At 34.9% G+C, this 136,108-nt stretch overlaps 3 protein-coding genes across 4 annotated transcripts; 2 read left to right on the top strand and 1 right to left on the bottom strand.

Moving 5' to 3' along the window:
* Positions 1 to 51,469: 51,469 nt before the first annotated feature.
* LOC129227301 (uncharacterized) lies at positions 51,470 to 80,602 on the top strand. 2 transcript variants are annotated; one of them, XM_054861838.1, is made up of 6 exons: positions 51,470 to 51,595; positions 52,604 to 52,715; positions 62,237 to 62,318; positions 63,593 to 63,659; positions 73,827 to 74,347; positions 74,883 to 80,602. In XM_054861838.1, exons 2-6 carry the CDS (start codon positions 52,611 to 52,613, stop codon positions 75,266 to 75,268), a joined length of 1,161 nt encoding a protein of 386 aa, XP_054717813.1. In that variant the 5' UTR covers positions 51,470 to 51,595; positions 52,604 to 52,610; the 3' UTR covers positions 75,269 to 80,602. The 2 variants fall into 2 exon arrangements, with proteins under 2 accessions (XP_054717813.1, XP_054717814.1); XM_054861839.1 differs by having other exon boundaries at positions 51,470 to 51,708.
* A 4,241-nt stretch (positions 80,603 to 84,843) lies between these two features.
* LOC129228652 (RNA cytidine acetyltransferase-like) lies at positions 84,844 to 124,324 on the bottom strand. Its single transcript, XM_054863336.1, has 16 exons — positions 124,236 to 124,324; positions 113,274 to 113,445; positions 110,868 to 111,041; positions 103,044 to 103,367; positions 101,982 to 102,211; positions 100,801 to 100,907; positions 100,380 to 100,527; positions 98,996 to 99,209; positions 96,734 to 96,835; positions 96,175 to 96,249; positions 95,812 to 96,059; positions 94,931 to 94,979; positions 94,641 to 94,836; positions 93,325 to 93,497; positions 89,556 to 89,718; positions 84,844 to 85,377 (listed from the first exon to the last, which is right to left on the bottom strand). Exons 1-16 carry the CDS (start codon positions 124,322 to 124,324, stop codon positions 85,247 to 85,249), a joined length of 2,595 nt encoding a protein of 864 aa, XP_054719311.1. The 3' UTR covers positions 84,844 to 85,246.
* Positions 124,325 to 124,350: 26 nt separating this feature from the next.
* On the top strand, positions 124,351 to 125,602 carry LOC129228651 (uncharacterized). Its single transcript, XM_054863335.1, has 2 exons — positions 124,351 to 124,361; positions 124,447 to 125,602. Exons 1-2 carry the CDS (start codon positions 124,351 to 124,353, stop codon positions 125,600 to 125,602), a joined length of 1,167 nt encoding a protein of 388 aa, XP_054719310.1.
* The last annotated feature ends 10,506 nt before the right edge of the window (positions 125,603 to 136,108 follow it).

Genomic DNA, 136,108 nt, shown 5'->3' with positions numbered 1-136,108 from the left:
TTAGTTTAAATCGGGATGCAATAGTTGTTCAAGATTGTGATTGCAGTATGGGTCTATATTGTCAAAATGTGTCCCCTATATGCTTCGTCCAATATACTATACTGTGAGATAACTATTTAACTCAAGCAATGCCAATACCGCGAGCCACTTTTCAAGCAAGGAAGGCCAAAGTCGTGAGTCGCTATTTAACCTACATAACGTTCCATCCAACCGTTACAATATCGCATCAAGATTCAATGCAACTTTGGGATACTTTTTAAAATCTGTTCAACATCGAAAAGCCATCTTTAGCAAAATGTTGACTATCCAGAGTGCAACCAACGTACGCCAATCTTGTCTGACAGCCTTCGTACAATAATGTTTATGAAGTATTCAGCCAATAATTTCTGCAATAATGCTGATGCAATGTAAATCCAACATTGTTGTAACGTTGAAAAATCGCGCCAAGATAAAATGCTGTTTGGGTCGTGCGTCCACACGTTCTTAAGTACGTATGGAGTAGAGCCGCTGTATAGGTAGGCCGACTCATCAGCTTAAGTTTAGCCATTTTCGATCGGATTTTTCGTTGTTGCACTGCTAGGGTTAGCACAGCAAAGTTTCGGATTTCGCCAAATTTGCCGAAAATAATATTTTTTTTAATAACTCACGTTCCGCTAATAATTGCTCCCAGTGAACAATCACCACACTCGATAACTCGCCAGCAAAGGCAACCACTCAAACACGCGCTCCGACCCAAAAAGGCTAATCTTAAGCTGATGCGTCGGCTCGTATTTATAGGGGCCTTACTATGGAGTATTAGATGCACGTACAGACGGCCGAGAATGCTACTTAACATTCATTCGGGGGTGATAAAAAAAAATAACTTAAGCCGAAGCTTATATAGAGTGGATTTTTTTCCCGCGATTACAGTATTTCCTTCACCGTGTAAAAGGAACTTTAAAAAAATAATAATAATTTGAATTTTGACATCTTGAATTCAAATTATGTATTTCGCAATCACGAGTGTGTGTATGTAGGCGTGTGCGTTTGTGTGTGGAGGTATGTGTTTGTGTGTAGGCATGTGTTTGTGTCTGTGTGCTGGCATAAGTGTGTGGGTAGTTGTGTGTATGGATGTAGGGGGGGGTATGTGTAGGTGTCTGTATGTATGCGTGTGTGTTTGTGTGTAGGTGTGTGTGTGCATGTGTAGCTGCGTATGTATGCGCGTGTGTGTAGGACATGGATGCAACCTGGAGACGGCTTTCGCTAGAGGAGCAGCATCGTGAGGAGCCGGTCGACTCTGATGGTGCGGAGGGTGGCGGTGGGAAAATAAAATGATAGGACGCCAAAAACAGTCAAGTGAAAGCAATAAGCCATCGTGATTGCTCAAAAAAGATTTTTTTTAATAGCTCCGTATGAGATTATGGGGCTCCGATGCAAACTTTTTTTCCATGTTGAACTTGGTCACTTTTATGCCAAGGAGCAATCCGTAGATGATGTCACACTTTTTTTTTTAAACTCTTTTGACCCCTCCCCCTTTTGTCAAAGTGTCACAATTCCCCTCCCCTTTTGTCACATGTCATGTTTTTTTTAACCTTTCATAAAAAATAAGTGATGTCATATTACTTGTTACCCTCCCCCCCTCTTGTCTCATTTGCACACCCCTCCCCACAACGTGAATCTTTTGTGGACGGCCCCCGAGGACATTGAAATCTACGATCGAATGCTGATCTATCATTTTCTCGTCGCAAATGTTGTTACAGCGGGTAGGAAACGGGTCAGTGTTTACGAGAGCACACTACTCGCAATATGACTGCGCAACCTTTAAAACTAGGTCAACTAATATCTCGTTTCCCGAGAGCGAGCGTGTGAACCAGGTCAACATCTAACGGTTTAAAATGAGGTCGACTTTTCTCGACGCAATTGATGTAACAGCGGGTAGAAAACGGGCCGGCCAGTAACGTTGCTTTCTTATATGAACATAAGGGGGTTAGTGGTTTGTGCTCGAGGTCGACATTTCTCAACGTAATTGATGTTACAGCGGGTAGAAAACGGGCCGGCCAGTAACGTTGCTCTCTTATATGAACATAACGGGGGTTATTGGTTTGTGTTCGAGGTCGATTTTTCTCAACGCAATTGACGTTATAGCGGGTAGAAAATGGGCCGGCTAGTAACGTTGCTCTTTTTAAAGGTTTGGCTTTGAAATTGCTATATCTCGTTTCCCGAGAGCATGCGGCAGCGGCAACAGCAGATGTACTAGTTACAATGCATGTAGGAACAACAGGATCTACCACAGAGGGTAAAATTTCTGAAGTCGGTAATATTGTAAGACGCTGAATTAGTCATTTCATTTTATAGAATTTCGAAGGAATTTCAACTTGATTGCTTCTTGTGTAACCTTTAACTGTATTAAAATAAACGTTCTAAAAATATTCCAGGCTTAACATTTCATAGGTAAGTCCACTTTTATGTTATTAAATCCAAATTCTTCTTTGCTGTTGTTGTGAATAAAATCCCAAGATGATTTTTTTTTTCTTTTGCGACGTCGAATCTGCTCTTTTTTTTTTTTTTTTTCATCCTCGAACCGATGCAACTTTATTTTTATCATTTTTTTTGCTTTCGCGCCCTCAAACTTGTGCGTTCTCCCCCACCCCCCTCGAGCCTGTGCTTCATCGGTTTTTTTTATACATTTATTTATTTTTCTCACCGAACCACCTGTGCGCCTTTGTTTCCTTTTTTTCTCTTTTTTGCACGCTCAAGCGCGTTTGTCTTTCTTTTGTTTCACCCTTAAACCTGCAGGCGTTCGTATCTTCTTTTTTTTTCATCCTCGAACCTGTGCAACTTTTTTTTTTTCCTCCACCAAACTTGTGCGCCTTTCTTGCTTTTGTTTTTTGTCGTCGAACCTGTGCGCCTTCGGATTTTTTTTCTTTTGCTCACCAACCCTGTGCACCTTTATTGTTGTGCCCTCAAACGTGTGCGTCTTTTTTTTTTTTTTTTTTTTGACTCTCAAACCTGCGCGCCTTCGTGTTTTTTTTTTTTTTTTTTCGCTCTCAAACCTGTGCCCCTGCGATTTTTGCTTTCCTTTTTTTTGTTCCACCGAACCTGTGCGCCTTTGTGTTTTTATATTTTTACTTGTATTTTTCGTCCTCGAACCTGTGCTCTTTCGGTGTTTTCTTTTTCGTCCTCGAACCTGTGCTCTCGTTTTTTTTCGTCCTCGAATCTGTGCTCTTTCGTATTTTTCGTCCTCGAACCTATGCTCTTTCATTTTTTTTCGTCCTGGAACCTGTGTTCTTTTTATTTTTTCCATCTGTTGCTCACCGAACATCAGCGCCTTTGTTTTTATATATATATTGTAACGGATCCGGTGCGACTTCCAACTTTCCTGAAAGGACAACACAGTTCTTGAGAAACACACAGGAGGTTTATTTACACCATGTACAGGAAAGATCGTTAACAACTACTAAATTAATCATCAGCAATTCAGCAAATATCAATCAAAACCGTAAACTCAACGGTTATGCACGTATTTACATTCAAGTACGAAAAACAACACAGCGAAATGCCTCGCAATAAACAGAGCTAATACACTCTCAGTACAAATTCTCCATCGAGACTTGACTCTTTATCATGCCTAACGGCTTTTTATACACATCGAAAGAGAATTCCACAAGATTCCCGAAAATCGTAGACCGTTATTTTATTTTTTTCCATTCACAAATTTTATCATTCAGAAATGAGGGGACCGTATACTTCAGCCGAATGTACGGGAGCTGTATATTCATTACAAGAAACTATTAACAGGTTACGTTATTACAATAATTTTAGATAAAAGATTATTTAATAAACGCCAAATTTAGACAAATTAATCACAAAAATAATTACTATCTACAGAATTTTTAACATTGCCCCCCTTCCCACAGACTGCACGTCACGGGCAGTACAATCCCCAGAAAGAGTGCCAAAGTTCTATCTCAAGTTCACAAATACACACATTAAATAATAACAGGAAATATTACTAAACATTAAAAGCAAAAAAAAATATCTACAACTTTTATGTTATCAACTATGGTTGTTTACGTAATACTCATGAACCATGGCCATAGTATGGGGCTAACTAATCATAATGTACAACCCTAGGTTTTGCATTAGGTGATTTTTGGATCCTCATTACGACGTCATTCAGTCGGTTAAAGACTTTAAAGGGTCTATCCCAATGCGACTGCAATTTGGGTGAAAGACCTTTCCGTTGGATGGGATTCCATAACCAAACCTTGTCGCCTTCGTTGAATTCATGTCCAGTAGACCATGTGTTGTATCGGGTCTTCATCTTCTCCGCCGCGATGTTGATTCGCTCTCGTGCGAAGTTATAACGTCTTCCAACCGGGACTGGAGATCCTGGATGTACTCCTCAGGCGATGCAGGCGCATCCGGCGGACGACCAAAGACGAGATCACAGGGTAGCCGAAGCTCTCGTCCGAAAAGCATCTGAGATGGGGAATATCCGGTAGTCTCGTGGACAGCACTGCGGTTGGCCAGCAGGAGCAATGGTAGCTTCTTGTCCCAATCTCGTTGATTTCTAGAGACCATAAGCGAGAGATTATTCAGGATTGTGCGGTTAAATATCTCCACCATGCCGTCTGATTGTGGGTGTAGTGGTGTTGTCCTAGTTTTCTCAATTCCGAGAATTTGACATAGGCCCTCTTAAACACAGCAGAGATGAAATTCCTCTCTTGATCGGAATGAATCTGCAAAGGGGTTCCATATCTCTAGATCCAATGCTGGACTAGAGTCTTTGCTACGGTGGCAGCTTCCTGATCTGGAATGGGATATGCTTCGGGCCATTTGGTGAAATAGTCGATGGAAACAAGGATGTATTTGTTTCCATCAGCAGTTCTTGGTGGAGGACCCAGGATGTCGATCCCAATTCGCTCGAAAGGAGCTCCAACGTTGTACAGATGTAGCTTCCCTCTGCTTCTTTTCTTCGGTCCTTTACGAGCAGCACAGGCGTCACAAGAATGGCACCACTTCTCCACGTCATTCTTCGCCTTGCTCCAGAAGAAGCGCTCCCGAACTTTATTGAGGCTTTTCAAGACACCAAAATGTCCTCCAATCGCACTGCTATGTATTTCTTTCAGAACATCTGAAATCCTTGATGGGGGAGTAGTAACTGCCACCTAGATGTTTTGCCGTCATCAGATTCCCATTTTCGGTACAGTACGCCGTTCCGTAAATGGAGTGAGTTCCATAAAGCCCAGTACCTTTTTGTTGCAGGACTGAAGATGGAAACGTTCTGCCAGCTAGGCCGCCGACTGTCACTTTCCATGAACTACAAAATTGGTTTTATGTCTGGGTCTTCAAGTTGATCCTTTCGAACTTGGTCATCACTCCATGCATCAGGCTCTAATGACGTTGGAGTCACTGTCACCTGATAGGCGGTAGGGCTAGTCGTTCCATACTGTTTCTCGATTCGGGAACAATAGTGGCAGTTCTCAGGACAGGGTCTCCTTGATAAAGCGCCTGCATTACCGTGAGACAACCCTTTTCGGTGCTTGATCTCCATGTCGTATTAATGGAGCTGTTGTATCCACCTGGCTATCTGGCCTTCCGGATTTTTGAAGTTCAAAAACCAAGTTAACGAGGCATGATCTGTCCGAAGCAGAAATTTTCGGCCGTAGAGGTAATGATGGAAGTGTTCTACAGCTTTCGCTATGGCCAGTGATGCTAGTGCACTAGACAGCACTATGGCCATCCTTTCTGGTGACGCAGTAATTTCGCTCCGACTTTGATAAGCATTTGCTCCAGTAAGGGATGACATGTTCGTTGCCGTCTATTTCTTGGGATAAAACAGCTCCGATGCCCTCGTGGCTCGCATCAGTGTCGAGGATGAAGGATTTTCCAGGCTGAGGATATGAGAATGGGTGTTGATGTTAAAGCCTCCTTCAGTCTTAGAAATGCATCTTCGCATTCTTTGGACCATTCAAACTTTTGCTTGCTCTCTGCAAGCTTATGCAAAGGTCGTGCAATGTTGGAAAAACCCTTCACAAACTTCCTGTAGTACGTGAGAGCCCCAGGAAACTTCGCAGCTGATGGATGTTTTCGGGACGACTCCAACTCTTGACCGCGGATACCTTTTCTGGATCGGTTTGTACACCCTCAAAAGAGATGATGTGACCAAGGTAGTTCACTTCCCGGCGGAACGAATTACATTTGGACGGGCTTAACTTCAGATTGGCTTCCTTAAGCTTTTGCAGCACCTTCCTAAGATTTGCCAGATGTTCTTCGAAACTGCGTCCCACAATGATGATATCGTCTAAGTAGATCAGACAGGATTCGTAGGAAAGTCCTCTTAACACTGTCTCCATAAGACGCTCGAACGTAGCTGGTGCATTGCAGAGGCCGAAGGGCATCACTTTAAACTGCTATAAGCCTTGTCCATTTGTAAACGCTGTCTTCTCTCGATCATCAGGGTGTATCTCAACCTGCCAGTAGCCGCTCTTCAAGTCCAGGGCCGAAAACCACTTGTGTCCGGAAAGAGTGTCCAAGGTGTCATGTATCCGTGGAAGAGCGTAACTGTCTTTCTTGGTGATTTCATTCAGCCGTCGGTAATCGACACAAAATCTGATGAAGCTATCTTTCATTCGGATGAAGACGATGGGAGAAGCCCAAGGACTGGACGAGGGTTCGATGACATCATTCTCCTGTATCTCCTTTAGGAGAGTCTCAACCTTTTCCTTCTTGGCGAACGGTAATCGTCTTGAGAGCTGTTTAATAGGGGGTGTTCTCCAGTGTAGATCCTATGCTGCGTTAAATTCTTACGACCAACATCCTCCGATGCAGATGGAAAGATGCTTGAAGTCGTCCACCAATTGTTCCGCAGCAGTTCTTTGATCTTTCGATAATGGCGCATTCCCAATTAATTTCCATGTCAAGGACTCGGATGACACAATCTCGGGGGAATTGATTCTTCTAATGATGCAGTTCACTGGAGTACAAGATGCCAACACTTCAGCTTTGCGTGGCCTTTCACTCACGTTGGCGACTCTCACAGGAATTACATCTTTAGAATGGTCCACAAGCGTAGGTGCTACCAGCACTCCTTTTGGGTTACTGCTTAAGTTAGGGTATTCCATGAGTCCAAATCGAAAACTATTGCGTTCTTCAATGGAGCCAGGTATTAATGATTCTGACCTTGAGGGAATCGAGAAATCTGTTTGAGCTATTATTTGATCAGCGGATTTTACATCATTTTCTGCGTTGAAGATGGCTATGTCTTCTCTCATCGAGTGCAGTTCATTAGTCTTGAAGTCTAGGGTGAAGTCATATTTCTTTAAAAAGTCCAATCCGAGAATGAAGCTGTCCGTGATATCAGCGACGAATACCGTATGATGGTAGGTGGCATTCCCAAACATTATTTCCAAGTCCTTTTTACCTTCAATCTCGATTTTGTCACCTGTCACAGTCTGGAGACTTACGCGTGGCGATGTCCACAACAGTTTCAATCCAAATTCACGAGCCACATCTGTCCTAATGATTGTCAATTGGCTTCAGTGTCGACAATCAGTTTGCAGGGATTCCCATTTACATGTGCGTAAATGAAAAGTCCATTACTGCCGCTACTAGAAGAGGAAATCTGCAGAGATCTGGTGGTGATGATTTCCTTCCCTCGCGTAGCTTGGCGAGCTCCAGCACTTCTGCTCTTGTTTCTTTTGGGCTGTTATGCTGTCTTACCAAGCCTCCGAGTTGTCTCTCAAGTTCAGCGAGATCGGACGACCTGGAATCAGACTCATCAGCTTCCAGAGTCCGGATGGGATGGCGATCCACACGGGTTGCTCCTTGGGCGGCCTCGTATCTCATCGCATATACCAAAGCAGATTTCAGGTCGTGTGCATCCGCCATCCGGAGGGCCTTCTGGATTTCAGGATTCCGAACTCCATCGATGAAGTAGTTGAGTGCTAGGTTGTCTCGAACATCTGCAGGACAGTCTCAAAAATCCAGATGAGACAATCTCTCGACGTCCGCCGCTAGCTCTTGCAGGGTTTCCCCGGTTTTCTGGAAACGGGACTTCAACTAGAGTAGGCTGAAATCTTTCTGGCACTTCTCACCGAAGCGAAGCTCCAATGCAGATGTGAGGGCGGCGAAGTCCAGGCGCTGGCTGTCCGGAAGGGTCTGAAGAATGTCCGCTGCGTCACCACTCAGGGATGCTGCAAGATGACAGGCCTTGATAACCGAGTCAAATCCATTTGCTTCGCAAACTATCAGGAACTAGGTTTTATACACTTGCCATGAAGATTTGCCGTCACTCTTGATTAGACGCTAAATCATTTTTCAGCACCATTAAATCACTTTTCCATTGTTCTTGATTAGTCACCAATACATTTTTCAATTGTTCTTGATTTGCAGTCAATTCATTTTTTAATTGGTCTTGATTTGCCGTAAAACTTGCAGTCAAATCACTGTTTAATTGGTCTTGATTAGCCGCCATATCATTTTTTAATTGTTTTTGATTAGCCGTCAAACTTTCAGTCAAGTCACTTTTCACAGCATTAATTGCTTCCAGAAGTTGTTTTAATTGGTCATCCATTGCGCGAGTAATCACCATAAAAAATAAAGTCCAAATTCAAACAGTCTTTATGAAAAAATGTCCAAAGTCACACTTATTCCAAGAAAGTCCTAAAGAAGCCGCACGTTGGGCGCCAAAATTGTAACGGATCCGGTGCGACTTCCAACTTTCTTGAAAGGACGACACAGTTCTTGAGAGAAACACAGGGGATTTATTTACACTATGTACAGGAAGGATCGTTGACAACTGCTAAATTAATCATCAGCAGTTAAGCAAATAACAATCAACACCGTAAACTCAACGGTTACACACGTATTTACAACCAAACAAGCAAAAATACAGCTCAAAAAGCTTCACAAACAGAGCAATAAATGCTTTCCAGCGTACCGCTGCAACGATTCACAAGCAAAAGCTAACTCGAGACTAACTTTTTATCATGCGGGCCGCTATTTATACACATCGAAAATTTCCACAATATTCCAAAAGATTCCCGAAAATCGTAGACCGTTATTTTATTTCTTTCCATTCACAAATTTTATCATTCAGAAATGGGAGGAAGGTATACTTCAGCCGAATGTACGGGGGCTGTATATTCATTACAAGAAACTACCTACAGAATTTAACTATATATATATATATATATATATATATATATATATATATATATATATATATATATATATATATATATATATATATATATATATATATATATATATATATATATATATATATTAGGGTGGTCCTTATTTATAAGGGAAAAAAAATTCGGAATTCAACAAGTGACGCCCCCTAGTTTTGTGTCACCATACCAAAAAGTAATCGGTGCAAAATTTGAACTCAATCGGTCAATAATAACACGTGCTCCCAGGACGTTGAACTTTAACACTTTTGACAATTTTCCCCCAAATCTTCGAGTTTTTACTTCAGACCCCTTACATCGTTTCTCCTAGGCTTGCAAAATGTTTTTACTACGAGGTAGCACTAAAATCAATCTTTTTAATTACTTCATATCATCTAAAGATTTTACATTGAATAAGAATGAAATAGTGCTTTGGAAACTTCACCTTAATCGTACGCTTTTCTCAATGTATCTCAATCGTGTGCATTTTTTTCCCGATAGCCTCCGACTGTCTGTAAAATACTAAATTGCTTTTGTGACTCATATTTGGTAAATTGAGTGGGAAATTCTTCGAATAATTGTAGTTTCAGTTATATCATTCACGATTTTCAGCATTTTAACGATATCTCTTCTTTTTAAATGGCTTCCTTCATTTTGCCATGAATCAGGATCAAATAGGAAAACATCTTTTGGCGTTTGTATTTTATCAAACAGTTTTATTGACTTGTAAGTGATTCTATAAAGAGTAAGATCTTTACTAAAAAAGTATTCCAAATCATCTACTGTTATCTGTAATTTTTTATACAGTCAGTCACGTCTTCCTTCTCAGCAAGCAGTTTTGGAGTAGTCTTTTCCTATCTTCAAAGTTAATTCCTTCATCCAATACGGACAAAGTTACTAGTTCATTCCCTAAATACCATAGGTGATTTATGAATTTTTCAAACACCGCTTCTGCTGTATGTTTGTCATCATTTTGTACACTTCTAGTTTTTTAGACACATTAATTTAAAGGGCTTAGATTGGGTTGCTTTGAAAAACCATATCTTCATACAACATTTTATGTAAAACAGCATTTACGGGCATTCTCTTCATGTAAGGTCAATTTAAATTGTTTCCTAAATACAGTCGAGTCCCGACTTACGCGAGGGATGCGTTTCAAGACCCTTCGCGTAAGTCGAAATTTCGCGTGGTGAAAAGAATATGTGTAAAAAACTTTTATAAACGTATCCAATTATTTTAGACACTTGTGAACACCCCCTCAACTGTTAAAAACCATTTCGTAAACTATACATTACTATTTCTTACATAAAGAACTGAATTTTGACTAATACTAAAATTAAAAAAAAAAAAAAAAAAGATTTATTCTACGTTAAATACTGTTACAATGCACACAATCAATGATCAATGCGAAAGAAAGACATAAAATTAACCAGTAAACGGTGCGTACAGTATACAGTAAGAAGAGCTAATGCACTATAGTTGTACTGTACAGTAGATCCAGTAATGATATTTGTAACTTAAAAAAGTGAAGATAATGATTTATGCAGCGTAATCAAACCGTTATTCTAATATATATATATTTTTAAACAGCTGCTTCACTAAATCTTTTATAACGTTTCCATCTATGGCAACTTGGCAACAGACCTCTTCCCGGTTTCTTTAATTAACAATAGCAGCTTCCATTTTCATATTTTTTTTGCATTTTACTAAAATATTACTCGGTAAACTTTTACGGGTTCCCTTTTCTAGACTTTTAATTGTTTGTATGGAATATGGAAGATTCACTCATACCTGACTGTCGTGCTACCTTCGACGCATTTTATATTTGACATTCAGCTTTTCAGAAAGCTTTAGCTTTCCTTTAATTGTCAAAAACCTTTTCTTTTTTCTTTCTATCTTCACAAACTTTATATGAAACAGCGCTGTTACATGTCTTATATTTCATCAACTTTCTCATTTAGAATGAAAAAAATAAACGGAAAATAAGGAGTAGTTATTTGTTTAAGCGATGTTCAGACTAGTGCGGTGTGGGAACTTCCGCTTTCAGTGTGATGCGAAAGTGATGATGGTCTATATTCACGAAAAAAATTGTAGCCAATTACTAAGCCAATACTTACGCACCATGATTCTCCACCGAAAAATTTCGCGTTGCGGGTGAGGAATTCGCGTTAGGCCTAAAATTCTTTACGGGTGAAAAAATCGCGTTATAGCCATTTTGCGTAAGTCGGATCGCTTTGTAGCGGCAGTCGACTGTATATGAATATTCAAACAATAAATTCCTTTTGTCATCCATCTGGCTCAGGTATAAGCTCCAGGTTGCCGAAAACATATCCCTGTAGGAGGTACGACTTCATCAAGAAATATTATTACAAGTTATGAGAATTCTATGGAATAATTCTCAATTCCGCTTTCTACGAACAATAATATGTTATCAGCTTCGTCTTTTAGAATTAAAGTGGTATGTGTACTCGATTGAAATTTTATAAGTTCTGAATGATGGAGATTTTTCTACAATATTTTGAAGCGCCTAAATAATGGAATATCGAGTCTAGAACTAAGAAAGGCAAGAACTTTTTTAAAGACACTCTGCAGTACGATTTCAAGTGCATGATGATGGCAGTACAACAAATGTAATACATCGCCGTTCAGCTTTTGCTCTAAAAATTTACATGCACAATTCATACGGCCGATATTGTAAACCGTTGTATCAAACCATGCAGCTTGAACAGTTAGCAATAAAGAGCAATCATCTAAGATATCATATACAACTGAAGAAATATCTCAGGAATTCTGAGTAGCTGTTCAACATTGGGACCTGAAGCTATCACGGTAAGCCTTATCGGCGTTTTTTTTTCTAGTTACATCTGGATGTAGCTTTGCATCCCAGTGAATAACTAAAAAATCTAAATTTAAATTCATGGAATATGATTTTACCTCTCAAAGATTTTCTCTTGCTTTCTTAAGGGATGTACGATTGATCATAAGGTCATTTGGATTTAAATTTACTGCATATACGTAGGCTGTTAATACATGAACAGCATCTTTATCCCTAATATGGCATTTGTCTAACATTGATGAAATGCGAGTAGATATCAATAGTTGTCAAGCTTTTTTGCGTTGTGGTAGTCCAAATATAGAAACAAAGTTCAACAGGTTACTATATAGATACCCATTTCGATTAATAAATCTTGTGAATTGCAAGAAGACTTTGATGATAATAAAGGACTATGTACTAAAAAGGAGACAATTTAAAGTATAGATTTTTACATTATTCAGATCTGTAATTTTTTTAAATTTATATTTTAGATATGGAAAATAGAGTATATTTTTATGGTAATCGAATGTTTTCAAAACTTATATTTTAAGAATGCATAAACATTTAAGTATATTTATAACTAAAGAACAGCAAATTAAAATATAATTGCCATTACTTATATTTATAGCATTCAAAACTAGCGACCCTATTTGCCACACCCTATTAGAACACACCATACACAGAAAATTTTCTAAATTAACACCCCGAAAGCCTGGAGGAGGCAATTTGTCGTTGTCAAAGATCATTCATTTATAGCCTAGGCCATTCATTAATGGCTTTTAGAATCTCTTGTGTCCATCTTGGTGGAAAGAAATGCTCCCCTGCCGCTTGGTTTGAAACGTGCGCGAATAGCGGTATGCCTGACCCAAGGCCAGGCATGTTACAGATGTTACATGTTACCAGTGGCGGCGCGAGAGCAAAAGTAAACGTCGGCGATGCAGTTTTGCGAGGCCCTTTTAATCATAAAATATTGTGAGACAAATAATTAAATTCATAGAATTAGTTTTTGTACTAACTATTGGCACTTAGGGTTCCCAATTCACTTAATTGCTGGGACAAAAACATTTCGTGATTAGTAGCACAGTCAAAAAAAAGTTTTTTTCGTGGGGGGGGGGGGGGGGGAGCCGGCACTTTGACTGTGGAAAAAATTACCTGATAGAAAGGGGGGTCTGGGGGTTCTCCCCCGGAAAGATTTCGAAATTTGTAGTTTAAAAACGCCATTTTGGCCTTTCTTTGCTGATGCTAAGGTAAAAAAGGTACAGGGGGTCTCGGTGGAAATTTCTAGAAATTGAAGCCTTAAAAATGCAATTATAGGCCATATTTATCGACTTTAGGGTCAGAGGCTGTCCCAGATCGATTCTTTAAAAAAAAAAAAAAAAAGTCAAAATCAATTTCCTGCAAATTCTCGAAATTGAAGTTTCAAAAACGGAATTTTTAGACAAACTTTGAAGATTATACCGGAAGGAAGGGAGATCCCTCGAAAATTTTTTAAAATTATGGTCCTAAAAACTTAGGAATATTTTATATTCAGGAGCCATTCCACTTGAACTTTCTGTTAATGAAGTTTAAAAAGCCTAATTGCTTATGATATAAAAGAAAGGCGATATGGGGACCCTTGCCCGAATATTTTCTGAAATTCAATCCTTAAAAATGCGATTGTATTGCCATATTTTGTAATATTACGCTCGGTAATTTTTGAAATTCAAGCTAAAAAAACGCAATTTTAAGCGATTTTCGACGGTGTTGAGCATTTGGGAGCTTTAAGCTGGAAATATCGCGAAGTTTAAGATCTGGAAACAAAATTTCAGTTGCTACATAATGCTTTCGGTGTGTGTGTGTGTGGAGGGGGAAGAGTTCGGAGGAGCAGCACTTTGGATATTTTCGTACTTTTAGATGAACTTAAGAAACAAAAGAAAAAAGAAAAGAACTGAAAAGAAGAGAAAAAAGAAAGGGGGGGGGATAGAGTTAGCTGATCAATTAGCTGTTGCCAATGAATATTTTTAATTCAGGCCCCGACAGAAATGGACCAAACATTTGCTAAGGCTGACTCTGTGCAGTCTCTCCTACACGCACTATTTTGATTACTTTTGCGTCTGTTATATTTAATGAGAGCTTCAATCGAAAACATGGAAATATCTTAAAACTTCTGAGAATTTACTTCTGAGAATTTTGCGAGGCCCTATCTGCGCGAGGCCGTCGGCAGTTGCCGACGTCGCCGACGCCTAGCGCCGCCACTGCATGTTACAGATGTTACATGTACACCAATGGTGTACATGTAACATCTGTAACATGTAAAATTTTGCAGAATGAAAGTGAGAGAATAATTGGTCTAGAAGTAGCAACATCTATTGAGGTTTAAAATTACTTTAAATATGAAACGTAAGAATATCTTACTACTATTATATATGCGAAAGTTTGTCTGTATGGATGTATGGATGTTTGTCACTCTTTCACGCAAAAACTACTGAATGGATTTTGATGAAACTTTACAATAATATTGCTTATGCACCAGAATAACACATAGGGTAGTTTTCGTCCCATTATGGGGGGCAAAACCCCCTTAGGGGGGCAATAAAACACAATTTTCGTATAAATTCTCTAATATAGGGATGAAAAAAATGCTTGCACATATTAACATTATATGTCCATCGAAAGCTCTGATTTTTCTGCTGAAGATGGCACCTGTTCGAAATTTCTAAGCAGAATAAAAAACGAGTTATGAGCTTTTTAGTTCCATGTTCGAAGGCTTTCCTTAACTTAATACAATATTTAGTGTATCATCTCAACTCCCTGTCGATAGCGACTATTGTATTGTTGACTATCTTTGCTTTTCGTGACTGTTCAAGGGTTTTCTCAAGTCAAATCTTGAAGTAAGATTTTTGCACAAGATTGGCAAATAATACATGGATTTGACTGATATTTTTCCATTTTAATGCAACTTTGAGGCAATTAATGGTTTTTTTTTATTTATTTGTATTGACTGGTATTTAATCGATCAGCTGGAATCTAGCCAAACTTTTTTTGTGGAATCATTTCAATAGCTAAGGCATTTGGCATTTTTTTCAACTGTCGCTGTTTTTGAAGCTAAAGACTACGCAGTACTGTGTTTCTCGGTTTTCACCATGTAACCAAATATCGCCATTTCTTTAATATTTCTTTCTTTAAATTTGTTAACACGTAAAATAATTCGCCAACTAATTCGCAAATTCATAAACAGCGCAAAAACGTCCATTAATTTGTCTTTGCACACAATTTCAAACAATTGCCAAATTTTTACTGTTTATTAAAAATATTTCGGGTAGCATCATTGTTGATCCTATTTTGGGACGATTTCTACGGTAAGAAGTTATACATTATACAATAATTTAGATTGCCGGTGTAGCGCTGGATTTTATGCATTTGATGGAGATCGGAATTATAAGGGAACTGTTTCACTTTATTTAAGAATAGTAGACCTCACTCGAATAGGATTTTTTGGGAATTACCCAAACTGACTTCTTTACAACTCCTGAACGTTTTCGTGATTTATTTTTTGTGATTTTTGGGTGTCTTCTCAGTTTTGCCGACATTTCATTTACTCCCCTTCCTCCTTAATTTTCAGTTTTAATCATACTTTTTGATACATTTAAGGGGACAGACAATTTGAAATGTCGGCGAAACTAGAGACAAACAATTTTTTGCTAACTATTTGATCTCTGCTTGTAATGACCATTAATTTAAATCAATTGAAAAAAACTACATCAACGTGAGCGAAGCCGCGGGCAAAAGCTAGTTTTTACATAAAAATGAGAAAATCCGCAATTTTTTCTTCGAAATTCAAAAAAGGGGGCCCTTGGGGCACGGGTTAATATTCATGGATTGAATTAAAATTTTTCATGGATCAATTATTTGTATGATGGAACAAATTGAGGGGGCGTCGCGTAAAATATCTACAACTTCATAAATAAAGACCACCCAAATATATATACTTCAGAGCACCTAACATCAAAAATTCCATTTTTTCACGTGGTAGTCTTCACAAATACTTTACTTCTTTTGGATCTAACATTTATGACCAGGCCCAGTGAATACAATCATACTTTAAATACATGTGGCATTGGTTTTTTAAGCTTTGAATAAAATTAGATTGTTGAAAAAGCAAACAATAAGGTAAACGCACCAGTAGCGGCCACTTAAGGTTTATGTTTGAAAAATTAGGATTCCAGGTCTCCCAACGGATTCAAACGTACAGGAGGTTAAGTTCAGGCTATATTGTAGTGAGCAGTGCAAGGAGGAGAGTAGGAAAATCATGAAAAATTGTTATCAACTGTTCAGTATGGTCGTCTGGAGTGTCCATGTTTTTTCAGCTGTCTTCTAACGTTTCTCCATAACGAGGTATATAAACATTCTGTTGTATTATGAATGGAACAATACTCATAAATAATATTTTTAGAGCTGTGACCAAGTTATGCAGGCGCGGATTCAGGGGGGGGGGCAATGGGGTAATTGCCCCCTCCGCCCTGGAGGAATGAGGGAAGAATTGGGACACCGAAAGCGCTCCCGGCTACTACTACTTTCAGCTACATAAATCCTAAACACTGAGTAAGATTTTCTGAAAAAAGTAGTGGATATGAAACATTATTCACAAAAGCACAACCAAAGAAAAAAAACTGCAGTACCCCCCCCCCCTATCAAATCGAAAGAAAAAAAATCTTTGGCTTTAACCTAATCTCTGAGCAAGCAGCAAAACATTTCATTTCCCACGCACTCAATCACATCATTCATTGTTAACTTCCGTTTTCCGCTTAATTTAACTTTGCCTTTCGATTTTTCGTTAGTGCAATTTAAAGTTGGTTTTTCTTCGCATTTTGTGCTCAATAAATTTTACTCAATTAAGTTTCATGTATAAAAAATTAGTATAGTAATTTGTAGTTGAAATGTGTGACACAAATGTGGATTTGTAAACGAATAATTATTCACCAAAAAGAAAGAAAGATAGTTGGCAAATTTTTATTTGTCTCATTCACCAGTTCTCAACCTGTGTTGAGTGGGGCGCATCAATAAATGAATTTATAAAAAAAAATCGTCATATTGAAATGCTCGAGCGTGTCAGATTTTTATACGGAAATTTCAGTTTGATGATCCAGTCATGGTAACCTTAGTATCTGATGATTGTTTTGGGACGTTTTCTTAGTCTGACAGCTAGGGGGAAAAATGACTTTATTTTTTTTCAACTTAGTAACCCTTCCACACACTTGCGTTAAGCTAAAATCGTCAGATCTACCTTATCTTAATTTCCCCAAAACGGGATATTGAGCCTCGAAGCTTGACTGGTGGTGTTTTGTCGCGGGAGACAGGCTAAACTGGTTCCCAACCGCCATGACAGCATTCTCAGTTAATCTCTCAACGCTCTAGCCACGTCTTTCGCAAAGAAATATTTTTTCAAAGTTTTTAAGTGAGATTTTTACATACTTAATTACTTTTTTTGGCTGGAGAACAACTATCTTTGTGCTTCTCCGTCCTTCGGAACAATTCCGGTAAGAACTGTGTTTTGTTCATAGCTCTTTTAACGACAATTTCATGTATTTAAATATTGTTACTGAGTGACAGTTCATGGGTCAGCCATTTATGTTGCCAAAAGCATTACAGTCGGGCAAAACGGGACATTTTTGGGGTGCCTAAAACGTAATACAATTTTGATGTGTCAGGTTTTACCCGACCATTTCCATTGATGTTTTGATAATGTGTTTAAGTTCTTTTAATTGAAATAAGTAATGAGTATAATCAATTACAACAATTTATTTTAATTTAATTTTCTTAACTTTTAGGGTACAAATAATTTGCCTGAGATATGTACAAAATTTAATTGTTAAAAAGCTAATAATTTATTTTGTTTTCAGAATACAAGATGCCTCGCAATTATCCGTGAACTTTATTTCAAAACAGCTGGGACGAGCAGAGCATAGCGGAGGCTGTTTGAGAAGTTTTAGAAAGGAGGATGGGTTTTCTAAAAGCTGCCCATTCATTTAATGTCCCCAAATCTACACTGGAGAGAAAAGTGAAAAAAGCTCGCTTTAATGCTTTGATATCAGAAGTGACTGCTGTAAAAAAAAATGGGCAGGTTTTAAAACGTCTTTACCGCAGATCAAGAAAAACAGCTATCTCAACTCATATTGAAATTAGAAGAAGGCTCTTTGGAATTACCCTTTGAAAATCCTAGCTTTTGAGTTAGCTGAAATTAACAATATTCAGCACTGTTTTAACACCGTTAAAAAACGGCGGGTAAGCACTGGTTGTACAATTTTCTTGGAAGAAATAAAACCCTCAATCTGAGAAACTCTGAAGATACACCGATGGGTAGAGCAAAAGGTTTCAATCGCGTTGCCGTGAAGAAGTTTTATGAACTATTGGCTTCTCTCTATGAAACGTATAAGTTAGCTCCCGATAGCATTTACAATGTTGATGAGACTGGGATTCTCACAGCTCCTAACAAACCTTCTAAAGTTTATGCATTGCAAGGTAAAAAGCAAGTGGGAAGTTTGACTATAGGTGAGCAGGGAGGAGTCCTGGTCACAGTAGAAACCTGAGTAAGTGCTACAAAGAATTATCTTCCTCCCATGTTTGTCTTCCCTAGGCAGAGGGAAAACCCAAGGCTAATGGATGATACTCCACCAGGCTCTTTCGCGGCATACAAGACAGGCTGGATAAACAAGGAATCATTCATTGTGTGGTTAAAGAAATTCGTTCAGATAGTAAATCCTTCCTATGAAGGACCTGTTCTGCTGTTGCTTGATGTTCACTGCAGCCACACGAAAAGTATCGCTCTAATAAATCTGGCAAGAGAAAAAAAATGTTATCGTGCTGACTTTCCCTCCCCACAAAACACATCGGCTTCAACCATTAGATGTTTCAGTTATATCTCCATTGAGCACCTTCTACGAGCAAGAAGTTCGCAAGTGGATGTTCAACCATCCTGGCAGAGGAATTACTATCTACGAAATAGAAAAGATGTTCAGTGCAGCATTTCAACGAGCAGCTCTTGTCCAAACTGCTGTGAATGGGTTCAGGAAAGCAGGCTTTTTTCCATATAACCCAGATGTCTTTCCTGAATATCTCTTGGCTCCTTCTCTTCCAACAGATCACCACCTGTTCCAAAAAGCTCAGAACATGATGTCCCAACAACCATGAAATCTGCAACAAAATGAGACCAGATCCGAAGGATCTTCAAGTTGAGTCATAGCATCTAATAGTTTGCAGTCATTACAACCACTAGGGACAGTATTGAATGAATCACCTAGTGAGGGGGGCATCGATAACACTAGCACAAACGCAGGACTTATCCAACCGTCCACTTCAACAGGAAACAAAGGACTTGGCCTATACTATCGTCTTTCACTGCCATTTTCTATATCACCCAAAGAAATTCTACCTCCACCACCACGAGTGGTTGGACCAAGACCTCAAAATAAACACGATGAGAGAAGAGGGAAAACAGCAATTATATATAACAGGAAGCCGATATGAACTTGAGTTAGAAGAAGAAGAGCGTAAAAAAAAGACAGAGCTCAAAAGCTGAAAAAAAGGGCTGCCAAAACAAGTCTCTTGAATGTTCCGAATACATAACAAACGAGTCGTGAAAGAAAACCAAGTGGAAATGCAAAATAGGCAGAAAAAGTTTAAAAATGTGACTCTCTGAACCTGAAAAAAAAACAAAAAAAACACACACACGATCATCACTTGCAAAAATCGAAAAAGAAATGGATCTAACAAAAGAAAACCTAAAAAAAAAAAAAAAAAATCAACAGTTAGCCAAGGTTAGACGTCGTTGTCTTCACAAGATGAAGCTGAAAAAGATGAAGCATGTATTTTCTGCAGCGCTCTTTATCTTGAATCAAAAGCTAGAGAAGACTGGATACACTGCTCGAGCTGCCAGGGATGGTTCACGAAGCCTGTTCCAAAGCAGAAGACGATGACATGACATATATTTATGCGATTTCAGTGTTATGTAATTTTTCAAATTTACAATTAAAAAGTTTATTCCTATAAAACAAAACGTAGGCTATTTTTGTTCTAAACATTAAATCAAAAGTAAAATCAGCAAAAATCTAATAACATACAAATCCCTATCCCTTTTTACCCACCCTTGGTTGGAAGGTAAAAGGGAATCGTGTGACTTTGCGAAACTAGTATTTTTTACATAATTATTATTGAACAAATGTGACAAAGGTTATTTGGAAATGTGTTGATTGGGGGCCCGTCGATAGCTCCATAGTTCAATTAATTACTCTTACTCAAAAAAACAACACATCTCATAGTAGACTGTACTCTCACTTTATTGAAACTCAACTCCCCTCATATAACACATGCACTTTCACTCAAGAGCTGGCGACAGCAGCGCCGCTCTTTATAATACGCATTGGCGTAGGCGTTTCACTCAACAGGTTAACTTTAAAATGACGTATAACTTTGGAATGTACCTTGTACACAATAAGAAATAAAGCGAAGAATACGTAAGCTATCCTGTTTTGTGGTACTTTCCCCTAAAAATCCCCCCTATGTTTATCTAACGCGCTCGAGTAAATCTCCAAAAACACATTGGACATTGCATTCGCCTACTACGAATCTTTGTAGTCGATTTCTGATAGTTCGTCGTGTCAAAATCGGCAGAGATTATCTGTGTTTCGTGATTCTTGTTATTTCCTTTAAAAAAAAAAAAAAAAAAATTTAACCCTGTTTCAGAATGTCCAGACAACGTTTTTTTTTTTTTTTTTTTTTTTTTGCAACTGTGTAACCCTCCCACACCCTTGCGTTACCCTCAAATCATCGAATTTTTTAAATGTACACTCTTAAGCTTGTAATAAAGCCACCTCATCTTAATCTGCCGTTCTTCAATTATATATATATATATATATATATATATATATATATATTACTAATTTGACACGGCTGTGCTAGACGCATCCACTATCAAAAAAGACCAACATTTGATGTAGGTACTCGACAGGATGTTTCCCTATGTTTATCTGACGCGCCGAGTCAATTCCTCTCCTCTTGACTCAGGACTCCTCTTGACAAGACATCTGCCGGGTTTTGTGACGATTTTGTGTGAAACCACTGGTTTATCTCGGTAAACTCTTGGATGATTACCACTCGATTGGCCACAAATGTCTTCAAATCTCGGGGTTATTTTCTCATCCACGCTAGCACTAGAGTAGAATCACTCCAATAGAAGACTGATGAAATGTCCATTTTTAATGCTAATTTTACTTTATGCATTAATTTAGCACGTAGGATGGCACTGCACAATTTCAAACGAGGTATGGTTATTGCTTGATCGGCGACACACGAGATTTACTAGTGACGAGCTTCACCTTTACTTCTCCATCTGGATTGACGGATCTGGCATAGATTGCAGCACCATATGCTTTTTTCGAAGCGTCGCAGAATCCATGAAGCTCAATTACTTTAGCACCTTGAACCACTATACACCGTTCAATGCTGATGTCACTCATAGTCACTAAGGATCGCAGTAACTCTTGCCACACACACGCTTCCTTTGAGGGAAGTCTTTCACTCCAATCAAATTTGAGCAAACACAATTGCTGCATGAAAATTTTTGCTTTAGTGAGAACTGGACCAAGTAAGCCAAGCGGATCGAAAAGTCTGACAATCACTGATAAAACCGACCTCTTAGTAGGGTAAGCATTTTTCTCTACTTCTACCTTGAAGGTAAAACAGTCCGTTTTAGCTTTCCAAGCAACACCTAAATTCTTAATTTTATCCATCGATGAAAACTCGTATTCTTTCTCCGTGGTGGGAATAAGCTCAGAATTGTTCCCACACCATTCAAAATTCCTATGAGCTGTTGCTGCAATTCTTTGGTTTCAGACAATGTCTGTCCACCAGTTTGAACACCGTCAACATAAAAATCGTTGCAAAGCACTGATGCCGCTAATGGAAAGTTTTTTCCTTCATCATCTGAAAGTTGCTTCAGTGTCCTCGTGGCTAAAAATGGCGCACTGGTAGTTCCGTAAGTGACAGTTGACAGCTCAAAGGTGTTAATGCTATCAGTCACACTATCCTTCCACACTATTCTCTGAAGGCACCTTTGACTTGAATCAATCAATATTTCTCGGTACATTTTTTGAATGTCAGCTGTGAAGGCGAAAATATGCTTTCTAAATCTAAGCATTGTTACAAACAGATCATCTTGTATAATTCCACCATTAAGTTGCAAGTCATTAAAGGAAATGCCATTCGTAGTTTTACTTGAAGCGTTAAACACTATGCGTAATTTAGTGGCAGGGCCGGATTTAGGGGAGGGCAGGCGGGGCTCCACAACAAAGGGGCCCCCACAATACAATTTTTACAAAATATCCTAACTTTCACGGGTCGAAAATATCGGATATATATTTATATATCAAAATATTCGGATATATATCAAAGTATCGGATATTTTCGAAAATATGATGGTCTTTTCGAACCCTGATAAGGGGCATCCACTCCTTCGTTGCCCCGGCGCCTCCACACTTCCAAATCCGGCCCTGTTTAGTGGAGTTTTTCTGTGGATTATACACACCATAATGAGGCATATAATAGGATACTTCCGGATGTTCCTCATATGTCACTTATATGTCACCTCTTTCATGTGTCCCAACCTTTCATATTCCCTGATAAATTCCCTACATAAGGTTAGGTACACATTATCTCTGGACAATCTGACTCACTGCAAATTTAACCTCTTTATAGCTATTTCCCTTGATTCACCCAAACTTTTAGGATCCTGGCTCAAAAGGACTTTAACTACATATTTCCCAGTCTTATCTCTATAATGTGTTTTCTGAAAATGTTCTTCCGCAATTTTAACCTCCTCAGTTTTATTACTCACTACCTCGACACTCTCTAGTTCCCAAAATTTTCTCATTGTAAAATTAAGATCATCCTCAATAATAACTCTGCAATAAACTCTTGAATCACTCGTCTCAGTTATTGACTCACTATCGTAGCCAAACACTGTATTTTGGAAAAAGAGTTCAGAATTAGGAGAACAAATCTGCCCCGGTCTCAACAATTGATAAAATAAATCTACAGAAAGAAGACAATCAACTCTTTGAGGAATCATGAAATTATCAGCTAACTCAATGTAATTTAGAATTTGACCCTCAACTTCTAGATATTTAAATGGGATTAAATCTGTTATTTTATCAACAAGTAGCATATTTATTCCCTTTTTAAAACTCCCATCTTTGTTCTGAATTTCTGCGTTAACGAAACTACGCACTGTCATTGAAGCATTATTTAAACATGATACCAATACATCAGATTTTTCTAGCTTTAAATTTAATATTTTGGCACATTGCTTAGTCATCAGCGAGGACATAGAACTAGAATCTAATAAAACACGTACGGATTGCAAAATATCGTTAGAATCTCTAATGAAGCATATGAGCATATGGCAGTGCTTAAAAGAACGGTTTTACTTTCCTATTATTTATGACACTTGTAGCAGAAAAGGAACTTATATTTGAATCGGTAATTCCGGGGGGGGGGGGGGATTCGCTTCTGCTTTAAATGATGACCTTGTATTTTGATCCTCTGTTGGCGTTTGAGTATAGCCAGAACGGTTATTTATGTCCTTATTTTTTTCATCGGAGGAATTATTTTCTCTAGTATAATGAATTAAATTATGATGATGTCTTTTGCAAAAGCAATTTCTTGCGCTGCATTTCTTAACATTACAGGAAGGCGAAAAACATTTGAAACATAATTTATATTTTTTCACGGTTTCAACCCTATCTTTAACAGAAAGTTTTCTGAAATTAGGACACGCGGCAAGGAAATGATTATCCGAATTACAAATAACATTTTGGTTTATTTACATCGGACACAAATACTCTTACACTTTTGGGGCTACGCCTTTCAAAATTATTTTTCCACACTCGATTTGATTTTGAAAACGCACCTTGCTCATTTTTATTCCCAGTTTGTGAAGCTATATACAAGTCTAGCTCCTGTCCTAACTGTTGTGGCTTAAACCCGGTTTCACCTTGTTTTATACTAAAATGACTCATTAAATCCTGATTAAGAGCTTTGCAGATTTGATCAGATATCATTAATTCACATAAATCTTTAAATTCAGAAACATTTCTCAATTTGCAATAATATTCAAAATTTGAACTCACTCGGAATGCAAACTGCACGTAATTTTCTGAAGGCAATTTTTGTGATTTGCGGAACTGATTCGAACACTCTTGTGGCGTTGGTTGAAATTCCTTCAGTACCAAATTCTTAATTTTCTCATAATTACACAGATCTTCCTCTTGAAGATAAACCATTAAATTACCTATCTTTTCCCCTAATATATTTAGCAAAATTTCTGCTTTTAAATCCTCTGGCACAATTTTATTTCAAAAAGCTTTTTCAATTGATTGAAAGAAAAGATTAAAGGATTCCACTAATGGTGGTACAGGAATCGTTAAGATTTTCAAACTTTTAATTAAGCTCTTTAAATCACAATGCGTCGACTCCTGCTTAAGCTCTAAGAGTCTAACTGATTATGAGAATTCTCGTTTCGTAATCTCTCAAGTTCTAACTCTTTCTCAAGTCGAGCAATAGCTATTTTCTCTAACTCTAATTTTTGCTCGATTGCCAATTTTTCCCTTTCCGCATTTGCAATTTTATTGTTTTTATCCTCCAAAATATTTGAAACAATGTTTTGCACAAACTCAAAATCATCTGTATAATAGTCACTTTCCTCAATCAAATTCTTTATATCAACGACCTTCGCGCTTGCAGAAATAGTTAAACTCAATTATTCAGCCAACAATATTAGCTCATCTTTTTTTAACCCTTTGATTGACATTTTAAAATTTAATTGAGAATTTAGTCACTCACCAATAAATTGCAAATCCGAATTTCAAGTTAGCTCTCACGGGGGACATGAAGTAAGAGGAAGGGACACACTTAGAAGGCTGCACAAATCACTCGCACATTAGGCTCATAAATTCACAAATCTCAGATGTTGAGCTGATTTGTCTCCGGTGGAGGCGGACCATGACTGGGGTCCCGTCGATAGCTCCATAGTTCAATTAATTACTCTTACTCAAAAGAACACGACACACTTTGTATGATCCATTAACATGTAAAATTGTTTGCTAAATGATTAAATCGAGTCATAAATAAAAGCGAACGTTCCATTAAAATAGAAATTAGAAAAAGACGGAGCTGACATAATGACGACGATGTAAGCATATTTTTCAAAATTTCTTTCATTGTCGAATATTTACAAAAAAAAAAAAAAAAAAAAAGTCATTCTATTTATTATACATTATTAACAACAATTTATGTTTGTTACGTTTTTTCCCAGCTTTATGGGGGGGATGCATCCCCCCTAGGCTCAATGGCGGAAAATCCCCCGAAAAATGTCCATAACTCTCTTGCTTTTAAATTAGGTTAAAGATAACACTTTTTAGAGTAAAGAATTTCTAGTTAAATTTATATTACTGGCAGTCATTTAACGAATCAACCAAAAAAATAAAAAAAATTATGTCGATAAAAATTAACAAAATAAAGTTGTTTGAGATTAAAAAAAAAAAGTTAAAACTGATGCGAAACGAATTGCTTGCATTTGTGACTGCAATTAAGTAGGGGAGTGTGGGGCAAGATGAGATAACGGGGCATGAGGATATACTGAAGCTCTTCACTACATAGGTGCTGATATCTAGCGGAAAAGTAGTCAAGTAGTTGCGGGGGGAGCAGGAGAAAGCACGTTGGTCAAATTAGGGCCTCCATATATACGAGTCGGCGCATCAGCTTAAGATCAGCCATTTTGGATCGGAGCGCGTGTTTGAGTGGTTGTCTTTTCTGGCAAGTTATCGCGTTTGTTGAGTTTTCATTGGGAACAATTATTAGCGGCACGTTAATTATTTATTAAATAAGATATTATTTTTGGCTAATTTGGCGAAACACGAAACTTTTCTGTGGTAACCCTAGCTCCGCAACAATGAGAATTCCGATCCAAAAAGCTGATGCGTCGGCCTATCGGCCTAGCTATATAGCGGCTCTAGGTCAAATCAATCAGGTTGTGCACTGCATTTGCATTGTATAAAGTTTTTCTCACAATTTTCGTGCGTTTCGGCGTGCTCTTATTTTGTTGGACAATCTTCGTAAGTGTAGTTTAGTGAGTATGATCTTACTAATCTTTTTTACTATCATATAATCGTAATTCACAATTCAAAAGGATAAACTTACAGTGATTCAATGTAACTCTATTTATAACCTAAACTTGAGCAGACAGTGAACACGGGAATTGGCATCAGTGGGGAAAGGCGAGAAATTGTAAGAGGTGCATGATGGGATACTCTTTCATCTTACCCCACATGTATTGCAATTTGATTTTGTTCTTTTCAGATTTCTTAAGGTGGTGAGAACCTATACCAAAGAAAGACGAATAGGAGTTGGACAGGAGAATCGATGCAACATGCCATTGAAAAAAAAAAAAAACAGCCATTGTACAGAGGTGTTCTTACGGTTTCTGCAGCTGGGAAAAAAATATTGAAATAAAGAAACTACAAGTTTAGATCTAATTAAGCCTTTGGGCCCAATTTTTTTTTTCTTTGGAAGAAGGAGACCTTCTTGTGGAGTGAAAAAAAAAGACTTTCTTGCGGTGAGGGATGAAAGGAAACAGAAGGAAATAGAAAAATCTAAGCAGAGAGAGAAGAAAAAAATGGAAAAATCAAAGCGGGAAGAGAGGAAGAAAAAAATGGGAAGCTCTAAGCAGAAAGAGAAGAAACTGGGAAAATCTAAGCAGAGAGAGGAGAAAAAAAATGGGAAGATCTAAGCGGGAAGAGAGGAAGAAAAAAAGGAAAGCTCTAAGCAGAAAGAGAAGAAAATGGGAGAATCTAAGCTGAAAGAGGAGAAAAAAAATGGGAAAATCTAAGCGGGAAGAGAGGAAGAAAAAATGGGAAGCTCTAAGCAGAAAGAGAAGAAAATGGGAAAATCTAAGCAGAAAGAAGAGAAGAAAATAGAAAATTCTAAGCAATAAGAGGAGAAGATCGAGTATAAAAAGAAGAAACGAAACGTAAAAAGGAATTTGGAGGGAAACGATCCGATTCTTCATCGTCGTCTGAGCCTTCTGATATCGAAAACCTTTATTGTGGAAGTTTATAATGTTACAAATTCTGTAAATAGTAATTATTTTTGTGATTAATTTGTCGTAATCTAGCTAAATTCGGCGTTTACTAAATTATCTTTCATCTAAAACTATTGTAGCAACGTAACCTTTAAATAGTTTCTTGTAATGAATATACAGCCTCCGTACATTCGGCTGAAGTATACGGTCCCCTCATTTCTGAATGATAAAATTTGTGAATGGAAAGAATATAACGGTCTACGATTTTCGGGAATCTTGTGGAATATTTGAAAGTTCTCCTTCGATGTCTATAAAAAGCGTCCTGCATGATAAAATGTCAGTCTCGAGTTAGTTTTTGCTTGTAAATCGTTGCAGCGGTACGCTGGAGAGCATTTCATGCTCTGTTTTGTGAAGCCTTTTGAGCTGCATTTTTGCGTATTTGGAAGTAAATACGTATGTAACAGTTGAGTTTACGGTGTTGAGAGATATTTGCTTAATTGCTGATGATTAATTTAGCAGTTGTTGACGATCTTTCCTGTACATGGTGTAAATAAATTTCCTGTATTTTCCTCACGAACTGTGTCGTTCTTTCAAGAAAGTGGAAGTCGCACCGGATCCGTTACAATTTTGGCGCCCAACGTGGGGCTTCTTCAGGACTTTCTTGGAGTAAGTGAATTTGGACATTTTTTTCATAAAGACTTTGAATTTGGACTTTCTTTTTTTATGGTGATTACTCGCGCAATGGATGACCTATTAAAACAACTTCTAGAAGCAATTAATGCTGTGAAAAGTGACTTGACTGAAAGTTTGACGGCTAATCAAGAACAATTAAAATATGATATGGCGGCTAATCAAGACCAATTAAAAAGTGATTTGACTGCAAGTTTTACTGCAAATCAAGAACAATTAAAAAATGAATTAGCGACTAACCAAGAACAGTTAAATAGTGATTTAACTCCTAAAATTACTACAAGTCAAGACGAAATGAAAAGTGACCTAACGCCGATGAAAACCATGATGGAGAATCAACTAACCGCCATGGGAGATAAAGTTGATGCTCTGGAAGAAAAATTTGATACTGTGGAAAAGCGCATCGCCAATGTGGAAAATAAGTTGGAAGAGGACAAGATATTTACTTCATTAAAGGAAGAAATAATTAAGACATGGAAAAGAGATTGGCGACTGCGGAAAGCAGCTCTGTACAGTTTGGCGCTCCCACATCTGTTGCTCGACCGTCCATTAAACTGGCCACATTTGATGGGAAAACTTCGTGGCAGGTTTACAAAACTCAGTTCATGATAGTGGCGGAAGCGAATTCTGCTACCAAGGCCTGCCATCTTGCAGCATCCCTGAGAGGTGACGCAGCGGACATTCTTCAGACCCTTCCGGACAGCCAGCGCCTGGATTTCGCCACCCTCATATTTGCGTTGGAGCTTCGTTTCGGTGAAAAGTGCCAGAAAGAATTCAGTCGACTCCAGTTGAAGTCCCTGTGGTGTAATCCACATTGGATTCCCTTATTTTTTCGTTTGTTTCGATTTCGCGCAGATTTCCTCAGAGCGAACTTTTGATCTAACCCGGTCTGTGATTTTAGAATAGTGATGACGTCACAACAGACGGTTATTTCGTATGTGGCGCCAGTGTCTTTTTCCCCGTGTTCATAGGCTGCCGTATATGGTAATGTTTTGGTTAAGAGTTTTGATTTGTGCATTTCGATCACCCGTTTTGTTATCGGTGTAACGGACTTTTTTCGCTTGCCACGTAATTTGCTCGGATATTTCGGGAGTTCATAATTTTCCTCCGTGCAGTGCTGACGTGCGGTTTGTTTTTTTTAACGGATGAGTCGATTCCCGCTATCGGCTATGCAGAGTCTGGCCGAACTTCCCGATTTTGAGCTGGGGATGTTCCATATGCCCCAATCATGCCTGTATGTGTGCTTGACATTATTTTTGGGTGTTTGTGCCCAAACTCATTTTATGATGGCCTAAGTTAGAATTGATAAAGTGTTATTATTTGGTGCTGAAGATATTTCGCCCCTGTGCTGCCGACCGGGCATCGCACGGCTTGTGAGCCAATATCTGTGACGCTCTTCATTGATGTGCTAATAAACTTCCTTAATTACCATTCTAAACTTTGTGTGGACTTTTCATGTTTGGATTACAGCGGGCCTGCAGAGCGAGATCACATGATGGGTGAGACACTTCCAATTTATTTCTGTAATTGCGTAATTTAAAAGTGCCAACTTAAGTTATCTTTAAAAGTGCTTGACCTGTATGATGATGTCATTTAAGTCTGATGGTCCCCGTCATATAATTCTCACACTTAACGAGTTTCGCTTCATTGGTCGAGGAGTCCTTGCGATTGTCGTGGTTGCAAGACTCCGGCCTGGGTTCAACGTACACACTATACGATACGGCTGCCGTCCGATTATTTTACCCCTCACTTCGGGGGGTCTACACGACAGTCCCGTTTCCAGAAAACCGGGGAAACCCTGCAAGAGCTTGCGGCGGACGTCGAGAGACTGTCTCATCTTGCTTTTTGCAACTGTCCTGCGGATGTTCGAGACAACCTGGCACTCAACTACTTCATCGAATGGAGTTCGGAATCCTGAAATCCAGAAGGCCCTCCGGATGGCGGATGTAAACGACCTGAAATCTGCTTTGGTGTATGCGATGAGATACGAGGCCGCCCAAGGAGCAACCCGTGTGGATCGCCATCCCATCTGGACTCTGGAAGCTGATGAGTCTGATTCCAGGTCGTCCCATCTCGCTGAACTTAAGAGACAACTCGGTGACTTGGCAAGACATCTGAACAGCATAACAGCCCAAAAGAAACAAAAGCAGAAGTGCTGGAAATGCGGTAGTGAAGGGCACCTGCGAAGGAGTTGTCCGGCTCGCCAAGCTACGCGAGGGAAGGAAATCACCTCCACCAGAGCTCTGCAGATTTCCTCTACTAGTAGTGGCAGTGATGGACTTTTCATTTACGCACATGTAAATGGGAATCCTTGCAAACTGATTGTCGACACTGGAACCAATGTGACAATCGTTAGGACAGATGTGGCTCGTGAATTTGGATTGAAACTGTTGTGGACATCGCCACGCGTAAGTCTCCAGACTGTGACAGGTGACAAAATTGAGATTGAGGGTAAAGTGGACTTGGAAATAGTGTTTGGAAATGCCACCTACCAACATACGGCATTCGTTGCTGATATCACGGACCCCTTCATTCTCGGATTGAACTTTTTAAAGAAATGCGACTTCACCCTTGACTTCAAGACTAATGAACTGCACTCGATGAGAGAAGACATAGCCATCTTCATTGCAGAAAATGACGTAAAATTCGCTCATCAAATAATAGCACAAAAGGACTTCATTATTCCCTCAAGATCAGAATCATTAATACCTGGCTCCATTGAAGAAAGCAATAGTTTCCGTTTCGGCCTCATTGAATACTTAACCTAAGCAATAACCTAAAAGGAGTGCTGGTAGCATCTACGCTTGTGGACCTTTCTAAGAGTGTAATTCCTGTGAGAGTCGCCAACGTAAGTGAAAGGCCAAGGAATATCCAGAAGGTGAAGTGTTAGCAACTTGTACTCCAATAAACTGCATCATTAAAAGAATCAATTCTCCCGAGACTGTGTCTTCTGAGTCCTTGACATCGAAGTTAATTGGGAGTGCGCCATTATCGAAAGATCAAAGAACTGCTGCGGAACAATTGGTGGACGACTTCAAGCATCTGTATTTATCTACATCGGATGATGTTGGCCGTACGAATTTTGCGCAGCATAGGATTTGCACTGGAGACCCCCCCCCCCCCATTAAACAGCATCCAACACGACTACCGTTCGCCAAGAAGGAAGAGGTTCTGATCCTCCTGAAAGAAATGGAGGAGAATGATGTAATCGAACCCTCCTCGCCACCCTGAGGGGCCAAGAGGCCCCCTTGGGCCTCTCCCATCGTCTTGGTCCGAAAGAAAGATGGCTCCACCAGATTTTGTGTCGATTACCGACGGCTGAATGAAATCACCTAGAAAGACAGTTACCCTCTTCCACGGATAGACGACACCTTTGATACTCTTTCCGGACACAAGTGGTTTTCGACCCTGGACTTGAAGAGCGGCTACTGGCAGGTTGAGATACACCCTGATGACCGAGAAAAGACAGCGTTTACAACTGGACAAGGTTTATGGCAGTTTAAAGTGATGCCCTTCGGCCTCTGCAACGCACCAGCTACGTTCGAGCGTCTTATGGAGACAGTGTTAAGAGGACTTTCCTACGAATCCTGTCTGGTCTACTTAGACGATATCATCATCGTGGGACGCAGCTTTGATGAACATCTGGCTAATCTTAGGAAAGTGCTGAAAAAGCTTAAGAAAGCCAATCTGAAGTTAAGCCCGTCCAAATGTAATTTGTTCCGCCGGGAAGTGAACTACCTTGGTCACATCATCTCTTCTGAGGGTGAACAAACCGATCCAGAAAAGGTATCTGCGGTCAAGAGTTGGAGTCGTCCCGAAAATATCCATCAGCTGCGAAGTTTCCTGGGGCTCTGCACGTACTACAGGAAGTTTGTGAAGGGTTTTTCCAACATTGCCCGACCGTTGCATAAGCTGACGGAGAGCAAGTAAAAGTTTGAATGGTCCAAAGAATGCGAAGATGCATTTCTACGACTGAAGGAGACTTTAACATCAACGTCTATTCTCTCATATCTTCAGCCTGGAAATTCCTTCATCCTCGACACTGATGCGAGCCACGAGGGCATCGGAGCTGTTTTATCCCAAGAAATAGACGGCAACGAACATATCATTGCTTACTGGAGCAAATGCTTATCAAAGCCGGAGCGAAATTACTGCGTAACCAGAAAGAAGTTACTGGCCATAGTGAAAGCTGTAGAACACTTCCATCATTACCTCTACGGCCGGAAATTTGTGCTTCGGACATATCACGCCTCGTTAACTTGGCTTTTGAACTTCAAAAATACGGAAGGCCAGATAGCCAGGTGGATACAGCGGCTCCAGGAATATGACATGGAGATCAAAGATGGAAAATGGTTATCTCACGGAAATGCTGACGCTTTATCAAGGAGATCCTGTCCTGAGAACTGCCACTATTGTTCCCGAATTGAGAAACAGTATGGAACGACTAGCCCTACTGCCTATCAGGTGACAATGACTCCAACATCATCAGAACCTGATCCATGGAGTGGCGATCAAGTTCGAAAAGATCAACTTGAAGACCCCGACATAAAACCAATTTTGGAGTTCATGGAAAGTGACAGTCGGCGCCCTCGCTGGCAGGACGTTTCCATCTTCAGTCCTGCAACAAAAATATAATGGGCTTTATGGAACTAACTCCATCTACGGAACGGCGTACTGTACCGAAAATGAGAATCTGATGACGGCAAAACATCTAGGAGGCAGTTACTACTCCCCCATCAAGGATTTCAGATGTTCTGAAAGAAATACATAGCAGTGCGACTGGAGGACATTTTGGTGTCTTGAAAACCCTCAATAAAGTTCGGGAGCACTTCTTCTGGAGCAAGGCGAAGGATGACGTGGAGAAGTGGTGCCATTCTTGTGACGCCTGTGCTGCTCGTAAAGGACCGATGAAAAGAAGCAGAGTGAAGCTACATCTGTACAACGTTGGAGCTCCTTTCGAACGAATTGGAATCGACATCCTGGGTCCTCTACCAAGAACTGCTGATGGGAACAAATACATTCTTGTTTCCATCGACTATTTCACCAAATGGCCAGAAGCATATCCCATTCCAGATCAAAAGGCTACCACCGTAGCAGAGACTTTAATCCAACATTGGATCTCGAGATACGGAACACCTTTGCAGATTCATTCCGATCAAGGGAGGAATTTCATCTCTGCTGTGTTTAAGGGCATATGTTAAATTCTCGGAATTGAGAAAACTAGGACAACACCACTACACCCGCAATCGGACGGCATGGTGGAGAGATTTAATCGCACAATCCTGAGTAATCTCTCGCTTATGGTCTCCAGAAATCAACAGGATTGGGACAAGAAGCTACCTTTGTTCCTGCTGGCCTACCGCAGTGCTGTCCACGAGACTACTGGATATGCTCCATCTCAGATGCTCTTCGGACGAGAGCTTCGACTACCTTGTGATGTCGTCTTCGGTCGACCTCCGGATGCGCCTTTATCGCCTGAGGAGTACATCCAGGATCTCCAGGCCCGGTTGGAAGACGTTCATAACTTCGCACGAGAGCGAATCAACATCGCGACGGAGAAGATGAAGACCCGATACGACACAAGGTCTACTGGACATGAATTCAACGAAGGCGACAAGGTTTGGTTATGGAATCCCATCCGACGGAAAATTCTTTCACCCAAATTGCAGTCGCATTGGGATGGACCCAACCAAGTCCTGAACCGACTGAATGACGGCGTAGTGAGGATCCAAAAATCACCTAATGAAAAACCTACGGTTGTACATTATGATCGGTTAGCCCCATACTATTGCCATAGTTCATGAGTATTACGTAAACAACCATGGTTGATAACATAAAAGTTGTAGATAATTTTTTTTTTTTTTTTTTTTTGCTTTTAATGTTTAGTAATATTTCTTGTCATTATTATGTTTCCTATGCATTATTGGTTATTATTTAATGTGTGTATTTGTGAACTTGTGATAGAAGTTTGGCATCCTTTCTGGGGATTGTACTGCCCGGGACGTGCAGTCCTTAGGAAGGGGGCAATGTTACAAATTCTGTAAATAGTAATTATTGTAGTAACGTAACCTGTAAATAGTTTCCCGTAATGAATATACAGCCCCTATGCATTCGGCTGAAGTATACGGGCCCCCTATTTTTTCATTGATAAGATTTGTGAATGAAAAAAAATAAGAAAGTGTGGAACGGTGTAACATTTTCTGGAATAGTTGAGAGATCTCTTTCGGTGTGTATAAAAAGCCGTTACGCATGATAAAAAGTTTAGTTTCGATTGAGAATTTGTACTGAGAGTGTATTAGCTCTTTTTAGTGCTAGGCATTTCGCTGTGTTGTTTTTCGTATTTGGAAGTAAATACGTGTGTAACCGTTGAGTTTACGGCGTTGTGTGATATTTGCTTAATTGCTGATGATTAATTTGGCAGTTGTTGACGCTCTTTCCTGTAAATAGTGTAAATAAATTTCCTGTGTTTTTAATCAAGAACTGTGTCGTCCTTTCAAGAAAATATGAAGTCGCACCGGATCCGTTACAATATGTTTCTACTATCTTCATCACCAAAAGTTTCGTTGGTTTTTTACTTTTAAAAATTGAAGTTCGTATTTCTCACTGATGAAATTTTGGGTCACTTTAAACATGAAGGACAACATTTGTGAGAAATTCTGACGGATAAAGTAAATTACCCCTATCACAATTTCTTATAAATTTGCAATTTAAGTCAAAATTCATTTCTTTATCAGCTATCATTTTTTTTCCTACACTCAAAACATTTTATATCTTAAGAACAATGTTTTTAAGAACACAATAGCCTGCTAAATATGTAATAATAGGCAACGAATCGGTTACTTTATCTGCTCAAAAAAATTAGTGGAACACATGGTTTTAACAAAATTGAGAAAAACATTATTCCAGAAACTAATTTCCAATAAAGCCTCCATGTTTTCAGAAAACAAGAGAATAAAATGTTAACTTCGGAAGCAAATCAACGTTTCTGTCGTCGAAAAGCAGAACAAGGATACAAGCTCTGAAATCGTGATTTAACAGGAGCCTATTTTTACACTGTCTGAGGGGTGAAATTCAACCGTTCGTTTTTTTTTTGAGCAATCACGATTGCTTATTGCTTTCATTTGACTGTTTTGAGGTCCTATGATTTTATTTTCCCGCCAGCACCCTCTGCAGCACCACCGTCTACCGGCCGCCTCACGATGCTGCTCCTCTAGCGAAAACCGTCTCCAGTTTGCGTCCATATCCTTCACTTACACGCATACATACACGCACGTACACACAAACACATACATACGCCTCCTACACACACAAACATACACACGCATACACACAGGCACCTACACACAACTACCCACACACTCATGCCTGCACACAGACACATATGCCTACACACACATACACATTCCCCCCTACACACTTACACGCAACTACCCACACACTCTGCACACAGACATAAACACACATGCCTACACACACATACACATATCTCCTACACACAAAGCACATACCCCCTCCACACACATGCCTACACACACATACACATATCTCCTACACACAAACACCCCTCCACACACATAAACACGCACGCCTATATACACATACACACACACGCACACACACTCGTGATGGCGAAGAACATAATTTGAATTCAAGAGGTAAAAATTCAAATTAATTTTTTTTTCTTTCTTTCTTGTGCTTGGAAAATGCCATGACACTGTAATTTACCGGATTTAATGTCTTTGACGTTTTATCGGGGGACTGGAGGAATCCGGGAAAACACAAAGAACTGTAGCAGACGATGTTGGAGAGGCATAATTTCATGTTCGTTTCACTGTTCTAGAGGAGTAAAAGTTTCCAGTCAAATGTTTTCTGCTTCTTTTTTGCTGTATTGCATCCTAATACACTTGTATACTCCATATTCTATGCCTTTGCAAGGCTACCTTACAACAGTTCCTTCACTTTTGTGTGATCGCTCCCCTAATTGTTTTGAGCAGTGTATATCAGAATCCGTTGCTTCAATTTCTTCAAATGGCTGGTACTGTCTTTGGTGTCTGCTATTTCATCGAAATCAGAATCATCTAATATATTTCATTAAATGAACTGTATCGAGAACATAGTAAAGAAATCTCGAGTCGTCGTTAGCCGGATGTGAATACATAACTTGAAATTTTGGAGGATCTCTGAAAGAAGACGAAGCCTTACGATTGATTTAATTGTTGTCTGTAACAACACCTAACATATCAAAGCCAATATGTTTTCCAGTCCCCAAAACTATCTTTTTAATTAAACTAAGCAATTGGGATGCAACAATATGCCTTACTGGAAACAAGTATACAACATCTTTCATCGAAGAAGAAATACTGCTTACCATAAACACATGAGCGCTTGTGGCTTATTCTGTGCTATCTGGTGAGCAACCTACAGTTAGCAACCCACCTTATTTTACCCTTGTATTTTTGTCACAACTAGGTTTGATCTTAGTATTGCTTTAGTCCATTTTTGAAGTAGTTTCTCATTTTTCAAACTGAAGACAGTCACTCTGTTTTCTTGATTGTAGTTTCCTTTACAATTATAGAGACGCAGCAAGTGGTACCATCTGTAAATAAATTACATGAAACTATTAATAGAAGGAATGTATTTTACCTGCATCAAAAGTTAAGATTTTTTTAAAATGTGACTTAGTAATTAAATAAGAACAAATTTCGTAGTTTAGATGGAATGCATATAAATGTCTATGATTTTATTTAGTTATTCTTGTGTGGGGGGGGGGGGGTTAAGTTAACTACATGATTTTGAACTGAAATTGCAGAATGCCCAAAACAATTTCTTAAACTTCGCTTCTTTATTACATTAATAAATGCATACATGAGCAGAACTTTGGAATGTAAAAAAAAAAAAAAAAAAAAAAAAAACAAATAATTTTAACTTAAAAGTTTTGCTGCTTCAAAAAATCTTCCACATATAATTGTTGTTGTCGCCTCATATTAAAAGAAGAATTATATTACTATAACTACATACGATAACTTAAAACGAAAAAGAAAATTTAAAAATCTAAACGTTATTGTGAAAATAAAGAGAGTGAAAATTCAAAATTTATACAACCTTACCGTTTAATCTGTAAATTAATACATGACATTAGAAGTCTCATGTAATCTCATTTCTAAAACAATTTAACTATTCCCGGAGAGAAGGTGTTTCTAAATTCTAATTTAAACATTGTTAAAATTGACTGCATTAAAAAAAAAATACATTTGTAACATAAATACGATTTTACTTTTCTGTACCCAAAGTAAGAATTGATGTGAGAAGTTGTTTTGTTTCGTTTCTATTATACAAACACAACATATACAATGAATAATTAATTGAAAAATAATAAATTGTGCATGAATTTAACGTAATAAAAATTATAACCACAGTAACATATCAGAACAAGAATAAAAAATCTCGCAAGAATAAAAACAATTAGTTAATTTAAGACAACGAATATTAGGCTTTTTTCACCAATCACAGTAAACGTTCGTTAACACTATGATTTTTCGTTAGCGTTTTAAATAAACATCAGTTGAAATGAAAAAACATTTTCACTCACCTTAAATTATATCGTTGCCTTGAGGATTCATGGCTTCTTTGCTGTAGTAAATTCGATTACTTCATGCAAAAAACACGATTATATTTCATCCGTCATACTGAGCACGATTCTGTGCTTCTTCGGCAGCTCTGAATGTGATGACTCAGCGACAACTGGTTTTCCTCCGCTAACGACGTCACGGTCGAGCGGGGAGCACGTGGAATGACTATATAAAGGAACGATATTTCAAGGTCGAAACCAGTTGGTTTACAGACTCGGAAGGGGGAAGACGTTCCTGTATAGAGAGCTGCTCCAGTGGATTGGTAAGCTGTAGTGTATATGCTTTGGTTGTGGGTTCATGTTAGGGTGCTCAACAAACAATATCATTATGGATACATCACTATTTATTCTTACTATGTACACTAGGCAAAAACACACATTCTATTTACAAATCCATCCACGCTCTGCTACACTCCTCTAGTCTCGTTCACCCAGAGTCCCCGTTCTAGTCTGGAACGCAGTTTTATCAGAGATCGGGAAACTCCGATATCCTCGAAAGCAGACACCACATCCCTCCCCACTTATTTAGAGATCTAATCTCTGGGGAGTCTTGCGGATTCGTGTAGATCTCCTCAGTTCAGGTTGGTGTGAGTCCAAGTCCTGATTCACCGGTGGTGTTGGGATTGTGTTTCTGGACACCACCAACGTTCCAGGTCTAGCAGGTGTAGTCGGCGAAACTTCAGTTTCTTTACTAAAGTCATTGACCACAGACCGCGGTTCTGGACAGGGCCGATCCTAGCAGGTGTGCAGAGTGTGCGCCGCACAAGGGCGGCCAAAGCAAGGGGCGGCCGCCGGCCGCATCATATAGTTCTTATAATCAAGCAAAATTCCTCAAGAATTTCTCACAAGATAACTTATAATAAGTAGAATAAATAGGCTGGCTTTTAAATGTTCAATTGTCAAAGTATGTGTCGATTTCCCGACAGCATAGCATAGTTTAAGAAAAATAGAATGATAGGGAACATTGTGTTGGTTCATTGTCCATTAATATCTACTCTTAACACACATATGCTTCATTTGGTTGCAAAGTTTGTGACAGAACCGGTAATCAGGCATGGATACAGGGGAGGGGAAAGGCCCCCTTCTGAAGCATGAAATGGTGCCGTCTAAAAGGAGCACCGAGGGCGGCCACTAATGTTTACCCCCCAAACTTTTATAGAACTAAACAATAAAGACATATTTTATTTATTAAAAAAAAAGCTATACTGATTAAATACTCTCGCAAGCATTTCAAACAACAAACTATGAAACAAACTCTGTGTTTAACAATCGTGGATGCGTGGAGAGAAAGTGGAAAATTGCGATTCCCTTGAGAGTAACATATATAAATGACGAACTAAAATGTTGTACTTTTCCCCCTTTACAATTTTTCTGATTAAAATCTTGAATGAACTTCCCGGTATTAGATCAGGTAGGAGGACAGGGACCTTGCCCCGGGAAGCAAATTTAAATGTAGCTCCAAAACGAAGATCCAAAAGAATGCCATGACCTCCTTGACGAAACTAAAGAAGGCTTAAAATTGCGTTTCTAGAACTTTATTTTCGGAAAAGTTCGCTGGTTGAACCATCGATCTTAAGGAGCCAATTAAGTCTCTGATTCACCTCTTCCACCTTAACTTAATCAAACATAGCCTAAAAATGTTGGCTCCAAAATCCAAAACGTGTTTTCAGACGACAGCCCTTCCTATCATCAAACGTCATATAAAATTGCTTTGGCATTTTTCGAAATTTTTGCAGTGGAGGACCCCGAAATCAATTCGCAAACATTACTATCAAAGACAGTCTCAATTAGCGTCTTTAGAGAAGCCCCTAAATCCACCCCCTCTCACTTAACGTATTGAAAAACAAACTAAAATTGCGTGTTTCAAACATCAGTTTCAAGAACTTTTGGGGAAAGACCCCGGATCCCCCTTTTCTCCAACGCAATCACTATACCTGAAAATTTCGTTTTTAGACGGTTCCGTGGAGCCACAGCTTCCTGCCTAAACTAGCCTGAAATTGACTTCTGTTTCAAAAACACAGTTCGTGAGGGCACACTGAACCCACGCCCGCTCTTAGTCCCATCGTTATCAAACAATGCTTAAAATACGACTTTAGGACTTATATTTCTAAAGAATTCCGGAGGAGAACTGCCAGGCTTATGTAACTTTTCACGGCGCTAGGGCATATCCATCAATCGTCGAGGTGAGGTGGACAACAGACTAGTTATATTTTTCAGATATTAATGTTGAAAAATATCTGAAAGATCCGTAGAAGCTTCCCAATTTTGTTAACGTCACCAAAGATAATATAAAGTTGCGATTTTAGAAATATCCGCTTAAGAGTTCCAAAACCTAACCTTCCCAAAAATAGCCTATAATGGATTTCAGTTCCGAAAAATATTTTGGTTCGGAATATTTCACGTTTCCTCTATTGTTTTCAAATCTAGCCAAAAACGGGTTTTGAAAAAATAGTGCCGAGAAATTACCGGAGGATAGCCGCCAGATCCCCTACCGTCACCAAAGACGACTTAAATTTGCGTTTTAAACTTATATTTCGAAATCTTTCGAAGGGAGACGATTGAATCTCCCTCCCTCTTGCAACGTCAACAAAGGTAACCCAAAATTGCGGATTTAAAATTTCAGTTTCGGGGATTTTTCGGGAAGAACACCGATCCTTCCTAAGCTACGGTCTTAAAAAAAAGCTTCAAATTGATTTTAATTTTGAAAGAATTTTAGGAAAGAACTGCAACATTACTTTCACCTAAAGTCTCGAAAAAGTTCCTAAAATTGCGATATTTGAAGTCAATTTCGAAAATTTCTCCATGTACCTTGAATATACTTGACTCTTTTGTCCTTGCAACCAAACACAACTAAAGATTAACTAAAAATATTTTTCATACGCCAATTTTGATAATTTTCTTGGAGCAAACCCCTCCCCTGAACCCATGACACCTCCCCCTACGCTTCCCCTTCCTCCGTCCCTTCCTTGATGTCACCGAAGAAAGACCATAAAATGCGTTTTTACGACTAGTAAATTTTGGTATCTATTACTTTCTTCAAAGATATAAATTGTACCTAAGGAGTTTCTTACGATAAAAATTTCTTCTTTTTTATAAGATCATTCTTCTGTCCCCCCCCCCCTTTTTTTTAAATTCGAACTTGGCATAGAAATTTAAAGAAAGATTTATATAGACGTTAAAGATTAGTCAAAATATGCAAATTACTCTTGAGGGGCGGCACATTAGGTCTTTGCACACGGGCGGCCGACACCCTAGGATCGGCCCTGGTTCTGGATTCACATCCTTCGAAGTAGCTGCTACATACGGTTCGTAAATCAATGGAGAAGACTGTACCTCACTCCCTACTGCTCTCATTTGGTCAATATGACGGCGTATCAATGTTCCTTGCACATCGATAGTGTAATGCAGCACACCGTCCTTGTTGATCACTGTGCCAATTTTCCATCGGCGATTTGCCGATCGGTAATCACGAATAGCGACTCTGTCCCCTATCTCAAAACTTCTGTCCTTGAAATGATATGAATCCTTTCGGATACGATCTTCAACTCTTTGCTTCAGATTGGGACGAACTAGATCAATCCTAGTTCTAATTTCTCTCTTTAGGAAAAGCATGGCTGGACTTTGCAAGGTTGTCAAATTAGGTGCTTTCCTATAATTCATTAGGAATGTGCTGAGTTTTTGATTAATGTTTCCAGGATGACTCTGCATGGCTCTTAGAGCTTGTTTAACAGTATAAACGTACCGCTCAGCTTGCCCGTTACTTGAAGGCTTAAATGGCGCGCACGTCCTGTGCTTAATTCCATTGCTCCTCGCAAATATTTCAAATTCGCTAGATGTGAATTGAGGACCATTGTCACTCACCATAGCGACAGGCAGGCCGTATCTGGAAAAACAGTCTCTAAGGCATTCAATTGTTTTGAAAGAGTTTGCTGACTTCAAGGGAAAGACCTCTAGCCATTTCGAATGTGCGTCTACTATTATAAAGAACATTCGTTCAAAAATAGGGCCAGCAAAATCAACATGAATGCGCTCCCATGGAGCACTCGGATATTCCCAATGATGAACCTTTGCCTTTACTGGGTCTGATTTAAATTTAATACAATCGGGACAGTTTTTTGTGACGTTTTCAATATCGTCATCTATTCCCTTCCAAAAGACATAGGATCTAGCGATGGCCTTCATTTTAACGATTCCTAAATGGCCTTGATGTAATTCATCGAGAATCTTAGATCTGAACTTCTTTGGAATAACTACCCTCTGTCCATTTAGAATACAGTCATCTTGTAAGGTATATTCGGCTTCCCTACCTTTTAGACTTTCACCCAATTTTAATTTCGAAAGAAGAGTACTTAATTCTTCATCCGCACGCGTTTCTTTAGCTATCTCCTTTGCGGTGATTGGTAACATTTCTATTTGAGTGAGTTGGAAGATGTCTACATCATCCTTAATTTTCAAATCTTCGGACTTAAGAGGTAGACGCGAAAGACAGTCGGCATTACCGTGTTCTTTCGTGTTCCTATACTTAATATCGAACTGATATGCCTGTAATATCAGCGCATAATGCAACAGTCGAGTAGCTGTGAGGATAGGAAGTCCACTTTTTGAATTGAATATTGCCACCAAGGGCTTATGGTCTGTCACCAAGGTGAACCGTCTTCCTTTTAGATAAAGATAAAACTTTTTGACTGCCCAAACTATTGAGAGAGCTTCCTTGTCAATCTGGGCATATTTCTGCTCCGTGGCAGTAAGTGTCCTCGATGCGAACGCTATTGGCCTTTCAGTTCCATCGGACAAAACATGGGAGAGCACCGCTCCAAGACCCACAGGAGAGGCATCCGTAGCCAGAGTTAACGGTAAGGTGGGATCATAATGCATTAATATTCTATTTGAACATATTACCTGTTTAATTTTATCAAAAGCATTTTGGCAATTTTTCGACCAATTCCATTTGACCTCCTTTTTTGTCAAGTTGTTTAAGGGATAAGCTCCTTCTCAAGCCGATCGATTTCCGATTCAACTCTATTTTTTAACGCGAAAGGTACGGGTCTTGACCTACAAAATATAGGTTGAGTATTAGGTTTTAAATTCAGCTTTACCTCATGATTATTTATTTCACCTAATTTGCCGTCAAAAATTTCCTTATACTCTTCCAGCAATTTTTTTAAACTCAATTCGTTAGAAGTTTTTAACGTTTTAATGGCACTCCAATCAAGATTCATTTTATACAGCCATTCCCGGCCGAAAATTGTATCCAAATTTTCCTTCACAATGTATAAATTCAAATCCGATTTTTGGCTTTGGTATTCCACTTTGACTGTGACGTAACCTAAAGGTACTAGTTTATCACCTCTATATGTTTTAAACACTAAATTTGTGGGCTGAATCTCTTTATTAGAAATTTTTCTAAATTCCTTAATGCACATTACAGAAACTGTTCCTCCCGTGTCAAGTTCCATGTTAACAGTTTTGTTCTCAATTTTAACTTGAACCATTATTGGCGGTCGTTTCGGTTCTACCTCACTTAACACATTATTTTTAGAACTAAATCCATAAATAGGAACTACATTTTGTAACTCAGGATCAACATTTGCATCTACTTTTTTCTGCTGAACCTGCCGATTTTTCTTTGCCGCGAAACACGCCTTTGCAATGTGTCCGATTTTTCTGCAAAAATGACATTCACTAGACGAAAATCTACAATTATTTTTATTGTGATCCGTCCCCAGGCAACGCGAGCAAGTTTCATTTTTGTTTTTATTATTTTTAGCTACAAAGTTTTGTTTCTGCGTTTTTAAACCCTTTTTTCCTAGTTTTAAGTACTTTCATTTCTGCGGATGTCCCAATAATCTCATTTGCACCCTTAACAGCTTTTTCCATTGACAAGGCTATTTTTAATGTTTTCTCTAAATCTATATCATCTTCTTGAAATAATCGATCTAAGATGTTACGATCTCGTAGACCGCTAACGAAAACATCTCTTAACATCGTGTTTAACATATTTTCCTTATAGTCACACGGAATTGCTAACGAGCGTAATTGAGCAATGTAATTACTTATTGATTCCCCTTCCTGTTGTTTTCTATTAATAAACATATGCCGACTAGGTATTATTAAAGCTTTTGGATTCAAATGATCTTTAAGAACCTGTTTAAGTTCAGCAAAATTTTTATCCGAGGGATTATCCGGAGAGAGCAAATTTTTTAACAAATTATACAATCTCGCATTCAAGGTAGAAATCAGAACTTTCCCACGTTTTGCCTCTGGAACATTTTGAATGTCCAAAAAAAGCTTCAAACCGTTCTATGAACGAATCAAAATTTTCAGTGTTTTCATCGAATTTCTCAAATGACACTGATATTCTATCTTGTTTGTGGTCTGATTTCTCTTGCAATGCAGCCATCAAAGCTTCATTTTGCTTGATGAGTTGTTCTACAAGCTTCTCCATCCTTTTAGAATAAAAATTAAATAAGCTTTACCTTGAGCCGACTTCGGGAAATCCCCTAATCCACACTTTCGGTTTTGCTTTACCGTTACGCACTTGCACTAAAAGCTGTGAAAAAACTGCTTACGCATCCTCGTCGCCAGCTGTAGTGTATATGCTTTGGTTGTGGGTTCATGTTAGGGTGCTCAACAAACAATATCATTATGGATACATCACTATTTATTCTTACTATGTACACTAGGCAAAAACACACATTCTATTTACAAATCCATCCACGCTCTGCTACACTCCTCTAGTCTCGTTCACCCAGAGTCCCCGTTCTAGTCTCGAACGCAGTTCTATCAGAGATCGGGAAACTCCGATATCCTCGAAAGCAGACACCACATAAGCATAAAACCTTTTATGTATACACTAGCGGTACCCGCACGGCTTTGCCCGTAGTAGAAAAATTCAAAGATCTTTTGGTTCGCCTATATATTACAGGGGTGATTGTGTTCCGGTATTTTACCGAATTTCCGGTATTTTCGGACGTATTTCCGGTATTTTTATGCCCAAAAATACCGGAATTATGTTTTTTTTTTCTGTGCTTTTAACTCCCTACCTCCGTATTTTTAAAAAATTATATAATACTCATCAAATATACCTGCAAGAGCCGTAAGATGGACACCTATCCCTTAAGATGGAAAAATGTCAAGATAATTTGTATAACACCAGCTCAAAAGTAACTTTGTAACCCATTAAAAATTTTATCAAATGTACACACAATATTTTGACTCAGAACTATTTACTATGGCAAAGGTGCACTTAAGTAATAGGGGCCAAAGATTTCCCCCCCCCCGTTCTCGCTTTTGAAACTTTCAGGTATTTTTTGATGAACTCACAATCACCCCTGAATGGTGAATTTTCTCGCCAATTGGCTTGTACCCATGTTACGGTTCCAAGTTAAGATAATCTCGTATCTCGCCAATTGGCTTGTGCCCATGTTACGGTTCCACGTTATGATAATTTCGTAATTTACTCGTCCATCTTATGATAATTTTGTTCTTAAATTTCAATAGGAAAAGAATCACATCGAATTTTCGAAAAATCGCTTCGAGGTGCACATCCCCATGCTACAAACTAACTTTGTGCCAAATTTCATGAAAGTCGGCCAAACGGTCTAGACGCTATGCGCGTCACAGAGATCCTGACAGACAGACAGAGATCCGGACAGACAGAGAGACTTTCAGCTTTAATATTATAAAAAATAAATAAAAAGAACTACATCGAATTTTCGAAAAATCGCTTCGAGGTGCATATCTCCATGCTACAAACTAACTTTGTGCCAAATTTCATTAAAATCAGCCGAACGGTCTAGGCGCTATGCGCGTCACATAGATCCTGACAGACAGACAGAGATCCGGACAGAGAGAGATCCTGACAGACAGAGAGATTTTCAGCTTCATTATTAGTAGAGATAAAGAATATATTACGGAATACTATATGTTGGTGGACCATGGGAGGAGGGGAGTGGGACCCTATATCGGATGCATCTTGATCTTGCAAGGCATCTCATTTCCATTTTTGGTCTTCTGCAAAGTGAGTGGAGTCAAAGATTACCGTATTAAAGAAGTACTATCAATATCAAGCTTGAATTGGCAAATTGAACGTAAATTTTATCATTTGACTCATGATGATAATATATTTCAAAATTCTGCTGTATGTATTTCTTAATAATCCATTAGAAGTTTAGTTTGAGCTTATATATCGAAAATAAAATGGGTAATTTGATGTTAAAATAAAAGCCGTGGCACGAATTTCACTGTTGATAACGCCAGGAGCGTAACTCGATCATTGGCTAGTATACATTCAAACCTCTTTTAACGGACACTCCCCGTTAGCGGTCAGTTTCTGAATCCCCAGAGTCTCGAGATGGACGTATAATATATTTCTTTCCTTGTTAGCGGACAGTAAATCAGCCGAGTTTCGTTTTATTTTTCTGTGTCTGGCAAGCTTTTACTCAGCACTGCTTTTGTGGCAAACATTTTTTCTACTCTTTTACGATGTTCCTATTCCTATTCAGAGTCACAACTGACTACAACTGTATTTATGTCGAGGACTGCATACTAAGTGCCTTGCCTCCACTATTTTATACACCGATAGATGGCAGCACCATCACCGGATCGAACAGTTAATGAGAATTTAGAACTAGTTCAGGAGCTAATAGCTACCTGGTGCTAGCACCCCCAGAAGTATCGTTTCACTTGGAGGACATTGAGACCACGAGCATATTTTACGTCGCCCAGTCCCCTCAAATGACGACGGTGGATCTTCGACCATCGAGGTTCGAACCCAGGACCCTTCGGTCCCGAATCCAACACTCTACCGATTGAGCTACCACGGCCCTTTACGATGTTCTGCTGCTAATCAGTACCGATAAACGGGCTAACACCTCTTTTTCTCCGAAAACAGGAGCCATTCAAGTCGAATTTTTTAGTCAAAGATTATGAAAGTTTTGTTTTCATTTCATGCAAAAAGCAAAAAAAGAAAAAAAAAATTAATTTGAATTCTGAAATTTTGAATTCAAATTATGTTTTTCGCAATTACGAGTTTCGGCAAGACCCTACTCATTGAAGTTATTGTTTCTAGAAACGGCTTCTGTCCCGTCAAGCCTGCCCCTCCTCCTGGGCGGCTACGTGTGTACAGGCGTGTGTGTAGGCGTGCGTAGACCTGCGTGAGTGTATGTGTGTAAAGGCGGGTGTGTGTGTCAACTTGTATGTGCGTAAAGGCGCGCGTGTGAGTGTGTATGAGCGCGCATGTGTGTAGGACATGCCAGATTCCGGGGGACAGTGGTCAGAACCAGAGGAGGCGCGCCTGCTGAGGCCGCCGGGCGGTGGTGCTGCAGAGGCTCCTGGTCCAAGCCGAAAAAGGAACCACAACATCAGGGACGGTCAAATGAAAACAATTAGCAATCGTGATTGCTCAAAAATCTTTCTTCTTTTACACAGTACCTTGCTTTATCAGTTTGCATGGAAGAGAAAAAAAATACTCGTGCATCTTAACGGCATTCCCCCTCCCCCTCCTTCCTACTAGATTTTTGGAGAAGAGCGTCAGCTTCGCGTCCTTTCTCACCAGACGCTAATGAGGAATCGCCCCCGTATTGCCAGATTAAGTGAAAAACAAGTAGCCGATTGCGCTACATTTTGCTGAAATCTAAAAGAAAAAAGGCGCTGAAAATCAACGACATTGATTCTATTACAAAGCAATAATTGCAGTCCGTTTTCGAGTCGAAAACTTGTGCTGCCATCTGGTGATAGAACAATAAGTTAATTTCTAAGTTATTACAGTTGATTGCAAAATTAGCGAAAACAAGCTGATGTGTACATCATATGACTTCCTTTTCCTCCAATTTAATGTCATTTCCCCATCATTGGCAATTTTAATGTGATTCAATTGTTTACTCTTTAAATATCACCAACAGTGGCCAAATTGAAACTAAATTTAAAATTTAAAAAAAAGTCGCCAAATTTGTCGCCGAGTTGGTGACCAAAAGATTGGCGATATATCGCCAAGTGTCCAACAAATAACAACAGCACTCGAGTTTACATCGAAATTAACAAAATGATTTCCCCCCAAAAAGGGGCAAAAGATCCCCTTATAGGAACATCCGAATGAAACCAAAAGGGAAGGTGCACAACTAGGCCCGACTAGGAGTCTAAGTACCAAATTTCAACTTTTTAGGACAAACCGTTTTTGAGTTATGCGAGATACATACATACGTACATACGGACGTCACGAGAAAATTCGTTGTAATTAACTCGGGGATCGTCGAAATGGATATTTCGGATGTCTGTAGGTTCTTAGGCATATATCAACGTGTGGTTGGATCGAAAAAAAAAAGCTCAACATTCATTCGGGGGTGAGAAAAACGGAAATTAAGGCCGATTTTTCAGTGAAAATTTTTTTGCGAATACAATACTTCCTTTTTTGTAAAAGGAAATAAAAATATTGACTGGAATTTTGCTGAAACAATTTTTCGAGTACAAAAGTAGTCAGTTAAGGAAGAAAGCTTTTTATCTTTCTACTTCCTTTTACAAAAGAGGAAGTATTGTATTCGCGAAAAAAATTTTACTCAAAAATCGGCCTTAATTTCCATTTTTCTCACCCCCGAATGAATGTTGAGTTTTTTTTTTCGACTCGACCACACGTGGATATATTGCCTAAGAACCTACAGACACCCGAAATATCCATTTCGACGACCCCCGAGTTAATTACAACGAATTTTCTCGTGACGTCCGTATGTACCTATGTATGTGTGTATGTATCTCGCATAACTCAAAAACGGTGTATGTCCTAGAAAGTTGAAATTTGGTACGTAGACTCCTAGTGAGGCCTAGTTACGCACCTTGCCTTTTGTTGCATTTCGAATGGGTCTTTTGCCCCTTTTTGGAGGAAATCATTGTTAATTTCGATGTAAACTCAAGTGGTGTTATAATTTGTCGGATACTTGGCGATATATCGCCAGTCTTTTGTCGCCAAGTTTTGTCGCAAATTTAGCGACAAATTTGGCGATTTTTTTTTTTTTTAATTTGGTTTCAATTTGACCATTGTTGATGATATTGAGAGAGTATGAATCACACTAAAAATGCCAATGATGGGGAAATGACATTACTGTCTAACCACGGATTGTATGGGAAGGCAAACATCCGGTTTACACGCGGATATGGAAACATCTATTAGTTTTCAGGGATGTCAGCGTTTGCAGATGTATGTTAGCCTCTAAATTAAGCAGAGTCTCATTCAAATGAGCGGAATACGCGCATAAAATTTTTATTTTCCCCCTTATTCAGATGGAATCGCCTTAACTGGATGCTTGCCAATTCCATACAATCCGTGGTCAAACAGTAAATTGGTGTAAAAGGAAGTCATGTGATGCACACATCAGCTCGTAAGAATAAATTACTGGAATACAGTTTAAAAAAATAGCCAATGGCTGTGCTCCATTGCAGATTTTATTGTGCACAAACTTTAGCTAGAAGTCCTCCCTTCCAAGAGCGATGACACCCCCCCTCCCCAACTCTTCTCGAAGACTCTTAGCAAAAAACGCGATTCCCTAATGAAAAAAACTCACTAAAATTCTTTTAAAAGAACTTCAGTGAAAATTTTAAAGGTACGGTCTGTGCCATGACTCCACCCCCTTACATAGGTACCCTTGTTTTAGTTCTTATTATTAAAGTAAATTTCAGAACTATTTATTTATCGAGATAGACAATGGCTGTCTTTACTGCAGATCTTCGAAAGCAGAGACTATGGCCTATGATTTTTTTTAGGAATTGCGTCACATGAAAAAATAATATATTGTGCAGCTCTGGTTAGTTGAACTGTGACCTTGACTATGTTTACCTGTTATAGGGGATTTTAGGGAAGAACAGACGTGTTATTGGCTCGGATTTTAGTTGAAATATTTTTGATGAACTACTAAGAAAGTTTCTCAACTCAATTTAGCGCCAATTACCCCTCCCTATTTTCTGAAACAGGAGTAAAAATTGTCAGAGTCGGAGCTCAACTTCTCAGCGCCTCCCAATATAATGCAGTCACAAGATGCCTCGTGATTAATTTTCAAATAGGAATTTACGTATGCTAAATCCCGCACTTCTTTCATTTTTAAGTGCTTTTTTTTAAAGCTATAAAACGGAATTTAGAGTATTTACGCATAAACAAAATTACTGAAGACTCAAACTCCCGCACTTTTTTTTTTTTACATATTTATCCTTGTATTCTAATAACCTCCTCGTTTCGTTGTGGTACTTTGTTCGGGGTGGGGGCCTTTTGTCAATATTTTTCCTGGTGGGACCCCAGTTAAGCTCACGGCAGCCCTTTTTAAGAAAAATACCATTGTGGATTGTTGCATTAAGCATCATACAAATGTGACTTTATTTAAGTCTCCATCCAGATATATTTTCAATGATTTATTTTTGTATAAGTTCGTTACCACACAATCTTCGAAATTTTATTATTTAAAAAACACACATTTGCGTTTCTCGTTTGAATGAAAACAACTCTTTCGCATTTTTATTTTTTACTTTACTTTTTCTTTTCATAGTATTTATGCTTTAATTTTCATATGAACCATGAACGTAATCTTTAGCAGCAAGGCTTTCATGGCTAGAGTTTCCACATGGCGGAGGGATCAGGGTGTCCACTGCGCCAATGAAATTTTTACGTGTTTTTTTTTTTTTTTTTAAAGCAATCACATTGCTTATTGTTCTCACTTGACTGTCCTTGGCGTTACGCTGATTTTATCCCCCTCCGCCTCCCTCTGCAGCACCTCCGTCAACCGGCTCCTCCCGGTGGTGCTCCTCTAGCGAAAACCGTCTCCAGGTTGCGCTCATATCCTAGACACACACGCATGCAAACATACACCTACACACACACACACAGAGACCTACACATACACCTACACACATACCCACACAAACACACACGCCTACATATACACACATACAATACACACGCACACACACACACACTCATGCCTGTACACAGACACACACACATGCTCACATAAACAGACAAGCCGACGTATATACACTCGTGATTGCGAAAAACATGATTTGAATTTAAAATGTCAAAATTCAAAATTTTTTTTTCTTTTTGGAGCCTTCGTTTTTGTGTAGGACGGGGGGGGGGGGGGTGCCGTATTATTCAAAAGGGTTCTCTGTTTTATAGAAAAACTGGTTACCAGGGTATTGACATCATGTGCACCACAATGACTTCATTCACGTAGGAAGCTACTGTCTCGGATCCCAGTATTTATTATTTCAACATTTTCAGCGCCCAAAACCTGGGCGCCCAGTGTTCCCGTCGCCGCTCCCAGCGCCCAATACCCCGGTCCCCAATATGCCCGGTCGACCACAATTCAAGCTGCTGATTGGTTGATTGAAGCACGTGACATTTTTGACTAATAATAAGTTGTTTTTTTTTCACTGCGTGTTATTCGCCTGACGTCATTCGCTGGCATGTGATCAACTGACCGGTAGTTACTAGTTGAGGTCGTCGAACGTAGGCTTTTAGAACGGTCTGTTTAGTCATCGTTCAACGGTAGCGCTATGCAAACGTAACCTGAGAGACGCGCTGATTGTTCGGGTTTTTTTTGCTGGTCGATCGGTTGGTCTTCTCGTCTTCGGTTTTCTCCCATCTCACTGGTTTTTCCTCTGATTCAAAAAAAATTTGGGGCACTGTGTATGTCAATCATACTGCCCTCTGGCGGATTTCATATGCCTAGAGAGAAAAACGAGTTCAATACATTGGTACTCTTTTAATTTCTGGAATCTTTTTTTTTTGTTCTGATCTGAACTCAGTTTCAAATTCTGCTTTCAAGTGTGAAAAATAATTGAGAAAGTAATAAGTCATTGAAGTGTCAAAATGTCATTCACCCTTTAAGCCATAAAAGCCACTTTCAAATTATCGTACCCATTACTAATGTTTTTGAAGATAAGAGCTTAAGAGCAAAAGCATTCCTATATGTTTTCTATTTATTTATTGCATTTTTTTTAATTGAAAAATTCGACATCAATATTTTTCTAATTTGACCTAATTTTAAAATATTTTATACTTTTGTTTTATTTTAGCGCCATCTGCTGAGTAATACATTGAAGTAAATATTGGTGACACTGCCATTAATTCCAAGAAGATTTGAATTTATGTTTTTCATTCAAGTAATGCTTCCAAAATGAGTCAAGTAATAAATTTATGAATAATATTTGGACCTTCAGTGAGTATTACTCATTATGGTATTATTTGATTCATTTTGTTATCGGTGTATTGTAGTAAACTATAAAAGTACTAAGTGCAAAGACTGATTTCAACTCTGTTGTGACATATAATGTAAGTAGATAGTTATTGTAGAAAAATATTACAAATATTCAGATAGTAAAATTTAGTGTAATTTTTGTATTTTCTTACAGCATTATGTCTTATTGTTATCTTAACTTGAACCTTTAGCAACCTTGTATAAAATTCGAACTATAAGAAGTTGAAATCATTTCCGTTAGTCTTCGAATAAAAGATTTTTAAATTAAGTAATACAATTATACCAACCAAACAAAAATCATGGTGAATCTTGCTAGTTTGACAAGATGTACGATTGTGTCAATAAATACATTTAAATATTGGACACAATATAAGTTATTTGGGTAACGAAGTTTTCTTTTTGAAGCAATTCGCCATGTATCGACTAAGCGCACGAATTTTATTAGTTGCTTTTTGTTTCAACCTACGCTAAGAATACAAGTTTGGATTATATGAAAGTTAATATTTTTAATTTGTCTGAAGCTTGAGTTACTAATTGATTGCATCAGACTATATGCTAAACAAATAAAGAGTTAACCCATAACAAATGATGGTCAGTCTCACAGACTGCTCAAAAAGTTCATCCCACCACCCCTATTTCACTTGTGTCCGATTGAATGGTTCCTCCCCAATAGCTTTTTTTTTGTGATCTTGAATGTCCATGATTGCTCAGCATGACCCCCCTTTGACGAACCTACGATTTTTTCTGTGAGAAATATTTCTGAAATTAACTGGCCAAGAATAGGCACTTCTAGAGTGATTGATGCTAAATTAAATTCCACACCAGTTTATCTGTAAATTAGTTTTTATTCCAAATAGCATAATGAATTCCAAACTATCCATTTTGTACCATTTTAGTGCATTTAAGAAATGCTTGAATAAAATTTATGTCCAGTTTTCTACTAATAATGATTTTCTTTAACTGAAAAAGGTGTGCAATGTTTCGAGTTCAAGAGAATGATGATGGTTCGACTAGTATATTTTGCAAAACGACTGATCGTTTGATATGTACCATACGGGGACAGCAAAGAGGACAAAGTGTGGTAGGTGTTATATATTTTTATTTTAGCTTATTTAACTGCATGAGAACATTGTCTGTTTCCCCCCACCCCCATTTTGAAATGGGGAGGGGGATTGTCACGTTTTTTGATGTGTAAGTTTTATGAGTGATTTTCTTTCTTACTAATACCTTTTGGACTTTGTTCTAGCTGAAAACTTTCTTAGTTACAAGTATTTGATTTGATTTAAGTCTCTTTGTACATACTATTGTTATGGTATTGAGCTTTTTTTTAATTCATGAATAAAAAATGAATATGTGAATAAAAGTGTAATAAATTTTTTTCAAATGAAAAAAGAATGGTGCAGATGTGATATACCCCCCCCCCCCCCCCATTTGGCAACATCCAATTTTTGGCACAAAATTGAAATATTTTTCTCGTTAATGAGGCAATAATTTTTTAAGCATGGCATCCCTGGCGTAACTAACCTGTGTTTGGTAACCCAAAGGTAATCTTAGATCTGTTCAAACTTGTTTAGTTGTCTTTTGAAGTAAAAACATTAGAAAATGCCAGTTCCTTCAAACTTGAACGTTAATTAAAAGTTTACTCCAACGTGGTGTGTATCAGTAACGTGCCATTGTCATATGATGTATTGTTTTAGACTGAGTGTGAGGATTTATACCATAAAAAGATAAGTTCTTTATTTTAGAATTCAAAAAAAAAAAAAAACTCTCACTTCCGAAATTCTTTGTTTTTACAAATCCTTGAGGGGTTCTTGTAGTTTTTAACTTTTTTTTACTGTATGTAAATTAATTTTACAAAAATAGTAAGGTTTATTTTGTTCTAAAAGTTAATTCTTATTGATGCCACGAATTATTTAGACATTCTATTAAAGTGCCTCCTTTAGGTACTGAATTTCTAAAAATAAGTTGACTCTACGATTTTATAAAAATATAAAAGTGTTATTTTATGTAAAATATAATAGGTATTTTGAAAGCATGTCTAGATAGCAAATAAATGTATGGTATTTTTGTATTGGGCAGTTCTCAAAAGGTGGGAGCAAACATAGACCTCAGCTTTGAAGCTTCAACACCAAATAACTTTCATTTTAATTAACTCAAAAATTTTTGAGTTAAACTATAATACTGTATAGAGACAAGAATTGACATAAATTATCGAAAAATGCTCTTTAAATGCCCTTAAAAAATATTTTTTTTGCTAAAAGGTGCAATTTTGGACATACCAAAACGTTAACTGAGCAAATGTACCATTAAAGAAAATTTTTTTTAATTATTTCCATACGTTTCAAAAACAATTTAAAGGTATGAATCTTACACTGAATAATTTTTTGTTAATGTTTTACACAAATAACAAAAGTAAAGACAGATTATTCACTTTGTAAACGATTTTAGAAATAGTAAGTTTAAAATTTGATGCATGTCCAAAATTTACGATCTTTACAATGCTATTTTTTGAGAACTAAGTATATGATGTTTTCATTTTAAAGGTGTTTATCGAGCCTCAGAATCAATTTTTAATTGTTTAAAAGTGTTTCATAAGCTTTTATGCAGTATTTTAGAAGAAAAATATTTTTTTTTAAACGTACATGTGAGATGTCCAAATGGCGTTATGATCTTGACGCCGATAATTCTGTCCATTTATTCATAATTTTTGATGATCTACTGTCTTCTAACCTCAATAAAAAACGTTATTATAATGTTATCTTCTTTAATCCATTGGTATTTTGCATAATTAATATGTTACACATTGAACAATACATAAATTACAGTAGAAACATGGCTGGTTATGATCGAACCGAATGCCATTTTGCGCTAAAATTGCCAAGCAAACCTCCGTTGGCGACAACACAGTATACGATAAGCTAAAGGTTACCAGAGGGGAATTCCAATTTGACAAATGTAGTTTATCGTCAGCTGTACCAGTTTTGACGACTTTATCACCTGCGCTAGCATTTTTTTTTTTCCCGCTTTTATTATTTTAGAATTCTTTTCTCTTCTTTCTTTTGGAAACATAATTTAACGATCTCCAAATAGAAATACGAATTTCTTTCTTCAATAATTTTTTTAGATATTTTAATTCTTATGACATTAGAAAAAATATTCATTATTAAAACTGATGTCACTTTTTACAATTGTATTATTTTTAATTTGAAGCTTTTTTTTTAACCTTGCATCAATTTCTTCAAAATCATTCCAAAACTTTATTATATGTAAAGAGCAGTATGTATAGCCATTCAAGTACTTCATTAATATCCTCTTTATCATTAAATTCCAAAATTCAAAAAGTAGTAAATAAAATTTTCATTGGAAAAGTTAAAAATCAGATTAACAGTTGTCAAAAATGGTGAAACTTACATTATGATGATGTCCAAAATCCGTTACCTACAGGACAACAATGTCCAAAATCTGTTACCTACAGACTGCTAATTTAATTTGCTAATTAACAGTTTTTACAAATACCTGCTGTCTTTTCATGTTCATATATTGTGTTCTAGGTATGCATACTATAGAATAAAAGCAAAATTGATGTCAAATTCGAAAATTTTTGAAATTGCTCAAAGTTAACTTTTTTGTTCCCACCTTTTGAGAACTGCCCTATTGTTTATGTTTAGGACAGGGTTGGCAAAAACCGGGTTTTTTTAAAAAAGCCCATGGACCCAGGGTTTTTTGGTTTTTTTTAAATAAAACCCAAAAAAACCCAACTAAAGCTGGGTTTTTAAAAAGAAATGTGAGTTTTTTTTTGTCTTTTTTTAGGTGAAAGGTGGGGTACTCGTAGCATATTGTAGCATAAGTATATGGACAAAGCACAAAAATTGTCTTGATAAAAAAAGCTGGAAAATTCAGCGTTTTCTGAAGAAGGGTATAAAAGACGACAAAATTCAAGAATGGTGAAGTTTCAGATTTTTTTAGTTTCCATGATTACCAACAGTTAAGGCAAAGTTACTTCTTGAGTGATAAAATCTATTGTTTATTTGTTCGTTTTTTATTGCGACATTTTTTTTTTTTTTTTGTATTTTACTTTATTGTATTTCATTTTGTTATATGCAAAACTACTGTAGAACCTCAAGTAGTTTAAATCCCTTTTTACTGAATTCCAGCTAAATTAAGACATTTCTTTGAATTTTAAGTTGCCTGTTTTTCTATTTCTGTGTACAGAGTAAGAAATATTAAACTTTTTCGTAAGATAATGAAAATACTGTACATCCTATTCCGTTTTCTGTCCGACCATTTGTAAAACCTGTTAATTTCTAAAAAATATACCTTGTTTATTCTAGTTTTGTGATGTGTTGGTTTGCAGAAAATAATTCACATGAGAGCCTTTTAGCTAAAGTAGTATCCTTTGTACAATCTGCAAATACCGAGAAAATCTGACGTGACAGGACTTAGTCAAGATAATTTGAGTTCCTTATTGACCAGTTGAAGGAAAAAGTTAAATATATTTATTTAAAATCTTTGAAGCATTTTTTAATGCCCTTAAGAGTTAAGAAATACTATTGAAGTTCAAAATTCATTTTTTATGTCCATTGCCTATTGTGAAGAAGAAATAAAAAAGAAATTTAAATTGTAAAAGTATTTAAATTAATTATTTTTTTAAAAAAAGTTCTCAGAAAATTTTAAAAAACCCAAAAGTGGGCTAAATAATGGGTTTTTTTAAATGGGTTTTTTCAAAAAAACCAATTGGGTCCAACCCAATTGGGTCCAATCCGGCCAACCCTGGTTTAGGATGTTCTCTTGAGACATTTCTACTTTTCATACATCGAAATTTGAGTAACTAAGCGCTTTTTTGGCTGAAATAGTTATTGATTTTGGGGATATTTTCCGCTTTAAACATCGCAACTTGAATCGCTTTGCTCTTTTTTAGCAGAGTATGAGGAGTTTTTGTTCGATTAAAGGCATGTTGGAAAATAGCTTTTATTTCTATTGGTACACATTTCATTGGTGAGCTTTATAATAATTTGTCAATTTAAGCATTTTAAATACTTTCTAGTAAATGTTCTTTGTGTACAAAAACTGTCTAGTTTCTGGTATTTTTGAAGCGTATATTCGTGATGTTTTCTGTTGTGGTTTTATGTTGTTTTTATATATATTGTGCTCTGAAGTACTTTGATCATGTTTTTTTATCTGATTTTTTTCCTGTTGGCGCTAAAAAAGCATCGCTAAGAACGATGTATGATATATGTCGTCATACATCGTTTTCTTGGCAATGCTTTCTTGTCACCAACAGGAAAAAGTCACCAAGGGTGGGGTATATCACATCAGTTCCAAAAGAACCAACTTCAAAAAACAAAGAGGAACTAAAAAGTAAAAAATAATTGCTCATACTTACAGAGGATTTCCTACCCAAACGTATAAATCAAATTTATTTTACCATTCCAGTACAAAAATAAACTAAACTAAACACCCAATTATAAAATAAACACTGAGTTTAATTATTATATGATGAATTATTTAATACCTAACTGATTATATGCGATCTCTTAATTTTTAATAACCATTTGAAGTCGGGGCCTCCTATAAATTTCAACCTAATGTAACCGAGTAGGTTTAGTTTTAAAGACTTGCACGTTTTGTTAAATTAGTGTTTAACTCAGGATTTGGCGGGTTGTAAGTTGCTTCTTTTTTTATTTGAAAATAATTTATTTTTTGCTTTTTAGTGGTGTAAATATAAAATAAGTACGGAGGGTAGAGTATGTGGTACATTCCTTACGTACATCTCAAGTGAGAAAGCGTCGAGCACACAAGTCTGAAAACAACTAGGATGAGAAATATAAAGAAAGAAAAAGAGCACAGCGTCTCGGAGACTTCCAAAGATTGAAGAAAGGCGTTTTCAAATGCCCAATTATGTACAAAGAAAATTGTCTTTATTATCAGTTTAACTTTATTAAAGTATTCTTTCTGAAAAAGATTCACAAGTCACTAAAAAAACAACAGAAATCGCTTTAACTTTGAACATAGAATTTAAAGAGTTTTCTTGATTTTTCAAAGATCCGATCTTCTGATATTGCCTGATGACCATGTGATCACCTGGGAAGTATATACCTTTTCAAGCAAGGAAAAAAAAAAACCCAAATTCGTCTGTGCGTGTTTGAGTTTATAGGGGACATACATAAAAAGATTCAGACAAGTTGAGGAGTCTTTTTTTGAAGTGTGTTAAAAAAAAAGAAAAAAATCTTAATGCACATAACATTTTATACCATTGGCACTAAAAACTGATTGTTGTTTCTCTCCAGGATTTATTTGTGCACTAATTTAGTAGAACCATTTAAATATCAATGGTTTTCCTAACTATTGTATATTTCACACTAATACGTAACTTGTGAAAAAAGTCACATTTCTCTTTACTTGTCCCCGTTATAGGTCAACACCACACTAGAAACAGAGTATCTATTGTGATGTTGTATATATGAAGATCAAAATACTACTAGAGCAGTCATATTAAATGAATTTCCTGTTTGCTTCAGAGGAGTCTTTATATTTCTTACTTGCGCTTTGTTGTTTGTAAATTCATAGCTTTACATACTTTCTTTAACACTGAGTAAAGAAAGTACCTTTGTTTTATGGCCCTTTTTTCACAATGGATTTTATATTTAATCGTTTAATATTGAAATTAAATGAAGTTTGTTTTTGCCCCTAACTTTTTTCTTAAGAACAAACATAGTGAAGCAAAGATTGGGACCTAATTTTGATTACTCCTATCCATTAAACAAAAAAAACCATGAAAATCGTTTCACTAAGTGAGACGCTATGAATTCACAAACAAAAAAGCTCAAGTAAGAAATTTGAAGAGTTCCCTCGATTTCTCCAGGATCCCTCATACCCAGAAATGAAGACCATTAGACGACCGGGAAAAGTATACCGTTTCAAACAGAAAAAGAATTTTCCTAATCGGTCCAGGTGTCTTCTAATAATCAGGGAGCATAGTACATAAAAAAATTACAATGAAGTCTGTTGATTTGTATTGCCATAACTGTAAATTGAACTGACAGCATCATGAAATATTAAATCTAGAATACTTGTCAAACTTCAGAAATCGGACAATAGGATGTATTTATTAAGGAATATAAATTTAATCATATGTGGGGGGGGGGGAATTTTTGTCTTTAATTCCCCTTAAATTGAACACTAAATATATTTCAAAACTGAAATGATACAAATTAAAAAGTGACGACCAGCAACAGGCTCTGGGCCCAGCTAGACTGGTCCTAGTCAATTTACAATCCCCAGTGAAGATCAATGGCCCTCTTAAAACCATCAACTCCCTTGTTCATTACCACCTCTTCCGGTAAACTGTTCCAAGGCTCCACTACCCTGCTAAAATAATTTTTCCTAATATCCATGTTAGCCTGAGATTTAAATAGCTTAAAACAATGACCCCTTGTCCTGTTTTCAGTGCTAAACTTCAGCCCCATAACATCTTTCATTTTAATAAATTTAAACAACTGAATCATGTCCCCTCGGTCTCTTCTTTGCTCAAGACTGTACATGGGAAAGTTCATTTATTAGCCTTGTAGCCCGCCTTTGAACCCTTTCTCCAATACATTAATATCTTTCTTAAGATGAGGAGACCAAAACTAAACAGCATACTCCAAATGAGGCCTTACCAAACTTCTATATAAGGGCAGAAGAACTTCTTTAGATTTGTTTGAAATAGATTTATTAATAAACCCAAGCATCCTATTGGCCCTGTTACTAGCAATGCTGCATTGTTGGCTAAACTTTAAATCCTGACTTATTAAGATGCCTAGATCAGTAACTTTGTCTGCCTGACTAATGACTGAACCTTGTAAATAATAACTTGTGCACTTATTTCCATGCCCTAAATAACACTTGTCATTTCCCAACATTAACAGCCATACTCCATTTATCAGCCCACTCCGTAATATGAGTTAGATCCTCTTGCAGCTGATTTGCTTGTTCTTCATTTTCTACACTCCCCATAACTTTGACATCATCAGCAAAACAATTCATGTTCCCAGAAATATTTTTACGAGTATCGTTCATAATGACAATGAACAAAACAGGCCTTAACACTGATCCTTGAGGAACCCCGCTTAAAACCTCACTCCATTTAGAATAATTACCCCTTACAACTACCCTTTGTTTCCTTCCGGTCAGCCAGTTTTTTACTCAAATGAAAGTTTTTCCTCCTATTCCTATATCAGCTAATTTGTTAAGTAGAGCAAGATGCGGTACCTTATCGAAAGCTTTTTGAAAATCAATGTAAACAACATCTACAGGCTTCTTATTGTCCAAAGCCATGGTAACTTTGTCATAGAAATGTAATAAATTAGTTGCGCAAGATTTATCTTTTCTGAAACCGTACTGAAAACTAGTCAATAGATTATTAGTCTCTAGAAAATTTACAATCTAATTTTCATCAATGTTTCAAAAATTTTGCAAACCACTGAAGTTAGACTCACAGGTCTATAATTTCCTGCACTCCCTTTAGACCCTTTCTTGAAGAGCGGTGTAATGTTAGCCAGCTTCCAGTCCTCTGGCACTGTCCCCGAGTTATAAGAAGCATTGAAAATATTTACAATTACATCTGCTAATTCCTCTGCACATTCAACTAAAATTTTTGGATAAATATTATCAGGTCTCGGAGCCTTAGTCTCTTTAATTTTTTTCAAATGAAGTAAAACGTCATCCCTGGAAAATACAAAGTCCTCAAGCTGTACTATAGCTTGTGTCTTGTTGGTGTCAACTGTTGAGGTACAGTTATCGTTAAAAACACTCGAAAAAAAGTTATTAAGAACATTAGCAATATCACTATCGTCCTGAATCAAAATTCCGTGCTCACCAACCAGTGGCCCAATATGACTATTTCGAACTTTCCCCGAATTAGGGTGTGCAAAAAACTTCTTGGGATTCCTCTTTGTGCTATCTGCCAGTCTTTGTTCCAACTCTCTTTTCTGAATCCGTACCAAATACTTAAATTTACGCCTTGCCTTACAATATTAGAGCCTATCTGCACTGTGACCAGTTTCTGTAAACCTAAGAAAAGCGGCTTGCTTGTAATTTAGAGCATCTTTAGTTTCCCTGGTGAACCACATTGGCCAAATTTTAGTGTTGACACCCTTTCTCTTAAAGGAAACATGATCCCCAACCGTTTTCGCTAGATTTTCCTTAAACTCTGCCCACTGAAGATTCATATCGCTACTGTCCAATCCAGAAGAAAAAAATGCTTTTAAACTCTGCCTAAGTGCCACAAAATCGGTATTTCTGAAATTGGGCACAAACCTAAAATTCTCTTATTTTGTGCATATCAAATTTAATCCCAAACCTAATACTGTTGTGGTCACTATCTCCAATGTGTTCCCCTAGACACAACCCCTGAACATAACCTTCCATGTCGCAGAAACTAGATCCAAAATCACGTCCTGTCGAGTACCCTGAGTTACAATTTGATCTAAGAAACAGTCGCCATTTACTTTCAAAAATTCCTCTTCTCTGCTATTATTATGGTAAAAATTATTCCAATCAATTCCTGGAAAATTAAAATCTCCCATTATGATGACTGACCCCTTGCTTGAAATGTCACTAATAATACTAAACATCTGTTCATCTTGACCCTGGCTTAAGTTGGATGTCCTATAAATGTTTCCTAGTAGTTTATTTCCCTTATTGCTCATCAACTCCAGCCAAATCATATCAATCTCATTAGGTTTATCATTAATTACCAATTCATTGCAAGTTGAAGTGTCTCTGACATAAAATAAAGCCCCACCACCTCTTTTACCTACTCTATCTTGTCTAAACAAATTATACCCAGCAATAGATAATAAATCATCATCACTTTCGGTAGCCCATGTCTCGGTAACTCCAATAATATCCAACCCTCTCTTTATTAAAAAAAAAAAAAAAAACTTTATGTAAATGAAGTTTTATTAACAAAAATTTTTTTATATGAAATCAATCAATTCAACTATTTCTGAAACAAAATATATTTAATTTACTAATTTGCTACATGAGTAATAAATACATTAGTAAGAGTATAATTAAAATTAACAGGCGGCACTGTGAAAATCAAACATCGCGATGCGTGAGAATGAAATATTGTTTAAACAAGATCCTCTGTCGAACAAATGCACCGTTCACGCCAAAACCACGTGACCTGTGACATGCGTGCAGCTGACGAAAGCTGGTCTATGTAGCCACAACGTATGCAATTTAAAATTTCTAAATTTCTCCGGACAGAAAAAACCCGTCATCAGATGCAGACAAAATTTACATGGGACCATCTGGAAAGTATACCCTTTCAAACAAAAAAAAGAATTTTTCGAATCGGTCAAGTATTCGAGAAATACAAAAACATACATAAAAAGCTGCAATACGAAATCATAACCTCCTTTTTTGAAGTCGGTTAAAAAGTGACAACTTTTTAAAATGACTTTAAGTACTTGAAGTTACATTTTATAATTGAATATTTCAAAGCTTTTTTATTGTTGGCCCTTTGATAAGCGTGTAAAAATAATAATTTAAAATAAAGAATTTTTGCAAATATAAATAATCCTAATTACATAAGATATGTTTCAACATTTTTAGGGTGTTAGCTGTCCCATTCCACGCCCAGTCAATGTTGTTGAACCATCTCGAAAGCTGGTAGAAGGTATCAACTCAAATGTTGGTAAGTTGAAATATTTAATACTAAGCACTATTTAGTAGTCTACCTTCTATAACTAGTTTTTTACTGATGTCCCATGTTGAATGGACAATACTTTCAGCAATATGTTTTTAAATGGTTTTTTAAAGTAAAGAATTAATTCCCTCCCCCCCCCCCCAAAAAAAAAACTCTTTAAACTAGCCTTATTGAAGATTATTAATTCAATTTTGTGCTTTAACTTATCAAACAGGGCCCACTCTTAACATTCACCACCCTGCCAAATGCACTAAAATTGTAAACTTGGTGAAAGAAACTAATTTGACAAAAGTATTGGCACAAATGGGAAATTCTCAGAAACTTCTACAAGAATAAATAAAAGGTTTTCTCCTCTATCGTCCAAATTATTATCAGAAATTCTGCAAGGAAAAAAGTAACAAATTGGTAACTCTATGTCTTATGCATTGTTATTAAAAGTTTATTAAACTTAAGTGTATGCTGCATATTTAAAATGTTAACACTTACATTGTATATTTTATAAAATTATTCCTTTGTTTTCTGATTGTAGTTTTCTGTAAAAAAGATTACAAATTATAAAATTTAAGTCTTTGCCTAAAATTTTGAGGATTCGGATAAGACTTTTAAAACTTTGTTAATTTGTTGGCTAGCAGTTTGAAATCACGAGTGCAAGCCTTGATCAAAGAATTGTTCCATGTCAAATCACAAAAAAAAAAAAAAAAAAAAAAAAAATTGAATTTTGACACCTTGAATTCAAATTATGTTTTTCGCAATCACGAGTGTTTTTAAGTAGATGTGTGTGTTTGTGTGTTGTTTATGTGCTTGTGTGTGGGGGGTATGTGTATGTGTGTGTTGGCATATGTGTTTGTGTCTGTGTGCAGACATGAATGTGTGGGTAGTTGTGTGTATGTTTTTGTGTAGGTGTCTGTATGAACGCGTGTGTGTAGTTGTGTATGTATGAGCATGTGTGTAGGACATGGATGCAACCTGGAGACGGTTTTCGCTAGAGGAGCAGCATCGTGAGGAGCCGGTCGACGGTGATGCTGCAGAGGGTGGCGGTGGGAAAATAAAATGATAGGACGCCAAAACAGTCTAGTGAGAACAATAAGCAATCGTGATTGCTCAAAAAAATCTTGACCCTTTCAGACTTTTAGAAATTTTCTCTCTGGACACAAGAACAATTGGTTTCTTTGGGTGGAGGGGAAGAAAAGGGCTTGGCATAAACAATTCTAACCTTGCTTTTGAGTTTGAGTTCTATTTTACCATATTGTTTTTACTTATAGAAATATCTGATGAAGCTTATGTATCAGACAGTGATGTAAAGCCTAATGTAAGATATTTAGCGAATAGGTAAGTCCAAACTTAGAAACTTTTTATTTCATTAATACACTTGTAAGTTTAATCTATAGTAGTAATATCAAGAAACTAAACAACTGATTTGAGCATGCCATATTTAAAGAAAATAATATAAGAAAATGTTTAAAGAGTTTTGTTGATTAAAAATATCATATAGGTTGTTCTGTTTTAACCTGCAAGGCCTCTATTTTTGCAACCGTTAAGGTTAATGTGCCTAAATGAGACACAATTCCCCATAAGTTTGTCACATTTAGGGAATATTCGACCACATTTTTTATTTATTGGTGCGTAAGTAGAAAAGGGCTGAAAATAATTTTTCTCTTACTCTTAATCTAATTTGTTTTGAGCAAATTGAATTTCAGGCTACTATACAGAGTGAAAAAACATCATTATCACATTTAGGTCAGTTTTGTCACATTTAGGGTAGTTAAAACCTAAATGTGACATCCAATATGCCTAAATGTGACAATGTTGTTTAGGCAGCTCAATAACTTTTTTTATAAGGTTACATTATCATATTTTTATGCCTGTACTTAATATAATCAATTCTAGCATACCAAGACACCATTATTTGCAACTAAAATGATATTTATTTTACAAATTTTCATTTATTAAACTTTTGGAATTTAATTATTTCGGGAACACTGTAGTTGTTTCTTGAATTTAACAATTGAGGTGGTGGAATAACTTCTTTGATTTTGTTAAGTTCATAGAACACTTTATCGCATCTTTCTGGCCACTTCCAACTATTTAGCCCGCTCATCGTCATAGTGCTTACTTCTGCTTCTGCATTAACTATACTGGTGACTATTCCTGGGAAGAATTCCTCCTCATACTCTACTATTACGTAACAGCCAGCCCGAACATTATTGTCACTGCCTGTGTTCACTGTGTCAGCCATATGGGGTGAGGATGGACTAGTGGATAGGTGCATGGAACAATCTTCTATATGAACAGAAGAATCACTGTTATGAAGCGAAAAAGCATCTTCGTCCGTGCTGGTTTCCGTTTCATCTTTTTTGTTAACTTTTTTACAATTTTTTTTTGATGTTGACACTTTTTTAGATTTTGGCTTTTTATTTTCTTTTGTTGATGTACTTTCATGTTTTTCTGTTGCTGTTCTTGCTTTCCTTGCCTTTTGTTTTTCTAGTTTTTCCTTTTGTTTTTGTTCTTTTTCTTCATTTTCTTCTTTTCTTTTCTTCAAGTATGCTTCTGTTGTGAGACATTCAGCAAAATTTGCCCCAACAGCCTTTCTCTTCTTTGGAGGATTTGGGGTTGATGTGGAAATTGTTTTTAGTAAACAACTTTCGAATGATTCAGTTTCAAATGAACAACCTAGAAGGGGGGACATTTGAGGTTGCTGAATTGAGGGTGGTACTGATTGTAGAGGATGCTGTTCAATTCTATTACTACAAAGCCTTTTAAAATATCCATTCATGGTTTGTAGGAAAGCCAAATCTTCATCAGATATATTTTTGTCCAGTGTAAGGTTAGTCTGAACAGATTTGTTGCACGTTGAATAACTAGGTGGAATAAATTCAGCACTTGGTGCATGATCAAACAAGTTCTGCACAACTGAAAGGTTAGATGCTTCAGTTTCAAGAGCGTTTACTTGACTCAAGCTATTAGAAAGCTGGCCTATATTATGGTCTTCTTCTGGGAGGACTTCTTCTTCAATAACTGGATTCCCAGGGTTCTCCTCAATCACAGTGGGAGCACATGAGGAGCCACTTCGATTTGAATAATTTGCTTCGCTTTTTTCCAATTGAAATTTTTTGTATCGCTTCAAAGCGGTGGGATCAAATTGGGATTCGGGAATCGCCATTCTGTTTAGAGGGAAGATGCCGGTATTTCGAAATCCAGCTTTACATGTATTTGGGGATAGTGTGCCCCATACCTTCCCAATTTCAGTAATGAAGCGAGATTTGCCCATTGGTTTACCATGGCTGGAGCGTACATATTCGGAGATATTAGTTTCCCAGGCAGCTTTAAATGATCTGAAAAAAGCAACATCTATAGGCTGCAAAATGTGAGTGGTATGGGGAGGTAGTTTTAAGATAATGATGTTTTCTTCCACAGCTTTAGTAACAACATCCATAGAAATATGACTGATGTGTCCATCTAAAATTAAAATGCAAGGACGAATTGTCACTTCAACTATGAAAACATTCTTGAACCACTTAAAAAAGGCATCCTGTGTCATCCATCCTGCTTCTGTAATATCAACAGATGTACGAGGATATTTTTCTAAATCAGCATCAAGCCATGCCTGCTGAACTGATTTGGCTGCAAACAAAATGTGCGGGGGAAGAATGTTTCCCGATGCAGACACACATGCCAACACTGTAGTTGACTCTCTGCCCGATCCAAATATCTGACGCTTTGCATTTTCTCCTATTGGAGCAATTACTTTTGTTCTACTCGGGTCAAAACGAACCGAAGTTTCATCCAAATTGTATATTGCGTCCGGCTTGTTCCAGACACCGGCAGCAGTGAAGTGTTCTTCCAATAGGTCATAAAATTCATAAATGACAAAAGGGTCCCTTTGTTGTTTGAACCTTGCTGCTTCCATGTTCTGCGCGATTTTTAACTTCAGATTATTTCTTGTCATGAACGCACGAACCCATTTCCACCCAGGACGTCCATCATGAAATGGCGTTGACAGTTTATTTTGAAGTACAAACTGCTGAACTGCATCACATAAGTGCTCTTTGCTCAGGGCAAATCCCCATTTGTTCATTACTTGCAAACTTTTTGCAATTGTCTCCTCTGTCTCCTACAGAGAAAAAAGAAAAAATTAACATTTTCTCATATGAGAGTCATAAAGAAAATAGTTGTTTCTGATCTATTTACAGAAGTCTTTAAATTAAAAGTGATTAAAATTTGTTTCAGAAAAAAAAAAGTTTGCTTTTATGAGTTGTTAAATTTTCTATTTTACTATTTTAGAAAAGTTGTCAGTGAAATAGAATGTGAGGTGACATAACCAGTCTACATAAATAAGCAAGTTACTTTTAAGGAGGACTTTCATAAAAAAATAGAGAATTTAAAAAAAATAGATATATATATTTTTTTTGCTTCTCAAATCTGAAATTTGGAAAATTTACTATTAGCCTGAACACAATCATCCCTGATGCGCATTATGAGAACTGAAATTTTGTTTACCTGTGACAGTGCTGTGGGACGGCCTTTAGTTCTCCCTACAACTGCTGGAGCAGGTCTCTTGTTCCACCCAGTAGCTTGGCCATGTATGGTAGAATGAGGAATATTATATTTCTTATGGGCCTGCCATGGAGTAAGTCTGCCACATTTGACATCTTCTACTGCTTGTTTTAGATCCTCCACAGTGTAGGACTTCGATGAAGATGCTTTATGCATTGTTACCTGCAAGAATATGGAGGGGGGGGGAATCAGTAATGAAATTCTATCAACTCAAAATTCTTTTTTTTTTTACGACTGGTGCAAATAGAGGAAGGCACTTCTGTATTTTCCCCATTTTCTTACATTTAAAGTCACACTACTTAGGAGAATAAAAGAAATGAATTTTGGCTTGAGCTAAGACATCTTGCATTCCCCCCTTCCCTCCTCAATGCCAAAGACAATACAAAGAGCTGTTCCTGAAATAGAGAGGGTTCTTGATCATATTTCTAAGTATTTGCTTTGATTTTTGAATGATAAAATATGCCATGTCTTGATTAAATAAGCACAGACAGCCAGCATAAAGAGATTAAGTTTGTCCCCCCCCCCCCATCTCATTGTCTTTCCAGTGCAGGACATCTGTAAGTTGGGGTGTTAAGGAATGGGGGACATATTTTTTGTCACAAAAAATATTTTGGGGGCGTGTTCTTGGGGGGGGGGGGCACCCCTGTGAATGCTATGGATGAATAAATGATTATTTTGTTGGGGAAAGGTTCATGACCTGCGCCATTGAAGTTGTTTGGAGGGTGTTTTAGATTTTTTTTTTATTTTGGGAGAGGGGCTCTTGTTTTTAGGGCAATAACTTTTGAGAGGAGGAAGCGTCATCGCTCTTAGGAGGGGGGGGGCAATATTGATTCATTTCTGTTTATTATAATATCTTAACCCAGGAAACTAATTAAACCATAATGCATTACCAAAATTGAAGGCTAATTCCAGTAATGAAATTCACCACAAACTACATTAAATTTACAAACAAACTTCTTTAATTATTTTTAAAAAGCTAAATTTATTCATTTTTTCAATTCAGCAAAAGCATTTTTTGAGCCTAAATACGTTAGCTTAACAACAAATAAGTAATTTTTTTTTTATTTTTGTTAACAAGCATGCCATTATTACATTAAATTAATTTTATTTCCCTTATTTTTTTACAAGAATGCGCACATTTGCCGTATTTCAAGCATTATCTATGCAGCAAATGTAAAACAATAAGAAAAATTTGCATAAAATTAATTATCACGTGACGAGTAACGAATTCACCACGTGGTTCAAGAGATCCTTAATTTCTCTCTTTCTTTCTTCCTTTTTAACACTATATAGAACAAATAATTGAAATAAAGGCACAAAAACACATTTACTTACCCTTTGTATGGTCAAATAAAGGCTTTTCCGCAACTCCGCATTTAGAGGATCCAATTTGTCGCTATTAGGTGGCCGAACGGGTCCAACGGTTATACGATGCCAAAATGCGACGAATATTTTCGAGCGTCCCTATTTCCCACAGATAATTTTCTTCCCCTTTCTTCTTCCTTGAGATGAAAGATGCGTTCAAGGTCGTGCTGTGTGCGTAGTTTATTTGACCTTGAAAGATAAAAAAGCAAGGAGATCGCTTTGTCGCGCATTAGCTTGTCGCATTTAGGGAACGTTGGGGGAACTGGATTATGGGTAATGCGAAGTGCTATGGGGAATTCCCTTGAAGGAATGCTTCAAATGCGATGGAGGTTTTCGGGTTTCATTCCCGAAATGCGTATGTTTCATTACATCGCATTTGAGTGCAATTTTTATTCTAAGATTTTAGGTAAAAGTGCATTGTCACATTTAGGGGTCATCACATTTAGGGACATTGACCTTAGTCCTAGATGAATACTTCCAATTGCAAAAATGTTCAGAATCAGATGCAGAGTTAAGATGTTGAATATTTGAAGTGAAAATAAAGATGTGTAAAAAAGTACAAAATTTAACTTTTTATACAGGCCCTAAGTCCCCTAACTTATATTTAGGGAAAAAATCTCCATAGAAAGCCATTACTATCACACATACAAAAAAAAAAGCCATTTGTGTGAGCAAAACTCAAGGGGATATTCCAGTTCAAAATTTTAGTTCCAGTTCAAAGTGAGGGGACCCCAGGTCCCCTGACTTATATTTAGGGAAATAAACAATTTCATAACGAAAAGTTTGAAATTACCGCATTATCCGGCATGCCACAAAACTTGGGGTCACAAGATTTTCAATTACATTTGCCTGGTCCTTTCCGGCATGCCGGTAGAATCGAGGTGAGGAAAAAAAATTAGTTACATAAAAAATATATGTTCAGCTTATAAAAATGAATATAAGTTCTGTACGCGCGCGTGTCTTGTTAGTATTAACAAATATTTACCAACAATGTCATTTGTTATTTTAACAAGGAAAATATTGTTTAATAACGAATAATTTTATAAAAATTAAATTAAAACTAAGTAAGCAAACATTTAAGCCGTAAGTATTTACCGCCCCTAAACCAGTGTGCTAAAGAATTACCATAGCTATTCAATACATTAAAAATTAACTTATCTCTCTAAAAGGAACCTAAAATATTTTTTTAAAAAAATTTTGAACAAATCGCAGCAACGATGATTGCTTCTGAATTGATTACTTTATTGCCATATAATTAAATCCATCAGTAATGACCTACCATAAATAACAAGCACATGTTATATGCAATACACATATATTTTTTAAAAGAAGATTACTTTCAGGATTTTTTTTTCCTTACAGTAGTTTGCTTTTTGATTGGAACTGGATGGGGAAATTTACTTTTGTTTTGTTGCAAAATAAACCTCGAATTATCCGGCATTCCGGAAATTTGAATTTCCTGGCATACTGGTCAATTTCGATTTTCTCCGCCATGCCAGATTATGCGGAGTAATACGGTAGTTCAACCAATATTCACAGAGATAAGAAACGCAGCGTTTTGTGACTTACACCGCTTTACACTTGCCGTCAATAACTAACACCTTTTGGGGGAAAATATAGCAGTTACCAAGCATTTAAATTATACGTGTGCAGAGTGGTTTTTGCGTATCACAACATAACATTTGCATACCTACCATCCCTTCAGGATTTCTTGGAAGTTTTACAAATTTTCATATCCTTTTGTTTCCATTTTTCCGATTATGAGCAAAATCTTCCGGATTTTTCTTGTTTAGCAGGGAAAAAATTGTATTTCGCCAATTTTGGCGCTAACGATATTTTTGCGGAAAGTGGCACTGAGTTTTAGGCCAAGGAGAGGTTGCCATAGGAGAATTGCACGAGAAGACATGAGGTTAGATTATGACGTCACTTAGTGAGACAGCACATGACTTCCTCGGGATCCAATCGAAGCAGGTAACTAGGAGCACGATTTCGGCGCCGTTTATCAACTTCGTTATTGCTCAGTTAGTGCTGTTTTTGCTTCGTTCTTTTTTTAAGACAACGTTGTTTCTAAACTTAAAAAAAGCAGTACAAGTAATTTTTACTAAACAAAAGTAAGTTCAATTGATATGAAATTCATAACTAATTTCATACTGTTAAATGTAAGGAGGGTAAATGTCCAGTTTGATTTTATTTTGCATTAAAATCTTCTGAATAAGAAAAATATCTTCCGGATTTTTTTTTCTTGAAAGTTGGCACGCATTTGCATGAATTTTTGAATAGCAATGAAAAATATAAATACTTTGTTTTGTTTTTTTACTTCGATATCCTATCATTTTTCTGAAAGGGCAATAAGTTCCAATCTTATCTTCTGTCTGATCGATTAAAACTTTGAACTGGAATATCCCCTTGAATTTTGCTCACACAAATGTCAATTTTTTTTTGTGTTTGTAATATCTTTCTACAGAGATTTTTTCCCTAAATATAAGTTAGGGGACTTAGGGCCCGTATAAAAAAGTTAAATTTTGTATTTTTTGACTAATTTTTATTTCTGCTTCAAACTTTCTATATCTTAACTCTGCATCTGATTTTGAACATTTTTTGCAACTGGAAGTATGCATCTAGGATTAATGGTTGTGAAAATAGAGGTTTTTTGCAGGTTTAAACGGAACACCTGTATATATACAGAATTGTGGCTGCTGATCCAATCACCAGCATAAAAACCAATTTATTACCAAGCTTTTTTTTTTTTTTTTTTTTTTTTTTGCCCAACTGTTCTATTTAATAAAGGAACTCAAGAGTAACCCAAATTTTTGCCTTACCCAATTTGTAAAATTTTTTATTATCATTCTGCTTATGAGAAGGAAAAGAGGTATCAGCAAATTATTTATTTATTTTTTTGCTTTTCTGCCATCATTGTACAAGCTTGCTTATTTGTTTTCCGCTGAAAATGTAGGAAAAAAAAAACTACTAATTCCAACATTTCCCAACTGTTAGTTTTGAACTCAAAACACATATCTTCAAATATCTCAAAACTCATTTTTATGGGTATTGCCTGTAACCTTCCAACAACAGCATTTTACATTGTCCATATATCTGCGCTTATGAACAACAACATTCATGTCGAAATTGTCAGTTTTACGAAACATCGTCGTTAAGTTTCTTTATTATCTTCTTGCTCTCTCTTACTTATATGCTCAAACCTAGCAAAATTTTAAACACTTCAAAAGATTATTGCCTCTTTCTCATGCTACACGAGGAATGTACATAGAACTCAACATTAATTTTTATTGTGCTTGAATAACAAGTGAATTTGTTGTTTCAGCCTGAAATAAAAGAGGCCGGGTGAAGGATTTGCAATCGTTAGCCAGTAAATTAGCCTAATTTTGATAGTATTATCCAAATTTCAAAAATCGTAGCCAGACTAACTTAAACTGATTTTAATAGGGGTTTTTTTTCTGTAGAAATATTTAATCAGAGAACAAAGTATAAATTTATAGAATGTTGAATGCTTGTACTCAAAAGATACAGCATACACTTAAGATAAATTAGATACTTATTTACTAGTATTTTTTCCCCTTTTGGGGTTTTTAACAATCTTTTAGAGATCAGAGAGGTTTTTTCTTCTTAGGAAATTTGGAAAAATTTTCTGTTCGCCAATAAATTTTGCCATATCAGATTTGTTTTCGCCGAATTAACGATTTTATCACATTTGGTGCAGTGACGAATGCTTAGCATGGTCCTGGAATAAAATTACTTAAAGAAATCTTTTAGATATTGTTAGATGTGAGTAATACACGTGTGATAAATACTAGAGAGGCCACATTTTTAACAGGGCCCCTTTCCAGTTCTGTGAAGCTTAGAAATACTAGTATGTATACAGGGGTACCCACCACCTCTAAGAGCAAAGTCGTACTCCCTGAATATCTCAAAGCCCACCAGAGCATTAGCCCCCCTCCCTCCCCCCCAAAAAAGTAAAAAATACCCCTCAAAACACCCTTCCCCAAAAAATTTCAATTCCACACCCTTAAGCCATGTAGAGACCATGTCTGCACCATGTTGGTTGTTGCATCAAAAAGCTTCATATTAGTTTGTGTTATGAAGCCCATCTTTGGTCACTTTGAATGTCCAGCCATGCTCAATATTTTGACTTAATAATTAATTATTCAGAGATATGCAGATGAAAACTGCACTAAAAACTTCAAGGAAATGAGGTAGGGAGAGGGGGGGGGGCGTACGTTGGACCACGAGGCACATTGGACTGGTCTCAAATTATTTTAACTATTAATATTTTTTTATTTTATTTTATAACCAACAAATAGCACCTATAGTCCTACAAATCCTATAATGAAATCACATGGTACAGTTATATTGAACAAATTTTATTCCAGAAAGAGTTATTTTAGTAGTCCTGAGTAATTTTCAGAAAACTGTAACTTTTTTTTCTTTAATGGTTTTCATCAAGATTGCAGGAAAAAATGGAACTCCTTTCTTAAAGTAAGTTTCTTTAGTTCAATATAATTGGCTTTTTTTTTTTTTAATTTTTTGTCAAAAAGAAAATTATGACATCACTTTTTCAGAACAAGAAGGTGGGGTAGGTTGGTCCACTGTTTGTGGGGAACGTTGGACCCAACCAACCTACCTCACATAATTTAAAAACTTTTTTTGCTCTTAAATCTCAATAATTATAACAATATGATTTTTCTTTTTATTTTCAAAAAATAATTGTGTACTAATGATGAATGCTTATTGCTGTTTTTAAATAAAGAAGATTTATCAAAAAATCAATTTAATATGTTATATTGATCTTTAAACTTAATATTTTTTACTCTACACACAAAAGATAATAAAGTAGTTACAAAGTTCGATAGTGTTTATCACTAAAATTATAACAAATATTGGTTGAGTTATGCAGTCCAACGTGCCCCACCAGGCGGACCACTCTTGTTGGCACGTTGGTCCACTTTACGAGGTTCCATTCAAAAATCAACATAAAAAAAAGTTTATCAATTCAACACGTCCAAAAAATCTGTGGGGTTGAGAAGTGTTTAGTGAAACTTATTGTATAAAATTTAACTGATCCTTAAATTTTTTGATGAGATAAAAAATGATAAGTAAAAAAGCGGACCAATGTGCCCCACCTCCCCTTACTGTTGAAAATATTTACATGTGTCTACAAAGTTGAGACAATTGTTGTTTTTACTGCTATACAAGTTTCTGGTGCATTCCCGACTCCATTGAAATTCTTGTGCTCTTTGGGTTGTGCTCTTGTGCTCTTCCACCCAGGTTGAGAACTGCTGCTATAAGCGATGGATTCATATCTCTTCCAATTTTTTTTAAGCATTTGCATAACAGTAGAAAAATTACTGCTAGAGCTTAAATCACATTCTAGCTCACACAAGAATTAACTCTGCTTTTTAAGTCTCACTGTTTTGAATAATATTTAAATCAGTTGTCTGGAAATTAATGCTATAACTTATTAAGATGTTTATTTCTTGTAGACATTGTTTTGATCATTTGAAAAATTCACTATTTGTAGTCTATTTAAAACTTTCTTAAAAGTTGAATTTCTTGTTTCAGAGCTGTCCCACGTATTTCTCTGCCTCCTTTGTTGCCCAAAGAAATAACAGAAGACTTTTCTGATGATTGCATAACTCAAGAACAATTTGCTAGATGTTTAAATCTTGTGTCTACAGATAAATTTAGAAAGGAAGATAAAAAGAAACTAAGAGCAGAATTTCCTTTAAGACTGCACTCACGAACAGAACCTTTATTCATTAGTGATGATTTGCGTGATCCCAAATTTCCAGATGATATGCCACTGACTTCTTGCCTTGGGATGAAAATATTGCAGTTGAATTGCAGCAAAAATTTCATCAACGATCAGTCTATATCATTTGCAATAAAAAAGTATGATACTTTTTGCCGCTTTCCAATCAATACAGTAAAAGTTAGCAGTTGTAGTTTTCCAAAGTTGAGATGCCGGGAGAAGAAAGAATACCCTGTATGTATCCCTCAAAAAATCTTGAAACTTGAAGTGACTCACAAGTATTCTTATGGAAAAAGACAGAGGCAAGAAAGGATGCTGACATTAAAAACAGGTATATTTTTCCACAATGTGTCATGTGTATCTTATATTGCTCAATAACTTTTGATCTAAGATCAGGAATGTGCTGTGACAACAGGTTAGGTCTCTTCACTTTTTAATACTTTGCTGCCTTGCTGAACTAGGTTGGTGAAAGTTCCCTTCAATGGGCATTTTGAAAATACCGGTTGATACAAAAGTTAGGACGAACTTTAAAAATGAATAATTTGAAAACAAATAAAGTTTAAAAGATGCAGTTTGCTTTAAACGTCTGAAAACGAAGCAAGGTTTTGTGTGGCAACAAAACAGAAATAGTTCTGTTGCCCCCACATGGGGGGGGGGGGCTACCTGATGATCGGGAATTAACCTTAGTTGCTAAGAAATCATGTCATTTCTGTGTCAATTTATTCACACTGCTTGCATTTTGTATCCAATCTATTTTATTTTAGTAAAATGTTCTATTTATTTTTTGGTTTATGTTGCCTTAAAATGATAACTGCCTTTTGTACAAGCCATAATATTGTGTGTTGACTTATATTGATTTTTTGCAGGACTGGATAAAAGAAGTCGAAAATTACTCAAGTTGTGCCAGTCCAGGACGTCTAAAGTTCAGCTAGAAAAACTCACTGAGGAACAAATTAAAAAGATGACTGAAAGAAAGCCCCAAAAGTTTCCTGTCATTGAAATACCACAAAGTTCATTGCATGGTTATCTTAACAATGATCTTTCTTCATCTGATGCGGAAATTGATGTTGTGCTTAATTCATCAGATGATGATATTGAAATTTTGGATCCCCCACATATATCACAAAAATATTCAACAAATGACAAAGGAAATTTTCAATCTGATAACAGCAGTTTTCTAGAAAGCAAAAATGTGTCTATTTCTTCTTCTGCATCAACTTCATTCCCAGCTACTAAAATCTTTACTCTTTAATGGCTCACGTTTGAAAATAAGGTCACCGAACAGTCTTAAAATAAAAAAGTGTTTCGTAAAACTTAATAATGTTCTTCATAAAATTCATAAACATTCTGATGGCTATTTCATTAAGGCGAACTTCTGTTAGAGTTCCTTTTCTTGTGCAGAGTTTGATGTCTAGTCCTAATTTTAAAGTAAAGCATCTATACAATGGTAATCAAACCAATTCTAGTGACCATTCTTATTACAAATCAACTCCAAAAAAGGGTTTCATTCATGATTCTTTCAGTTTTCGCTCCGCTGGAAAAGAATAGGAATAGTATAGCAACTTGTCCTGTATACCACAAGACAAATGACTTGCCTTTTAAACCATTTAGTACAAAAATATCAAAAACTTGTAAAGGAAATGGTTCCCCAGATCATAGTTGTGGAAATGCGCTATCCATACCAATTGTAGATTTAACTGATGACACTTCACCCGACTCCTCGAGGAAAAATTTAAGTTTTATTCCAATGCCTTATGATGTAAAAATTACTCGTTGGCTATTTCACTGCTTTGGCTGTGGGTTGAAACGCATTTATAATACGGAAGCTTCAAAAGATAGTGCTATACATGAACACATGAAAAGTTACCATTCAGTATCTGACCCAGATTCTTTTCTCTTGCCATACATAGATAATGTGAATCACTTTGTTTTTATTACAGAAGCATTTCCTGGTTATAAAACTGAAGAGGAAAACACAAAAAAGAGAGAGTAACTTTCTTGCTGTCATATGAGGAAATTGAAATGGAAACGAGCGTTTCACTGGTATTGCGTTTCAATACTTATATTTCAGTAGAAATTCTGTACATAACTGTAAAAATGTTTTTAAATGAAATTTTAAAACTTATTTTCTATGCATTTTAAGTTAAAAATATTTATTATGTATAACAGGTTATACGTAGTTCAGCATAGCACCAGGAAAATTTTTGGATACATTTTATGATTAATACTCCTGGACTTGTAAATAATCAATTGTTTCATACATTGCAAATGTTTTAGTACTTTGTATTTGATTTTCTGTTCCTAGTTGCAGTCAGCATATGCAAATGTATTGCTTATTTTTTGGCATGCATTAATTGCAGTTACTACTTTATATTATGTATTGGTTCTTTGATAGTAAACAAAAAAAGCTGATTGATCTTATTATTTTGGTTACATAATAGATATGTTACAATCTATATAAATTTTAGTGTTGCCAAAGAAATAACAGTACCTGAAGAAATTTGTAAGATCTACTTAATTGTAAAAGCTTGTAATTGATTTAGTTTTGCTGTGAGCTTTTTGAAATTGTCTTTTTGTAACTACCCATAGTATTTTCAAACAGCTGTTTTGAAGAAGATTCAATTGTTGAATTACATATGTGGTTCTTGATTTTATCACTTAGATATTTTTCTGCAGAAAAGCTATGTCCTTATTAACAATACATTCTTTTATTGTTTCGTGAAAGTTGAATTATTCTGAATAGTAGAGTGTATTTTATCGAACAAACCTATTGTTTCATTAACAAACCTATTTCATATTTGATGACATGCTATCATTATCGAAATAACTATTGGCCATGGAGGGCAATCTCTCTCAGAACAGATGTGTCTGTTTGAAAATGCTTTATGTAGAATTCAAGATAGAAAGTTTTTTTTTCATGTTTGCTTAGAGATGTATATTTTTATTGGGAGGGAGGAAGGGGGTACATACATATATATTTATGTATATATATATATATATGTTTATATAAACAAAAATGTTCTTTTCTTTTACAAATGTTTTTTTGAAAGCTCATTAATGGAAAAAATATTTTTTCTCCCTGTCCATATTTTCAGTTTGCAATACAGTCAATATTTTTTTTTTCTTTCTGCTGCTGCTCTGAATTTAACTTGTAAAGCATTATAATCAAGAAGACAACTATAGACCTGTTTACTTATCAAAAATATGAATTTTCTAAATGTTTCCATCTTTTTATTACCAGGCCGCTATTTTAGGCTAAATTAAAATCTCTTCTTCTCCACTGTTAACTTTAGGCAAAAATAATATATATAAATAGATGAATGGAAACATAAGTAAATGTATGCACATACAGTACAACCTCGTGTATTCAAGACTTAATTGGGACCAAAGGCAATCCGGATAATCAGGGTAATATGGCTAAAAAGCATTCTTTAATATTAATAATATTCTATAGCAAATTTATCTTCTAATTAGGGCAAAAAGCAATACAGTAAACTCCCGATTATCCACAGAGGCGAATTATTTGCGAGGTCAATTAACAATCAGGGAACATGTATTTTAGCTGTAAAAAGGAGAATACCAATTGCTGTTTTTTGTCGAAAATTTAAATTGTTGTATTCTTTTTTTTTGTACTTTCTTCATATGATGTTAAGTTCTGTAGTGCAAAAAAAAAAAAAAATATATTATTACTGTACTGTATACAGTTTCATTGTTTGAAAAAAAAAAGTATTATGCATAAATACAGCTAAGATTTTAAAGGAGGACAATTTTTACCTTATTTATCCCTCATTTTAGCCTTTTGCGAGTTTATCCGTGATTTCTATTATTCGCTGCACTTGGGGCCACCCAATTCTATCTGCGGATCAGTGGTGGCTCGTGGGAGGGGGTCAGAGGGGGCCCGGGCCCCCTCGCTTTTTTTAGAAGACTAATTCATAACTTTTATTTATTTCCCTTTTTTCTTTTTTTTTTTTGTGCATACGTGCTTGAAATTTAAAAGAAAATGGATTGTATGGTATTATCCTGCATATAATCCGCAAATTATCTGTTAAAAAGTGTAAAGATTAATGAGGTGTAGATTATACATTGTCACGGATAATCTGTGCATGTGTGTGAGTGGTTTTTCCCCCCTCAACACCAACGCATTGAACCTCAATATTTACAGCAGGATTTGCAGAGACCGGTTACCCTGCCTGCATGCTGTTTATTTTACATAGCTTTGAATGTTCTTACGCGATTCAGGCTATGTAAAGTAAACAACATACAGTAAAGGAAGAAGCCTTCCTTTGCACAAGATTAAACCGTTTTGCTCCTTTCTTGACTCTTTGTTTTCAAATAATTTGCGTACTATAATGACAATTTAGAGAAGCAATCATTATTTTTTAGATTATTTTTACATTAGTTTTGAATATACCTTAAACGTTATTACTTCTTCACAAATTTAATTTAGCTGCTAAAATGAAATTAATTTTATTATTTTTAAAAAAAATTTAAGAATGTTTAAATATTTAAAAAATGTTTCTTTTTTTTAACCAAGGGGGAGGGGGTTCGAGTGCACCCATTATCTGGCCCCCTCACTTTTTCAAGGGGCGAGCCGCCATTGCCATGAATAATCAGGAGTTTACTGTACTTTGTTCTAAAATTACATAGCATTGTTACTTACAAATACTTTATCACTAATAATTCAGCTGCAGTGGTGTCTGACTGATTCTTCCAGACTGAGTATGGCATGTTATTTGTTGGATTAGTATGATACTTCATTGTATGTTCATTGTTGCTGTCATTATTTAAAATTATTATATAAGAAAATATATTTATTTTTTTGCTTTATTAATTTGATACGGATAAGGGAGGGGGGGGGGGGGAGATAAGCCAGGTTCCTACTGTTTGTATAAATTATTCTTTGCTCCTTCTCTAGCAAAAATTGAAATGAAAGTCTTATCTCCTCTTTTACAGATAAATATGTACCATTAATTTTTGTCGATGAGTGAATGTCTCATGAAGTTTTATGTTTGTGTGTTTTATTTATATTGTGTAAATATATATTTTAATTGTATCATTTTTAGTAAGCACAGATATTTTTGTTTATCTTGAAATTCTATACCTTCTAGATTTTTTAAGTGTTAAATTTGCATGTTCAAACACTTACCTTATTTAGAAGTAAAAAAAAAAAAGCCTGATATCGATAGTTTTTATTAGATCTACACAAGAGTAATACTTTGCAATTTCCTTGTGGTAAAATAAGCGAGATCGAAAACTCTAATTATTTTACCATTAAAGATATAATGTATAAAAAAAAAAACCTTGTGAATGTATTCATTAACTACGTGGTTGTATTTAAAAATTTCAGTCCTGAATATATGCCACTGTTTAAAAATTGTTTTAAAAAATGAATTTTGATCTTGCTAAACAGTATGAAAAGATATTTAAGTTAGAGTGTGTGTTTAAAATATCTGCATTAGCATTAGAATATTAAATGAACTAAAACCCTTCCCATTAATATTGAATTCAGAATTCAATTTTTAAAAAGTAATTATTATAAAATTTACAGTAAATACTGTAGTCTCAAAAGTCTGAGGTTCTGTTTAATTATATTTTCAAGCATGTCTTACATAGCTAGTCTGAATTTATTCGTTGCTGTGAAACTTCCTTAATTACAATAAATTATGACTATGAAAAGGCAGTGAGATGACAGTGTCAAAAAAATGATATAAATTTAACATTGTTTTGTCACAAGAATGAACAGCCCTTTAAAATAATGGAATTGCAATCAAAAAAGAAAAGGAGTGATAATTTTTTTTCAGAAGACAATTTTTCCAATTTGTTGTACAAGGAAGAAAAAAGTGTGCATCCTTATGTAGTCCAAAAAAGAGTAAAAATTTAATTTCTAATAATCGGAGTTGGCGTGAATTGCAATTGCCTCGGATTTTTCAGATTATTGTATTTTAAAAGCAATTTCACTATGACTTACATAATATTTTTTTTATATAGAATTTTTTTCTTTTGCAACATTAAATTCAGAAGGAATTATTGGTTAAGCTGTGCCAAAAACTCCTGAGGTTCAAAATACCTTAAATTAACTTGGTATGCTAACATTACTAACAATTGTATACATTTGTGCATGTGAGTTATTGATAATGTTTCAATTATGATATGTACTATATTGTTTAGTATTTGAATTTTAAAATATTTAATAATATGCTATTACATTTAGCAACATTTATTATGTTTGGAGATCCTCTTAAAACATTTGCCATTATTTATCAATTTTATCGATTCCCCCCCAAAAAAAATGTTTTTGGATTGGAATTAATGCTGTGCAGATAAGAAAATTTTGTTTTCCAGTGGAGTTTGATAATTACACTTCATATTGTAATGTAGAAATATGCTTCTATATGGAAATATCGTTTATTTTTATCCTGTTATTACTGAGTATGTATCTTATAATCAGTTTAATGTATTTTGCATGAATGTTTATTTATTTCAAGTGGCAATTACTGTTTTATTTGAATGTTGCAATGTTTTACAGATGTCTGAAAAATATCACTTCTATTGGTACAAATTCTTAAGATAAAGATATTGATGTTTTTAATGTGTCTCCTTTTATTACAAGTTCAATATTATTCTTTAGTAGTTCAACATGTTACTATTTTATTAGTCGAACAATTTTCGATACAAAACTGTTTGAAGTCTTAAAATTAATTCTAGTTCAAACATAGATACAACCCAAGAAGCTGATAATCTATAAAATATTGGTAGAGTAGAAATTTGTTATGATACCTTGTAGAACACAGATAGTCAGTCATTCATGCAGTCTGACCACAAATTGGATGGAAAGGCAAACATTCTGTTTAACAGGCGGAAATGAACACATCTGTTAGTTTTCAGGTATGCCAGGTTTTGCAGATATATATTAACCTCTAAATTCAGCATTCCAAATGAGCAGAACATGCATATCAAAATTTTACTTTTCCTCCTCATTGAGATAGAATTCTCTCAACTGGACGTCTGCCAACTCCATATAATCCATGAGCAGATGGTGCAAGTGTAATTTACCCACTTTTTCATGAATGAACTAGTATGAACCAAAATGTTGTGATCATGGCTTTTCTATCCAATAGAAAAATGAATTTTGTAGTATAAAATGTTTGATTAGTACTTTTGATTATTAATGACAGGGGGCTTTGACTTTTCGCAAAACACTTTACTGATATCTGCTTTTTACAAATATTGACAACAATACATATTTCTTGACTTATCTTTACCTGAAAAATAATGTTTAAAAAGGATTAATTACTAAAAAGTTAAACAAGCAAATTTATAGAGAAGGCAATCATTTTATTGCTTCCAAAAATCAATGTAGCAATATTGTACTTTGAGGATTAAGATGTTTACTCCATTCAAAATAAGATATACAAATGTAAATTAATTTCCAACATCAGAATTTAGTTTTCTTTGTTGGTACTACAGCCTGTTGCTGGCAAACCGTCTCTCCAAGTTTTTCCCACCTACCCCCTATTCCGTGTAATGGCCCTCTATCGATTCACCCCTATAGCTTTTAAGTCCATTTCTACCACATCCAGCCATCTGAGGAGGGTTTTCCTTCAATGTTGGAAAAGGCCATTCTTTTTGGTGGGGAACGCATCTTCATATTGAAAAATAGCCCGGCCACCAAATGGGAGTTGTCTTTATAACCATTAAGATGTTAGGGTCTTTATACTTTTTGTAAATTTCACGGTTATAAGCTGTTTTCCAACAGTTGTCTTGTTTTATTTGTCCAAAAAATTTCCTTAAATTTTTTTCTCTCAAAAATCATTAAAAGGTCTTCTGCCCTGTTGAGAGCCCAACATTCACTCCCATAAAGGACAACTGGTCTTATCAATGTTATGTTTTGCTGCTGATGTAAATAGATTTTAATTGTTTTTTAGCCTACTTTCCCAGTAAAAGTCAGAAAAAGAAGAAAAAAGCATGAAAGAAGGCTTAATGCATCTTAAAAATATCGCAAAAAAAAAGTCATAAATAAATAAAATAATTAAATAAATATTGAAAAATTAAAAATTGGAAAGTAGGGTATTGAGATGGGGAAAAATGTCTGTCGGTCGGTCTGTCTGTCTGTCTGTCTGTCGGTCTGTCTGTCTGTCGGTCTGTCTGTCGGTCTGTCTGTCTGTCCCCCCCTAATAACTTTTGAATGAATAGTCCGATTCGAACAAACTTTTTTTTGTTCGAACGATCTCGGCGAGGACACCTCATTCCCATATTTCACTTTTTGATTTGAACTATTTTTTGTTCAATTTTGAACAGTTCAAAAAAACTTAACATTAGCGCCTACGGGGAAATTCAAGGCAATTCCGAACTGTGAGGTGAATTTGCTTCAAACAAGCTTTGTAGGAAAAAGATTTTGATGAAAAACTTGTGTATAAACTATCTTTTTGATTTGAACAATTTTCCGTTCAATTTTGAACAGTTCAAATCCCTTAATATTAGCGTCTACGGGGAAACTGAAAGTCAATGTAGATTCCGTACTTGAAGGCGGATTTACTTCAAACAAATTTTGTTGGAAATAGCTCTTGACGCCAAACTCCAGACTTCGACTCTGAGAAATTAGGGGCACTTGACTCCGACTCCGACTCCTGTGCCCGACAATTAATCGGACTCCGACTCCCCGACTTCGACTCTGACTTCGGAACTTTGGCAAAAATTTATACACGGAGGACAAATGACTGACTCCGATTCTTAGATGTTCGACTCCGACTCCTTTACTCCAAAATGAGATTGACTCCGACTCCGAAGCTATGTTTTTGACTGTGAAATAATTATTGTTGATCTGACTTGTTTTTATTTTACGCTAAAGTTTTAATTTAGGTATTCAGTTTTCGGCGAATAAACTCGAAGTCATTTATGTTTCTACATAAAGATATGCGCAGACGATTTTTTTTTTTTTTTTTTTTTTTTTGACAATGAAAATTATTTCTTTAAGTTGACATTTTATTGTTTTTATTTATTTTGGTAAGTGCATTAATTTATCTAAAAAATTGTTTTTGGCAACATGGGAAAAAGAAACGATTTTTTTAAAAATCTGATGTATTTATTTTAATGAGCTTATTAATTTTAATTATTAATTTTTCGTTTTGAAAGCTGTTAAAGATTGTTTAATGGAAAAAAGTGTATTAGCTGCTTTGTTTAAAAGTTGCTGCTATTTTTTTTTATATTTATTTTACGCATCTATTTTTTAGATGAGTAAGGAATATTTTATTCCTAGAAATCAGCTTAAAGTATTTAAAAAATATGTTTGAAAAAAAATTGCGATTTTAGCTATTTTTGAGAATATTGATCAGGTACTAGAAAGTAGTATGGGTATACGGGAAAGTAGGCTCGTCTAGTTCTAGACAGAACTTCTTGTTAAATTTAATTACCTATTTCAGAAATCAGACAAGAGAACTTAAGCAGTAATTTACGTTCCTAAGCCAGGGCTAAGGCGGAGCTAATGTAATAAACCAGACAGCCTGATTATCTTGCCTATACCAGATATCCTTGATTTGATATTTGGCTTATTACTGGCGACTAAAAAAAAAACTTATTTTAGAGAAAAGGCAACTAAAATACATAAAAACTCCTTTTTTTTTGTAGGGTGAGAAAGTTTAAAAAACCCCGCTTATAAGTTCACCTCATAAAGCAACCGCCGTTTTGTACATTTAAAAAGTCACTTTCAAATTCGGTGGTCTCTAAAAATATTTTACTTTTCAGCTCTGGGTTTGAATCGAGTTGAGCCTGGGACTTTAAATTAGAAACATTTATATCTACTCTTCTAATTAATTGGGAAAATTGGAACAAGCTCAGTCTGATGCAGAAAAAAAAAAGTTCTTTCGAATGACAGGATGTTAAGAGGTGTAAGAAAATTTTCATCCCTTCAATAAGCAATTTGAAATTTCAGCTTAAAAAAAATAATTGCAAAAACACTAATTCAAAATTTGGAAAAGAAAAGAAACTGGTGCAAACCCTTGGGGCTCGAAGTAATTTTGTACAAAATTTCAAGGCTGTAGGTGCTATGGGGTCTTATGGAAGTAGGCTTTTAGAAAACTCTCTTTTTTGGCCTTCAAAAACATACACTGTACATTCTTTCTCGGGTACCCCTACATACCTCCCTGCCAAATTTGGTTGAGATCCGATGAAAACTGGATTTGTATAGAGAACATACATATATTCATCATACGTATATATTTATTTTATTTACAGTAGGTGCCGCTTAATGTGATCACTTTGGGACAAATACAATTTGATAACAATAACCGAAAAGAATCCAGGAGACACAAAATAATGATTTTTTTTCCAATTAAGGTGCATTTATTTTGGCAACCTCAAATTAAAATCACAGTGACTCAACTGAACGCACTTTTAAACTATAAATTATTAAATTAACAGAATGGAAATATCTGAACTATAAAAAGTTAAAGCCAAATTATGTAATTTTTAATCACATAGTAATAGGTGAAGTAAAATATGACCGTTTTCCCTGACATTCGTAAACCAGTTTCAAAGCACATTCAGTTTTTCTATCTTTTTCCAGCACGGTTTTGCTTGTTGTTTAAATTTTAATTTAACTTCGCTTCGTTTTCAATCTCGACACAATTCTTTAATAGTTTACAAAGCAATGGCAACAATGGAGGTCCTACATCAATGCCATGCCCAGCGATTGAATGTTTTTACGTGCAAAAGAAAGTTTTCTTAAGGGGAGTCAGTGGTCTCTGAGGGGGCGAACTTTCTGTACCTTCATTCCTTGAAAAATTTTAAACTGCTATTGAAAACCATAAAATGCTACACAGAAAGTTAGTCTGGTCAGGGTTTGCCTATGTATTTCTGTTAATTGAGAAACAATAACGGGGGAAAAATTGAAAGTTTATGAAGAAGTGATAACAATAAACGAAGAGGCTGATTACAATACGTGTGTTAACATACAAGTGTTCCGGGACTTCGTGATTATGATAACATTAAGTAAATGATAACATTAACCGTGATCACATTAAGCGGCACCTACTATATATAAATGTGATTTATTAAAATAAAGTAATTACAACATTTACACAGGAATGCTTTCCTATCTCATTTAATGTGAAGCATCCCCTGTTAATTCATTTAAAATTTGTTTTGGTTTTCTGCTCAATTAGTAAAAATGATTTTGTGTTGAAATATTCTTGTGATACCTAATAGTTTTAAATTACATAACTATTTTAATATCTTACACAGCTACAGTTATAGTTAAGCAAGAAATAGAAGAAAAAAAAGCAATGGAATGTATGTACCTTTTCTCATTCGTAGGCTTGGGTATTTTCTTCTTTTTCCGCTCTGCATCATTGTGTCCATTTTCTTCTAAAAAGTACGAAAATAAATGAGAATATTTTACGTATATAAAGAGAGCTTGTTTTAATGAAATTTCAACTTAATGTATGTCATTGACATGACTGCCCATCCTTCTTTTGAATAGGGACAACCACTGCCTAAATAAATTACATTAAGAAGGAAATGGAAATTAGCCTCTGTTAGAGTTTTGAAATTAATAATCAAGCAAGAAGGATAGGAATTTTTTTGTAGAACATTTTGTTTTATATCAAATCATGATATTAATAACTATAAACCTCTGCATTTTTTTAAAACCAAAATAAACACTATTTTACAAACACTGAAAATCTGCAGTGTTAGTTATCAAGTCTGAGCAATTTAACCTCACAGATGGTCCTCTATATTGTTTTGCATTCATTCCTGTAGAATTTTAATTTGGATTTTAAAATAAAGAAAATACTCCCTTTTAACTAGATGATTTGATATTTTATAAAAGGAAAAATATAAGAAGATGTGTGACTCAAAAAATTGACTGCCATTTTTGCGAGGGGGGGGGGGCACCCTAATGCATGTATATATTATTAACGACGATGGATTCAAAATAATAATAATTTTGTAAGCAGTTTGAAGATATTTCTACAATATTGAGAAAAATATCAGAGCTTTATTCTTTCTTGCAAGAGATTGAGTGAGAAAACTTACATGCTCGTAAATAATTGCCAAAAGGTCTTAAATAGTATAAATAGCATAGGATTTCACAATGAGACTAGATTGTTAACTCTGATGAAAGTTACCAATACTTTTAGTTTTTACTTTAGAAAGAACTACTACAATACTCTTGAATTCTTGCAGAAGCCAGGGCTTTGCTTGCCAGGCAAGACCCTTAACAATGTTCTCCAGAGCCCTGGTTGTGGTGGGAGAGATACTGCTCTATAAAACATTAATCTGCCTCCCATTTTATAATATAACGACCTTTTGTTAAGAGAGAGAAGAAAAAAAAACAGCTGAGAACAGGGGCATATCCAGAGGGGGGGCGGGGGGGGGATTTGAAGAAACAACCTCCTCCCAAATTCAGATTTTTTTTTTTTTTTTTTTTGACCATAAAAAAAGACTAAAACTAGCCATATAACCCACTGAATTTTTTTTTTTGGATAAGCAACTGGCAAACTTGCTAAGAGTTACTATCATTAAAGTTAAAACAGTTTGCTCAAAATAAGATGAGCACTTATTGAAATAGAATAACTTTACTTTACCTGCCAAACCAAAGGGGGTTATAATACAGCCCAATTGGAGCATAGAACCACATTTTCTTGTCCAATCCGTAACCGAGTTGTGGAAGATGAAAGAAAATGAGCCAAAAAACAAATTTCGGAGCAAAGCTGAAATTCCTGAAAAACCTACACACAAAATAAGTACATACAGTTGGCTCTCTGTTTAACGACTTTCAAGGGACCACAAAAAATTGTCCTTAAGTAGAAAACATCCTTAAATAGAATGCTTTTAACACTACTGTGGACCATCTGGGACCGTGAAAAGCCGTCGTTAAATAGAGCGTCGTTAAACAGAGAGCCAGCCAACTGTATTTTGATAAAGCACACAAAAGCCTATAAAATGATGTGTTTTGTTTTTAAATTTTTATGCAGATTTTAAGTATTCAAAACTGAATTGGCACAAAATCTAAATGAGCTACAGTCGGCCAAATCTATCAAAAACTAGTTCACCCCACTAGCTTTCAAATTACATCACAGCAAACAATATTGGAGTTCAAGTTCAGCAGAAATTATGTCTTATGTTTCAAACATAAAATTGATGCATCAATAAATTAAATCTATTTTTGTTTTCATTGTAGCTATTATAGGTAATGTTGGCTCTTTCTGCACGCAGAAACTGGTATAAACTAAAAAGTGCCTTTAATAGTAGTTACTTACTGATGTTTGTTAGTAAACTAAAAAATGTAAATCCCTGTCATCAAAGTAAAAAGTAAAATCCATCGCTGTTGCCCTTGATTTGGTTCAGAATGAGAATTATTCAATTACATTAACAATTGCTTGTAACATTTGGATTAATCGAACAAAGAACGAGAATCTTATTGGTTTTAAAAAAAGGTAAGACATACAAACTTAAACAGGGTTAAAAAGTTACTGATTATCATTTGCTAGCTTATATGCTTAATCAAAAGTGCTAGGGACTGAGATTATCATGTGCTCAAAAGGAAAGCGACATAATTTTACTTGTCAATATTAACATAGATTTTGTACATAATATAGCTTTGCAAAACAAAGTAGCCTCATTTCCCGAAACACGTTTTTCTATTCAAGTAATTGTAACTACTGTCCAACCACGGATTGTATGGAATTTTTAAATGTCCAGATAAGACGAATCTATCTGAATGAGAGGGAAAAATAAAAATTTGATGGCGGTATTCCGCTCATTTGAATGAGACTCTGCTTCTGCAAAAGTTAGCATCGCTAAAAAATAATAGATTTGTCTATTTCCAGCTGTAAAACAGATGTCTGTCTTTCCATACAATCCGTGGTCCCCAATTACAACCTGATGGACCAGTTTAAAAAATGTGTAATACATGAAAGTGTCGTTAATATTGATAGTTCCTGGATTATAATACCTGTTAGTTCGATTGCACTTGATAAAATCTTGTCTTTATGAATAGTGATAAAACTAAATAAATTGCACTTAGGTTAACATTTAATCGTTTCCCCTGAGCATTTACTATTATATGTCAGTAACTATTTTTATATCATTTTGTGAATTTCTGCCACAAATGGGGCAGAAAGGCATTTTGCCATGCTTATTTTAACCACTTTGGCAGAAAATTGAAAACCCTGTTTATATGCGCAGAGATATTTAATTACAAAATCCATGCATTTTTAGAAAAGTAACTACATTTTTTTACATTATTTTCTAGTCTCTGCAAAAGGCCTACTCATCACTTTTTGTTTTAGCTTGGACTCTGGATCAACATTCACAAACTTTGAAATTAAATATATCTGCACCTACAACAACTACAATAAAAACAAAAATACATTTTAAAAGTTAATTTAATGCTCTTTAGTTCATTAAAGCATGATTTTACTGACAAGCAAAAAGTTTTTGTTGTATGAAACGACAACTGAAAAAATGCACCTAGAATAAAAGATGATGGAGTGAGTTAGGTAAGGGCATACTTTGGCAAACAACATGTGAATATTCATCTTATCTTAATTATGTATAAAAATTGTGTTTTGTTCAAAAACAGATGGAGGTAGAAATTCGCAGAGGGATCTTGTCCTTAAAGGGTTTAGGTTTCCTAGTCTCTTTATCGACAAACGTTGATTTTAATGTTTTAAACAAAAGGCTTAGTTTCTGCTAAACTTGAACTCGAGTATGGTTTGCTGTGATACACTTTGAAAGCTAGTGGGGCAGACTACTTTTTGGTAGATTTGACTGATTGTAGGTTAAAATTGTTTTTGAAAATGCCATTTACAGACTTTGGCGCCAATTTAACTTGATGTTACTTCAAATTTTTCAAAGCTTGTAGTTTTCCGGAAAAATTTGGCTGTCTTGATTTTTTGAAATGTCAATTTATAGGATTTTGTGTGCTATTTCCAAATATGTACTTATTTTGTGAGTAGGTTCCCAATTTCAAAAATCAATAATTTCTCAGATTTTTTTTTTTTGGGGGGGGGGGGGATATTTTTTTTAAAATCTATCATAACTGGGTTATGGTTACAGATTGGACAAGTTAATGGGCGGTTCTATGCTCCCCTTGGGCTCTTATAACACTCCCTTTTGCGCAAAGCAAATGAAGCTGTGTGGCCCACACGAAATGGCATAAGGCCATTAAACCTGTTTGATTCAATCAAGGGTGTTTGTCATCCAAAAAGTTTGGGTTGCAGTTTCTGAAGTGGGCAGACAACACTGTCTAAAACTGAAAAATTAATTTAACAAAAAACACCTTTCAAAATGTTTTTTTTTTCAATGAATTTTGTATGCATATTTGAAGAGTTTTTAGAGGGGGGGGGGTGGAATCTAGCTTCCTCATAGTTTTCAAAAATTTTACTTTGAGTCCACTTGCACCCCTGGATTCAAACGAAAAAGAAAAGCCAAGAATGAGCTCTATACACAAGTTTCAAAAGATTGTCTTTGACGCACTATTACATACATGTATTGCCAAGAAACTTATTTATAATCAATCACATGAGAAAACATACCATACGTTCTTTTCACTCCACAGTTTTGAATCTCTTTTATTGCAAACAGAATTTTTTTCATAGTCTTAAGGAAAACCCCCATGACTTTGTTCGTTTCTATGTTAAGTTCCATTGAAATTCCTTCTATTGTTTTGTTTTGAAGCCCTAAAGATATAAGAACAGCCTGCAAAATAAAGAAACATAAAAAAAAAGTAATGGTGCTAATCATGACATTATTTGAAAAATACTAAGTATGAATATAGTTGGGTCCTACACAGCCGCCTCTTCCCCAAACTCACCAAAAATTCTCTGAAATTACGCTTTTTAGAACTAAAATTTAGAAAAATTTCTCCTAGACCAACTATTGCATGAAACCTGAAATTCAACTAGGTTCATAGTAGTAATGCAAAATGGGAGTTTATGAAAATGTTCAGCTTTTTGCCGAGCGAGCTATACCAGTTTTTAAGGTAGAGGTGCTGAATTTTGGATTGGCAGCAAGTGTAATGTTCAATTAAACTCAGTAGGACCTAACTCTTGCATTTCTTTTTTCTTTCTTTTTTAATTAATAAAGTTTTAATGTAACATTCAACTATAAAATATTGCAACACAGTTATCAGTACAACACCTGTAAAAAAAAAAAGAGTAATTTTAATTTGCTTTTGCATTGTGTATTCTTGTGCAAGGTATGTGTTATCATTCAATTGTTTAAGCAAAAAGGCTTCCAACCATGCATTGCTTGTATTTTATCGTACCTTAGGTCTTGAATATTACTTGATACAATGGTTGGATTCATGAAACGCACAGTTCAGTGGCAGAAACTTCAGGCTCATATTTCTCTGCAGAATGATTTTATGTAATGCAGCAATATCCACAAAAATATTTTTTCTTCTTCTCTTTATCTTCTTAATACTTTTCAATCATTATGGTAAAACTGTAAAGGTATTTCAGGTTTTCCAACTTAGTTCATAAGAATTCCCAAGTACTGATTGTGAACATGTTCAGTAAATAGAGAGGTAATTATTGAAGGGAATTAAAAATACATTCATAATTCTAGGATGTTGAGAGTACAGAGAGGTCAGTCTATGTTAAGTTTTGCTGGGACCATCAAAATGTAAAGTAAGACAAAACAACGTTAAACAGGGGTGATTGTGTTCCGGTATTTTCGGACATATTTCCGGTATTTTTATGTCCGAAAATTCCGGAATTATGTTGTTTTTTTTTTTTTTTTTTTTTTGCTATGCTTTTATCTCCCTATCTCTGCAATTTTTTAAAATTATATAATACTCATCAAATATACCTGCAAGAGCCTTAAGATGGACACCTATCCCTTAAGCTGGACAAATGTCAAGATAATTTATGTAACACCAGCTCAAAAGTAACTTTGTAACCCATTAAAAATTTAATCAAATGTACACACAATATTTTAACTCAGAATTATTTAATACTATGGCAAAGTGTAACCTTTCAAGCAATTTCTCTGTAAGCATACAGAAAATTCTGTCGGAAACTTAGGCAGAAATCAGTGAGACATTATGCTATAGTTACATTACCATGATGTAACCTTCTACAAGCGATGAATTTTCAAGTAATAACTGCATTATGTAATAAATCTTATTCGCCATTGTGCCATTAAAACATAATTTTTTTTTAATGTCCTTCGTTATTATTTACCAGTGTCATAAGGGCACAAGTCGCAGCCTTAGTATGCACCAGCCTAACACTTTTACACTCTTCTGCAAAGTAATGATATTGCGATTGAAATTAAGCCGACTGAGGTGCATTTTACACTCGGGACTTTTGTGGTACTTTAAAAAAAACTGCTTTGACAATTAGTTCTTGCTCAAGTAAGAAAAAAAAATGAAGTGTGTATGCACACATACAGATGTATAAAAGAATGAATTAAGCTATTTTAGTCATGTTTTTAGACATTTTCATGCCAGGGTAAAAAAAATTTAAGCTTCAAAAGGCAATGAATAAAAGTAGGTAAGGATAAGAGAAGTCAAATACTTCATAAAGGAACGCATCACACTGAAAAGGAGACACTTGGTCTCCATTAATTGTTACTTAAAACTTCATAGGGAAATGTTTTTGTTTCTGAACAATTTTTTGTCTCCCTTGTTCGCTTTGGAAATGCATGATGCATTTCACCCAAATTAGTTGGGTGTCATAGCTTTGGAACTGAACTACAACTAACATGGTAATCGAAAATATGATATCAAACTCAATAATCAGGGCTAATAAAAAAATTTTGAAAGAAAAAAAAAAAAACGACTTCAAAATTGCTCTAAAAAGTGAAAAATAATTTTATTCTTTAAACACCATCGATAATACTTTTAAACATAATTTTTGAAGTTGGCGCAAAAACAAAAAGTAAAATCCAGTGTTACCATGCTCTGTTCATATTTTTTTCGGAAAATCATCCAAAATTAGGACCGCATTTTAGGCCAAGTAGTCAAGGAAAGGTTGCGTAAGAGAATGGCAGGAGAAGAAGTGAGGCAAGATTATGACGTCAATGAGTGATCTAGCGCATGACTTCATCGGATCCAATCAAATCAAGCGTCGTGGCGGGCAACTAGGGGCACAATTTCGGCGCCGATTATCTTCTCGTTCTTACAGTTCGAGCTGTTTTTGCTGCGTCCTTTTTTAAGATGAGTATGAGTAAATGTTATTTCCAAACTTTCAAAGAAAGCAATAAAAGTAATACTTACTAAACAAAAGTAAGTTCAATTGATATGAAATTCATAACTAATATCATATTGTTAAATGTAAAGAGGGTAGGTGTCCTGTTTGATTTTATTTTGCGTTAAAAGCTTGTGGATAAAAATAAAAAAATCTTCCATATTTTTTTTCTCGGAGGTTGGCAGGTATGCAATTTTGAAATCGGTTCTTTTTTTTTTTTGCAAAACTTTTTTATTTCATTCTTTTTAGTGTAAATGTAGATATTTCAATAAAAGTAAGAAATTACCATCATGAAACTTCACCATATTTTTTTTTCATAAAAATGCTTAATACTAAAAAAAAGGAAGAAAACTATAAGCACGCCTTAAACTTTAAGCGACTGTCACTAAACATTTATCTTTTCTCCTCTGTGGAATTCATAATTTATGTGTTAATCTAATTATAACCATTTAAATATTCCATTTTCCCTAACTAATTTGCATTTCACAGCATACAAGTTGCTTGTGATGCAATCCTGTATAGTTGAGGTAAACCTAACCTGGTAGCATTGTGAAGGCTTAACAGATCCTGATTACTGCATCCCCCGCTTCCAGGTTAGGTTTACCCCCACAATGGAGCAATGACACTGAAGCAGCTTCAGAGAAGCCTTTATCTCAAAATTATCATTACAATTACTATTAATGTTACTGTTATATGGCAACAAACTTTTATTACAATGGGTTTCATATTTAATCATTTAATAGGGAAACTGCATGAAATTTACTTTTTTTTGCCCATAACTTTTTGTTTAAGGAACAAATATGGTCAAACAAAGTAATGGTACCTAAGTTGAGCCATCCCCTATCCATTAAAAAAAGAATCATCAAAATTGGTTCACTAGGTGAGACGTTGTGAGTGAACAAACAAAAAAAAAAAACATACATACGGTATGAACTGATAACCGCCTCCTTTTTGAAGTTGGTTAAAAAGAATTTCTATGAAAACTAAAATATTGTTATGACTAACAGACTAAAATACTACATACTTTAGCAACGTGTGTTTGAAGAATATTTTTATTAAATTAAGAACATGCAATAAATAAAAAAAACATGCTATTATGCATGAAACTTACTTCTTGTATGGATGACAGAAAGTATTCTTTGAATTGGAATGAGAAATAAAATCTACAAATTGCTGGTAAAAGATCCATAATGAGGTGATAATCCACAAGGTTGCTGGCATAAGCTTCAAGTCTTTGTATACTGCAGTGTGTCATCAAGTGTTGTAATTCACATGTAACAAGATCTATATATTTTAAATACATAAAGTATTAAACCAGATCATAAATAAAACATACGAATGCATTTAGCAGGGAGTTACCGGCCCAAAGTAAAGGTGAGATAAGTTTACTTTATCTTTCAGTTTGTTGGCGCTTTCTGCTTCAATGAAATGACACCTGCCTCCAGCTTGGTTATTTCCTATTCCAGACTGATGAGTTCTAGCAAGAACGAAACTCCAGTCTCCGGATGTGATAACCGGACTGGCTGGTATAATATTACATATGAACGCATATTCATTGAAAAGCAATTTGAAAGGTTGATTCACACAATGAATCAAAGCCTCATATTTTGATAAACAACTTAGTGAGTAATGCAAACTTTAACCATACATTTCTATCTTAATTTCATATGCCAACTACTGATTTGTCATTATTTTAACTTGTAAAAAAAAAAAAATCTCTTAAAAATCTGTTATAATTATAATATATATAAAAAAAAGGTGCCTATTGCATTTCCAAGAAAAAAACACGTAGAGGGGGGGATGAGGAACAAAGGTGTCTTCAGCACGTTGTAAGCTATATGATTTATGGAGTGATTTTTTTTTCTTTTATGTCTTAAAGAATGTCTTACTGTGTATACAGTAAGGTGCACTTATTGAAACTTTATGAAATATTTTAAGTCAAAACACACATTTTGAACACTAGTTTAAAATGTGTGTCAGTGTTGTTTTTCTAAAAAATTTTAACTTCATTATTGTCAGTACAATATCATTTTTAGAAGTAAGTACTCCAACTAAGTTTGTGATATAATTAATTAGAAAAGCTTTTTTCAAATTTCCTGAGTTTTATTTTGAAAGGAATTCCTCTTTGCATTTGTTTGAAAAATCAATAATGTTACAGATTGAGATATCTTTAAAAAATTAATGTAGTTCACACCTCCTAATTTAAAGTTAATATTTTATTAAAGACATTTATTTTTTAGGAAAACATTTGCACACACATACATTCTTAATTTTGAGCATGGGAAAAAAATATCTTAACTTTAAAAAGATTTATCGCAGCTTTTGTTCCATTCAAATTCTGCATATTAAAAGTTAAATAACTTAATAAAGTGACCATGCAAATTCAAAAATAATTTCTTAGTGAGTAAGAATTATTTTTGTGCTTACTTTTAATCTTGACATTACTGTAGTGTAGTACATCTAAAACCAGTGTTGCTGGAAGATTTCTGAATGCTGAAGGTAGGAGAGCTAAAAATCTCTGAATAAAATCAGTGTAAAACGTTGACAGCCAATCATTTTTAGGCAACGAAGCTTTCTGCAGATTTTTAATCATTATGCATGAATGCTCACCTGTTACTTCACTCTAAAAAACAAAATCAAAATGTATACATATAGCTATGCACAACTAAACAATACAAAAGTATACTTTTGAGAATGCTTATTGATAATGTAAATACTTTTGTTTGTCTCAGATACAAAGGGAGGAAGTCACACTTTTTCCAGAACCTGAAAAGAAAAAAAAAAGATTGAAGCTAAATAGCTCAAAATGGTTCTATAAAAATTACAAAAATTAGTGATTGAAACTTTTATATATATATATATATATATATATATATATATATATATATATATATAAGAGAGGGAAAAAATGCTGAATTTGATTTGAAAATGTATTCTGTGAGGGAAACCAACCAAAAAGCATTTAAAGAAATAAAATATTTCTCGATGACTATCCAGACAGTGATTTATATGTTCAATCAAAATTGCATAACATAGGTTTTGAGCTTACTATTGAAATATAACAGATCATTTCTGAAGATCAAGAAACAGCTAATTAATTGCATACAAAATCACGCATTACATTTCACATTTTATTTATAATTATTATTTTTTAAATTCAACAGAACTGCTCGTTATAGTGTGTCAGATCCCGGGTACTTGTCCTAATTCATAAAATCCATGAAATTAACCAAATAGACAAATGTGTAAATGGTAACAAAGAGGATTAATTTTGAAAATGTTTTTGAAGTTTGAAAGCTACTATAATACCTTGAAATGGAGACTGAATCAATGGAAAAAAAAGAACCAATCTATCATTGTCTCAAAGCAACAGTAGAATGGATATCTTACTATTGTTCTCAGCCTCAGATGTCCTAATGTTGTTATGGGGTGACAAAATCATTAGGTAATGTTTCAAAAATTTATCACAAATTCATGTTGAGTGTTGTTATTATGATTATACTTGAGAGCTTATTAGAATTGAAAGATTAATCAATTTAAAAGTTTTTTAAATAATAAAAATTATCAAAAACTTAACAAATTATAAATTGTCACCAACCTAAAAAGTTCCTCGGTTAGACCATATGAAACTCCAATATAATCCAGTAAATCCGCTTCAATTTCATTTAAGCTTGACAACAAAGGAGGAAGATTTTTCATTCCATTAGTTGCATTTATACTATTGTTCGACTCTGGATTCATTTTCTTTTTCGGATCTGATTTACAATTCTTGCTTTCGTCAACGGCATTGGCCTTTTCTTCATAAAATTTGCAAAGCAACTGAAGAGCTTTTCTGCCATATCCCATCTATTTTTAAAGAAATTTTTGAAAAAGAAAGATGAGATTTTATTACTAAATTTTTATTTTTTAGAGAGAAATAATGCTCAGCTAACAAACTTTTTGAGGAAAATATCTACCTTACCCTATTACAATCAGGATGAGTAGCGATTCTAACAATTCGTGCACTATATCGAATAGGAAAAGACTCATCTTGAAACTAGAAATAAATTAAAACAATAATAGAAATATTGATTCAAATTAGCAAGTAAACAGTTTAAATAAAATAACTGACAAAATCCTCAACTTTAACCAAACTGGTCTCTACTGGAAAGTTCTTTAAAGTGTTTTAGGAAAAAAACATTGACTGCAGAAGAGAAATTTTTCATTCCAGGCAAAATAAAACAAAGAAATAATGGCTGTTCCAAGTGTTTCCAGCACCAAGTTGTTACACAAACTTAAACTTGTTTTTGTTCAAAAGTGAAAGAACCCAGATGCCTTACTCTTCCCCAGTGTTTCTGATTCAAAACGTTTGATAAAATTTATAACAAAGTTATATTTAAAAAAAAATAGACATGCATATCAAAAATTATTATCAACAAAACAGTACATAAATTTCACTAAAAATAACAATTAAAAAAAGAAAAAAGAGTTTTTAAAGTGTTTGACTTGCAATTATGCAAAAAAAAAAAAAAAAAAATCACCTGCTGAAAAATAATCCAAGGAATAAGATCTCCTGAAGCCCTTTTCCGGCAAGAATTCTCACTTTTTAGACTTTGTACAGGAAGTTTCCCTTCAAAACATATCTAAAAGAAAAGAAATCTATTTTTTAAAACATTTTTTACTGATTTACGTGCATCCCCCTGCAAATGATTCTTCCAGTGCCCATGACGATTGCTCCAGAGTCTCCAAAGAGCATTTCTCTCCATTCCCATTTACTTTCTATGAGAGTAAAATTAATTTTGAGATGATTTTTTAAGCATTTGAAATTTTTTTCAGTCATACATTTTTAAAATAAAATTAAAGAGTGAAATAACTATTCAGAAATTAATGTAAGGAAAACAATTTTAATAAGATAATTCACCTCATACTTAAACATCGAAATCTATACCAGCTATAAATAACAAAAAGGAAAACAACTTCTAAGTTTCATTTTAATCTAAACCGAACATTTACTACTAAACAAAGTATAACATCTATAATAATAAGAGAGAATAGTCCACACTGTTCCACACCATGAACATGGTAATAAAAAAATGCTACCCTGTTCAGAACTTCAGATATCTAATTCAAGATTTCCTTTTGATAATGTCAAATGTCTAAAAAGAATGTCGAACTCAAAAATTGTAATATGAATAAACCATGGCTTCAACAGATTCTCAATGTTCCCTTGTGGCCTAAAATTAAGTCTGTCGCCATGTTTCGTCTAGTTTCTGGACACAATTGCCTAAGAAACCATCTATGTCACATCAAAATGTAATCCAGTGGTGCTGTGAGACATTTTTCATAGGGGGGGGGGGGGGGGGAGAATATAAAATGTTTCAAAATTAAAGGCTGAAAAGTGCAATTTTAGGCCTTTGCATGTGTGTTCATACACATAATTATGCTGCTACATGGGGAGAGGCAGGGTTATTACTACCTCCCTATCCCCCTTGGCTATGCCTCCGGTGGTGCAATATTTACGAAGAAATGGGACTTGTTTCATCTTTCTAATGGTGAATGCCTTGCTCTTCCTTGGGCATCCAGGTATTTTGTATAAAAATCAATATAAAAAATTTAAACCTCTTATCTAAAATTGTTTTTGAGTTTTGATAATCATTTTAAGCACTGGCATATTTTTTTTTTTTAAATTAATAAAACAGTTTTAAACACTACTTCACACTTTGAGTATAAGCATCTTTAATTTCCCATATTTGCATGCCTGTGATAATAAACTAGCAAAATATAATAAATATAAATTTTATTTCATTAAAATCTTCGGTGAGCCTGGTCAGAATTAAGAAGGAACAGGAAATGTGGAGCAAAATAACTCCTTTGAGGAGCCGCGGAGTTTTGCTATTTTAGCAGAGTAACTCCGCAAAATGCGGAGCAGTTGATAACCTTAGACTCACAATCTCTTCAGCAGCAGATCTAGCCAGGGAGTTGGCTCTTTTATTGCCTTCAACTCCGACATGTGAAGGGATCTATTGAAATTAAAACATGGTAAACTATTCAATACAATTAATTTAACGTATGTGCTACTATAAGGATTTTTACATATAATCTTGATAGAGAATGGGGTCGTTTCCAAAATTTTAAAAGTATTTTTTTCTGAAAGAGCATGCTTAAAAACATAGGATCTGACCATGTTTTAAATAATTTGTTTAAGTTTAATATTTTAAAAAAATTACTTAAATCGGTGTGCTTTCATTGTTTACGCTTCTGTCGTGTGACAACACAAAAGATGAAATGCCATTCAGTTTTGCCATTTATGGAGCAAAATATTTAATTCGCATCTTTACTCATGTGTATTGGAAACAATATGGTTGATAGCAAGCATAGAGCGCAATTTTAATTCGCTTCTTGATTATTATAACGTGGAAACATGGTAGAAAGATGCGCCAAATTGCATCATTCGTGACGTCATTAAGATCACACCTTGTTTTCAAAATCGGACATTTTAAAAAATTAATTAAAAAATAACTGTTGGAAAAATAAAAGTATTTTCTGGGTCCATGATTTTTTTTTTTTTTTGTTCATTCTATCCATTTCAATGACTAAAAGTAGTACTTATGACTGAAAGAAACCTACCCATTTAGTTAACAATAACAATTACATTAACAAAAATTAATGCATGTTAATTATATCACAACATCTGTCACATATTTTTGGACTTATTATAGTCCTAACACACTGAAATACTTTGTTACAAAAGCTTACCAAAAAAAAATAAATAAAATATATCAAAACAATTGAGATGTACTCACCTGAATTGCACACAAGATTTCAGGTACAACTGAAGAGCTCCTATTGACAGGTGGAGTTAAACAAAAGATATGGTGTGCTGGAGCGTCAGCCATCATAAGAAGATCATTAGGAGAGTTTTTGTAATGGGACGACACAAACAATGCAACTAAATTTTTAAGGAACTTTTCAGCAGTTTTATGATAGCTAAATAAAGTATCTCTGTTGACATAATATCTTTCCGTGAGTCAAGAAATATTTGCAAGTGTACTTTAATGAGAAAAATTATGAAACTATAAATTAATGCTAATAATTATGCTTAATTTCAACTAAAGTACAAAGAAATTCATAATACTATTTTAAACAAGACACTTCTAAAATGGTTTTTCCATTGGTTTAACATTATGACTGAAAATGCCCAAAGAGCCAGAGCATTGGGGAATTTTTTTGACAGGCCTAAGCTATAAGTTTATTATATCTTGTTCCATCACAGTACATGTAAATTAATAACTTAGCAGAAACTATTACACAATATGTGTATTTTCATTACATAAGATTTTCATACAGGCAGAAGATGGGATAATCTGCTGGTATAATAATAAATACATTCTCTGATATCAATCCTCTACTTATAATTACCATTAAAAGAAACACAATTCACTATGTTTGTAAAAAGTAAATGATTTTAAACAATAAACTTACATTTAATAATAAACAAGCTACAGAAAGCTATAAACCTAACATGTCCTTTCAGTCTAGTCATATTTATGTAGCTTACAAATGAATTGCTAAACCAAACAATATTTGAAATGATTAAATTAAAACACAATAATTTTCGAAATCATTGCAGATAAAATGAAAAGCCACAATGGCATTTTAAATTCAGGAGAAACATCACATGCACTTTCATATGAAACTAGTGGTACCTGCAAGGTTTGCCTGTAGTAGAAAGTGAAAAGGTCATTTGGTTTGCCTCTATCTTCACAAACATTGGATAATGATTCTCACGTCAATTTGCTATATTCATTCGCTTGCCTATGTTACGGTTCTATGTCATGATAATTTTGTAATTCATCATAACATGGAACCGTACACCACATTGTGATGATTTGCTCGGTAAAATTTTCTTAAAACTGGAATAGAAAAAGAATAAAATCGGATTTTCGAAAAATTTCTTCGAGGTGCACACCCCCATGCTACAAACTAACTTTGAACCAAATTTCATGAAAATCGGCCGAACGGTCTAGGCGTTATGCGCGTCACAGAGAGACAGATATCCAGACAGACTTTCAGCTTTATTATTAGTAAAGATGAGGCAAAGCAGAAAGTATGGACTGTTATAATTTGAAACATAACTAAGCATTTAACAATAATTAATTTTGAATTTAAATTTATTCAAAGGGATACAGTTCACACTCTTCTGGTTCTGGGAGCTTTCCAGTCATATAATTTGTAGATACATCCAAACAGAATAAATTGTTTAGCCACAATTCAATCTTATCTTCAGTTGAATATCGGACTGCTTCATTGAGTGTAATTTCATGCAGCTCAACTGCTATGAGGAGAAACATTATTTTAATATCAGGAAATACAAAGGAAGATAAAGAATGATGTAAAGTAAGAAATAACAATGTCAAAAAACACAAATTATAGATTACTGCAGCCAGGTGTTTTGGCATTACAGGGAATGTCTTTTTCAATGCAAAAACAATCGTTGTTATTTCTTACTTTACTTTTTAGCACAAAGGTATTTATTTATCTTATAAAGAAGGGTATCTAAGAAAATAGAAGGTTAGTTTCAAAACTTGCTTTTTAAAAATGCAACTACCTCTTTCACGCCCGTCAAGAGTTTGTAACTGAGCGACTTTGGATTGGCACTGATTTCTTAATTGATAAATTAGTTTGAGAGACAGAGACCTTCCAGTACCTTCATACCTGAAATGATTTCGAAAATGCAAAGTTAAATGTTTAAAGTGACAAACGAAATGAAAATGACAATTTAGAACGGTGCCCTGAAACCTGTTTTAAAGCATACCAATCAAAAAAAAAAAAAAAAAATTTAAAACATTAAACTACTATCTATCATCATCTTTTTTGAAGCTGGAAACAAAAGTGTGAAAGATAATCATCTCTTATTCAGGACATTAAGGCGGTCCCCCTCCACCCCAGGATTAGAAAAATGAATGTTTTTGCCTATAAATGGGAGTGGTTTTTGTTTTCCGATAAAATTTGCATTACTTTTAAAATTCGTTTAAAATTAAAATTTCTTTTAAAACTTGTGTTACATCAAAACCGTGTAGTTATGAATTAAAGTTTTGTACTGTGTAATATTGAAACCATGTTATAATAATCATAAATTTGGTACTGTGTAATATCAAAACGGTGTTGTAGAAGTACCATGTTATACGAGGAAGGCCTGTATACTACAAACAAATATCATACAGGATAAGTAATAAAATGAAGACAATTTTACATATTACAGCTGCTTGGGCACTAGCTAAGGGGGCTCCACACGGCCTGCAATCTTCTAACAAGTCTCATATGTCAATACTTTTGCCTGCTTCTATTGCCTTTAGCATAGTGCTTTAAGATTGCTTAATAAGTTTCATAAAGAATAATGTCCTGGTTAAATAGTTACAATTAATAATAAAAATAGCTACTAAAGTAAAAGTGTCCACTGATTGTGGGTCAACTGACTATTTTAATTTTTATGTTATAGAATGCAATTCTATCAACAATAATAATAACATTGGCTCACAGAATTTGAAAATTTTTTTAAAGTATTTCTGAAAAATGCATGAAAATGGAGAGAAAAAAGTCTTTAGTCACAGAGATAAACGATTGATTAATTCTAAAAAGTTGATTGAGAAACTGTCACATTAAAAATCATTATCATTATGATTAATTAGTAATTGCCTGTTATCTTCTGACAGTTAATCAGTAATCAGCTGATTTACTTATTGGTGCATCTCTAGTTGTAGCCCTAGGTACTTATGTAAGAGTACTTACCCATTAATGGTTGATGCTAAAAAAACAATTTCAGAAATAATCAATTTTTTCACAAGGGGTAGAGGAATTGCTGCAGCTTCATCAATCACTATTAAATCTATGTTTCTGGAATCCAAATTACTTGTGGGTTCAGCAAAAAAGACTTTTTGCTTACGTTTAAGTAATTTTACACCAGACATGAGTTTCCAACTGCTTGTTTCATTGTATTGGTAAACATATTCACAATCTTCCTGAAAACAAAAACAATGGGGGAAAAAAGAAGAACTTTATTGATAACACAACAATTTTTAATCATATTTCATAATAGTTTAAATATTAAATTATATCATGACTTAAAACATATCTCATGCAAAATTGCTACTGACAATGGTTTAATTACTGTGATTGGATAAATATATTTTTAAGAAAACTATCGAAAAGCATTTTTAAATCATAGAACTGTTAGAGGAAAGGGGGCACATGTAAACATGATATGTTTTACTAAGATAACTTTTGAGCAAAAAATCTTGAAAAGCTTTCGATTTAAGGCAGTGCCAATTCTGCCTTGTGACCAAACTTTTAGTGCAATATGCCATTTTATATTTCTGTGGTGACAACTTCTTTGTTTTAGCAGGTTTTGCATATAATTTTATCATTGTCTTTTTTTCCCGAAAACATATTTTAAACTAACTACTAAGCAAAACGTAATTATTTCAAATTATTACATGAACATTCATATACATTTATGGCAATTTTGAATTTTTTTCCCAACTTATTTATTTATTTATTTTTTCTTTTTTCCAAGTTAGTTCTAAGGTAGATAGATGATGGGGCACTTGTAAGCACAACATCTAGGGGCATAGATGAACAGTCCCCATAGCCCCTCCATAATATTCAATATTAGTACAGGATATTATAAGTGTTCAAAAATGTGTAAATATTTATTAGTATTATTTTCAGTTAGATATTTAGATAAAACTTAAATGTACTGATAAATCTGTTCTTAACAAAAAAAAGAAAAAAAAAAAAGAAAGAAAGAAAGAAAGAAAAAGAAACTTTTTTGAATAATTACATTATACTCACATCATATGATAAGGCTTTTAATCCTTTTACAAGGAAGGTAAATAAGGTCTGAACATTTTCTAGATGAGGTGCTATCACACACACATTAGAAACTTTTGAAAACAATGCTATAGAAACTGAAAGTCCTAATGTTGCAGATTTACCTCGACCTCGGGCCGAAGTCAGTGAAACTAGCACATTTTTGAGCTTCTCGTTGAGTGCTTCATTGAACTTCACCAATGCAGTGACTTGTTCAGAAGTGCAGCATAAATGGAAAACAGCTTTTACATCATCCGCTATCTTGTCCCCGTTTGTCTCCAAGGTTTTTTTCAGATCAGATTTCATCTGAAAAATTCAATTAAGTTTTTAAAAATTCTCTAAATTATCAAGAAATGAACATTTACTAAACTCTCCAATGCATGAACTTCATATCAGACAAATTTATAGGCATGTTCAAAAAAGTCGATTCATGGGAGGTGCTTTTTTACATGATAAATATAGTATTAACCATAAAATTGATTGTGTATCACCCTAATATCATGTGTATTGAGGAGTTATGGTAGAAAATTAAATCAATATTCACAACAGTCATATATCAAAGGCATAGACCAGGGCTCTCCAACCTATGGCCCGTGGGCCGGACCCGGCCCGCAGGAAGCTCGCAAACGTTTTTTTTTCGGGAGATGGTCTCCTTGGAAATATACTTAAGATATTATTTTTAACTAGCAAAAATACCCGGCGTTGCCTGGGTCAGTAATAATTATGAGAAAAAATTGTTACTTACTTTTGTTTTCTGTTTTAAGTGAAAGAATTTAAAACACATCTTTTTGACGTGATTAAAAATCGAGTTTCTTCCTTACCCATAAAACTAAAATAGCAATAAGTATAAAGAACAAAATAGTACTGATTTAGAAACGAAATCACTATATTTAAGCATATACAAATTTCCAAAACATGAAATTAATCTTCTCCTGTTTAAAAAGATTAATCCCTTGATACTTTTTTTTTTAAACATGGAGTTTAAAACCTTCTCTGTATAACTATTGAAGTACGAAGTTTAAAAAAAATATATAGCCGCGCTCGTAATCCCCTTATACTTGCTTTTAGTTATTTTGGGAAATTTCAATCATTGTGGGCTCATGGTGCGATTTTACCGAATTTGCTTGAATCGTTTTGGAATACCTTCGATGATGCTCCCCCCTTCTTTCCTTACTTTATAAAACGATATGATATTAATTTTCATTGAGATATTATCGCCAGGTGCTAAGATACTTTTGGTCACCATAAAATGGCGCTAAAGAGTTTCATCCGAAATTTTTCCAAAATAAGTAGTAAAATTTGGGGATTGTTTGACATTGTGTAAAAAGGAAAATTAATGAAAGTTTTTGTGCTGTTTGTGGATTTACCTAATTTAGTTGCTGGATTATTTAATACAGTAAAAAAATGTTTTTTTAAAGATTCTTTGATTGGCGATATTTAGTTTACATGATGAAAGCTGAGAAACATTATGACGTAGTATTCGGCTTCAAAAACAGCGTTGTTGAAAAAAAATGCCAAATACATCAGCTACGGAAATCTTTCTGCAAAAATTTTGGCGATCTGCTGATTGATTGGATAATGAGTAAGTGTTCAATCAGCATAAATAATATTAAAAACCATTAATTATATTAAAGTTCCGTTTAAATGGAAAATGATCAGCCAAATCATGTATTATTTGCCAATCTTGTGCAAAAATGTTACTTCAAGATTTGACTTGAGAAAAGCCTTGAACAGTCACGAAAAGCAAAGATAGTTAACAGTACAACAATTGCCGCTATGGACAGGGAGTTGAAATGATACACTAAATACTGTATTGAGTTGAGGAAAGCCTTCGAACATGGAACTAAAAAGCTCATAACTCGTTTTTTATTCTACTTAGAAACTTCGAATAGGTGCCATCTTCAGCAGAAAAATCACTTTCGATGGACATATAATGTAAATATGTGCAAGCATTTTTTCATCCCTATATTAGAGAATTTCTACGAAAATTGTATTTTATTGCCCCTCTAAGGGGGTTCGTCCCCATAACGGGACGAAAACTACCCTATGTGTTATTGTGATGCATAAGCTATATTATTGTAAAGTTTCATCAAAATCCATTCAGTAGTTATTGCGTGAAAGAGTAACAAACATCCATACATCCATACAGACAAACTTTCGCATATATAATAGTAGTAAGATTACAAATAATTACTTAAATTCTTTTTGCCGTTAAGTTAAATCGTTTTTTAATCATTTTTTACCGTTAACTACGTTTGCAGCACCCATATCTCTTTTGCTCTTTTCAAGAACAAATCTCTTTTCTTCGCGCCACATTCTCCCGTTAGTCCCCTGACATTGGGCTTTTCCTGGTCCCAGGGAAAACATGCTCCATTTTACAGTTCTCTACCAGAGAAAGACTTTCTTAAAAATTCATGCTAGAGCTATGTTTTCTCTTTTTGCATCCACTTACAAGTGTGGACAGACATTTTCAAAATCTAAGTATAGATTTTCTTTATCAGACGAACATTTAAAATCATTCTTAATGATCGGAACTACAAAGTTTGTCCCTGAATGGACTGACATTTTTAACGGTAAACAAATGCAATCTTCTCATTAATTTTTTAACTTTTTAATTTTTTAAAAGCTTTATATGTGTTGCATTCTTATTTGATTTCAAAATTTTAATTGTCATTAATTCCATAAAATAATTTTGCAGTACATTGCAACCATTTTGTCTTGTACCACTCACTCATTAGCCTGTTTTTTTTTTTTCTTTTTTTAACTTTACTTTATTTTGTGACGAAGAATACCTCTTATTTCAGTTTCCTGAACTATTCTAAATTTTACAAGACTTCGTTATATTATTCGAGATTTACGGGCACATAAAATGTAATTTAATTTAGCTAACAGCAAATATGCATAAGGAAATGTAGCAACTTAGAAGCAAGCCCAGAAATTTTCAAAAACCACCACTGAGCGCTTACTATATATTATTATTTACTATACGTTTTGAATGCAGTACAACCTCTATATCTCGAATCTCTCAGGAAGGAAAACAAATCGAGATATAGAGGTTTCCAGTTATCAAGGTTTTGAAAAAAAAATAAATACAAAAAATAAGAAAAAGATAAATGAGAGATAAATAAGAAGAAAAAAAAATAAGTCATTGTAACTTTCACAATGACATGTGGATACATCACATTGCATAAACGACAAAAACTAATAATTTCTTTTAGCAATTTAATTAGTTTTAAACGCGCACAGTCCTCTACTTCAGGATAGGCAGATTTTCGAATTTTAATTTTTTACGATTTTCTTCATCATAGTTTTTTATTATTGTTGAAAATGTACTGGTAGAGATTTTAACTTTCAATTTTCTACATCAGCATGTTTTTGTGAATAAACTTCAAAATTTTAATTTTATCCTCAGTTGATAACACACGCTTTTCACCAGCCATTTTGCAGGAGTTAAAAATCAGACTGAAGAAGAACGAATTTTCGCTGGAAAACTGGTCAATTTCAAAAACTCGACCCCCTGTTGTCAAAGTGAGCATGTGTTCCAAACCAGAAGAAAAGAGAAAGAATCTAACCTTTAGAGAAAACAGACAAAACATGTCAGCTCCATCTCATACTAACCCTCCCCTATTCTCTTACCCCCCATCCTCTATTATCATACGTTCCATGAAAAAAGGGTGAAAGGCTACATGCAAATGTCTCCAGAACTGGTTCTGCTACAAAATTTTCCAAGGGAAGAGCATCAATTAAACCTTACTTCGGCGGCAACAATTTCGACATAGCGAGGTTCCGAAAAATAAGTTTCGAGATAACTATAGAAAATACTTGAGAATTTTATGCAAAATGCAGGGGAAAACTTTTTTTCGAGATATCAAGAGTTTCGAGATAAGGAGGTTCGAAATGTCAAGGTTTGACTGTTTTAACAATACAGTGAAACCTGTGTAAGTTGACCACTTGTGGTGCAGTACTGCGGTGGTCAACTTACACAGGTGGTCAACTCATAAAGGGTGGTAATGTTGTTGTTGTTTTTTTTTTTGTCATTTCTTGCACCATGTTTTCACTTATTGACTAATTGACACCTACTCTTTCTGTTTAAGTCACTTTTATTGTTTAACATTACTTTGAAACAATAATTAAAAATGTTATTTAAATATTTTTGTTTTTTCTTCCTTGTTTCTTACTATACGAGGGGGGACCCAAAAATAACTGGATTTTTTTTCCTAAAATATTTATTTATTAGTTTATTCACAAAATTTTTCCAGTCTCCTTCAAAGTGTCCCTCCTTAGATGCAAACCACTTGTTAATTCTTTTTTCCCACTGTTAGAAGCTCCCCTGGAACTCTCTAACTTAACCATGTCCGGTGCCCATTGCGAAGCAGTTTTTATAGCCTCTACGTCATCAAAACGCTTTACTTACAGACTTTTTTCATCTTCGGGGACAGTAAAAGATCACAGGGGGCTAGGTCTGGCGAATACGAGAGTCGTTGAACGACTGGCTACCCCTGAGAGGCCAAGTAGGGGTTAATAGTGAAAGCTGTGTGTACGGGAGTGTTATCATGGTGAAGGAACCATTCTTCTGATTGCCCGCCCGAGATCCAACACACTCTTGTTTCTTCTAAAGTTTCGTCAGTCTCAAAACGACGACTCTCGTTGATTTTTTGGCGGATTATTTCAACGTTTTCATCATTTTGAGACGTTGAAGGGCGCTCAGAGGAAGCATGATCTTCAGCATTCGTGCTACCACGTTAAAGCGCCCAAACCACTCGAAAACTTGTGTACGGCTTATAGCATCATTTTTGAAAGCTTGTTGAAGCATTTGGTAAGCTATTCCGTAGCCAACTTTTCAAGCAGGAAGCAAAATTTCAAGCTTACAGTTTGTTCTTTGAAATCTGCCATAATGAGTTCGCAGGCAGAAAGCAACAACACCTGTGAAAACCAACACTACAATCCGACGTTTTTAACTAAACTGACACCAATTGCACAGCTGGTTTGTGAAGATCTCTACTTGAGTCATCTACCTGGAAAACACTCTACTACATCAAGGATTGGCATCGCACCGTTAGTCTGGTTTCTTTTGGATCCCCCCTCGTATTAGACACTAATTTTAGAAATTCCATATGTGTCATCCAATTTTCTCTGGCTTTCTCCCTTTTAAATTAATTTTAATATTTTATACTTTTTATCAATTTCAAGTTCAACTAACTTTTTTTGAAGCCATTTTATGTAAAACTTATAACACAAAGAGCAACAAGCTGGATTATCCTAGTTCATAAAGGCAGCTGAAAAGGAAAATGTCCTATCCAGAAATAAGTAACTGCTGTGCTGCTGTTTTATTTAGTCAGTAAAATGCTTGTCTGGCATCAAAGCATTTAAATTATTCTTGGAAAGCTATAAAATAAATAAATAAATAAATGCAATAATTTGCTTAGTTAAATTTTACAAAGACGGTCAAGTTTACAGGTTTTACTGTATTGAAATTCAAAAAACGTGATTTTAGACAACCATCAATGTGCATGTGTAAATCATAATCAAGATACACTGCAGAGGCTTAGCAATAAATCGCCCCTCCCCTTTCCTGTAACATTTTTGGATTTCCCCTTGATATCTAGGTTTGCAAAGGGATATCGAGTTGCACAAAAGCAATCTTTTAAAACTATTTATACAACAAGGTGTATTTACTTGTAGAAATTTGAAACACCAGTATGCCAGCGTATGACAACTTGTGTTCCATTCCTTTTGTGAAGTTGAGTTACTGAGATTTCACATTAACAAAAGGCTTAAATACATGTACCCTACAGACAGAATTTTATTTAAAAAAAAAAAAAGAAAAACATGTGTTTCATCTGAAGTCAATGTAATATAATGAATTGGTTCTCAAAGAAAAAAAAGGTGCAGTTTTTTTTCCATTAAGTTATGCAGGTGTTCACGTTACTTTATCATGATTGTAGTACATTAGCTGACAAAATAATTGATAAAATTAGAAAATGTGTCTCAATTCATTTCAATGAAAATGTCTCTCAGAAGCCAGTGAGTATGTTTAAGTTCATTTTCAATACATGATTTTGCGAATTTTAATAGATTGAATACTGGGTATTGAATTATCAGAGAAAAGTATAAGCATAATTATTAATGCTTTAAAAAATATGCCTTTTCTTCTCTATTTTTTCTTGATCTAAATGGTACTGTCTGTTTTCCTTTAGCCAAGACCTAGCCCCATTTTGGCATGTGTTAGGTATGCTCTGATTTTAGCAAAATAGGGAGGGAAACTCAACTTGGAAGTAAAAGGTACAAAATTACACGTTCAGTTCTTCCAAAGTAGCATCTATAAAAATAGAGAAAGCAAGTGTGAGCAGAAAGTGCCCATCCTCAAGCTATCGCCCCTTTTTGAAATGGAATCTATCTTGAGTCGTAGTCTTTGCTTTCGAGAACAGACAGTACTGGTTTCTCTCCAAAATTCTTATAAAAATGTATATGTTGAATTTTGTACAAAAATATTTTTTTTCTTAATATCTTAAGCAATGAATATGATTAAATTCTGTATTACACATTAATAACCTAATTTAAGTTGTATTTGTAATTAATATGATCAGTAAATTTGCTTCCCATTTTTAAAATGAAATCAGGGTTCCACAAGAACTAGGGTAGCCACTGGAAATTACTACACTATAAATTGCATACTGAGGATTGAATAAAATAGTGATTGTTTCTGCAGGTTAGTTTATTCCCTGAATGCAAAGGCCGAAAAAATCGCAAATTAAGTGAAAAAATGTGTGTAAGAGTTTAAATTACTTAGAACAAGAAAATGAAGAAATGTTTTCAGAGTTTTCTCAAGGCAAAGATGAAAAATGATTTTAAAACTGAAAGCAGTAATTTCTAGATGAAGCCAACGACAAATAAAGTTACAATAATTACATTACTTAAAATCTTACAAACGACATTTATCTAAAAAAAATTAGCATGGTAATTATAAGTTGAATATAAGTTTAGTAAATTAACAACTCAAAAATTTAATATTTAGGTAATTTAAAGGATTTTAATGTTTGACATAGATTAGAATAACATACGAAACATAATACAGTGAAATCCCATTGCAACGAATACCAGTACAATGATATATCTGTTTCAACAAAACACATTTTCAGTCCCGATTAAATTGCCATTATATTATTTGAATCCCATTACAACAAAATTCTCGATACTATGAATAAAATATGCAATCCCTTTAAATTTGTTGTAAAAGGATTTCACTGTATCACTTTTTTAAGGTTTGGGATCCAATTTTTACTTGAAAGATGAAAGATCCATGTTTGCAAGAATGTCTGCCTGTTTGTTGGGTACCAGGTACAATAATCAAACTCGGTGGAAATCCTGTATGTGTGTTGTGCATGTGTATAAATATATATAGATAGATAAAGTTTGAACCCCAGTAGCAGATTTGTTTTTCTTTTCAGCAGGCTGCGATTCAGATAAAAAATAAAAAAACAGTACACAAGATAAATTGACACCATGAAATGCTTAAAAATTAGATGTTAATGCAAGTACATGCTACCTATGGATAATACCCCAGAAAATACGGTCTGAAATCTTCATTAGCTGAAATTTTAGATTTTTTTTCCAATGAAAATTTCAGTTTTTTTCTCCTAAAACTAAAAAATGGTCTGCAAACTGGCTCAAGAATCTTCGACACACGTCATACTGTTTCTGCTACTTGGGTTTTGACAATACAATTTAGAAGAAAAGAAATTTAAATATATTAGTTAATGATTAAATATGCAAAAAAAAAAAAAGAGTTTTGATTGCAAAAATTACCTCAACAATGGAACTGGAGCAGCTTTTAGAACTATTTGAAGGTAAAAGCAGAACTTTCAAATCATCATTCAAAACCAAACAATTTCCACATGACATTAAAGACAAGACAAGACGCTTATTAAAACGTGGTATGACTTCTGAATGTGAGTATGTACAATAATGGGAATGAACATCCTACAAGGAAAAAAAGACACTGCATATCAATACAAAATAAACAGACAAAAATTAATTTATCACGAAATATTCGTAAATTGATCGTTACAACAGTATTAATTTAAAAAGAAAACACTTTTATATTACTCAGTTGCGCTCACTCATAGCTTACTTGCATATAGCAAGCAGGGCCGTAGTGGCCTGATCGGTAAGACTGGATTTGTGACCCGAGGGTCCCGGGTTCGATCCTAGCCAGTCGAAGATCCAGTCTTCATTAATGGTGACTGGCGGACATTAAATATGCTAGTGGTCACAAAGCCCTTCAAGTGGAACGATACCTCTCGGGGGTGTTGGACCAGGAACTGCTCGGCTTCTGGTCTGGATCAAAAAATCAGAGTTATCTTCAGGGTTTCATCCAACTGATTAAACCGTAAATAGTGGTAGGTGTGGGAGAAAATGTACAGCAAGCATTTTGTTTGGACATAATACTTTCAACTCTCCTTATTATTATTTTTTTATCTCAGAGGAAGAAATCATAAAGAACAATTCACTCATAACAATTAAAATATTTCTTTTACTGATATTTACATTGCTGCCATATTCAGAAATAGAATAAATGACACAAAAGCTTGAAAAAAAAAAAAAAAAAAGAATGGAACAAAAAGGTAAACCATTCATTTAATACACATTATAAGTGCTTGGTCCCTATTGAAGCTTTAAAGCCTATGTAATGTTTCCATCTTGATGACTCTCAGGGATAAGTACAACATGGTTTTAACTGATATGAAACCATTCAACAAGAATTAAAATAAGTAAACAAACACAAAAAAAAGACGGACGCTCGAAAGATCTCCTTGATTTTTTTTTTTTAATTATGTTTTGGAATGGATCAGACAGTCTCCTTTTGCAGCCCAATACAAAGTAGCCTTTGAAAGATAGTTGTCAAAAGGGGGTAAAATGGAAAGAGTGTTGGTCATGTGGGTACAAGCTGTTAAATGTAAAAAGTTCATTGTTTCAAACACAGTTGGCAGACCTAGATAATACTTAAAACTGTCTGTAAAATCAAGTACTTTCTTAAAAATTTTCTGTAAAATCTGCTGTATTTCTCCTGACTCTTATATCGTGGCCAACAGCGAAAAAAGTCAAGTTGAAAGTTGGTAGAGTACCATAATGGTACCACTATGTTTTTTCAATTTCATTTGCTCTTTTTTCAATATTATTAATTGGGAGAGCCTCAAAATTGGAGACAAACATTTCTCACTCTCCAAAAAAGTAATAATACAGAAATTTATGTAAAAAATATCATAATTGTCTGCAAACTTTTAAACCTTTTCTATGACTGGCGTTCTTGTGTTTGTCTATCTAAAGTCTGGCACAGTCGAGTATATCAGCGAATGCCTGAGAAGACAGCGTTTACTGAAGATGAAAAGCATTCATATAAGCCATTTTTCAACACATAAAACTAATTTTTAAAAAAATCCAACCAAAATGCCAAAGCTGATAGTTGGTTTTACTCCATTAAATTAGTTGAATGTCTGAAGAAGAAAGGCCATACATATGTTGGAACACTAAGAAAAAATAAAATCGAGGCATCCAAGGAACTTCAGGTATATAAATCAAGAAAAATAGGAATTCTGTACATGTATTTACCAAAGAAATGACACTTGTTTCCCATGTTCTCCAAAACAAAGAAAGTCTGCCATTCTCTGTGGAAATTGACAGTTGAGGCAGTAAGAAGCAAAGGGATGTAAGTGCCAAAAATAAAATTTTGGAAACAACCAGTACAAATAGTAGGGGAATCTCTCCTCTGCTTTGGGGCAGGAGATGGTACTATTGGCTCCGGTGGGTGTAGCTATACAGTATGATTTAGAAAAAAATTTCAATGAAAACCTTCCTGGGATCTGAACTTTAAACGCATTTTATAAGAAACTTTAAAAAGTCCACTTACACCTCTTCGTTTTTCAGTCTCTTTTTTTTTTGGAAAACCCAAAATTGTATACATGCATAATTTGACAAAAAGAGGAGTTGGACAATTTGATAAGAAAAATTCATTTTTCAGTCAACAGGTCATTGTACTCAATGTTGGCCATATTCTTCAGAATATTAGATATAGGTGCAGTAAAGTTTTTTTTTTAATTTTATGAAGTCCACATGATAGTTAATTAGAAAATATTATTTTATGAACAGAATAAAAATTAAGACAATACCACCAAACAGTTAAAAAAGTAACAATTATAAATACTTAAAATCTACCATTTCTAAATCAGCAAGATCTTGAAGTCTTTGGATGGTAGGGAACAACATAATTACCATGCCCCCTCCTCGAACGCATTCTATTATCCTTGCTAGAATATTTGGAGTCACACCATTAAAATCTTCTACTATGAGAACATCAAAGGTTTGACCTAAAACTTTTGATGAATCACTGTAAAGAACAAATGAAAAATCAAACACATTGAAAATAGAACACTTACACACACAATATATATATATATATATATATATATATATATATATACACAGTGAAATCTTGTTACACAAGGAATATTGATATAATGAAATATCCATTATAACAAACAAAACGTTTGGTCTCACTTTAAAACCCATTAAGATAATGTATAAAAACTTGTTTTAACGAAACCAACTTTTTCAAAAACTCGTTACAACAAAGTATTTTTCTCAACGTCAGTTTCAATATTATATACTTAATACTGTTTCCAAAAAGCACAAAACGGCTTTCACAAGTCAAAATGTAAAAACTCCGTTTGTACTTTCGAAATAGCGCCATTCAAGGTGAAAATCCGCTCATTATGAAACAAGCTGATGTGAAGACACCAAAAACCAGTGTCTAGTCATAAGCAGACTTCAGCGTGCCAAACGTGAGGCACCCAACGAATTTGTAAGATGGTCCGCGAGATTTCAACTTTTCTTCTGGTCAGTAAAGTGACGTTTATAAATTAGAATCTTTCATAATGTTCTCTAAGAATAAACGTCTTGTAAAAGAAAACAACACTTTCTGTGAAGACGACCAATGAATCAATATATCATCAGTGTTCAATATTTTTCTGCTTGTTTTTTCTGAATAAATAATGTATTTGATTATATTTTAATTTAGATTGTTAGTATCAGTAAATGTGTTCCACATTTAATTATATTACAGTATCAATTTTAAAACTGAGTTTTATAAAAATAAAGTAAGTTTTGAGGTGATTCCGTTAAAACAAAAATATTTTATCGGTCCCTTGGTGTTCGTTGTAATAAGATTTCACTGTATGTATATAAATAAATAAATATACATATATAAATGCAATAAAATAAAAGTACAAGATAAAAACAGATGAAAAACATTTTTAAAAAACATTAATTTAAAAATGTGCAAAGCAGCAATTCATTAAGAAAAGATCATATAAGTAGTGCTGAACAAATATAAAATTAACAAAACAGTAGAAAAGTAATGTAAATATTTCCCTTTTTTTTTGAAAATGTAAGAAATTAATATAAAGCCAGATAAAAAGGCAAAAAAAAAAAAAAAAAAAAAAAAAAGGCCGCTTTGAAACTAATCTCATCTGCAGTTGAAATCTCAAAGGAACAGGCACCAGATGTACAAAGCATCAATGGCTAACTAGACCAAAGCACTAAAAATCCAAATACTGTAAAGAAGCAATACTTTTTCAAGGAAATTCACAGTAAGTTTAAAAATTGAATCAATCAAGTTTTACATTTCTACTAGAGGACCCGACAGACGTTGTTCTGTTCAAACTTTGTAAATTGAAAAAATAAAACAAATTCAATAAACTATCGAGTGTTTGAACCGTTTTGTTGAAAAAAAATAAGTAAAAAGAAAATGTTTTAAGCTGCTTGATGTCAGAATGCGCATATTTATTATAACTTGATTTATCTAATGCCCACTGAGCAGTTGTTTTATTACCTATTTTTTCTCCTGTACTTGATGGTTTGTTCCTTCAGCCATACTCAAAGGATAAAAAGCATCCTCAGATATTAAGTGTAAAAAACAAAATACTCATCTAGAACAAATGGAAAATCCTGCTGCAACATCCCTTATATGAAGAGAATAAAACAATTGAAAGGATAAAAAAATGATAAAGGTAAAAACAGTTCTCTCAATAAGCGAAAATCCTCCCCCCCCCCCCCCCCCCCGATGTAAAATAAACACATTCTTCAACTAAAATGACTAAAAACTCTTTAAAAACGAAAAACAATTCTTTGCATGAACACGTGCAAGTCGCGAATGAAAAACAGTTCTCTCGCGACTTTCGGTTGCATTGGTGAGCTTTTTGCACTGATGAAGAAGCTCCATTGTAGCCTTAAAATAGCTATTTGCTGTATTTTTGTCAAAATTTGTGCTTGATTTACGTTGGTTTTTCATTTTAATCAATTCTTTGCAATTTGAAATGTTTCACCAAATGAACAAAAATACAATAAATTACATAATTACATTAACAGTAGCTTTAAAATGCAAACAAATTATCAAGCAACCCTGTTGTTTATAGCCAAAGTCGCTAAGCCACCACGTTACTGTAATCCAGTCGATCAGTGAGCGAAGCCAACTCCTCCTAACTTCATATATTGCCTAATTTGTTCTTTCCACCAAAGATAAAGATCTTCCACTGCACTGATCTTTTGTGTACAGAACAACCTTGTTGTAATTTATCTGGAGGAAAATAAAATTTGTTTGTCTTTAAATTCCATCATATCTTTTCCGTGAATAACGTACTGATTAGTTTGATAATCCTTAAAGTATTCTCGACTTTGGTGCCAAAACTCAGATGGATTTCAGCCGAGAAACAAATGGTGCTAGGTACTGTACTTCCTGATCATTTATTTAGGAAAACCAAAAGTACGATCCGGTCAAATGGTTCAACTACGAGGACAGAACACAAGTTTTGCGTGAACCTTCCAGTACTTTACTTTAAAATATATTGCGGGACCTAAAATCGTTGCTTTCAAGAAATGAAGGCTACACTCTCTCTATGTTTTATCTATTCTCAATTGACATATCACAGCAGGAAATTTCATTACAAAAAGCAGAGCTGGCTTTTTTATTGCCCTTTGGCAACGGGTTAAACATTTATTTCAGTTCTCGCTTAACAATAGGTTAAAATAAATATTAATCATTTGGGAGAAATAACCACCCAATGTTTAAATTAATTAACAAAAACGTTTCCGATTCGATCCATCGCGCTTCGAAACTATGCTTGCCACAACTTGATAACAGACAAAAAATTTGATCAAAATTGGTCCAGCCGTTTAAAAGCCTTATGGTGAAAAACGTCCGCACAGAAGATTTTTAGATATTTAGATCATGTTTTCATTACAGTTCTAGGATAGCAGTCCCAGCTCAAAAATAAGTACTAAAACATTGCACCAACAATGATGATATAATCAAGTGACACACTGATAACCTAAAGTTGATTCAACTAAGTTGCCTCATGTGAAGGAGGCCTCATATGTGTTGGGGAAAATGGACAGACAATATTTAAAAAAGGGCAAGGTGTGACAGTGGACTGAAGTAAAATTTTCTGAAGACAGTGGGAAATTTTCCGAAACTAAGAGGAAGCTTGACCCTTCTCACCCCTCCTCCCTCGTTAAAACTCTACGAATATTATAATTAAAATCATTGGAAAAAAGAATTTTTAAGTTTTTTTTAAAATAATTTTTCAGTTTTAGAAAATGTGTTGTCACCCGAAAATTTTCAAAAGCAGAAAACCAAAATTTTCGGAAATTTTGGATTACAAAAACGCTTGAAATGAGCAAATACAATTTTACAATTTCTACACAATTCTAATTTATCGGCTGCCAAACTTTGCTCATGTTATTATTTTTCAACTTACAGTCAAACATCCATTGCGTTACAGATTGAATTATAGCTGATCTGTTAGTTGCCCCAATATGAAACTTGGGACAAATAAAGAACATTAGAGTGTGCACAACATATATGTTTTTCAGATTTTTAAAATACAGTGTAATTTTGATTACACGATATCCGATTTCTTCAATTCAATGACATATTTCACTGACCTGGATTTGACTGCATTGAATGTCTATGCTCCTGGCTTTAACGATAAAAATTTTCCTGGTCCCTGACAATCGTTAAATCTGGGTTATACAGTAATAGCTTTCAGAAATATTCTAGGTCAAAGGTCATTTTGAATGACCTTCAAAATTTAAAAATTACACTTCTGTATCATGTAATAAATCATTTTAAAGCGTTTGTCAAAATCTTTAAAATGATATCAAATTTTTGTGTGTAGTGCAATTAGAAAAGAAGTTACATGCATTCAATCAATAGCTACTCGGTCTACCAAATTACGATTTTTTGTGATAACCTCCAATCAAAAAATATTTGTATTAAAAAACTAAAAACTTGGGTTTTTACTTTCATGACCAAATACTATCTATATAAAATTTTAGAAAAATCGGAAGGGGTCAGTTTGAAAACCTTACTTTTTTGATCCATTTGATTGTAATGACCCTTAAGGTTTTTGAAGAGAGACTACATGTATTTCTGCCTAGGTAAGATTTGGGTTCAAATCACAGAGCAATGGTAGAACCAGAGTGCAAAATATAACTAGTTTTGAGCTGTTAGGATAAAAGTGTTTCGATCACTACTGTTTGGTGAGCAAGCCAGGGATGCCCACAGAGTTTGAATAATTTGTAGCCTTGTGAAAGAGCACAGTTGCAAATTGCAGTTTTTAAATCATTGTCCATTGTAAAAGTAACTTGCATAAATTACTGCTGAGAATTTTATTCATATTTAAAATTAGAACAAAATATACTAGAGGAAATGTGTACATTAAGAAATGTGAAAAAGCACAATATATTTACCATTTCCTTTTTTTTTTATCTTACATTTATTTTGAGGGGTGGGGGGGGGGGGGTTCGTGAGATCATTAAAAACCTCCTCTTCAAATACACCAATGTCTAATAACTTTTGATCTTCCTACGAGAATTGGGAGGGAGGCGCAAAACATCTGGCGTGGTAAGCTTCCTTTCTCTAGGTTTCCCTACAAAGGATTTGTGCAACGCTGGAAGTGCTGAGTGACCAGGATCCTCTTTTGCGCTTTATTAAAACCATTTTGGCCCTCTTACACCAATAGGGATCAGGCTTTAAGCTGAGTTCTATAGCATAACAGGTAAAATTGAGGAAAATGTTTAGCAAAATACTGAGACGTTACAAGTTCTCATCTTTCAAAAGGCCTTAGTCTGCTTCATCCCCAGTTGAAAATTCAATTCAAATTTCCTTTATGATATCTTTAAAAAAATACATACAATAGCTTTATTATTATTATTATTATTACAGTCGAGCCTCCATATATCGAACTTCCACATATCAAAATTTTCTATATATCGAAATCCCAGCAAATTTCAATGTTCATTACATAGAAAAACTTTCTATATATCGAAAAAATCTCTATATATCGAAAAAAATTTCAAGACATTCGTAGATTCTTTTTTCAATTTTAGACTTTGTCTCATGAAAAATTAAGGTTAGGGAAGAAAATTATGTTTACTAAAGGTTGTTAAGAAACTCATAAGAAATATGGGTTTGAGGGGTGTGTAGATAGGTCGTTCTTAAATTCCCTCAAGCTTATTGCAAATCTTAGTTATAACCAGTAACACTAAAATCAGTTTCAAGTTATCCTTTTTGTCTGTTGATTATCATTCCTAGTCTTTTTAGCTTCACTAAAAATCATTCTAGTTAAATAGATTGATTTTTTACTTTTCTCTCTATTACATTGTCAAAACAAAAATCCCCTCATGTTGAGAATCAAGTTGAACTGCCGAAAAATGAAGATACATGAAGGCTCAAAAATGTAATTTCTGTTAATTTTTCAGTTATTAACTTTCGTTTAATCCGATGCTCGTATAAATTAGAAATTGGGTTTCATGCACGAAAATTAGCTTTAATTTTAATTTTTAAGAGATTTTTTATGATAAGATTGTTTCTATACATCGAAATTTCTATATATCGAATTTTTTTCCGGCAATTTGCCACTTCGATATATGGAAGTCCGACTGTATTATTATTATTTTAATGTAAAACAAAAAATCTTGGATTATATGCTTACCATTAAGGAAACACATGTTTGGTTTTTAAAACATTGCAAGTCCCCTAATCCCAATAATGCATTTTTTGGTGGGACATGACACAATGCCTATTAAGACTAGATATTGTTAAACTTGGCAGTAATCTTAACTAAAATTTTAAAAAGATTAAGTTGACTGTTGTCATGCTTGCTTCCTCTCTCGAATTACACATTTTCTTTTTTTAAAGAGTTAAATATTTTTATTTTAGCTAAAAAACAAAAATACTTTGGATTATTAACTTAATTGAGAAAGTATTTTTGCATGCCAAAATGCGCCAGTAGCAGAAACCTTGATAGGGATGCTCATAATGAAATATTACTTGTAGGCTTAAAAATTGGAAAGTAATTTGCAAATGCTTGAAAAAGTTCAAATAGTTCAAAAAAGTTTTTTTCCTCTTTCATTTGTGGGGGGAAATGAATGCATAGGATTTTTGGGAGGGGGTTTTAACCCCAAAACCCCTCCCGTAGCTGCGCCACTGCTACTGGTTAGAAGAATCTTTTTCTACTATTTAAATACCAGGCTAGTTTTGAAATTAACAAAAATTAATGGTTTCGGCGTAGCTGTTACAGAAATATAGCAAGAAAAATGTCATATCTGATGCTAAATCCTGACGGATTTAAAAACATTAACTTACCTGTAATGACAGAAAGAAATGTTTGCAGATACCAAAAAAATATCCAGCACATCTTCTTCGCAAAATGTATCACATCCAGCATATTTTTTCCTTAAAAAACGTGCTTTTTTTTCAAGGTAACTAAAAAAAATAATCACAATTATTTATTGATAGTTAAAGTGAAATATTAAATAATTAAGGTCTAACTGTTGTCTATTTCTCTTTATGTGTTTTAACTCAAAGAATCTGATTTTAAATGTGCTCCAAATAAATAGCAATTAGTGCTATTGATTTAGTACTAAGGAGATCTGTCTAGGGCAAATTTACTACCTTTTTATTTACAGGGATTTGAAAAAGCCTGGCTGTTTTTCTTGTTTTTTTTTCAACCCGATTTTAATTTTGAAACATAGATCATATGTACACAACACACATTAGTGTGCTTTCAAGCAATACAATTTCACCAGCTCTTTAGTGGTAAAATTTAGTGGAACTGATGTGATATACCCCACCCTTGGCGACTTTTTCCTGTTGGCGCGAAGAAAGCGTCGCCAAGAAAACGATGTATGACGACATATGTCATACATCGTTCTTAGCGATGCTTTTTTAGCGCCAACAGGAAAAAATCAGATAAAAAAACATGATCAAAGCACTTCAGAACACAATATATATAAAAACAACATAAAAGCACAACAAAAAACATCATGAATATATGCTTCAAAAATGTACAGGGCCGGGGTTTTTTGTAAACATATTAAAATACAATGAAATAAATTATTGTATTAATTACAAGTTGAAATTAATGCATTAATTTTTTTTTCATCATTTCTCCGGGATACGAGCCCTTGGTCTCATAGTACTTTCGTAATGAGACCTCGGCTCGCCGGCCCTGCCTCGGTCTCATTACGAAAGTACTATGAGACCTCTGCCTCGCCAGTTATCCCTCCGACTGTTAATATACATTACAGTCGGAGTATGGTCACAGTTATGTATATTTTCATGGAGACACCCAAGGGTGGCTCCTTCCGTTCAGTGTACAATAATGACACAGTTTTAAGTGTGAAATATGCACCATTATTGTGCAGATTTATTAATACAATTCAGCATTTTTAAGAGTACAACCGAAAGAACTTTCAATTGTTAACATAAAATTCAGTACCTAAAGGAGGCACGTTAATAGAATGTCTAAATAATTCGTGGCATCGATAAGAATTAACTTTTAGAACAAAATAACCGTATTATTTCTGTAAAATTAATTTACATACAGTAAAAATAAAGTTAAAAACTACAAGAACCCCTCAAGGATTTGTAAAAACAAAGAATTTTGGAAGTGAGAGGGTTTTTTTTTTGAATTCTAAAATAAAGAACTTACCTTTTTATATGGTATAAATATTCACACTCAGTCTAAAACAATACATCATATGACAATGGCACGTTACAGATACACACCACGTTGGAGTTAACTTTTAATTAACCTTCAAGTTTGAAGAAACTGGCATTTTCTAATGTTTTTGCTTCAAAACACAACTACTGAATTTAAACTAACACAAAATAAGCATTCCTGTAAGGTATATTGCACGAAACAACACCACGTATCTCTCCTGCGTGAAACCCAAACAACCCAAGTAAACAAGTTTGAACAGATCTGTAAGATTGCCTTCGGGTTGCTAAACACAGGTTAGTTTGGCCAGGGATGCCATGCATAAAAAATTATCGCCTCATTGGCGAGAAAAATATTTTAATTTTGTGCAAAAAAATCGAATGTCACCAAATGGGGGGGTATATCACATCTGTACCAATTTAGTTTTGGCCGGTTTTAACCAGTGGCATGGCCAAAACAACAGTCATAAGTTAGTAACACAGGGGACTTGTTATGTAGTTTCCAGGGTTTCCGCTACGGTCACATTTTTCGCAAAATGCGAAAAGACTTTCTGGATTGCGAAAATGAAGCAAGGTGCTTTCGCTTTTTTGCTCAAGCGTTTTTCTAAACATTACATGCAAAAAAAAAAAGAGGGGAGAGTGTCGGACAGAGAAGATATTCAACAACGGCTGTATGGGAGGAAGAATAAAGAGGGGGGGGGGGGTTACCAACGGAGCTGATAAGAACCCAGGGAGGAAAGTAAGAACCGTAAAAGCTTTTTCTCCCTTCTTGGGAGAGGCGAGGCGCAGGAGGGGGGGGGGGAGGGGAGAGGTTGGGGTTCGGGGCAGGAAAGATTAAATGTAAGCGTTCGATTGGTTGACCTTCGAACTCTTGCTGGACTAGGTCATTTTCATTCAATTAGAGGAGCACGTGCGCACGTGCGGTTGTCTGAATTTTTTTGCAACTTAGCTTTTTTAGGAATAAGGTTGATTCCAACTTATCTTAATGTCCAAATGGATAAATATTTGCTGAACAAAAGAAAGGATAATTCTTCATCAAGTATTGAAGGTACTATTAGCAAAAAATGTAAAACTGCAAATCCACCAACAAAAACTCTTGTTGATAAGTGGTGCGCTTTGTACAAATGGTTAGAGGTGGATTGGAAAAACAATGTGCCCTACTTCAAGTGCAAGCTGTGTGTTTCAGCGAAACAGTCGAATATTCTTTCCAATGAAAAAACAGGTATGTTTAATTACTTGAAATGTATTTACCTTAAGTTACATTGATATTAAACTGCTACTTGGTTGTTTTTTGTTTCGTTAGACATAGCGACCTCGCCATATTATATTTAATTTTCGCTATTACGATTCTAGTTAATTGTTGTTTAAGAATTGAATTAATATTAGAAAAAAATATTTTAGCAGCCTTAGAACAGTATTTTGATTAATGATCCTTAGATCCCGCGCTATCAACTATTCGGCGTTGCCCGCACTTTTTGCATCTGCATTTATACTCTGATCGACTTTATTAACTTCAAATAAGAAAAAAGGCTTTCGAATGTTTCAGCATTTATTTTTTTAGTGCAGTTAAAATAAATTAGGAAAATATCAACTTTTAGAATGGCCATTTTACATCCCCTCCGGGAAAATTTTTCAGCAAATTCGCGCTCCACGTGCAAAGTGACCGCGCAACTTCGAACCTTTTTTTTTACTGAATTTTTGAACTATACTAGTGTTTATGCAGTATTTACAAAGGAAACTTCAAAATTCAAGTTTTTCAAAAAAAAAAGGTTCACTTCTTCCGAATTGCTAAATTTTAATTTTTTTTTTTATCATGCCACAATTGATTGAAATTGAAGCAATCTTTTCGTATCTGCTCTGCTCTCGGTTTACGGTATTTCTTATGATTTTTATCAGTAGTTCATAATATAAGGTATATTGAGAAAATATTTTGTACTATTTTTCAAAAATTTTTGTTATTGTTCAGATCGGCATGTTGTGTATTACTTTACCGTAAGACAGCGACTCTCAAGCGGTGAACCGGCACCGGTCCCGCAGGATAATGTCACTGGTCCTTGGACGTTTTTAGTTTTAATCTAAAAAAAACTTTCTTATTCTAAAAGTAATCAATAATAAAAGTAATTGTCTACGAGTTAGAGTCTGTTTTAGGGGCGTAGAAGGTGTAGTAACAAAAAAACAAAAATCGGTCCGCGCGGTTTTTTTCGTAATATTTTACTGATCCGGAGATCGAAAAAAAAATGAGCAACGCTGCTCTAAGATAGCACAATCTGCGTGACTTCATATGATGGTGCCCTATCTGCAGAATTTCTTGTTGATCTATTGCAAGCCTTGTTAAATTTTTAATTGTATTAAAATTACATTTATTTTGAAAATAGTTAAATAGTTGTCATTAAGTAAAAAGAGAAACATAACTTAAGTATATACTTTGAAGGATATTTCAAATTTATGCTTTATTGGGGAATTTAAAAAAAAAATGAATAGTTGATCCAACAGACTAGCAAAATTTCACTGATCACTTCCTGGTTTTAAAACCAAAAACACTATCGCTCTTAGGAAGATGGGCAAAGCTGCTTCTGAGCAAAAATAAAACATTTTCTTTCTTTCCCAGTTGAAAGTTTCAAGAGTAATTTTCTTCATTTTATCGTTTAGGTTGCCTGATTACTAAGGTGGATACTTTAAAGAAGCATGAGGTCAGTGTTGAACACAAACGTGCAGTTCAAAACATGTGTTTGGCACAGAGCAAAGCTTGGGAGAAATCTGTGACACAATCGTTTTCAAAATCGGAAGAGTCAGTTGTAGCAGCTATAAAAATAGTTTATCTTCAAGCCAAGGAGCATATGGCAGCCAGAAAATTTGGCTCAATCAAAAATCTTTGCATAGATTTAGGCTGCTCCAGTCTTACAGGTTTGAATGTAGGTAATAAAACATATGAAAGCTATGACAGCATTCGTGATATGGAATTGGCCCTAGCAGTGACCATCCGTGAAAAAATTATAGGTAAAGTCAATGATGCGAGGTGGTTCTCTGTCATTATTGATGAATGCACAGATGTTTCTGTAGATCAAAGTCTAATAATTTATGTTAGGACTCTTCAACAAGGAAAAGTGTTCACTCACTATTTATGTTTAGTTGAAATGCAAGGTGCAACAGCTGAAGACATTTTTTCTTCAGTTGTGAAAGCATTGGAGGCAATGGATATCGACATTTCTAAGTGTTCATCTTTGGATACTGATGGGCCATCAGTAATGACAGGTGTCAGGGCAGGGGTGGCTATGCTTTTTTAAAAAAAAATCCCCACTTAATTTCTGTGCACTGTGTTGCACATAGACTAAACTTGGCTGTTAGCCAAGCAGCAGCAGAAATAGCATATCTAGTCAAGTACCAGGATATTCTAAAGCGAATCCATGCGTATTTTGAATGCTCTCCTGCGAATACTACACGCCTGAAAAATGCTCAGGAGAGTCTCGATCAAACTCCAAAAAAATTTCTTAAACTATCAGCAACTCGCTGGTTATCCTTAGGAAATGCTGTTGCAGCTCTGGACTGCAACTGGCAAGCTCTTGTGTGTGTTTTGCTAGAAGACAAACGACCAGTTGCACAAGGATTGCTTAAAAATATTACTTCGTATTTGTCTTTAGCAACCACTGCAATCATGAGTGATGTCATGTTTGTAATGAACAAATTATGTACAACGTTTCAAAATGCCAATTTGGATTTTGAAAATGTTCAAATTAGTGTTGATGCTAGCATTGCTAACTTAAAGGAAATGACAAATGGAACGGGTACCCATTTTATGAGCTTTATGGATGCTGCCCCAAAAGAAGCTAGTGAACATTTTGAGTTTCAAGGCCATGTAATTTTAGATGGACAGAAACAAAGGGAGAAATTTAGAAATGTGATGACAACCCTTTTAAATTCTACAATTAATAATGTAATTGATAGGCTGGGAGATTTACATAATATTAAGATGTTCAATATCTTTTTGCCCAGCAATATACCCCAGGATTCTTCCAAATTAAACGAATATGGTCAGAAAGAAATTAAATGCATATATAAGTTATTGTCGAGTAGTTCTGCTTTAAAAGATGTAACAGAAATTGATATGTTATGTGAATGGGGATTATTCAAACATATCTTACAGCAGAGATGCAGAAATTTGACATTCAAGGAATTGCTTGCATTTCTGCATGTAAATGATATGTCTGAAGAATTCCCATTAATGTTCACGTTAATTGAATACTGTGCAACATTTCCAATGCATTGGAAATGTTGCACAGTTGATTGTGAAAGAGGATTTAGTTCCTTAAATTTAATAAAAAATGATATAAGGAACAGGTTAACAATTCACAATATTAACCATCTGTTAATGATAAATCTTGAAGGCCCTGCAAATGGTTTTAACTTCAATGAGGCATTTGCAAAATGGGCCAACATGAAAGAACGAAGAATTCTGCAGTGTAAGCCAAATTCATTCGTAAAATAAACAAGCTTTAATTTATCTTTTACAGTTTTATGTTGTTCCTTGTAAACTACTACATAAAAATTATCCTCCGAAAAATATTATGATGGCTAAGATTCTTTTAATACAATGAAGTTTAACATTACTTAGTCTGATGAACGGGCATTATGTCCCACCATTGTGCTCTTCTAATGGTACGTATTGTTCTTTTTATTATTTTAAATTTCATTTTTTGTGCTAAATTTGAAAAGTTGTTTTGCTAAATATGAAATTTTAAACTGAAGACGAAATATATAAGGTTTCTTAAGTCATTTAAGAAGATATTGCGCATATTCTTTAATTTTATAGAATTTAGCATTTTGCTAAAACTTTTTCCCCCATTTTCGCTTTTTTGCTAAAGAACTTTCAAACTCAGCTTAAACCCTGGTAGTTTCGTTTAAAAACAAAAAATATTAAAACTTAAGGAACTTACAGGATTGATGTAATCTACAAATATACATTATACAGTAGAGTCTCAACAATCCGAGTCTCGAAAGTTTGAGGTTCCGCTTAATTCGAGGTGCTTACTTCATATTTTCATTTACATTTTTTAGATAGAAAAAAATGATTTTCATAAAAATCTGAAAGTATTTTTTTTCTGCCATTACACTTATTAACTAGATACAGTAATTAATAAAAAAGGCATTGAGAGGTTGTTGTCAACAGCACTCCTAAAGTGGCATATTATACGTGTAGTCATAGACTGCACAATATGAATTACGAAATGCCTTGAAGATGATAACTTGATGCGCGAAAGTAACATTGATTTGTTGCAAAGAACGAGTAAACATGCCTTTTGGAATATTAGAATACCTGATGATAGTCAAAAAGGAAGGTTCAAAACTTGACGCCTCACGAATAATATATAGGGAAGATGAAACAGAAACCTTTCTACAACTAACCGTTTTTGTCGTATGCAAAATATGTATGCTCGCAAGCACACAGATACAAACGTTATGACAAAACTCATTAAAATGGATTCGGGCAACGATTCGGTCAAAATATATGTTTGGTTGCCAGAGGTAGTTAAAAACGAAATTTATGTTGAAATTTCAGTGATAATTTTTCACGACAACAATACTGCCTTTCTTTGTATAAAGAAGTAAAAGGGGCTACTCCTTATGTCATCGGAAAAGTACAAAAAATTAATCTGGAAGGATTTTCCGGATAATCCAAGTTTTCAGTAATTCGAGGTGGCATGAGCCCCAATAACCTTGGATTTTCGAGACTCTACTGTATTTACATCTATATACATAATGTATTAAATAAAATTAAATCGGAAACCTGATTGACTTTTGATTGCATTTCAAAATTGTTTCAGAGATTGCACCACATCAAAAGATAAATCAGAGGTAAAGGGCATATATTTCTTCTCTTTTAGGCTATTTTGGTTTCTTCTAAAGAGGAATTTTCAATAATTTTTCACGTTGTCATAAAATAAGTTCAGTTTTTGGCAGGGCAGCAGTGTCGAAAAGAAAATGGCTGACTCCAAATCCTGGATTTTGAAATGTTTGACTCCAACTCTGACTTGATTCACTTATTTAATTTATTTTGTTTTTCTAATTCCCTCTTCATAGGAAAGGGGGGGGGGACCTCTAAACACAGATTGAAATATTAATTCATTTTTATGAAACTCTTTGTTTTACTTTATTCTAAACCTGAGATGCATACAATGTTATAAATTCAATTTGAAAATCAAATTTTCTAATAGTTACAATTTTAAAAGTAAGATTACTTAAAAATCCAATTTTTAAAAAAAAATTGAAAAGGATAAATTTGCTTCCTTTTAATGTTTGACAAATAGATGTTGATCAAATCGTGTGCTTTCAATTTTTGAAAGCTATAACTTGAGAGAAAATTTTTTTTTTTGCAAAGCTAAAAAACCAAGGAACCATAGCATAAAATTCTGAGAAAAAGTCAATAGGAAAGAATGTTGGTAGCAAAAATTGGACTTGAGTAGCACTTGGATTTCAACTTATAGGGGTTGTTGCAAATGTGTGTCAAGTTAGAGAGGTTTTCACCCATTGAAATTAGCACTGGGCCAACCATAAGAAAAAATAAATGTTGAGTTTTCTAAAGAAACGGTTGTGAAAATTTCAAACAACTCTCAAACTTATCTAGAATATTTTGCAACTCTTCCACATAAAGCGGATAAGATAAATGAGCCTATATCCACAGTTCTAATGTTAAGAGCCATGACTACTACTGCAGAAAATTGAACACTGAAGAGGAGGTGAGATATCACAGACCGCCTCTAAAAAATGCAATGAAATTTAAACCAGATGCACTTGCCTAAAGATACTGAGAAGCAAAGGAGGTGTTCAAGGTCACAAAACAAAAAGCTATTGGGAAAAGCATTCAATCGGACTGAAAATAATTAATAGGGGTGGAGGGATGAACTTTTGAGCGGTCTGTGAGACCTCACGCCCTGTTACGGGTTAATAAAAATGAACAGAATTTAAAACTGACCTATAACCATGTTCTTTCTTGTAACACCACAAAATTGAAGCGTTAACTCGAATGTCTTCTTCTTTCCTACATCTTGACAGTAAATAATACAACATAGCACACTGAAATGAAATCGAAAATAAACTTTGAAAGTCCATAATTTAAATTTTTTGAAGAATAAGCTCAAATGCAAACTTACTTGTTTCACAGAGGTTTCTCCTACAACAAAAAACATTGACCTTTCACGAGATTTTTGACATGATTTTAGTAAGCTGCAAATAATTTTGTCCACTTTTTTACGGCTCATTATGAGACTGACGAGCTACCGAGGCACTTTAAGACCTATTTTCTATCTTCTTCTTCAATCGCTTTGAGATATACCTATTTTCTTTTATACTACAGCGATTTCAGTTTATAAACAAACCCATGTGCCATTCTCTTTCTCCTTTATAAAACTACGCAATACGCATGCGCAATATCATTTCATCTCCTTTCATTAGACGCCAGGTTCAGGCGAGAGTAAAGGATACGAAGTCCCTACTCTTCAAATGCATAATCAGGACGTTTGCGTTTGCTTCAGACTACGTAAATTAATCTCTACGTAATGTTAAATATTTTTAAAAATTAGTTTAAAATAAACATAATTATAAAAAAAAAAGAAAGAAAGGAAAAAGAAAATTAATTTGAATTCTGAAATTTTGAATTCAAATTATGTTTTTCGCAATCACGAACTGGGACAGGACCCTACTCATTGGAGTAAATGTTTCTAGAAACAGCTCCTGCCCCCCCCCCCAAACCTGCCTCTCCTCCTGGGCGGTTACGTGTGCATAGTTGTGTGTGTAAGTGTGTAGGCTTGTGTGTGTGCGTAGACCTGTGTGTATGCACGTAGGCGTGTGTATGTGTATGTGTGTGAGCGTGCGTGTGTGTAGGACTTATGGACGCCTCCGACCAGGAGAAGCGGATAGCTCAGGACCGGAGCAGCCGCGCCGCGCCGCCTGCAGAGGACGGTGGGCGGTGGTGCTGCAGAGGCTTCTGGTCCAAGCTGAAAAAGGCACGGACCTCAAAAACGGTCAAATGAGAACAATAAGCAATCGTGATTGCTCAATAAATGCAATTTTTTAAAAATAATACAGAGATTTTCAGGATACATAAAATATTTTAAAAAAAGTATAAAATGCCCTTCAAAAACCAGCGCTGTTTCAGTTGCATTTCAGAAGCTAGCGGAAAATGGTTCCTTTAATGTACAAAAACAGTATAAATGCTTCAGGTTCTTGAAATGATGTGTTCTAAGATACATTTTTGAGTTTCTGCTCTGTTTCAGCATCAGTAAATGTATTTGCAGTTCTTTTTTTCTCAAAAGGGTCAAAATGACACTTACCTGAAATTTTAGTTGTAACCATTTAGTTTGGGTTTAAAAGAATTACAATTTTTTTTTGAACACTTTTTATTATTACACAGCACGATTATTTAGGAAAAGTCAAGGAAGGATTAAGCTTTTTAATTAAATACAGAGGAGTAATTAGCAAGAAAAGTTTGATTGGGGTCAAAATGAACCTTTACATAATTCTAGTAAAAAATCTCCAGAATGCAAGCAAGGGCCGTTTTTTTTCTTTCCTTTTCTCATTTTCTGTCTCTAATGTAAAACTATGGATTAATGTTTGCATTTGTAGCATTAAAAAATGTGCTGTACTTAGAATAATCGCTGGACATGGTAGGAATAATAGGGCACATGTGGACTTTTTTTTTGTTTTGTACAAAAAACTATCCTTCATTTCATTTTCAATTTTTTTTTCGCAAACTATAATCTTACCCCTACTAATCTCCTCAGATGCACATGCTTAAATATTAGATGTGGCAACATTTAAAAAATATATATATATATGCAAAAATCGCCCACATGCCCCCCTACATGAGGCACAAAAACCTATACCAAACCCAGAGGCACGACAGGCCATGGGGGCCAAGGCCTTGTGCCCATCTCAATGTTCCTGACCAAGGGCTCTGGGGTGCTAGGACAGATGTTCCAATAAGGTAGTCAGCCTAACGCGGAACCCCCAGGATTTACCCAAACACGCTTGGTACTCATTTTACGGATCCACTGAAGGGATTAACGGTTGAACATGAGGCGAAATGACTTTACTTTACTTTATTTGGAAACTTTGTTTTCCCCAAATCTGTTGTGCTAAACTTTTTTTGCTTTTTTTATTATTTCTCCAAGCGTGAAACTTTTTATTTCAAGCTTCTGCATAGTTGAATGCAAGCCAGTGGCGACTCCTCACTAAATGTTGGGTGGGTCAGCCCCCTTCTTCCCCCCCGGAAAAATTGTACATAGTTAAATAGTTATTTCAAAATATCGATTTAGAGGTTTGAAACAGCAGCAAATTAGGGCATGAAATAGATTTTAAATCTCTAGCACTCTGCACAATATTAAAAGTTTTCCATTTCTCTACTAGCGAGTGCTTTAAACGAATGATCCTGTGGTGGAATTTTCGAGAGTGCCCTAATCGCAACTTCACTCCGTCTCAATAGTGACGATTTATCAGAGTGAAACAAAGACCCCATGTGACGTTTTCCCGAACTTCTACAGTGGACGCCGGTTAATTGAATCAAATCGTCAAAACTAGAAACATAATCCAGCTTTGTTAAATTAGCTGCTTTATGAAATCAAAACTGTTAGAACAAACGTGATTCATATGGGTCATTCTTCAAAAAGTGTAACTTTTCTGTCACACGCCTTTCACAGTAAAAACTTTAAGGAACAATTCATTTAACAATGATTTTTAATTTCATCAAATATATATACAGTGAAACCTGTGTAAGTTGACCACTTGCGGTGCAGTACTTTGGTGGTCAACTTAGAGAGGTGGTCAATTTATAAAGGGGGCACATTTTTTGGCATTTCTTGCACCATGTATTCATTTTTAGACTAATAGACATTTACTCTTTCTGTTCAACTCACTTTCATTGTTTAACATTACTTTAAAACAAAATTTAAAATTATATTCAGATATTTTTAGGGATTATTTTCCCAAAATGACGTATAATGTGTCATGCAAATTTAAAATTTCAATAAATTGATCAAAAAAATATATATATTGTTTATGAAAAGTTACTTATTTGATATTAATAGTTCCTAAAAATTCATAGCTAATAATAATAAAAAAACAAATTTTTTGCTTTATTTTTTTCTCATATACATTTATAACCATGATGATCTACTGTTCATCAAAATAACTCCTTATTGAAGTTTGGCGCACTTATTAGACACTAGTTTTAGAATTTCTATATGTGTCAGCTAATTTTCTCTGGATTTTTCCCATTTCAATTAATTTTAATATTTCATACTTTTTATCAATTTCAAGTTCAACTAACTTTCTTTTTGAAGCCAAAACTATAATACAAAGAAAAACATGATGAAGTCTCATAGTTCAAAAAGGCAGTTGAAAATGAAAATGTCCTATCTCTTAATCCCTTGCACCAGAAATGCTGCAATGCAAGAATGAAAGTAACTTTACTCTTTAGCACAATTCCAGTGTTGCCACAAAATATTGCAACTGGAAAAAAAATACTTTGTACTTTTCTACTGACACATGTTTTCATTGAACAGAGAGTACAATCTCAAATAGGCACACAAAAGGCAATCTCAAATAGAAGAAAAGAAAAACAAGTTCGGAGAATAAAAGGGTTCTTTTAGTAGTTTTCCTATGTGGTTAAGGAGGTTTAGTCATGCTGCTGTTTTATTAAGTTGGTAATATGCTGGTCTGGCATCAAAAATATTCTTGGAAAGCTAGCTATAAAAGAAATAACATAAAATAATATAATTTGCTACATTAAGTTTTAAAAAATAAACCAAGTGGTCAACTTACAAAGGGTTTTTTACACTACTCCAAACCAAATTTGGTGTACATTAGTGGTCAAGATAGACAGGTAGTCAAGATAGAGAGGTGGTCAAGTTACAGAGGTTTTCCTTCATTATATAAGATAGGATAAATTCCGTTCCTGACAAAAGCGGTCAACATAGACAGGTGGTCAACTTACAAAGGTGGTCAACTTTACAGGTTTTACTGTATCTATTTAAAGCTGCCACCAGTTTTCGAATACTAATTTTTATTTTAGTATATTTTTGGTTCACAGCAAGTGAATTCTCACCTCCGTGGCATGTCACACACCTTGTGTGGCTGTTTATGTTGCTTAATAACTCGTTTAATTAAAACTATATACTTATTTATTGATTATGCCTTTCACAAGTCTCTTAAATACTAATTGTTTAAGTATATTTAATTTTTTAATATTGTGTTTTAGTAGGACAAGAAGTCATGTCACACAAGAAATTCTCACCTCCGTTACCTAAACACAAAATACCATTCCTCGTTCACACATGGCAGTAATTGACATCAAATTTTATTTTCCATGATACAAGGGAGCTTCCTTGTTTATTTTCAGCCATAGCTGAAGTTGTGAGATTTTTGTTGAAAAACAAAAAGATTTTGCTTCAAAAACTTAGTATGGTTATTCTGACTTCTCATCTCCGTGAACTTGAATTTCAGGGATGTAAATTGATGTGAAAAAAAAGTGAACATGTTGTCATATGCTTAATATGTGCAGTTTGCAGGAACGAAGAAAAAATTTTCTCCCCCGAAAAATGTATCTATCAGGCCTTATATTAATGGAAAATTCCTCACCTCCGTGACAGACCTTATCAATGTCATTATTTCTGAGGTGAAAATAAATGATTGAGGAGAAATACATCAATAATAGGCATTCTACCAAAATTATAAATTGCCAGTATATCCTTAAATTTACCCAATACTCTTTATTTAACATACATTTGAAACTACTAATTAAACTGTACTTTAATTAAGAGAGCTTAATATTATATTCCCACTAATCATTAAAATAGCTGATTGTTTGCACAATTAACAAAATTACTACTTTGATATTAAATTAGCTTTAAATTTTAAATATTAAAAAGTGTTTTTTTTTTTTTATTTCTATGAACAAGGCATTTTTTAATCTTTTTATTTATGAGTAAAATAATTGGAACTTCGCACGGGCCATTGTTTATGGTTACTTCTAGTGGGTAAAACGTTCATGTAAGAACGAAAAAAAAAGGTATCAAAATCGAAAAATATTTGCACCATGTTTTCTGGAAAATGACCCATGTAAGCTGCGGCTACTGTACCATAGGCCGATAAAAATGGCCCTTGGGGAAATTATCTTCATCCAATAGCAAAAGCAGGTGCGAGCAGCAGCGAATACAGAAGACCATTTTAGGGGGCAAGCGGCATGCTGTAGAATGACTCCCCCCCCCCCCAAAAAAAACCTACGGTTTTGGGTTTTCTGAAACTGCTTGAGGGCCAAAAAAGAAAAAAAAAAATAATAATAATAATATTCAGGCAGGAATAAGGTACCTAATTCGGGATAAACGTTGCAAATTAATTTCATAGGCAACGAAACGAAGTAGTAGTTCAAATTCAAATATTTACTTTCAAAAATAATGAATTAAAAAGATACTGTAATCGTTTACATTTTATGCGTTAAGTGTTAGAACCAGAGTTCATACTCTATTTGGATGAAAAAATTCCATGACTTTTCCAAGACTTTTTCATGACTTCAATGAAAATTTTCATGACCTCGTTATACCAAGAGAATAGCACTATTTAATCTCAAACTTGGTAATATTTGGAAATGAGCATTAGCAAACGTCCCACAGCCTCATTGAAGCACTTACTCATTGTGGAAAAAATATAAGTGCACACTTAAAAAACTAAACTATTCTTATTTGTCTTTATCATATAAATTTAAGTAAAGTAAAAATGCAGTGAAGAAAATATGATGATGCTTAAATGTATGATTTTTTTTTTTTTAAAACAGGCAGAATGATATTGAATGGGACAAAGGTTGAATGAGTCATCATTAAGTTTCAATAAATTTGCTTCAAAAGTTACCTTTTAGTGTCAACAGTGCCTTTAATCATCCACATAACTTGACAGCATTTTGGTTCTTTAAAGTAAAGCCACATAGTTTAGTTCTTTATGTTTCCAAACCAGATCTTTTTTGAAAAAACCATTCAGTAATGAATCAATCTTCTGATTCAGAAGTATATTTGTTTTGTTTACAAATCTGCATTTTCAAATGCATATAAATTAATAGGTACAGAAATTTCAGAACACGTTTAATTCCCGACATTGAACGTCGCAGTGGGTCGCATGGATTAGTTTTGCGTGCCGTATGTTGGGCACTACTGTTTTGGAGCATTCGAATTCCTCTTCTTCTGTATTCTGTCGCCTCACTTAATATCTATATTTTCTAAAACATTCAACAAATTAAGATAAAGTCTGAAACATTTAATCATAAAGTTCTTACAAGTGATGGAATTGAACTCGCATGCAACTGAATTGCTTTTTGAGTGGGCGTGGCAAAACTAAGAACGTGAAATTTTGCTACTACAGATTATGAAACATAAGAAGTGTTGAAAATAACAGAAAATTCAAAATAAATGATGCCCAGGCAGTAAAATCACATCGCAAAAAATGGCAAGCAGCTGCGACAGAAGTGGATGCAGTGAGATTTCAAAATTCAGATTTGATTTTTGGATCGTTCAATTTTCCACTTTTAATAGCTTTTATGCACAATACTGTTAAATCACTCAAGATTTCTAATGCTCCTTTAGTTACTGTTCCTTTCTCTTTGTCCAGGACATTTTTCCATGACTTGAAATAAATTTCCATGACTTTCAATGAAAATTTCAATTTTCCATGCCTTTTCCAGATCTGAAATTCTGTTTTTTTTTGTTTTTTCCATGACTTTCCAGGATTTCCATGACCCGTACGAACCCTGTAAAACACAATGTGGACGGTGTAGGGGATAGGGGGGGGGGGATCATGACCCCCCTCTTTGTATCCGTCACTAGGTGGGACGGAGAGAAGTGTCTCAAATCGCTGAGTGTTTCCGCGAAGCAATAGTCACAAAAAGGCTGGCCCAAGCGTATGGGAATAAAATTCTCTTACCTCGTTTACTTCTGTTTCTCTTTTCTTTTGATCGATTTTTAACCATTCCTTTCTTAAAATATTAAATTTACTATCATGTACTGGGGTTTACAATTTTATACATTCCTTCCTGTATGCATCGCAATGCATTTTTTTCGTCTTGGCCTACTTTCCCAGTAAAAGCCAGAGAAAGAAGAAAAAAGCTTAATGCATCTTAAAAATGTCGCAAAAAAAAAAGTCAAAAATGAATAAAATAAATATTGAAAAAATTAAAAATTGGAAAGTAGGGTATTGAGATGGGGAAAAAATGCATGTCAGTGCACCCCCCCCCCCCCAATAACTATTTTTTCAGATGAAGAAGGCATATTTTATTTCTACAAATCAGGTTAAAATGCTAAGTTACATTTGAAATAATTTTTTATTTAGCTAATTTTGAGAATATTGGTTAGATACTAGAAAGTTGATATTGGTCTATGGGAAAGTAGGCTCGTTTAGTTCTTGACGGAACTTCTTGTTAATTTTTATTACGTTTTATTCTTGTTAATTTTATTTTGTCCCCCCCCCCCTTTAACTTGTGAGCAAATAGTCAGATTCAAACAAATTTTTTTTTTGTTTCAAAGCTTTCGGCAAGGACGCCTCATTCTCATATTTCATTTTTTGCTTTTGAACAATTTTTTGTTCAACTTTGAATGGTTCAAAAAAAAAAAAAAAAACCCTTAACATTTTAGTGCCTACGAGGAAATTTCATAGCAAAAATTAATCTTGCACTTAGAGGCGAAATGGTTTCAAGCGAACTTTGTAGGAAAAAGCTTTTGATGAAGAACATGTATTGAAAATATCTTTTTCATTTGAGCAATTTTCTGTTCAATTTTGAACAATTCAAATCTGTTTACATTAGCGCCTACGGGGAAACTGAAAGTCAATATATCTATTTCGAACTTAAAGGTGGATTTACTTCAAACAAATTTTATTGGAAATAGCTCGACAACCTACTCCGGACTCTGACAATTTTGGAGCACTTGACTCCAACTCCTATGCCTGAAAATTAGTTGGA

The sequence above is a fragment of the Uloborus diversus genome, chromosome 8, assembly GCF_026930045.1.
Source record: "Uloborus diversus isolate 005 chromosome 8, Udiv.v.3.1, whole genome shotgun sequence".
NCBI classification, from domain to species: Eukaryota; Metazoa; Arthropoda; class Arachnida; order Araneae; family Uloboridae; genus Uloborus; species Uloborus diversus.
Note: the sequence above shows the minus strand (reverse complement) of the source record. Positions and strands in the feature narration are given on the sequence as shown.

Excerpts from the sequence above, each read along its gene's own strand:
- LOC129227301 (XM_054861839.1), top strand. Across the intron at positions 63,660-73,826 it reads GTAAGATATTTAGCGAATAG|AGCTGTCCCACGTATTTCTC; the intron begins GTAAGTCCAAAC and ends TTCTTGTTTCAG. Across the intron at positions 74,348-74,882 it reads GATGCTGACATTAAAAACAG|GACTGGATAAAAGAAGTCGA; the intron begins GTATATTTTTCC and ends GATTTTTTGCAG.
- LOC129228652 (XM_054863336.1), bottom strand. The coding sequence starts at position 124,324 with ATGTCGATATCCATTGCCTCCAATGCTTTCACAACTGAAGAAAAAATG. Across the intron at positions 113,446-124,235 it reads ATTTCAACTAAACATAAATA|TGATTCATCAAAAGTTTTAG; the intron begins GTGAGTGAACAC and ends TGTTCTTTACAG. Across the intron at positions 100,528-100,800 it reads TCTTGACGGGCGTGAAAGAG|CAGTTGAGCTGCATGAAATT; the intron begins GTAGTTGCATTT and ends TTCTCCTCATAG.